Source organism: Dermacentor variabilis, chromosome 7 (genome assembly GCF_050947875.1).
Source record: "Dermacentor variabilis isolate Ectoservices chromosome 7, ASM5094787v1, whole genome shotgun sequence".
Classification (NCBI taxonomy): Eukaryota; Metazoa; Arthropoda; class Arachnida; order Ixodida; family Ixodidae; genus Dermacentor; species Dermacentor variabilis.
In genome coordinates, this window is record NC_134574.1 from 119,874,184 (window position 1) to 120,018,362 (window position 144,179).

Below are 144,179 nucleotides of genomic sequence, written 5' to 3' on the forward strand. Positions count from 1 at the left end.
AAAACAAAAGAAACTCATGTAGTTCTGTCTATAGGTGCACGTTAAGGAACCCCAGGTGGTGAGAACTGAACAGGGCGTCCTTGCAGCCGGGAAGCTAGGGAGATGATGGGGCATGTTTTGTTAGAATGTGAAGATATATATATGTGACAGTGTATAACCAGCTGTCCGAAATGCGAATGGTTGATCGCTAACGCGCCGTGTTCCATTCATGTGCTGCTAAATTCGGAGCGTAGGGGGAAGACGTGTGTCGTATAGTTGACTGCAGAAATCGTGACTGGCATGTTGAACAATGCCATACATTTACGTGGCCAAGTGCAAGGACCGCTGCTACATAAGGACTGCCTGTGCTGCCGGTCCTTCGCGATTCACGGTTTTTCTCGAGGATAAACGAATTCACTCATCCACCACCGCTGTATCGCTAACCTCCGAATACAGAAGTTCGATCCCGTAATGTCGGTAAGAATGAGTGCTGCTCTTTACGCAGTGACAAGGGGAGTAGCGCCGTTCCCTGGCACACTCAGTTTCTCGCACGTTATCTATAGGCATCGACACATGCGAACACTCAAACTTAAATCCTCTAAATCGTTCACGTATCAGGAATAAGTGAATAGGTGCAGTCCTGAATAAATGCGCCGAATCATGGGTGACGGTGCGTACACCAACAGTATCCGAATGTTCGAAGCTTAACGCTTCGTGACGGTTCACAAAGCGAGTGACGCGTCACCACGTGGTCAAACATGGCGGCGCCAACAAGATCGCGGCGAAAAGAGTCTGTAGACGCCTGCGGCATAGCGTCATTAATGCAGGGGACACAAGGCGAGGACGCCAACTATTGTAAACTTGTGGACTCTTGATAACGTATTTTGAAGAAGATCGTGTGTGGTCAAGTTCATTACGAAATCGAGGGTTCGACGGAAGCCCGTCTGGTCGGGATGAAGCATTGAAGAAATAAAACGAAGGACACCGACCAACATAGAAGTGCTAAGAAATGAAAAAATCTAAAAGACGTTTCGGCTTCGCTACGGAAGCCTTGTTCACAATGGGATGACCAACATAGAAGTGCTAAGAAATGAAAAAATCTAAAAGACGTTTCGGCTTCGCTTCAATAATCCCATTGTGAACAAGGCTTCCGTAGCGAAGCCGAAACGTCTTTTAGATTTTTTTCATTTCTTAGCACTTCTATGTTGGTCGGTGTCGTTCGTTTTATTTCTTCAAGTTCATTACGAACGGTAGCAGGAAACCGCCACGCCACATTGTCGTCCTCTTGTAAAGAAAGAGGCTTAACGTGCGAAAATCGCTAAGTTCCGCGTCATCACTATGCAGGTAATGTAAGTGGTTGGTTAACCAGCGAAACGAGCGCTGAGTAGCACTGTTTTCCTTCCAACGCGGCTTGTGACGTTAAGCAGACGCGTGATCTGTCTATGCGCAAGCCGAGCTGATTATGCATGCAACACTAGCGAGTGTTCGACGTGATTTCAATACAGTCCTCTCTTTCCTAGTTATCTCTTCGGCAAGCAAATGTACTCGATTCGCTTGAGGATACCGATCTGTACTGGGAAAACTGTGCTCTCAGCGAGGCCACTCGGAACGTGGCACACCTCAAGAAGACGCTGGGCGTATTGGCGAAGGTCAGACCCCACCAAGTGAGCAAGCTTCGACATCTCGCGAGAACTTCGTCGTGTAACGGTGGGTTACTTTGCTTGTTGATCAGTTGCAGCACCTCAAAACTTAGCGTTCACTCGACAACTTACGGAATCACTGGTAACTGTATAAATCCCATTTAGTTTTTTTGGTTTCTGCTGTTTGATCTACGTAGTATGCTCGCACCTGTGTTCTAGAGTTTACTGTATAAGCTCTGCGGGAGCTGATATATTAACACTACTGTCGAGTAGCGTGAAGGTGCTCCACTGTGTCCAACACTGAAATACGTTTAGAGGTTAAGAGTATTTTCCTGCAGAGTAAGATCGTTTGGGCCACCTGCGTAACCCGTTCTACGAAAGTTCTAATCGGTGCCTGTTACCGCCCTCGTGATTCAAGTCAGACCTTTGTCACGGGTCTTCGCGACAGCATTTATAGATTTATTAAGGCCTGCCCAGCGGGTATGATTTATCTTTTGGGTGATTTTAATCTTCCTCACAGTGACTGGGCAAGACTGACCTCCACCTGTCGAATGTCATTCGAATTCATTATTTAACCCTAGACTTCAACTTCTCACACATTGTCAATGATGCCACCCACGATTCAAACATTTTGAATTTAGTACTACAACCAACCTGCAGTAGTTCAGCAAATAACATACACGGATGGGTTTAGCTACTGTAATCTGCTGCAATTATTTCTTAAAATTATGTTACCATATAGAGCTCTAGTAAAAACAAATAAATTCAATGCTATAACATGACTATGCTATCATTATTGCTGGCCTATAAATTCTTTTTAACAATGCATTTCTCCCTTTTCTTTACAATAAAACGGTCGAAAGAAATTGGGTGCTCTTTGGAGACAAATAACGCTCATTAGTAAACCAGAATATCCCAGTTATAAAAATATGCAATGATAAACGGAACCCTTAGTTCACAAATTTTCTTCGGCGACTTCGGATTCATAGCTGCAAATCGTGCTAGAAGGGTGGCCATTTTTGTCTTTCATAAACCTTTCTCCACCTTGCGGGCTTCCGGAAAACCTTTTCAATATATACTGTCCCCGTGTTTCGATTTGCCAATTGATTGGGCCTCGCGTTTGCGATCTGCTAGCGTGCGGTCACGCACAATTCTTAGTGCTACCATACCGAAAAGGCGTTAGTCCCTGGTTCGATCCCCCTGACCAGGACGAATTCTTCTTCAGGTGGGAACCTTTCTTTCTGATTGATCCGTATGGATTTCCTTGGTATGTAGCTTCGTGTTGTCAGGTGGATGACAAACTTTTACTCCTATGATTCCACTTTGTGCACTTCCGCAGAACGAATGTGTTATATAGTTCTACCGGAAATATTCAGCCTTATTTCGTCAAATTCTCGCATGTATGGCAATGGCCAACATTGGCTTTTTCTGGAAAACTTCAAAGAGTGCTTACGTCACCAAATATTTTTTTTTCGTGAGGAATATGTACATGAAACATGCTTCACACAACACCAAGGAGTCAATTTCATTTTTTCCGAGACAATCGGCGACGGTGGGTATAGAGTCCAGGACGTTTCACGTAGAATGATCCATCAGCTAGTATCACAAGATACAGTTATAAATTTCAGCTGTGTTTAACACATTTCACCACTGAGTTAGCAACTAGCGGGAGCAGTGCTCTAAATTTACTAAGGCATACCACAACCCTGCACGATCTATTCGGGAAGGAGTAGCCGTCACCAATACGGAAAGGGGGAGAATTTGTTGCATTTTGTTGCGATCATCACGGAGTTTCAGAATTTGTTCTCTGGCTAAATGCCTAGACTTCGAATTGCAAATGGCGAGTGAATGTCGGCAGTAAACTTGCGGCATGGAGAGAGAAACTCAACAAGTGCGAACACTCAGATAGAGCCCAGCGGCCGAATTGACTGTAGTGCTCTCCAAGCCGCCGACATAATACCTGAACCACACATCGGGTTTAGGAAGTATTGGGCGGGCGCGTTTTGAACGCTAGCTGGAGCGCGTTACGCCGGCTGGGCTGATAGGCGCAGTTTTCTTTTCTGCTTCTACTGCTCAAACGCGAACGGTGTTGGTGCGGAGTCGTTTAATTATTAAGCAAAAATTATTTCGAACGATCTTTACAAGCCTCCATCGAATATGTGCTGCGTGTAATTTCATAAAAAAAAGGCGCAGGACGTCTTATGAAATGAGGAAATGTTTATTTTGTTGTATATAAATGCTCGTTCCGGGTTTTTTCTGCATTCATCCAACGTTGTGGAACCAGGTAAGCAGCAGTAGTTTCCACACGAAGCTCTACCGGACGACGTCAGCTGAAAAAAAAAAAGTAAATTGCAAGCATGTGTCGTTGTGGTATTAGCACCTTATAGGAGGTATGTTTACAGGAGGTATTCGGAGACCTGGATTGGGAGGAATTGGGGATAAGAGTTAATGGAGAATACGTTAGTAACTTCCGATTCGCTGTTGGTATTGCCTTGCTTAGTAACTCAGGGGACCAACTGCAATGCATGCTCACAGACCTGGAGAGGCAAAGCAGAAGGGGTGGGTGTAAAAATTAATCTGCAGAAAACTAAAGTATCGTTTAAGAGTCTCGGAAGAGAATAGCAGTTTGGAATAGGTAGCGAGGCACTAGAAGTGGTAAGGGAATACATCTACTTGGGTCAGGTAGTGACGGCTGATCCGGATCATGAGACGGAAATAAGCAGAAGAATAAGAATGGGCTGGGGTGCGCTCGGCAGGCATTCTGGGATCATGAACAGCAGGTTGTCATTGTCGCTCAAGAGAAAAGTATATAACAGCTCACGTACGGGGCAGAAACATGGAGGCTTACGAAAAGGGTTCTACATAAATTGATGACGACGCAACGAGTTACGGAAAGAAGAATGATGGATGTAACGTTAAGGGATAAGAAAAGAGCAGATTGGGTGAAGGAACAAACGCGAGTTAATGACAGCTTAGTTGAAATCAAGAAAAAGAAATGGGCATGGGCAGGACGTGTAATGAGGAGGGAAGATAACGGATGGTCATTAAGGGTTACGGACTGGATTCGAAGGGAAGGGAAGCGTAGCAGGGGGAGGCAGATTGTTAGGTGGGCGGATGAGATTAAGAACTTTGCAGGGACAACATGGCCACAATTAGCGCATGACCGGGGTGGTTAGAGAAGTATGGGAGAGGCCTTTGCCCTCCAGTGGGCGTAACCACGCTGATGATGATGATGGCCTTATAAGAATAATGCGCGTAGAGGCTAAACGTGCGAACGTGGTGAATGGGCGGCATTACAAACAAATTCAATTGGTGTTTACCTATACCACGTAGAAAATACCCAACTTAAGTATCGGAAACAATACCGAACATATCACGAAAACATCCGATTTCCGAGCATTCCCCTTTTCCCGGGCCTTATTTCCTGCACTTTAGGAGCACAAATACACGGGCGACTGCGCGTTTCCAAAAGAACTTGCCTGCAGCAAACGCGCTTGTACTGTACATCACATATGCACAGAGGTGGCCACAACACAGGCCTTGAACCCGACCATGGTAGACGCTCGCATAATTCTTTCTACTCGTACTGAAGAAAAATGCGTAGGTGCATGGCCTGTTTTGAGTCGTTCAAGAGACAGAATTTTCTAGTTAAGAATTGCTCGTGTTTGAGCTCCTTGGAGCTATCTTTTTCGCGTTCCGCTGACGCAAGCAACGCACTCCCGTGTTATCACTCTTAGCAATCGCTCGTCGCGTTTTCGACAAGCGCTTGTACCGAAAAAAGGTATGTGATGTTGCGGGGCCATACAAAGCGTCAAAAACTTGTCAAACTAAAATTCGGCATGCGCCAAACTAACTTTGTCACCACGGCCTAGCTGCTGTTCTCTGCGTCACGACAAGCGCGGCGTTTACCCGCCGTGGTAGCTCAGTGGCTATGGTGTTGGGCTGCTGAGCACAAGGTCGCGGGATCGTATCCCGGCCACGGCGGCCGCATTTCGATGGAGGCGAAATGCGAAAACACCCGTGTGCTTAGATTTAGGTGCACGTTAAAGAACCCCAGGTGGTCGAAATTTCCGGAGTCCTCCACTACGGCGTGCCTCATAATCAGAAAGTGGTTTTGGCACGTAAAACTCCAAATATTATATTAAGCGCGGCGTTTGTGCCTCAAAATGATCTCAAAATGTAACAAAATTAATTATGATCACACTATGCGTCAGAGAAAGCGTCACGAACTTGTCCCAATAAGAGTCAGTACTCGCCAAAAAACTGCGTCACATGTCCGAGGTGCTTTGCGCTGACTACGTCGCAAAGCCGGGTGTTGCGAGCGAGCCCGAAAGTCAACCGAAATAAGGTACAACAAGGTTGGAGCTCAGAGAAAGCATCGCAGACTTCTTTCAGTACGAGTTATCAATCCAACTCCTCCACGGCGGCTGAGCGGCTTTTCGCTAACAGCGTCACAAGTGTAGGTTCCGTACCGTGGGCTATAATGCCTTGAAATGCGTCGCAGACTGTAAAACAAAACTTATTACCTTGCCGTACTCCAATAGTGCAGCGGTGCCGTGTCGAAGTGCAGAAGAAACGCAAGAATGCGCCGGAAGCCCAACAGGGCGGGCTAAAGAAAAAAAAAGAAATACAGAAAGAAAGAGCGGCGGATGGGTTGCGAAACAGGCCGACGCGCACGTGCGCAGCCGACCTCGGCGGCGTGCCTGACGCGTGACGCAGGCATCAGACGCGCCATTGACCTGTCGCTAGGCGACGCAGGAAAAGTAAGTCGCAAAGTAAACTTAATGTATGCGCAGGTATCTTTAGTTTTTCCTGGAAAGAAATAAAAAAAGAGAACAATGTCTGCTAACTTCATCTCGCATTTTTTCCTTTCCGATGCTCGCGCCACCGTAATGTCGACATTATTTCTAGCTTGACGTATTTCCTGTTGCCAGTGTTCGCCGAGTGTCCTCTCATGTTGAATTTCTCTATGCTTGCGGCTCTTTGTCGTTTAAATTCGGGCACGCCGTTTATTCTCTTGTTATCTCTTTTTTTTATTTTCGCCAATCTCATGGCAATTTTGAATCAGGGAGAAATAAGTAAGCTTTACTGTGAAATCCTTCAATCAGTAAGAAATTTTGGCATCCGAAGTAAAATGCAGCGTTTTGTATGTATGTATGTATGTATGTATGTATGTATGTATGTATGTATGTATGTATGTATGTATGTATGTATGTATGTATGTATGTATGTATGTATGTATGTTTGTAAGCTGTAAGTAGAATTCCTTTTCTCGGCTACCACTGCACCAATCTTGGTGAGGTTTACTTATTTATTTATTTATTTCTCTATTTATTTATTTATTTATTTATTTATTTATTTATTTATTTATTTATTTATTGCACGATCATGGCATACAAGCATTATAGAGGGAAGGCGTCAATCGTTCAACATAAGTACAGTCATTTCAACATACACATTGGAAAATTTCAAAAATGGGAACCAATGCAATTTCTCATAGGAACGGAAATTCAAACACTGTCATGCAAGGCTTGTACAATAACTTCGGCAAGAAAATACTATTGCAGCCGTTTAAGACACTAAAAGGTGAAGTTTCCTACCGACATAGAGAACGTTTACAGAAAAAAAAGTGATGTAATGCGGTAAATGGCACTGGCAAGAGTTTCACGAAAATGGTCATAGTTGGAAACGCCAACTAATGAGGCGGGAAGATGGTTCCAGTCAAGGCTGGTTTTAGGCAGGAAAGAGTGCGAGTATGTTACAGTGTTTTGGTGGGGGACATGGACTTTGCGGTGGTGATCAAGTCGAGATGAAACAAAATTAGGCGGTTTAGTCATTCGGGTCCTATCCTAGAACATGTCCTAGAACATGGTCCTAGAACATGGTTGTGATGATAGATCTTATGAAACAAGACAAGTCGAGATAGTTTCTGTCTATTTGGAAGTATCGATTTCATGTTAGTTACACTGGAAGTTCGATGGTAGTTACTTAGGATAAAACGTTATGAACGATTCTGCATTGCCTCTAAGTTATTGATAAGAGCTACAAGGCCGGGGTCCCAGATTGATGAGGCATATTCCAGGTTAGATCGGACATAAGTGATATATAACTGTCGCTTGATTGATGAAGCTGCAAGAGAGAAGTTTTTTTTCAGGTAACGAAGCATGCGATTGGCAGCAAGGGTTGCGGCAGCGAGCATGCAACTAATTCCGTCCCCATACTTCGTACAGGTTGCAATTCACGCCTGCAGTTATCGACGGCCTGGTGGAATCAAGCGGCAGCTGCTGGAGTGACGTCATCTGCCGATTCACGTCACAACTCACGCCCGCTGTTATCTGCATACTCGTGAAGTCAAGCGACATCTACCGGAGTGACCGTATCTACCGTAGCGCCTACAAACGGGGGTGTCCATGAGCCAGCCCGTCACTTGGCAGCAAGGGTTGCGGCAGCGAGCACGCAACTAATTCCGTCCCCATACTTCGTACAGGTTTGTCTCCTACGAACTTGTGCATTTCCTTATTCATCTTTGCCGCTGCCTTGTTGCCACAAGTGTCTGTTGTGTTTGTTTGAAGATGCGGTCGTGTGCTGAGCTAGGGAAAGAAATAGCAACACTACATGCCGAAACGAAATCAATGCGAGAAAGTCTTAGCATGTTTAATGGACTGTATGAATCCGTGAAAGCACAGAATGACACCATTTTGAAGGAAAATAAGCTGTTAAAGGATGAAAACGCAAAGCTGTCTCAACGTCTCATGTCTCTAGAGCAGTATTCCCGACTGAACAACGTTGAAATAAAAGGCATTCCCGTCACGGAAGGTGAAGACTGCCTGGCTGTAATACAAACCATTGGTGAAAAGATTGGCTGTCCTATCGTCCCCTCCGACATTGACATTGCTCATCGTGTCCCCGCAAAAAAAGACAAGAACATTATTGCACGATTCTGTTCCAGGTCGAAGCGCACTGAATTCATTAGTAAAGCTAAAAAGGCTAAGCTCACCACATCAGCCATTGGATTTTCGCGAAACAGTGATTCCCTGTTTTTCGTGAATGGTCACCTCACGCCAGAGAGCAACGCCAGAGAGAGAATAGCCGAGTTTATCGCATCTCAGGCGTAAGCGATCTGGCTATCTTTACATAATCAGTGCGCCTGCACTCCCGTTTTTCCGAAGTAAATCCTCACCATGAGTAGAGGCATGTTTTCATGTGATCAGGTGAAAACGTTGTTACACGACAAATCGCCCAAATTTTCGTTCATTCACTGCAATATTCGAAGTCTGCGCAAACATCATGATGACCTTTTGAACTTTCTTACCTAACTTAACCATAATTTTTCGTTAATATGCCTGTCTGAAAAATGGCTAACACCGGTAGATGGCGATCTATTTGGTCTGCCAGGATATACCAGTGAATATAGTTACCGTGGGGTTCAGCGAAATGGCGGATCTGCCATTCTTGTGAATTCGTCGATTTCGTACACTCGTCGTCATGATCTTTCGTTCCGCAATTTGTTGTGCCAGTCTGTCTGGCTGGAGTTCGACCGGAATGTCCTGTCCCTCAGTAACCGGAATACAATCCTGGCGTCAGTTTATCGTTTCCCGTCATCGTCGTATTCGGACTTTTGTTCGCAGCTAGAAGAAATACTCAGCGTCTTAACCAATGAAAACAAGAACATCATCATTTGTGGTGACATTAACATCAACATACTTAATCCCAACTGTCAGTCATGCTCTGATTATACCAACTGCTTATTTAGCTACGGTTTCTCTTCCTTAATCGATGTTCCAACCAGGTGCGACACTTCTGGTTCTTGCACATTGATAGATCATATATTTTTCTCATCATCTTCTGATTATACCACTGGAGTAATAGATTATTCCATTACTGACCACTATCCTCTGTTCTCCCTTCTGGATGTCGCAAAACGTACGCAGTGTCACCAATATTCTAAAAATTCTTTCAATGAAACGTTATTTATACAGAAAGTACAAGGCACTTGTTGGGAGAGCGCTATTCAGGAGAACTGTCCTGACAGGGCGTACTCGATATTTTTATCAACAATAACAAACTATACCAATGAGTGCACAACTCATGTGTTCTTTCAGCAAAGATTCTAGTCTCCCAGAAATCCATGGATTACAAATGCGTTGCTGCGCTCTATAACAAAAAAGAATAATCTTCACAAAAAGGTGAGACTGAAGCCGTTCAACACAGCTTGGCGAACTAAATTTAAGAATTATAGCAATATCCTTTCTGGTATCCTTAAACGCGCAAAACGGGACTATTATGAAAGAGGGATAATTCAGAACGCAATGAATACCACGCGTAATTGGGAGCTTATTAAAGAATTTCTTAATATTACAGAGTCTAACACGGGCATTAAAAGATAGTTTACGACAACGAGGAATGCACAGCCGAGGCGGACATATCAAATGCTTTTAGTGATCATTTTGCCACTTGCCAGAACACGCTATCGCCTAGTATTTTACGCCATCTCCCACGTTGCCCTCAGTCATTTTTCCTTCGACCGGTTTCTTCCGAAGAAGTTTTAAAGGTAATTTCTTCTCTTAATGTTACTGGACCTGGTCTAGATTCTATCCAGCCTTCTAGAATAAAACTGGTTGCGGCAGACTTATCATTTGTTTTTGCAGATACCGTTAATAAAATTTTTAGCACAGGCATATTTCCTGATTTGATGAAACCTGGTAAAGTAATCCCTGTGTTCAAAAAGGGTTCTCGTGAAAACATTAATAACTACCGCCCAATTTGCATTTTGCCGTTTTTCAGTAACGCCATTGAAAAACTTATTTACACTCGTCTAATGCACTATCTCAATAAATTTAATCTTCTTTCTCCATTCCAATTTGGTTTTAGGCAGAATTATTCGACGGAATTGGCATTAATTAACTTCACGGATAACATTAAACGCTTTATTGACAGAGGGTTTGTTGCAGGAGCCATATTCATCGATCTAACAAAAGCCTTTGACACTCTAGATCATTCTATTCATCTGTATAAGCTCGAATCTTTCGGTATTGCTGGCCCACCTTTAAATCTTATTTGTAGCTACTTGTCTAACAGGCCTCAAGTAGTGTATCTTAATGGCCAATTCTCTTCTACTAAAGTAATTAACTGTGGCGTTCCCCAAGGCTCTATACTAGGCCCATTGTTGTTCTTATTATTTATAAATGATCTACCTAGTGTACTTACCAATTGTAACTGTTTGTTATATGCTGATGACACTACCATCTACTCATCACAGAAATCGCTTACCGCACTTCAAGACACACTACACTGATCTTAACAATGTGTATTCCTGGTGCACTGATAATAGACTTCAAATCAATCCTTTAAAAACAACCTTTGTACTATATCATAATCCACAAACGCCGATTTCTTTTCCAATAACTGTCTCGTTATTCTGATATGACATCTGATACTGTTAAATTTCTGGGTATTACTCTCGACAAACACCTTAAGTTCAATAGCCATGCCAACTCGTTAATAAAAAAGGTTTCATTTGGCATCCGCATTATCATTAAAACACGCGAATTCTTCCACCCTCATATTATTAGATCGTTGTATCATGCTTATATTAAGTCATTTAACATACTGTTTATCTTCATGAAGTAATACATATGCCATTCATCTCAAGCTATTTCAACGTCTTCAAAATCAGGCAATAAAATTAATTACCTTTAGCTCATTCCGCTGCCATTCTTCACCTATCTATCAACGTCTTAACGTTTTAGCCATTAAACAGCTGTTCTATCATAAGTTGTCACTCATTACATTTCGTCTCTTTCATCGTGAAATAACCTTAGACAGTCTTCCTTTTGATAACCTCAGGAACACAAATAATACCAGGTTTTCAGAACGCAATAACCTTCTATTACCTAAAATCAGATCTAACTATGGTAAATTTACACTTCGTTTCTATGGTATTTCACTTTGGAATCGCATCCCTGTTAATATTAAATCATCTCTTTCATTGCAGTTTTTTAAACACAATATGAAAAGAATACTGTTAGCAGAACCATCTTTTCATTTGCCATTAATACATTTTCATATTGATTACATTTTCTTTACATTATTTCCATTATTGTATCGTTAGGCTTCATATTTCTGTAAAACATTTTGTATTTTTCTTTGTTCGTAATATGCAGAAGAGCCAAATTTTTGTTACAGATTACTGGATATTCCTGCTTATGATTATTTATTGTGATATTACTGTATAACGCTGTTTTTAATATATATCTAATTGTCTTCTATTTATTTGCACTTGTTCCCTACGACTTGTATTTCTTGACGCGTTTTTTTCTTTTGTTTTGTTTGTTTTTTCGCCCTCTACTTGCTGCTCTAATACTCTTATGCACCCACTAATGATAGGAGGTCCCACTGGCAGTTTCTCACTCTGGGACCTCCTGACGCTGTATATAATATGTAAGCCCATTTCTTGTACATGCAATAACAATAAACTTGAACTTGGCCTTTGATGTTACGTGGTCGATGTGGGACTTCCATGAAAGGTCATTAGTAATATGTACGCCGAGCTATTTATGAGTAGTTACGGATTCAGGCGCTGTGCTGTGAGAAAGGTGGTTGGGGCAAGGCATGTTATTTCACGATACTCTCATTGATTTACATTTAAGAGTGTAAAGTTTCATTTTACACGGTTCGCACCAAGCAGAAATATTATTTAGGTTAGTTTGAACTATTATTGTGTCAGTATAATTAGAAGTGGTGCGGTAGATAACGAAATCATCAGCAAAAAGACAGACAGAAGAAGCGATGCTAGTAGGTAAATCAATAATGTAAGTAAAAAAAAGTTAATGGCCTAAAACTGAGCCCTGTGGCACTCCGGAGGAAACAAGTGCCTCTAGAGGATCGGTTCCATTCACCGTGACGAATTGAGTGCGGTTAGACAGAAAGTTAAGATCCAGTGTTGTACTAAAGGGTCAACGTTTAGGCTGGTTAGTTTTAGCATAAGGAGACCATGGTTTACACTATCAAAAACTTTCGCAAACCCAAGTGCATGTAATCAGTGATGAAGCCAGCGTTAAGGAATGCGTGAATGTCAGTCTTAAACGTAAGTAGCGGTGTTTGTGACGAAAAATGTTTACAAAAATCATGCTGGGATGTATGAAAGAAGTTATTCGACTCCAATAAGTTAACTGAGTAAAGATGACGTGTTTTAATAATTTGCACAGAACCGATGTTCGCGATATCGCACGATAATTCCATGGGTTGTGTGCGTCACCAGACTTGTAGATAGGCACAACCTTGGCTACTTTTCACTCCTTAGGTAGAGCAGAATGATAGAGCCTCACTCGTTAGTGTATTGCAAGAATTTAACATTAATGCCATCCCGGCTACATTGAAGATGATCGTTTTAGTCTGTTAATAAAAGCACGAATAACGGCTGGGTAAAGCATGATGGGATCAATTGGTGTAAGATGTGCTCTCGGATACGATGAAAGAGTGAAGTAAGGGTCCCAGAACAAGCTTTTTAAGGTTTCATTAAGGATTGAGACGCAAAGGTAAAAAGCAAAAGATTAAAAGAGAAACTTAAAATGCAGTGACTGTTGGTCTCGAATTTTTTATTTAGGTATGTCACTTTCTTATTAAAATTGGCAAAAATAAAAATTTTTCGGAAAACTAAGCTATCAAGTTTACAACTCTGTAAGTCAGCAATGATAAGTGATACCACCATTTGGTCAATTGTGCCTAATAGTACATCTAAAGAGGACGAAATTGATATATTACACATGAATCTCAAAAAATTTAGTAATATGGCAATACAGCTTTTGCAGAGCCCTTGTACACAACATAACAAATTCACGTAAAATAAAAAAATGACATGTAGAATTTTCCCGCTTTCAATGATTTAATGGATGCCGTTTACAGAACTGTGATATCTATTCTTGATGCAAAGATATTTTTTGCAAACATCGTGCTTCTAGCTCTTTCAAACTTTCGTATTTTCGAAGATACTTGTAACAAAATTCAAGCTTCAGATCGAAATTAAGTTTCCAACAATCACTAGAATTTAACTTTCTCTCTGAAATGCAGCAAATTGCATTAAAATCGGTCCAGTAGTTATCTCACAAAAGCGTTTTTGCGTTTTACATGTATTTGAATAGGCCGCGTTGAAGTTGGGCCCGAGCTAAAGCTTCCTCTTAAACAAAGGGCGAAGTCAATTTGCCGGGTAGTCTGCGCTTTCAAATTTCAGAGAGCGTGCGCCTTTGTATGTGTCTGCCATGTTATCCTCTTCTGTTATACTTTAGCTGACTGTCAGATTCCCGCCATGACGGCCAAAGTACTCAAGCAACAGCGAATCCTCACATCTAATGCTGTCGACGACTGGAAAGATGGCTCCCAGGTGGTGCAGTTCTATCAAGATCGAGTTGTGTTCATCACCGGTGGGACAGGATTCATTGGAAAGGCGAGTAGCCATTGCCTGAGTTGTGTACCACAGTCGTAATGAGTGTACTTGCTGGTAGTTTGTAGATGCTCAGGCAAGCCTTCGGTTATTGGCAACTGTACATTCATTAAAGGTAAGCCCTTCCCAGGCATCGTCCGCAGGCAGGCGGTGGTAGAAGGCAGATGGAACCAAAGCTGGCCACAAAGACACAGGCTTTGTGACCAGCTTCTCATGGTAGCCTTTACTTTGTTGTAACACGCAGAAAGGCCCATTTGAACACCAGAGCGCTTTGCGCTGTCTCAACGTGCCTTCCTGCGTGTCCGGCTGTTCTGCCTGCGTCACAACAAAGTATAAGCTGCCATGCTAAGACACCCGTATGGCTACCCTCACCGACTTCATAAGAAAGAGAGAGAGAGAGAGAAGCTTCTCAAGCTTGAAGCGGAGGCTATGAGCCTGAACAATGTGGTAAAAAAGTAATGAATATGCTGCTATGTGCCTATTGGCTTTGAAAGCATGCATTACAAGGTGCATTCGAAGAGTTTCGAAATCCAATAACCGGGATCCTACTGCGAGCCTGCACCTCTACTTTCATGCAGCCATATTTTTTTCTCTGATTACCCGAGAACAGAACGGCTTTCCTAGACATACTCGCTGATCGCGCTTCAGATTTGCCATGGATTATCCCGATTCACCCTTTTAGCATTGTCATCATCAATTCAGCCGTTCACAAGACCGCCCCTCTCGTTATGTCTCTGAATGGGACCCTTGATGTACGAATATTTGAACAATATTCTAAGCTGGCTTCGCGAGAGGCTCTGTGTAAAAGAACCCTGCTAGCCTAGTTGCGCCAGACGTTGTGCACACAACTGTGAACGCCAAGCTTGCGCATGAAAATCGACAGCAGCGATTAAAATTATGATTATAATAATAAAGGGAAAATGAGACATCCACCCAAACGTAGTTAAGTGCTACAAAGGAAAGCCATAGGGTTCTTTGAAAGAAAAGATTCGCAGTTGAAGAAAAATTCGTCCTGGTCCGGGACTCGAACACGAGACCCCCGCCTTGCCGGGGCAGCCGCTCTACCATCTGAGCTAACCAGGCGGCTAGCTAGCAGATGGCAGGCGAAGCCAAATTTATCAACAGCATATAAAGAAGCAAAGGAAAGTTTGACTTAATAGTTCTGCAGAAACCCACAAGGTAGAGAGAAGTAATTAAAAAAGGGAAAACCAGACATCCACCCAACCGTCGCTACGTGCTACAAAGGAAAACTATGCGGGTCTCTTGGTAAAGCGGCTGCCCCGGAAAGGCGGTGGTCTCGGGTTCGAGTCCCGGACCAGGACAAATTGATCTTCAACTGCGAAGCTGTTCTTTCGAGGAACCCGTATGGGTTTCCTTTGTAGCACTTAGCTACGTTTGGGTGGATGCCTCATCTTCCCTTTATTAATTACTTCTCTCTACCTTGCGGGTTTGCACAGAACTATTACGTAAAATGAAGATATTTAAAATCTGTCACCGATATCTTAAAACACCTCTTATTAGACCTGTGCTAAAAGGCAGAATAACAAGTGCAGAGTGTTGCAAACGCTGGACGCTAGACGTCTGGGTGTTTGCGGTCGGTATCACTAATTCGCCATGTAGCGCATTCACAGCTTCCCTTTGTTCTCGCTATGTTTTACATCAGGCGCACATTATTTTAAGCGGCCGTATTGGTGCTTTGCGAGTATGCTATAGAAATAAAATAGCTGAGATTCCTATATTGAGTTCCAGCATGGTGCCCCCTTTTGTGAACTTGTCAAAATTCACCGAATAAATTAAGATCTGTATTCCGTTATGCAGCAGTACGCTTTTCACGATTCTGAAGGTTAAAGAACTTCGGCGAAACTTAATTCGGAGTGGACAGAAGTGACTGGCGCCTGAAGCGGATATTACGAGCGTACATTTTAGACCGACATCACAGCGCTACACTTACACTTGCGTGATTTTGCGTCCCGATACGGTCGCCAGCAGCCCTTCTTTCGCGGTCATTAGCGTGGACAGCCTGTCAGCTCAGGTGTACGCGTCTAAATCTTGCACCTGTGCGGTACTCTTATGCCACAGTTTGAAACGGGACTATTATATCCGTTATAAATTCTAACTTTGCGAATTGGGACAAGGACAAATACCGAAAAATGACCGCCCCTTCCAGTCCGTGAAGACGGTCGAACAGCGAAGCTACTGTGTGCTACTTATGCCAAATGTTACACTATGCAGATCAAACTTCGCAAGCAGTCTATATTGCAAATCTTTGGTTTCACCATCCTTTTACCTCATTTTCGCTTTTGCGTGCTTCGCGTGGCCAGGCAGGCCTTACGACTACGAGCCTGTGGACGATCCAACTCTCGCTGGCGCTCGCAGTAGGCAGCTTCTTTTTCAGGAGTACGCACTACTCGTGGTCTCCCCATAGTTGTAGCGGGGATGGAATGTGCGGAGCCACTAATCCAAAGCTCCGTGTATTGGGCGCAATGCCCACCAGTGCAGATGCGGGCGCTGGAATCGTTTTGACGATTGGTTGAATCTTTGTGTTTCTTAATGAGGTCACATACACGTTTGGCTGCGACGGAGAGAACGACGTCAGTGACGGTATGCCCGCAGTCGGCCGTTGTCGCTTGCATTCAATGTCTCGAGTTTGCTAGTTGGTGTGGTTAGCAGCATCCGACCGGCATTGCCTTTTGCGATTCTTCAAAATAAGGCTGTCCATCACGTAAGACAATGAATGGCTTATACCCCCGTAAAGGCGGCCTCCCCGTTACGACGACACACGAGAAGGGAAATTATACGCTGGTCCCTAGTGTGGAGAAAAGCCCCCAGTATATCATTGCACCTGGGAGTGCCCACACCCTCCGGGTTACTCTCCCATTGCTTCACCTTCATCTTCCTCCTGGGAGACTGCGCTGACCAGCTTAGACCCGCAAGAGCAGCGATGGCTGATCCGGCGGGTACGCGGAGTGGCACGAGCCAATGGGGCCCTGAACTAAGGGCTCCACCCCACGAGGAAGTCGCCCCACCTCATTAGAAATAAATGTTTACTGCCTCACTCTCTCTCTACGCTGGAATGACGAGTGGCAGCAGAACCAGCTGTGACAGAAGACGACGACAACCATGAACTCGGGACCAGTGGCACGAGCGCGTTTGCGCGGTAGCGCCGAGGGGTGCCAACGAGCCAGCCGTAGAAGAAGATGGCGACACTCGAGCTATTGCTGATGATGATAGTTTCAGCGAAGTCCGACAACGACGACACAAGGTTCGCATAAACAGCTTTGCCGTAAAACAACAGACAAATACGAACACCCTATTTTTCTTCTCTTCGTCTTGGGCATTTGTCCCAAGCCACGCGATTGCCTTTCGGATCACGCAAAAGACAAGTAGCCCAAAGCATTGACGTTATTAACTGCAGTGCTGTCTGTTCTTCCTGATTAGATTGGAGGCGCGTGGCCTTCGATTCGCGACTTGCATACGAAAACAGTAGTTCCGTGAAACCTACTTAACTATGGCAGGTATTTAAGTTTCTTGCGCGAATATAGACGGCTGGCTGTCCGTGGTAATTGCTCATGGGCAGTCTTTGGACACTCATGTTTCAGGTCCTGCTGGAGAAACTGCTGCGATCTTGTCCTGGCCTGAAGCGGGTCTACTTGCTCGTGCGCAGCAAGCGCGGGGAGAACCCGCAAGCGAGACTGGAGAAGATGCTCAGCTCTCAGGTGATTGCCGCTACCTGCGCGTTTACTTTGGATCTAAGATGCCAACACGACTCACATTGTATGTGCATAACCAAATCACCATAATATACGGGAGAGTCTCTCACGAAGCAACCCGGCCAATCTTGGCCAACAAATTGTGCACATTCATCTTAACTATCTTAATGCGCCAAAGGACAACGCACACCACGCAATTTAGGACAACGGAACAGGGCGCCACTGACAGCTGTTTTATTTTTACGAAAGACACTTACATTAATTTTGTACCTTCAGCCAGCGCCTGCGAGACAGGCACATTCAAGCATCAAGTGCCGCAAAGGTAAGGACATTTCAACACACTTTTTCTCTGATCTATACAATGATTTGGTCGTTTCACTAAGACGCAAGCTGCCTTTCTTAATAATATTGTGCGTTGCCATAATTTCCTTAGCTTTCGTATCTTTACTTCTAGCCAGAAGTGTTATGTGTTGTCCTTCGCCCCCTTAAACTGATTATAATGAATCGATATCAACTTGCCGAATAAATTTTTTCTTGTTCATCTTAGCGGAACACTTACTTGTCTCTTTGGACGTGCGCATCTGCGATGTACTTCCGACTCACGGCAGCGTTGCTACCACTGATAGTCATATCGTTCCCGTTTTTTTAATCAAAAGTTACTTCTCTATCGTACTGTGGATGCACTATCATAAGATCATCTGCAGAGCATTGGGTGAAACATTGTAATTGCGACTTGTGATTCGTTATTTGAATAAAAGCCATGTGTAGGTATATGTAGCCCACTTTTTTACTGAACTATTTCTGTTTAACTGCTAAATTTTATGCCCATCTTTCTGGCCTAAATTATGGCAGTACGCTGACTCCAAGCAAATTAAGTCCACAAATTACATCAGCCATGCTAGCCACTGGTTTGTTATCTTTGTACTCATGATGGATGGATGGATGGATGGATCAAAAATGAAGAATGGGCGAGATGGATATATGGATCAAAAATGAAGAATGGGCGAGATGGATGGATGGATGGATGGATCAAAAATGAAGAATGGGCGAGATGGATGGATGGATCGATGGATGGATCAAAAATGAAGAATGGGCGAGTTGGTATGGCAGCATGACTAAATTCAGAGCGGGAACTACTGGGACACAAGCTAAGGCACAAGACAGGACACGACGCTACTTGCAACTGGATGTTTATTCGGAAGGTTAGGTACTATATAAACCCGACATGTCCTGTATCATCCAGCTTCATCAGACGGCACAAAAACAAAAATGAGCAGAAAAAAAGAACAGCAAAAGAAAGCATAAAAAGAAATAAAAATGAATACTTATACGTTTTAGCTCAACAAAAATTTTTCACTTGTTAGGTCGTGTCTAGAAAGGATATTTCAGTGTCATGAAGCGCTATAGAATTATGGCTGACACCCCCTTTTCTTTATCTCTTGGGCTCCTACAACTTCTCTTGTTCGATTCTTGTGCCCATAAAGGACTGTAGTACTATCACACTTGGAAGTGTATTTACCTGGTATTTACCAGCAAACCAGAGCAGGTTGGCGCGAAGAGTGCGGGGAGTAATCAGTTACGACCAGGCCATGCAACACAAGCCAAACCTGCTCCTGGTTTGGAAATGTGTGTTTTTATCGTCAGCGGATCCACCGGTTTCTATTGTTTCGCTTCTCTAGGAGAGAAACAGCGAGAAACATACTGAAATAACCACAGCTAAGCTAAGCAGCAGTCACCGTAGGCATATCTTGAATACGCAATAAGTAGGAATTTTTGGAACGCAGAAGTAGATGAAAAGTATGGCCACTGACTAATGTCCATAAGTGGTGTAGATGGCAGGATAAAAGAAGTTGCATAACGGCAGCTTGACTGGTCCCACGTCCCTGTGAACAACACGCAGCAATATGGCAACACAGTCGTTGTACATACATGTGGAAGGGTGTATATATATATATATATATATATATATATATATATATATATATATATATATATATATATATATATATATATATATATATATATATATATATATATATATATACCCTTCCACATGTATGTACAACGCGCCAACCTGCTCTGGTTTGCTGTGCAAGCTAATGAAAGGAAAACATCTGTTTCTGTGTAAGCTAATGTTAACTCACCTGCTGTGTTAATACTTTTAATGTTCCACTGGTGTTGAAGTATGCTGCATTTTAACTGGCTAATAATGTGTCCGCCTCTGAAATGCCTATTTGCTTCAGATGGTGAGATGAGATGTCATTGCTTCGATATATTCAAATGGGCACCTACTAATTAGCGCTAAATATCCGAATATTACGGAAAAAGTTAGTGGGGTTAAATTATACGATTTCGACATTTTGGTATCTATGCTTAGTCTATATATATATATATATATATATAAATGTCCGTGTGCGGGTGTGTATATATAGAGAGAGAGCAAGAAGAGATGGTGATAACTTTGAAACGATAAAGAGATACTTTTCAAGTGACACACAAAAAAGTTAACATGCAAAAGTTTTTGCAGTAATGTATTCTTGGATATATGACGTTTGCAACGTCACTTCGTTTGTATTTGACCCGCCGTGGTTGCTCAGTGGCTATGGTGTTGGGCTGCTGAGCACGAGGTCGCGGGATCGAATCCCGGCCACGGCGGCCGCATTTCGATGGGGGCGAAATGCGAAAACACCCGTGTGCTTAGATTTAGGTGCACGTTAAAGAACCCCAGGTGGTCGAAATTTCCGGAGTCCTCCACTACGGCGTGCCTCATAATCAGAAAGTGGTTTTGGCACGTAAAACCCCAAATATTATTATTATTATCGTTTGTATTTGTTAAGTGTTTAGGCAAGACAGTAGGAGAGTGTCTGAAGGCCGTAATTAGTGCGTGGGCGTGGAACTGCCCAGTGTTAAGTGCATTGATTTAGGTGAAAAGCAGGATTCTGTTGCAAGTTTGCAATGTTTCTGATATAGTCACTAGCCTTATTCACATCACATTTAAGAGAGCATATAAGTTGATACTCGTAAAGATGGTCTGCTGGTAAAATTTTACATTTCCGGAATATATCACGCGTATTTGCATTGTAAGGCGAGTCTCATAGCACGTAAGGCAATCTTTTGAAGTGAAACTAAATTAACTAATGATCTCCTAATAGTACTTGACGATACGAGGTGACAATAGCGCAAGTGAGGAGCAAATAGTGCGTTATAAACTACAAATTTCTGTGGTATTTGTAGTACCTACGTACCTAACGCTTTACAAAGTTTGTTCTGTAAGTAATCGGTGCGGTGGTCCCATATCATCAGTTTTTTAAAGACAACACCCAGAGCTATTGATGTAGCGGAAAGTTCTATATTCGTGTCATTGAGTGTGAGGCACTGAGTTAGATCACCATTCGTAGACTTCGCTCTGAAGAAGACCGTTTTTGTCTTGGAGCAATTGGTATGAAGCAGCTGAAAGTGTGAAGTCTGGCTGGAGGAGAGACTGAACGTTCGAGGTGACGTATCCTGAAAAAGGACGGCCGACCGAAAGTCCTCGTGAAAGTCGGGGCCGGGGAATGGCAACCGGCCATGGTGCTGCAGGATCTCGGGAGCGGCCGACACTGCAGCTGCTCAGGTCGAGTGCGCTAGCCTGTTCTACACACACGCACACACACACGCACACACACACACACGCACACGCACACGCACACGCGCGCGCACATGCACGCACGCTGTAGGAATTGGCGTCGGGCTTGTAGGACGATCGGAGGAACTTGGGGCGACAGGACTAGGCGAGCAGGATTTATTAACATTATTTACATTTGAACATGGGATACATTTACAGTATAGCGTGACTCCCAAATGGAGCCCGCAAGACGAAGCATACAGCAAACGAGCACACAGCTCACGAGTACGATCACAGAGCACGACAACGAGCACACTCTAGCCGCCGACAACAGCTGGTTATATCCACTTCGTGTTCCCTAGATCCCTAGATGAAGCAAAACGTTCGGCGCATCGTAAACAGGCCGCCTCTCTGCGGGACGTTTTACAAACCCACACACGCACACACAGGTTTCAGTGCACCCTCCGCGGGCAGACTACCTTTGCAGCGCAGTCGTCGTGGTGTCCGTTGTCCTGCGTCCCCGTAGCCAGGTGGTCACGCCCGACCCCAGCCGGCGTCTCTAAATTCCAGAGTGGACTTCGCACAGTGGCCTCCACCGCGGTCCATTGTCTGGTGTCTCGAAAAGCGCATGGGGAGGTTCCGCCAATTACCTCCCCTCGAGAACTCCCCCGAGCTCCCCCGCCGCGTGGCTGCCGGTTGTCCGCAGTTCTCTGAAGTAAGTTTATGGTTGGTTAGCGCTGTCCTCGCTGATACTCTGAAGGGCGCCCCCACCGCGGGTGGATCGAAACACGTGCAGCGGGCTGAAATAACTTGCACGTTGCCACCTCGGCAGGCCATTCCTAACAACGCACACGCGCACACGCACACGCACGCACGCGCACGCACGCACACGCACGCACGCGCACGCACACACGCACACACGCACGCGCACGCACACGCGCACACGCACACACGCACACACACGCACACACGCACACGCGCACACACGCGCACGCGCACACACGCGCACACGCGCACACGCGCACGCACGCATGCACATACGCGCATACACACACGCACATACGCACATGCACACACGCACATACGCACATGCACACACGCACATGCACATACACACATGCACATACACACATGTACACATGCACACACGCTCATACGCACATGCACACATGCACATACACACATGCACACATGCACATACGCACATGCACACACGCACACACACACATGCACGCACATACACACACGCACACACACACAGAGAGAGAGAGAGGGCTCTTTATTGGAAAAACAGAGAATTTTGCCGGCGCGTATATAACTGCTGGCATGCTACTCTGTATAGGGATGGGGAATGGGATTAAAAGAGTCCAGAAAAGAGTTCGAGAAAAAAAAGGATAAAAGTAAATATGAAATGTCCGAGTGGACCTGATACTAATATTTACAGGTGACATGGCGGGTAAATTTAAGCTTTTGTATAGGAAGGATGAAATTTTTAAAGCTTTCCTATTTGACCAATTTCTGTCAGGTAATTGAACAATAAATCCAAAACCCGTCGCTGTTTTGAAGGACCGGGCATTGGACCTAAGATGCTCGGTAACGTTAACGGTTCGTGGCAAATCATGTCCATTTGGTGCTCAAAAAATTGTCTCTCGTCGCGGTACGCGGGGCATTCTAGTAATATGTGCTCAATTGTCTCTAAGTTGCGACAGTTATCACAGTATGGGTTAGTGGTAAGTCCTATGCTGTACAGATAATTGTTCGTGTATGCCACGTTCAGTCGAAGGCGATGGTACAATGTCTCTAAGTGTCGAGGAAGTGGTCGTGGAATTTTTGGTCTCATTTCTGGGTCAATGTAACGTAGGAAGTTATCTTGGTGAAGCGGCAGATTAAAGATGCGGTCTTTTTCTTGATAGGCATATTTTTTTGCCATGTTTGAAGCATCGGCTTTTGTAAAATATGTTCTTTTGAACTTGCGGTATTGGAGTCCATTTCTGGCGGCTTCGTCCGCTCTTTCATTTCCCGAAATGCCGGCATGGCCAGGTATCCACTGGAACTTTATGCAATGCCCAGCAATCTTAGCCCTGTGGTGAAGATAAGCAATGTCAAATGCTGCTGGTTGATTATTGCAACGCTTGTGCCTGTTCCAGATACTTTGTAGGGCTCCTTTTGAGTCTGTGAAAATCACCCATGTCCTTGGCGGCTGCTGTCGAAGTACATACACAAGGGCCTCCTTAATGCCATATAGCTCCGCTAAAGTAGATGATGTCGCTCGCTCAAGACGAAACGAGAATCGTTGCCCTGTAGAGGGTACAAAAAGTCCGCATGATGAACGATGTGGAGTTGTAGAGCCATCTGTGAAAATGTGCGTTGCGGCTGCGTATTCTTTGTGCATATATTCTAAAGCTATCTGATAAGTCGCTGCCTGAGGCATTTTCTTTTTCGCACTGATTCCAGGTATATATGGCACGATTTCCAATGGGGACAGTGTCCATGGTGAAATGTTTCGCGGCATAATTTGTGACGCCTGAGCAGGAATCGAAATAGATATGCTTCCGACAGCCTGCCCAAAGCTAGATGTAGCACGGGTTCTGGAAATATCCTTTAAAAAGTGAGTCTTCGTATGAATGACGTGGCGGAGGTGTATCCGAAGTGTCTCCTGCGAACATAGCACTTCCAGAGGCAGGCATCCAGCTTCTGCTACAGTCCCTGACCGGGATGACCCCTTCGGAAGGCCAAGACATACGCGAAGGCAGTTGTTTCGTGCTGCCTCGAGTTTTCTCTTGCTTGTGGGAGATATTTTGTGCAGGATCGGGAGGTAATATCGTAGTGTTCCGTCGACGTAGGCCTTATGGAGGAGCACCATTGATCTACAGTTGCTGCCCCACTGTGTTCCGGCTAAAAATCGGAATACGTGCGACGCCGAGGAAATCTTCTCACTCAGTTTTTTCACTTGGGGCGACCATGTGAGGTTCCTATCGATAGTCACTCCAAGAAACCTTTGCGTCTTGACGTATGGAAGGGCACGACCACCCAACACTAGTGGGTATTTTTCCATACACCTCCGCGTGAAAGCCATGGCAACGCTTTTGTCGGGGGACAATTTCAGACCCCTTGGATTTAGGTAGGCCGATATATTTGCTAGCGCTCTCTGGAGGCGTTGTTGGGTGGTACTGCGGGAACGCGCCGCACTCCAAATGCAGATGTCGTCCGCATACAGTGTGATTTTGACGCCGGGGGGCAGGTTTCTTTTCAGATGGATGAGGACTAAATTAAATAATACCGGGCTTAACACAGCTCCTTGTGGCACTCCCTTCTCGACGGCATAAAGCGCCGTGGGGCCATCCGGGGTACACATGAAAAGTTGGCGTCCTTGAAGATAGTCTTCAATCCATGCGTAGAGCCGTCCTCCAAGACCAAGGGTTTCCAAAGCGTCAAGTATTGCTTTATGATAGACCGAATCATATGCTGCCTTAATGTCTAAAAATAATGCAGTAGGTATGTTTCCAGAGACCAATTCCTCTTCAATTGATGAGACCAAGGCAATGACATTATCAATTGCGGATCTATTTTGCCGGAAGCCATTCATTTCCTCCGGGTAAACTTTTGCAGTTTCCAAGAACCAATTTAGTCGTTTGTAGATCATTTTTTCGAATAGCTTCCCTACGCAGCTAAGCAGAGATATGGGTCTGAAGGAGGCGTAATTTGTTGGCTGCTTCGCTGGTTTCAATATAGGAATGACTTTCGCAAGCTTCCATTCCGTAGGAACCTCCCCAGTTATCCATGAGGCGTTGTAGTATTCCAGAAGGCGTAGGCGAGATGTGTGGCCTAGATTTGCGAGCGCTGCATAACTCACGCCGTCATGGCCAGGTGATGATCGCTTGTTGACGTCGCCGATTGCTGCCGTGAGCTCTTCGATGGTGAATGGTAATTCTAAGTCAGGAAGGGTAGCTCGAGGTGGACTAGGCTGACGACTTGCAATTTGCCGCAAAGGTTGTGCCCCGTTGGAAAGGAGCCTGCAGTACTGCTCTGCCACCTCTTTCAGGGATGCGCGCTCATGTAATGAGAGGGCGATAAAAGGATACAGCTGTTGCGGCTCTTTGCGAATGCCTCTGACGACTCGCCAGATTTTGCTCAGCGGTTGTCGTATGTCCAGTGTCCCACAAAAGTCCCTCCACCTTTTTCGGTCCAGTTTGGTGAGGTAACGTCGTATATGTCTTTGTGTCCGTCGACAAGTTCTGAGGTCTTCGATATCCTTCGTACGTAGAGCCTTCCTTTCGGCACGCCATCGAATGGCACATAACCTTTCAAATTCCTCGTCGTTCGTTGGTATATTACAATGCTTAGTGGCAGAGCGGGTACATTGTTTGAGGCAATGAGCTATTGTCGGTATTATTTCCGTATTCGTAGTTGAGGCTGTGATTCCTTTGTCTACGGCTGCTGTGTAAGCTTCCCAGTCTACCGACTTCAGTTTCACTTTTCTGGGCGACGTCCGAAAATGGAGGGCAGAGATTAGGATCGGGTAGTGATCACTACCTCGAGTCTCGAAATCTGTACACCATCCGAACATAGGGGCCGCTTGACTTGATACGAATGTGACGTCAATGCAGCTAACAGTCGTCGGATTTTTCAGGTATGTTATGCTGCCATCGTTCAAGGGCTCTATATTGTATTTTGCAAAAAGCTTCGCCAGCTTGGCACCCCGAGCACATGTATGTGAACTGCCCCAGATCTCGTTATGTGCGTTGAAATCGTCACAAATAATATGTGGAGACTGAGTGTTTGTCAACAAGTTTTCCAATCTTGTCACGTCGAAAGGTGATCCTGGTTCCAAGTAGACGCCGATCAGGGTAAACACTTTAGATGCAATCACTGTGGTTGCGCAAATATATTCGTTCTTGTCATGTGGTGCTACGTCAATCGCAGAGGCAGGTATGTCGTTGCGAAATCCAACGAGAAGTCGGCTAATTCCATTTTGTCGCCTTGAATGATGAAAATAATACCCCTTTATCCTAAAGTGCTCGTCGACGCGAGACTCGGAAATGACTAAAAAAGGGAATCGGTACACTCGCGTAAGATGCTTAAAGTCTGCTAACTTAGAGCGCAAGCCGCGAGCGTTCCACTGGAATATAGTACATGTGCGGAAGTGTTTGTTGGTGGACACCGCTTGTGAGACGATTGTTGGCGAAGCCATCGTTGCTACTGCGAAGAATCACGGCTTTGCGCCGTGAAAGAAGACGACACTAGCGGTTCCAAAGCCAGGACGGCCTCTATTTCAGGGATGCTCTTAAATGATGGGCTGGCACGCAGAATAGCCTTGATTGCGGCGAACATCATGGAAATCAGCATACTTGGTATCTCATTTGCAGTGCTACCATCTAACAACTTTTCTTGGTTCTTCCTGTTCTTCTGCTGCGACCTTGAGGACACTTGTTGCTGTCGTGGGCTTGAGGTTATATCACTTGAAGGCTTTGATGGATTCGTTACAGTTGAAGGCCTTTGCTGGTTTTCTTTCACGACTGAGGCGTAGGACTTTTTCAAAGCCGTGTCGCTGCGCTGCACCGTGTCGTGTTGCGTTTGGTTTGTAGATGTATACATCACATCCGGATTCGGTGGTGGTTCTCGTCGTTTCCGCACTTTTCCTTGGATTTGCTCCATCGTCCGTGCAAGAGTGGCTGATTTCTTCTTAGGACACCCTCCGTATGACGCAGCATGCTCAGCTCCACAGTTTGCACACCGAGGCTGGGAACGTGACGTACACTCCTTATGCGTATGTGGACCAGCGCATATCTTGCAGCGGATGGGGCCTTTACAATATTTCGCTATATGTCCATGTCTTTGACATCTGAAACATTGAGTAGCAGACCCCATGTATTCCGTCACAGGATAACTGCAGAATCCAAGCGACACTCGGTTTGGTAAAGGGGCGTCCTTAGAGAATTCCAGGATGACCGAGCGTCTTCGGGTTTCCGTTACTACGCCATCTTCGTTAGGGACGTAGAAAACTTGCCTTTTAGCAGATATGACTCCTTGTTCGCTCAAATACTCCTTGAGGTCGTCATCTGAGTACTCAACAGGAACGTCCTGTATCCTCCCGTACGTGGCAGAGTAGGAGTATGGAACTCGAGCTTCTACAGGAATACCCGATAGATCTGTCACTGTGAGGAGACGATTGGCTGCAGGAAGTGTAGACACTGTCACCATGAGGCTGCCATCCTTGTTGAGACGGTGGCTGAGTATCTTTTCTTGGGCTGTTGTCACGACCGCAGAAGCCAGAAGATTTGGGTTTACTTTCCATAAGCTGCTGTCAGGCTGAGTTGGCTTGAATATAACAGGAACACCTGCGGCTCTTTTCTTTTTGTAAGAGACAACAGTGAAGGCTGTCTGGTCCATCTCTTCGTTGTCTCCTGTAGATTGCCTTGCGTCGATGTCATCTTCACGTAGCCTTTTCCTTGCTTGCTCATCTTCTCTGTGGTCTACAGGAGCAACGTGCTGACCTGATTGCTGATTGCTTGCGACGGATGCCATCAGAGCATCACGAAGGTTGGCCGACGGCGGAGGCTCGCCGCGCTGCGTCGGTCCGGTGCGCTTCGGGAGCCGCTTGCTGTGCTTCTCTCGCAGGACGGTGACACCCAGGCCGGCGTTCGGTGAAAGAGAGGCACAAAGAGTAAAAAGGCGCTCTACACTTGCTAAAAAAGACTTAAAATTACAGACGGGCGTTCGGAAGCGAGCCTATCGCTCGTCGTCTTCTTCGTCCACACACACACAAACACACTCCCTCTATATATACCTGTTCGCGATCCCGCTTCTCCATCGCAGGCTTACGAGGGGCGCTATAAGAGGCGTGTAGCTTGTTTTCCCGGTGTCCTCGATGAAGTATGTGGAGCACGTTGTATTATTATTATTATTATTATTATTATTATTATTAGTATATATTAGTAGTAGGAAGTCTGTTTGAGTGACGAATGATAAACATCTAATATGCGAAGGTATATTAGAGACATTGCAGAAAATTACTTATTCAAGTGTTGCAGGGCACCATACTGCCATTACCTGCAATGTTTCCCGTAGTCTTCACACATGTGTGCAAGGAAGACACCATGTTCTAATGAAATGAAAATATTTTTCCCTTTTATTTTATGCTTTAGACTATGATTGGTAGATGGTTTCTCCAGTGTTCTTGCTGAACTAAACAAAACCTCTTGATATTTGACCGAAATAAGGGGCACTTCTTGGGTAGTGTGTAGGCAAAGATCAAAGTGTCCTGGTTAATTACGCATATTGTCATAAGTCACCTATGCAAGGGTTCCATACCCTTACGACTCCGTTTGAAGAGTGGTGCAAAATTTAGCCCACTGCTGTAGCGTACCTACAGATGCGACGGACTTCGATTTTAACAAAAATGAATAGAACGCTATAATAAATTTGTATGTTTAGTTAAACACGTGGAAGTGAAATAGAGCTTTTGTAAAAGATATTCCTCACCAAATGCCCGAAAGTGTTATACTGTATAACCACTTTACGCTGTTTCCCAGTGTCCGCACAGAGGTTTATGTAATACCATTTGTACATTTGGCGGGAATAAGGGGCACCTTGTTGCCACTGAATCTGTGAGAAAAGTTTAGAATGGATGCGTTAATTGCACCTTTTGTCATATAATACGTTTGTAAGCGATGGAAAGCGTTAGGAGTGTTTTACGAGCGGCGCACAATTTACCCGCGGCCGGCATAAAAAGAAAGTATACATAAAATAAAACTAAGCTAGGATGGGGGAACCACGTACTGCGGCAAATGTTTGAGCGAAGATAACTGAGCATAAATCAAGAAGCCCTTTGCAAAGCATTTCTTAAACTAGTGCTTCAAAGTGCCACGCGAACGTTATCGGTTATGATTCCCTATGTCCTGATACTTTCTCTTCTTTTTTCCGACTTTGTATTTAGTAAGAATGAGGGGCCAGTTTCGGTGCAATGTGTTTAAAGATTTTAACGTTATTGGTTTAATTTGGAACGTTAAAATAATTGCTACATTCTCGCTTATTTTCTTTTTCGGTTTTTTTCAATATCTTATACGAGGTTCGCTCGGTGTCCTCGTTGACATAAACTATGCATAATTTTATTTTTGGTTAAATTAAGCGCAGTGTCATGGGTTATGTCCTGGCGAAGGTCGAAGTAGGTAAAGAATACTTAAATTCTAGAGCTGTACGTTCTAAAAGAACAACCTTAATACGAAGCTTGCCGAAGTAGGAAACTCCCAATTAATTTTAACAACATGCGGCCTGAGCGCTTTTGCATTTTGTTCCCATCGAAATGTGGCCGCCGCTGCTGTAACCGAACCCGCGACCTCGAGCTGAACAGCGCAATGCCATAGCCAATGGGCTAACACTGCGGGTATTTAAAGTTCCTGGCTCAATGCTTTGCAAGAAATTACGTATTCAAGCATTCCAGAGTGTTATGAGCGTCTGTGACGAGCGGTGTAGGACTAAGCCCGCAAACCTGCCCCCCCGCCCCCCAACAACAAAAGCCACCAAAAAAAGAAATTTAGCAAGAATGGCGCAAATGCTGTGGTGAATCTGTGTGCGATGTTACAGGCGTGTTGGTCAAATGTAGTGTTCTAAAATAACTTCTTAAACAAGTGTTCGAAAGTGTAATACGACCGCCCCCTACTTTATATGCATCTTATTGTCCCAAGATGACCCTGTGTTACACCAAGTTTTCAATTAGTGTAAATGTAGGCCTTGTCGAGTGCAATGTTTGGTAAAACTTTGCCGTTACTCGCCTTATTAGGGGCGTTGAAAATAATTACAAAGCGTCAGTCTTTTCTGTTTTTTTAATGTGTTATTCAAAGTTCATAGTATGTTTTTCCAGTGTTCTCAGTGAACTAAACCAGGCCCTAATTTGTTCAACACCACGTACTCGTGAGGCCTGTGGCAGAAAGGATTCTTCCACATCCACAGCCAAGGTTTGTGGGTGGTGGCGCTGGCTAACAATCCTTCTGCGATTTGCTCAACCACGCTCGAAGAAATAGTTGGTACGGTACTGCTTACTTACTGATCAGCGTGAAAACAACGGAGGGCGCAGAGTTAGAACAGAGAGCGAGCGCTCGTGCTGTTTTCTTATAACTCTGTGTCTTCCGTTGTTTTCGCGCTGATCAATAAGTATGCATCCTTTTCAACTCGCCCACCGTTCTTCCTTGCCACTGCTTAGTATGTGATAAAATAATAAGTGATCCACGCACCTAAGCTTGAGCCAAAACACTTACGTTTGCAGATGTTCGAACCCCTCAGGCAAGAGCAGCCAGATGCTTTTGCAAAAGTGACAGCGCTGGCAGGAGACCTGAGAGAGCCAAATTTGGGACTAAGTGCGTTTGACCAAGCCACCTTGGTGGATAGTGTCTCCGTCGTCTTTCACTCGGGGGCTGCTGTCAGATTTGATGAGCCTTTGAGGCAAGTGAAGGGTAACCCGTATTTTTTTTGTGAGTGGCATCCTTTGAGTAGTTCAGGATCTGTCTGTCTGTCTGTCTGTCTGTCTGTCTGTCTGTCTGTCTGTCTGTCTGTCTGTCTGTCTGTCTGTCTGTCTGTCTGTCTGTCTGTCTGTCTGTCTGTCTCTGTCTGTCTGTCTGTCTGTCTGTCTGTCTGTCTGTCTGTCTGTCTGTCTGTGTCTCTGTCTGTCTGTCTGTCTGTCTGTCTGTCTGTCATGTACTGCGTGGGGATCGACTACGGCCTCTCTCGGAGCCCCCGTTACATCCATTTAAATTGAATACCTTTTCCCATTGCTCAGATGTTCAAATTCCCATGTCGGAGAACATGCGATACACCTGAACAATCTACACTGCAAGTGTGTAGGGAGATGTTCCTCTTTCTTGCTTTACAGACTGCTAGTAATATTTAACACGCGTAAACCCAATATTGACGTTCTGGAGAGTATACAGGGTGTTTCAGTGAACACTTTCAAAAATCTTTAAATGTTGCCTGTGGCAGATATCACAATTCTAGTTCATGAGCTGGTCTGCACGAAGCGGCGGACAATACTTGCAAAAAATTGACGTGTAAAATAGACTAATAAAAATTCACTAATTATGTTTTTAACTAATTAAATTATGGCCCATAAAGTAATTTACAAATTATAGCCGTGGCGTTCGCAAGGTGGATCCACATGGAAAGAATTCTCAGGACGACACCAGTTTTGAGATATAAATTCCCGACCTTTACGTAGAAATGCATTGGCGTTCCAGTTAATTTGGAAACAAAACATCGTTTCATGCATTGAAGCACACAAGTAACTGGAACGCCAATGCATTTCTCCGCAAAGTTCGGGAATTTATATATCGAAACTGGTGTCGTCCTGAGCATTCGTTCCAAATGGATCCGCCTTGCAAAGTCTACTGCTAGAATTTGTAGAATGCAATATGTGCCATAAGCTAATTAGCTAAAAAAGTTAACCAGTGAACTTTTGTTAATTAATTGATTTCTCATTTCAATTTTTGTGCAAGTAGTGTCAGCCGCTTCGAGTAGACAAGCTCATAAACTGGAATTGAGCTATGTGCCACAGGCAACTTATAAAAATTTTTGAAATTGTTCGCTGAGAGACCCGTTATACAGAGACAAGCCCTGCTGTGCACATATGCGTTGGGCACTGCGTCAATTTACTCCGATTTAGTAGCAGTTGTCATCGCTAGGGAAAATTTGATTCGAACGCATAGTCACAGCGTGCCTTCGCCACTTTTCAAGCATCGTCACCATTTTTCACCAGTACTGAGACGTCAAGCTACACTTGTGTGACCGAAAACCAATCATACAGACTGCAGCAAATGTCATAAATTGTATACCAAGGGCTATACCATAATCTCCTCTGTGCTGCATTGTACTGCCACCACCAGCGTACGTGAGAATGATCTGAAGGGATGGTGTTTCCTCACTGTCTAGGAAGTGTTAGGCGTTGCTACTGTTGTGCCAGACGTGCGGATACTACCTCTCAATTTGTACCGATGGTTGATTTCACCTACAATTTCGTTAGCTGCTGTTAACATCACAGCGAGACAGGCCACAATTAACTTCAAAGCGTCAAACATAACATAGACGGCAAAATAAATTCCAGTCCTCTGTTACTAGGTGAAGTGAGTTTTTGAAGAAACAGTTCAGAAATGTAACGAATAAAAACTACTCTGGAGAGCCTCCAAACTACTCTGCGAGACAGGACACTCTAGCAGATGGTGTCGGAAATAATAGGAAGGGTTAATCGCGCATTCGCAATGGGACACGATATTATCTTTACGTGGCTTCTGGTTTATTTTGGAACTGATGGAATACCTCTCATTAATTATTCTTCGTTGAGGACTTACTGTGCCAGGTAACCTTGCTATCTATAGCAATACACAGTCACTATGGAGTTGTCCGGTCTTTTATAATTGCAGCCGGTGTACCCTGGACCTCTCGTTACAATTTCAAGTGTCAACTATCCTGTCCCGTGGTAATGCAATAGTTATGACCGGCCTCTTGTTAGAAATACGTGTGTGTGTGATCGTGTGTGTGCGTTTGTGCGGATGTGCGTGAGCTTTATGAAATGTTTTAATTTCAGAGAAGCGGTTGAGCTCAACGTTTTGGGTACAAAACGCGTTCTGGATCTCTGCAGAAACATGAGAAATCTTTGTGTAAGTTGCAGGACAGCTTGGTCTTTTTCTTACTTTAGCGATGCTACCATAGTTCCTAGTTGAACGTCTTTTATACCTTTTTATTTAATGGTGAGATCAGCTAGTCTTGGGAAATGTCTTGAGTCCGTGTCACACATTTGGTTCTTTTGCATATATATTTGAATAAATAACTCAGGTTTTCTTCCAGGTTTTTGTCCATGTGTCAACGGCATATTGCAATTCTGATAAGCGAGACGTATGTGAAGTGATATACCCATCGCCTGTAAGCGCCGAAGAGCTTATCGCAGCTACTCAGTAAGTAAGCATGATAGCGTCCTTCTAGTTTAATTCGAGCTGTTCAATGTTACAGATTTACTATGTGGAACGTGTTATTTTTGAAACTATGTACTTCAGGAAACGCTATTGTCAGAAAGAGAAATTAAAACTCAAATTACAGAGTTTTACGCGCCAAAACTACGACATGATTATGAGGCACGGCGTAGTGGGCAACTTCGGATTAATTTTCACCACTTAGGGTTTTTCACGTGCACAGAATGTACGGTACACGAGCGATCTTGCATTTTGGATTTGAATCCGCACACTAGGCTTTAGCAGCGCAAGGCCAAGTCACAGCACCATGGCGGGCAAAGCGAGACCTGTTTTGAACATTTGGGCTTTTGCGGAAAAGCATTCTTGCTGGGTAAATCCCTCAAAATACACTTTAATATGTCGCTCGCGTTAGCATTAGCACAGAAATGAAGCAAATTGCATCTCTACTGCATGTAAGCAATTGTTTTTTCATTCTTCGTACTCATCAATCTTCCTCAGGTCCGCAAAAAAAGATGCGACAGGCCCTAAGGAACCCTGCTTGTTTGGGCTTCCGAATACGTACACACTGACGAAGAGAGTAACCGAATCACTGGTGCTGGAAGAGCGGGGAGACATTCCGGTCGCCATTGTGCGGCCTTCCATCGTCACTGCATCGATAAGAGAGCCACTTCCGGTGAGACAGAGAGACATCTCTATCCATTTGAAAAGAGAGAAATTAAGGAAAGACCGGGAAGTTAACAAAACTCACGTCCGATTTGCTAACCTCTGCTCGGCGAAGGTGGTAAAGAAGTGAAAGCGGGGGAGGAATGGAGCGAAATAATATCTGTACGCGCCCGAAAATTACGCACCTGATCTGTAAACAGTCGCAGAAAGTTGTCAATTTCAGAAACTCCAGTAACGCTCTCGTTGCTTTCTGTGCCAGCGGCACACCAATAGAAGAATATTCGCTTCTGAAAACCATAGTAAGTCTAGCCTGTGTGATGCGGACCTGAAAGGTTGGCGATGAACTTCAAAACATAGATGAAGGCACACGAGATCGTCACTAGTAATTACTGCCCAGATGTGTCACTCATTCCACTGCGGAAAAATTAGGCCTCTGTAAAAGTTCCCACCAGCTAGAGGCGTCACAAGATTGTTGCGCCAGACCTGGAAAGTCATGACGGTTGTTGCACCATTAAGTAAAAATCCGCGGTACTTGACGTCACTTTCACATGCTAGGAGACGACCGATAAGTGTGCGTCGCGGTTGGAGTCCGAAGATGAAGTCGGTTTTGTGAGGTCGGTTCCGGACAAGGAGGTGAACCACTCTGGTTCCTTTATGGTCGGGCCAGACAGCCTCAACCACGACGTTATGACCAACAATATCGATCTGTCCGAGCAAAATCTGAAAAACAAAAAGCCGCAATTCGCCCGACAGACGGAGCATCAATTGCCATAGAAAACTATTAGACCGCTATACGATGTATGGATGGTAGTTATATCGGCCGTGTAAACTTGTAAACATTCGTTTGCTAACTAAATTAACAAGTATGATGTCAAGTGCGCACAGGCAAACATGAACACATCTCCCTCGATGACCACGGATACTCGCTGTCAAAACGCTGGATCAAAGGAGCGCAGCAGCATCAGCGATCGTATTGACATTCGTGCTGCCTCTCGGTTCAACGCGAACTACGCGGCTAGAAAATAGTGCACACAAAGCTATAAGACCTCGGTGCACCTTGGCTCCGTCCCCATCGCAGGTCGCTTTCAACACAAGGCACGCGCGGCCATGCCATACGCAGCCGTCACCGGAGTAACACCCTCCACCCCCCCAATCACAGGTGCATTGCGCGCGATGGAAGACGACGCGCTCGCTCCCTCTCTTCCTGCCTTGCGCGCGCGAGATCCAGCCACCATCCTCGGCCCACTCTTGCACCCTTTCACTCGCACACACAGCATACGGCGTGCGACCACGTTGTTATCGAACTTAGACTTTATACAGAACGTCACGGTGACGCCCACGCCAACGGCGGAAACGCACCTCGAGTGTTCATATAATGGCTATCGTAATAAAATGTTATGTCGTGTCCTTTACCAAGAAATAGATGGTGATCATAACTTGTCTGCTGTAACAACTTTTCATGAGTCCGGTGGTGTAGGTGTAATTTCATACTCTGAAGTTGAAAAATAGACATTTATGCAGTCGCTTTCGCAGGGCATATTCTACAGCAGCAAGCAGGGCAGAAAACTCTGTCGCCGTAGATACTGTTGTGTGGGACAGTTGAAACAGAACTGTGATTACTGTAGCCGGGCCATCAAAGGTAACTGTATAACTGGTGGACGAGGCCAGGACATCGATACAGATGAACGCTCGGTTTCGCATGCCTCAGTAAGCAAAGCAAAGTTGTCTGTTCTAGAGCCATTCTTGGTTGAACCGCTTTCTCTTTCATCCCTGTAACACTACCTGCACTGTGACCCTGACCCGTCGGACAGCTTCAGGTCAATCAGATGACCGACCTTATACAGAAGGGAATATGCTGGGATTGTGGCTTCATGTGTCTGCGATCTGGAACACAACAAAACCACTCCTGCGTCTCTAGAGGTGCACTGTTTGTAGCGGAATGAGCGATAAGCGCCTATGTGTCCGTGCTCACTGTGACATTCTCTCTTTGTTTCTCATGGTTCAGTCATAATTGTCATTCGCAAGGTAGCGAACCTAGCTGACACTGCTCAACCTCCCCACCTTTCCCGTGTCATTTCTCTCTCTCTCTCTTCTTTTCTAGGACTCTTAGAGGCAATACAAGGGAGGTGGATGTCTTGCTAATAGTGTACTTATATATTCTGATGGAAGGCAACCGCTGTTGGGGACAATAAGTTCTGAAAGTGCAACGAGGTCTGAGGGCAAGAAGTGGTCATCGGGAATGCAGAAAACATGACATATGTCCGCCCTAAGACAATCAACAAATATTTATGGTGATGTTGAAGGATCTCTGGCAAGCACAATCGCTGGAAAAGTTGAAACCCCTCGTGGAAGTCACGAACACCTACACTGTGTCCGGCCTTGTAATATCTCCAATGGGCGAATATGGAGCTTGGACAAATTGGACAAAAGTGGATAGCATGTAGCGTAAAAATACCACACCAAGGATTTGTGCCAATGCAGCAAGAAATGTACTAATGTGTTCCACGATTTCTCCCACATGAATTTGACAACATGCGCAATAGAGCAAAGCCTCTTGTTTACATATGAAAAAGAAAGGGGGGGGGGCTTCGCGGGGGCTGTATGAAGGGCCCCTGCGTATTATTGTAGTCTAGATTTCATTAAACTTCTTTTTTTCGTAAATGATAATCGCTCCGCTGATGAAGACTGGGTATGGCGTCATGGATTTGGGTGTGAAGGGAAATAGCGCGCGATTCTCGTGGACTCAGTGGAAACTTGTGTTCGGAGGTAGGCTGACATTATCGCTGCTGGCCGCTGCATTAGCGTACGCAGTTGAAGACGGTAAACTTAGAAGTTCAAGGGCAAATGTATGCATATATGGTGCAATAAAGTGTCTTGGGTAAAACTTCAGAGAGAACAAGCAGGGTCTTACAGATCTAAGTGTGCCTTAGCCACTCACCTTGAGAGACATCACTGTAAGTGTTGATCCCGATTCGGTTTGTGCATAAACGAACAGGCGGGTTGTATGGTAGCCACATAAATGAAGCCACCAGTTACGATTACTTCCACATGGTTTAGGAGGGCTTGTTATAGGCCTCCATGTCATACATATAATTTTTACGTCGAGAAAGTGCGCAGCTGATACGCGTTGGCGAATTTTTTCTTGTTACTGCGAGGTCAGTGGCATTGTGGATAGATGAACAGCTTTGACGTTAGCATACTATTTGTCCAATAGTCTTTGCCTTCTTCTCGAATCTTCTTTCGAACCTTCTCTTGTTGGAGAAATACTGCAAGGTCAATGGCATTGTGGATAGATGAACAGCTGTGACGTTAGCTATTTGGCCAATGGCTTCTGCCTTCCTCCACAGTGATGACGAGTTGGCTAGATCGTCATTTGACATTGTTAAAAAATTGTAACCTGTAGTTAGATCATCAGCTAGTTGTTCAGGTGGTTAAATACGCGGTACTTGCGTGTGAGAGGAGCAAGCCATTAGAGTATAGCTGACACGTCTCTGTTATCTGACCGGTTCTGTCGAATTACTCTGAATAATGTGGCTGATTTTTGAAGCAGTAAATGAAGCCTCTGTATCTATACGCACTGTTTTCACGTAAGGTTGAGCAAAGCTTTTCAAAGATTTAATACACGATATGCGAGCCCTAGATATTGACCTGAAATTTACCCTCTTCTTTATTTCTAGGGTTGGTTAGACAATTATAACGGCTGCACCGGAATGCTTATTGTGGTGAGTAGTGACGAGACGTTCCCCTGCTTCTCGTGACCAAGAGCGTAACTTATGCTCCGGCATTCCATAGGAATAATGCATGCTGTGCAGAGCTTGTGACCGTCCTGAAAAGTTCAACTTGGAGATATGTTCTTTCGCAAATATTTTCAGGTAGGGCTAGGGATGCTGCAATCAGTTTTGGCGGAAAAGAATAATGTATTTGACTTCATTCCGGTGGATGTTGTGGCCAATATGCTAATATGCGTTGCCTGGCACACTGCCGAGACAAGGTGAGCATTTTGATGGGCTGCATTCAGTCTAATTATGTATTTTGACCACTAGAGTTATTCCTAAACGGTGGCCATTGCGTTCCTTTGCACATTGGTACACGTTGCACAGATGTCGATTACCGCAAATGCCGTTTTGTTAAAATACATTTTCTTTTGGCTACTTATAGATCGTCATAAAGATACTTGAGATAGTCATAAGCAGTGTTCTACACAGTTATCAGCCGTGGTTGAACAAGGGATTTCGTCGGCAATAAATGTTTGACAAGGGACGGGCCTTCTTCAAGACAGGAACTGCTTTCCTTTGCAGCTTAAATAATTGAATACGTCTCGGTACAACAGCCCAAATCATATTATGTATTAGTTCCTGTGTTATGGGAGCGCTAGGCCCACCGCATTATTTACGTCTGCTTACAGGCAGCGAAGATGGGTTTTCGCGAGGCATACCGCACAAGCGCCGGTGTGGAAAGCGCACGGCGCACCTTTACTCCGTAGAAAGGCGCTAAGCTACAACAAGGCAGTTCGACTTCGACACGGCGCGGACGAGGCTCCGGAATCAGCTCGCCATTAAACGCGGGTTTATTAAACCAAGATACACCAGAGTGCGACAGTCAGTGATGGTTTTTGGGCAAAGGGCGATCGAGTACGCGCGTCCGCTGCGCTAAGCTAACTGGGTAGCGTGAGCAAAGGTCTGACGCAAGCAACTGGTAGCACGCATATTGGGCTCTTCCACGGCGAGGAAGTGTTCAGCGGTACAGAGCTCCAGCCGCCGTGGTTGCTCAGTGGCTATGGTGTTGGGCTGCTGAGCACGACGTCGCGGGATCGAATCCCGGCCACGGCGCCCGCATTTCGATGGGGGCGAAATGCGAAAACACCCGTGTACTTAGATTTAGGTGCACGTTAAAGAACCCCAGGTGGTCGAAATTTCCGGAGTCCTCCACTACGGCGTGCCTCATAATCAGAAAGTGGTTTTGGCACGTAAAACCCCATAATTTCATTTTTTTGAAATACAGAGTTCTGGAGAGGGGGCTTCCTGGGGTGTCCATTGGAAGGCCATTCAGGGCTCGTCCTGGCGAAATTTTCTCGCGTGTGTGACTTGACCTCTGGAGGGAGAAGCAAGGTTTGAGCGGCAAAGTATCTCTGGCGCCTTAGCTGTGTCCGCCACGTCGTGTCGTTCCAATGGCAGCTCGACGTCTAGCTTGGCGATGGACGTTCCCATGCGGGAGCTGGGACAGGAGGATGAATCACGCGAAGACGTCTCGATCGTCAAAGTGTGCAGATCCTTTCCCGTTTTTGTAACTCCTACTTGTTGGAAGAACCGGCAACACTTCCCCTAAATCACATCACTGTCCCTCTTTTGTTCCGCTATCACAACAAAACGCAACTTACCATGGATGAATGGATGGAAAAACTTTATGATGGTTCATTTGATCGCGCTAGTTTCCGAGCCCGAAGTGGGCCGCTCCCTTTGGGACCGGAAGGACCAGACTTTCGGCTTCAGTGTTGTCCTTGTGTTTGCATAACGCGGAGCAACGCCAGAGCGTATGACTAAGATCTATGGTGTCGTTATATTTATCGCATGTTGTAGGTGTAGAGAACACCGGATAGATCTTGTTGATTAGAAGCGGGTTCGGATAGGCTATTGTTTGAAAGAGCCTTACCGGAATGGCCTGATTTCTGTTTAGTTTGCTGTGCGGAGGGGGGAACATCCTGGGCCTAAAGTAGAAGTGCTTGGTTAGCTCGTTGAACGTGAGGAGGTGGTCCCTGCTGGAACCTCAGCAAATCCTTGCCTTGTGGCTGCACGGTTGGCAAGTCCTCGTGCAGCATTGTGGGCAGATTCTTTGAGGTTCGCGCGAGCAGAAGCAAGATAATCTTAAAGCGTTTGACGACCTTTCCGTCGAGAATTTCCAGGGACTGTCTAGAGATGTCTCGTTTGGCAAATGCTCAGACAGCTGCCCCTAGAATCGCTGTGGATCCTGGATCTCATCGGGTCTAAAAGTGCTAATGCAATGGCTACCTGTTCTGCAATTTGTGGTTGACTGGGGTACGTGGAAGCTGAGTTGATGACTTCACCTTTGCCCTTCCAAGGAACCACTGTGAAGGCTCATGTATTTGACAAGAAAGCCGCGTCGACAAACCAGCTTTCTTCAGTCTGATTTTTTCTTGCTTTCTCTAGTAGGACTTTGGTTCTAGCTTGCCTTCTGCCCACATTATAAATGGGGTGAACATTCCTTGAAACAGGTATGACTGTGATATCCTTCCGCAGATCTTTGGGAATTTCTCTATGATTATTATGTAGCGCTGTAATTGGTTTACCAATCCGTGCTGTATAAAAGTTTTTTCTGAGCGTAAAAATAGCCCGCAAATGCACACAAAATCTCTAGAGCGGCTAGTCTGTATTTGCGAGCTTTTTGCTTGCATTAGCGAGCTATTTCACGCTCGAAAAAACACTTTTATGTAGCGCGTATTGAGCAACAGAAAGCTGTACCGGGAGTTTTTCATGTCGCTTTACAATTTTCTTATTCGCACTTTTGAATTATTTATAATACTTGAGAAGTTGAATAATAATAAGACCAATTATTGAATTAGGCGGAACGAAAAAAAAAGTAATTTGTGTATCTACAAGCGACAACAAATAACATTACCTTGGTTCTTTCCAGCTACGGGCCATTCGCATATATTTTTAAACTCTGGCTGAAGTTAGCTAGGACACCCTGCATAAGTTCTCGCCAGAAAAGATTATGGGCTGATGCCGCCAGAGCATCAGCTGCCTCGTTTCCTGAGATACCCAAGTGTGATAGTATCCATTGAAAGATAGTTTTTCTTCTGTCAGGCGTGATTTGTGGCGCCAGCTTAAGTACTTTACATAAAAGAGGTTAGTCAGCGTTGGCGCTAGACAATCCGCTGAGGGCTCCACGGGAGTCGCTTAAGATATCAGCTTGTGACAACATTAGATTTTGGATAAAGCACTTCAATGCATTCATAAACCTATACACTTGAACTAAATAAATATCCAGATGCGCCACCAGATAACGCGCAAATATTTTACGGTGGTATGCACAATGAATGTCAGAGAATACCTGTGCTTTATGGATAACAAATTATCAAAATGTTACTGTGTTCTCCACGAGTGGAAGCGATATAGGTCATCCCCTTGCACAGAGTAAGGTGTAAGAGTTAGGTTTTAAACTATAGGCATGTTTCCTTGATTTGGAACACATGCAAACTCTTAAGGCACTTAGTTTCGAAAGATACATTGAAAAATTGTGCATTCTACCTCCATGCCAATATGAATTTTATGAAGTGTGCTCAAAAATAACCCAACCAGGGAATGCCATATCGCTAACGGATGACAACCAAAGACAAAAAGACCTGATACTGACTGGGCTTATTTTGTCAATTTTCCAGGATTTTGGTTGGTTGCCGGACTGATCGGTACAGTTGGATCAGTTGCTATGTTGGTGGATGTATATAAGTGCATACACCTGTAATCACCATTGTTCTTTCAACAGTCATCATAAATTGCCTTTGTCTTTGCCAGCGTGGTGTCTCAAAACGTGCATCCGCTTGAACTGAAGTTTCCGTTTGGTCACAGCTGGGGAACGATGCAGTGCATAAACATATATATTTCATTCACAACCATTGTGCGCTGACTAAGCTCGCACAACTTTGATCTGCGCAACATAGATATTACTTGCCACATAACATCTCAACATGCCGTCATACAGGCATATTTAAAGCACACTGATACATTGTCGAAATAGTATTTTATACTTGACGGATTGCTTGATTTATTTTATTTCTTTTTATTTAGGCACTCACTATTTGCCACTGGGTCTAAGCCCGCTTTTGACCAATCCTCTAGAATGGGCAAGTCTCACTACGATTCTTGTTTAAAACTTGAACATTTGACGTCGACTCACACATGTTTCTAAAGCACGGCGGTTTATTATACACAGGGCAGCTTTGAAGTCGCCATGTATATGATGTGGCCAGGTTTTCCTCGAGCTGCTACTTGTAGCTTTTTGCCTGGTCATCCTCGCTGCCTTGTTGTTGCGGAATGAATTCAATTCAATTCAATTCTGTTGATAAATAGGTGAATTATATATCCCACAGCAATTCATTTGCTTTATATTAGCATGTCGCACTTTTGATTGCATGCACCAGTCGTCCCTGGCCTTCCCCCAATAAGCATCATATGTCGCCTTCGTCACCGTGACATCACTGCGTATGTGTTCACACGCTGAATTCCTCTGCACTAGCGTTTGCGTTTCGGCATATCGTGTGAAGAATGCAGTGCACAAACACAAAACTTCCTGTACAATAATGTTGTGACCGTTGTATTGAATAAATATAAATATTTCATGGGACATCTAGGGGCACTGCCTGAAGGACCATGCGGGACGCAGGTTCGATTCCTCTAACAATCGGAGTAAAGGGTCATTTTTGTCATTGAAGAGCGCTGTGTACACAGCGGCACATACCTGAGTATCTAATTTGGCGTGAAAGATGTTCATTTCAAAGCGCTGGAACAAACCCAGTAACCCATGAGGTTATGAAATAGGTTCATTGAAATGCACCACAGACCGAGTGACAGTTACCCAGTGCTGCAAGTTGGCGTAAAAGAGGTTTATTGAAGGGCGGTGCATAGCCAGGTGCCACATATCGAACGCGGTGTGCTTAGTGGCTCATGTCGGTGCGATGTTTTCTCCAGCAGAGCAGGCGGATGCGCTACTCACTCGACCATTGACCACCCGTCACCGAGGTTGGCGGGCAAGCGGTTAGAGAAATATATAGATGATGAATCAGTCCCAGAAAAGTTTGTGAAGTAGCCAAAAAACATTAGTGGCATTAAAATCAGGCAAGAAAACTATACTAGTATTCAATGCGGGAGAATGCTGCCTGTGGAATTGAGCGAAATCAGAGCCGAAGAATGACCGAAGCCTGCTGTTCTCTTTTTCTTTTTCTACTATGCTCTGTTATTTGTCACCGGTGGTTTATATCCTCAGAACATTTTATGACGAGAATAAAAAATAGTACCAGAAACCAAGCTCTGGATAACACTGTTGCTTGAACAGTGCTGGCTTACCAGTGAACGAGAGACATGACCACCCTGCCAAAGCAATACTAATATCATGACATCCAGGCATTTCCAGTTCACACTACAGCGCGGTGTTATTCCACACTCATGATCGTTTTCTTATTAGCATGGCAGCCGCATACTAAAGCTTGGCCAAACTCAGTGGGCCGCCCGCTTTTGCTGTTCCTTGATGGCACGCCTTTTTTAAGTTTGTCAGTAATTTTTTGTGCTTGTGTTTGCACTTGCGAAGGTGTCCTAGTTTATGAGCTTCACTTTGACACGGGACATGTCTCGCAGACCTGAACACATCGAGGTGTACCACTGTGCGAGTGGCGCCTTGTTGCGGCAAACCTGGGCGGATCTGGCTGACCTGATGCAGCCAACTTATTTGCAATACCCATTGCCAAATGCGATTCGTTTCCCCAAGTTCCACATGACGAACAGCCAGCTGTGGCACAGCGTAAACCTGTGGTGCCTCCACTATGTGCCAGCGTGCGTCGCAGACCTGGCCTTGCAACTCTGCGGACAGAAACCGAGGTTGGTACCACCGACATTCCTGCATAGCCAGCATGGGTTAATGGAGTGTTGCGGAAAACATGATCAGCTAAACAAGGGTCGTACATCGGCTTGGCTGTCACTACGGCTAAATGGTGGTGGCGAGTGTTATTGCCCATTCCTTCGTAAAAAAAAAATATTAGTCACAGGTTGGTCTTTTAAGTGAACAGAATCCCTGCGCTTATTATTTTATAGGATCACGTGCGAGACCAGATGAAACGCGAAATAGCTTTACAGTGGTAAAATAACTCGTGCTCAGTAGTTAGCCAGTGATTAAAATCTTTATTTGTTTTCGGTGAGTGGAAGACAGCTAAAGTTGCCCAGTGTAATAATCAGGAAGCCTAGCGTTTCAACCTACAGACACGTTTCTCGGATTTGCACAAGATATAAGCTCTTAGAGCACGTCGTGCTAAAACATATAACCACACGCCCTCAATTCATTGCATCTTATCTACAGTCATCATATGCATCAGCAGATCAATCGGGACGGTTGGCATTTTTCCGGACCGATACAGAGGCAGCCAGCCGAACGTTGTCTTCCTTCTCCCCTCCCCGTTTCTCTGGCTATTAACGCTCTTTCTGGCCTCTGTTGCGAGAGCGTGACTACACACACACACACACACACACACACACACACACACACACACACACACACACACACACACACACACACACACACACACACACACACACACACACACACACACACACACACACACACACACACACACACACACACACACACACACACACACACACACACACACACATATATATATAATTTACACGTGTACTTGTTTGTCTTTTCCGGGTGTCCGTCTTTCACCGTCTAACAAATGTTATCGCACAGTGCTGGACGCGCCTGCATGTACGGGTAGTTTCTCGAATGTTATCGATGCTTATTTTTGCTGTCTGGTGCTACGGAACGTTGTGTAATCTGATTTCACGTATGCGTTACGTGAATGGTGTAGAATTTTCTGGAAGACGCGCGGGCACCAGCGATTACTCTGGAACCTTCGATGACTGATGTATAAAAGCAGATGAGGTTCTCGACGATCGCCGACTGTGTTCGCCGCTGTCGCCGTTGTCGCCGTTCGTGAATTGCATCCTGTTTTTGAGGGAATAAGTTCGCCAATTATAACGATAGTTTCGTAACTCCCAGTTTTGCTGCTTTCCTCACCGTTACGACCACGTCACAATATATATATATATATATATATATATATATATATATATATATATATATATATATATATATATATATATATATATATATATGAGAAAAGAAGGGGTTAACCGAGGTGCCCGATATTTATTAGTCTTGTCAGAAGAAGCCAAGAAACACAGACACCAAGGGCAACATGGGGGAAAATACTTGTGCTTAATAAATGAAATAAACAAACGATAAATTAATGCAAATGAAAGTGGATGAAAAAGAACTTGCTGCAGGTTGGGGCCAAATCCACAGCCTTCGCTTTTCCTGTGCGATGCTCTATCAATTGAGCTACCACGGCGCCGTTTGCCGATCCACTTTCTTGGGTATTTATGCTTCCTAGTAGAACCCTGGGAGTGTTAGCCAGACCCCCCACTCACAGACCTTGGCGGCGGATGTGGAACATCCTTTCTGTCGCAGACGTGAAGAGAACGTGATTTTTTGGGTGAAGGCAACCGGTCAATAAACCCACACATGCTACCTGAAGGCATCAGTGTTGCCGGATTCAAGACCTCCGTCATGTAATAAACGAGAAGAAAAGGGGTTAACCGAGGGGCCCGATCTTTATTAGTCGTATCTTAAGAAGCCAACAAACACTGACACCAAGGACAAGAATAGGTGAAATTATTTGTGCTTAATAAATGAAATAAAGAAACGATGAATTAATGGAAATGAAATTGGATGAAAAAACAACTTGACACAGATGGGAACCGAACCCACAACCTTCGCAAATCGCGTGCGTTCACGTTCTCGTGACGCCTGTGGCAGAAAGGATGTTCGACATCCGCCGCCACGGTCTGCTAGTGGGGGCGCTGGCTGTCACTCCCAGGGTTCTACCAGGAAACATAAATGCCCAAGAAAGTAGGCAGGGAAACGGCGCCGCTGTAGCTTAATTGGTAGAGCATCGCACGCCAAATGCGAAGGTTGTGGGTTAAATTACGGGGTTTTACGTGCCAAAACCACTTCCTGATTATGAGCCACGCCGTAGTGGAGGGCTCCGGAAGTTTCTACCACCCGGGGATCTTTAACGTGCACCTAAATCTAAGTACACGGGTGTTTTCGCATTTCGCCTCCATCGAAATACGGCCGCCGTGGCAGGGATTCGATCCCGCGAGCTTGTGCTCAGTAGCACAACACCATAGCCACTGATCAACCGCGGCGGGTAGGTTGTGGGTTCGGTCACGACTTGCGGAAACTTTTTTGTTCATCCACTTGCATTTGCATTAATTTATCGTTTCCTTATTTCATTGATAAAGCACAAGTAATTTCCCCTATGTTGTCCTAGGTGTCAGTGTTTGTTGGCTTCTAATGATATGACTCTATATATATATATATATATATATATATATATATATATATATATATATATATATATATATATATATATATATATATATATATATCGATTGAAAGTGTACGCTAAACCGGGAGAAATAATTATGAGATAACTATATTTACACGTTTAAAAACAAAAATTATATTATTTTATTAACCTTTCGACTGGTGGCCCGGCCCCGCCTACGATGAATGCCGGGCCACCGGCCGAAACATTAGTAAAGTAGGAGTATTTTCGTTGTTGTTCAACGATGCACAGGAATAAGTCACCTCGACTAAACGACATGTCACCTGATCCAACTTTCGATGCGCGTACGACTGTAGGCCCTTACAGCTTATAGTTTACAGGGGGGGGGGGGGGGTCCTCGCGCCAAATAGAGCCTTTGTTTGCTTGCACTACAGCTTGTTTCGACGTGTGCTCGCTGCATGCGAAAACGCCCTATTGTGCTTGACAGGTTCAAGTGCGTGTAGCTGTTAATTGTTCTTGTAACCGCTGAGTCTTGAACATTCGGCGAGTATATAGGGCGCTTTTTATACCATACAGAGTTTCCATAAAAAAAAGGCGCAAGGGCAGCGAACGCAGCGTTTATGCAGATTATTTCCTAGGTGAGGCATACGTACTTTTGCCCCAATAACTTTACTTTGAAAGTTTGAAAGTTTATTTAACATAATAAACGTATACAACGGCAAAGTACACACTTTTGGGACCCAACAAATTTTATTAAAGGGTCCCTACCAATTCTTATTAGGAAAAACATTTCTATGGCATCTGTCTTTTTCTACTGTAAAATCACATAAAACTGAAATAGCTGAATAGGTAAAACAAGAAAATACAGTAGTAGAGAAAATTTCACAAATGATATACATTTTTCTAACAATTTTCTTTGTTACGTCATCGAAAACATCGGCACAGCAAAAAAAAAGAAAAAAAAAGAAAAATGAGGACATGTGCAAGCATGCACAGTGTTACGCATTGTCAATAAGTGAGTGCTTTGATTGTTTAAGGAATGTACGCAACGTTCTTGGAGTGGTTAGGTCACTATCAAGCTTATTCCTAACTGAGGTGCCTGTAAACTCTAATGTAGAGCGACAGATAATTAGTATTTACCTTGGGAAATAAAAAAACGACAGCGAGACCCGTTTCCAACATTGCTAAGTCAGGGATGGAACGAGACTGTTGTCAAGGCTAGTTTTTCATTTACTATTTGATGCATGACGGAGGCGATGTTGTATGTTGTCAAATCGTAAATGTTGAGGATGTTCAGCTTTTTTTAAATAAATCTTCACTCTTAGTGTGAATATTGTTGGGTGCTATAACGCGAAGAGCTCTTTCTTGAAGTGTAAACACCGGTGACAGATGAGTTTTGTATGTGCGACCCCAGATCGCTAAGCATTAATTAATGGGAGAACGAACAAATGTGTAGTAAAAATTGATAAGTAGGTGAAATAGTTTCGACATTTCGACAGCACATGCAAGCCACATGAAGCCTCATGAACTACGGAACGCACATGAAGGCGAATTTTAAATGGTTATCGATAATAACACCAAGAAATTTTGTCTCACTAGATTGTTTTATGGAATGGTTATTGTAAACGACATCTGAATGAATAGCCGTATTGCTTTTTTCTGAGTGAAATAAGATAAAAACTCTATTCGTTGAGTTAAGGTAAAGGGCATTCAGTGTACACCAACGGTGCGAAAGTTGTAATTCGAAGCTGAGCATATTAATTAGGTTGCATTCTTCACGATCAGCTATAGTAAGGCAAGTATCGTCTGCATAGCTAGAGTACAGGGGCAGCACACGAGTTGCGAAGGCAAGTCATTTATGTAGAGTAAAAAAAATAAAGGTCCAAGTACGGATCCCTGGGGAACGCCAAGGTTAATAACGGTGCTGTTGGACAGATAATCACCTATTTGAACAATTTGTTGCCGAATTTCTAAATAACAGTGAATTAACGTCAAAGGTTTTCCATTAATTCCGTAACGAAGCAATTTATCGCTGATTATAATATGATTGAGGGAATCGAAAGCTTTTGCGAAATCTATGAACAATCCCGCGACTAGATAACCACTGTCTATTGATTTTCTGATGAAGTCTGTAAACGTTGAGACTGCAATTTGTGTGGAAAGGTCGTTTGTAAAACCAAATTGGTGCCGAGAAAGAATGTTGTGCTTGTACAGGTAGTCATTAAGGCGCCTCGCAAATATTTTGTCGGGTATTTTGCTGAAGAACGGTAGCACTGATATTGGACGGTAGTTTTCTATTCTATGCTTGTACTTTGACTTGTACAGTGGCAACACCTTGGTAATTTTCATCCGCTCTGGAAACGCACCCGTGACGAATATAGTATTGACGATATGCGCGAGAACTGGTGACACGATGTCAGTTACACGTTCAACGACATGCGCCGAAAGATTGTCGATGCCAGAGGCTGTGTTTCGCAAATTAGAAATAACAGAAGCCACCTTAAGCTCATCTGTAGGGTAAGGGTAAAACGAAGCATCTGTACGTGGAATGTACGTTGCATCAAAATCCTTACCAGTTGAGTTAATGTGGGACGAGAATAAGCACTGAAAGTATTACAGATACTTTCAGGTGTAGTGTACACAGCGTAATTGTTTATTATTTTTTTCTAGGGGATGTGGTTTTACGTCTCGCCCTAGAAACTGCTTGAGAAGGCACCAGTATTTTTTTTTTCGAATAAATCCCGTTCTGTTCAATGCGATTGCTAAAATAAGCTTTCTTTGCGCTGCATAGAGAGCATTAGGAGTTTGCAAATACGTAGAGTATCTTTCCTTCAAGGAAGTGTTATAACGTTGACTTTTTAATTTCCTATACATGTTATATTCCGTTTTAATAGAATGCAAGAGCGCGCCCGTTACCCAAGGATCAGAAAATAATTAGAAATAAAACATTATTTACGTTTATATTAATGCATTGGGAGCAGTTCTGTAAATAGCATATCTGTTGTTAGTCATATTTTAATGCACCCTCACTTTTTAAACATCATGAAGAATGCGTACATGTAATTCGAGATATTCAAAATCGAATTTCAACGTTAAATTTAGGCACTACCGGAACCGAGCGCGCCAGGAGCGCAAATAGATCACTAACCCTTCCCCTTCCGGAAAATAGGAGTTCAGCGAAGCTTGTTCTTTGTGCACCTGACCTTCGTCACGGTTATGTAATCCACGAGTAACGGAGCGGATGGCTTCCCCCGTCCCGCTTCCTCACCTCTGGATCTTCTTCTCATTGCCGTCGCATCGCCTGGGCTTGGGCATCTCTAACGAAATCTCTAGCCAGAAAGCTGTGTGGCTGTGTCTTGGTGTGCCGCGACATGCCAACATTCAAATATCGTCACACACTTTTTTTATAGGACGTTCTCATCTGACGTGGCAGCGAGATACCGAGATACACTCGATTTCAATATTGGCTCGATTGAGCTTTGAAATTCGATGATGATCTCTATTTATGTGGGAGTTTGACGATATTAAAAAAAAATGAAGGTGGATGAATATGTCAGTGCCTCCAGATCTTCCGTTTGAACAATTGCTTCCAAGGCAGAATTAGGATGTTATTAAATATTTTTTGAATACTTAGGTTTATAAAGCTGACGTCATAACCGGCAAAGTGTGTCAAGCTTGCCTAAAATCTACATTTCAATAATGTCACCTTCGCAGTGCTTAAGCTTATCCTATAAAAAAATATGTGCAGTCAAAAAAGACAGACTGCGTACGGAAAAGATCGAGTACGGCAGTTGGTTTACAGAAAACCGTATTTTTCATGCATGCAGTGATTAGCTCTCGTTGGCTGCGGTATGCCATATGCTACTCATTCGCTGTCATTACATCCTTTCCTGTAATCCATCTTCTTCTTTAAGTTAGTGCGGTAAAGCTGGCCATAGCCCGGCGATTAAATACGACCACGCGGCTATTTACTATCACATAAACAATTTTATGCATTTTCTTGAAGGCCAGCTGTATAGACATATCCATTAGTTTAAATTCACAATAAATTAGAAGGACATGCTTCTGAAGGAACCTTGGCAAATAAGCAAGGGAAGAAATTGTCTAAGTTAATTATTAACACCCTCTAAATAGCGCCTAAACAAGTGACGCATACATATGGTGGTTCGCGCATCAGGTGTAAAGTCCGAACTCATCAGCCTCGGACATTCTTGGTCAAGCCGTGGGCCATCTCATAAACTCGGAGGCCTTGCAGTAGAGCCGGGAGTTCCGAGTCATGCGCCCCCTCAGGCGAGCGGCAATGGCGGCCCTTTTTAGGTTTCAGTTTTGGTATCATAAATCTACAGTTTTCAGCGGCTTTCCTCGTAGTTCAGACGTAATTTTTTTTTTCACGGAGGCTGCACTTACCTCCAAAATCTGAAACTCGGCCTTCTTACGCGGCTGGAGATTTTGTTGCGGACAGCCTTTATTTGGTTTATTACAGGTTTTTACACCTCCACCAAAAGATATGCAAAGGGATGAATTCCCTTCAGCACTTCATGACTCACGAATGGCTGTTCCGTTCTGACAATGCCTTGCGACTTCAGCAGGAACTCTCTCCCACGGATGCTCAGGCAAGTGTAATATACAAGCTCCGGGCTCCATGAAGGGGTGATGGTGTTGCCGTTCGCATCACATTTCGTGCGAGCGCGAAGTATTTGATATAAGTTCGTGGTAAAAATTTTCCATGTCGGAAAAATTATTAAACCATGGCCAAGCTTTCAAGTCACTTAGGAAATGTTGTTGTTTGAAACGGAAACAGGAAGAAAAGTGTCACTGTAGTGATTTTCTCATGAGGCTCGTATAGTATGTCTCTTTAAAAAATAACATGTATTTTGTACATACGGAATAAGCAGAATGTCAAAGAGCACAGAGGGTCACTAAAATAGTTTTTGTAACGATGGTTGATCTTCGATTCCGTGATCAACGCGCTAATATCTTTCTGGAAGCCAACCAGGTAATCAAAATAATTACCTTGCGCCGAACGAGCTGAATGTGTTCATTTTGAGCATCTCGACGTATAAGCTTATCAGCGTTCAAGCTTAGCTTTAACTCATAGTTGGGAATTACCTTGTGCGCAGACCATTGTAACGGGCTGTTAAGGAAGCAATTGAACGTTTTATTTAACAATCCTGTCTGCATTTCACTGAGAACCTGGCCTGTCGCTCCGCTCCTGAGAATAAGCTCTCGGACGCAAGGAGTTTGTAACAACCCTAACGAACTTCAATTATATATATATATATATGTAGCAAGGAATATTGGAGTGTAATCAGCGAGATGGAGAGTAATAAGTTAGTGAAGCTGATTTGAAGAGGTGCGAACACCGGCCTTCTCTGAATTTTGTGCTGCGCCCGTAAAATAACCAAGTGATACGGAAATTGACTAACAGGTTTTTGAAGGAGACTCTGGAGTATGCGCTGCGATGTCGATAACTCGTATATTAATTTTATCGTCTGTGGCACAAAACACCCCTGAGCGGCTTGACATTGCCAGTAAACAGGGATTCTTTACTTTGCAGTTGTTCAGCTTCAACTTGCAGGGCGTCGACTTGAGTCAATATGCACGCGATTACATGTTGGGAATCCGCAAGTACCTGCTGAAAGCGGAAGATTCCGAACTACCCGAAGCACGGAAACGCCTTAGACGGTAAGTTCAGTTGTAAACGCAAGCTGTTGATGTCCATTATGACCTCGCGGGTCTGAATGAAATCTCACAGGTGTCGTGTGGGAAAAAAGACAAGTGCTTTCGGCAACTCGGGAAATAGCTGTGTCATTCTCGCAAAACGGCCTGGCACGGATAGAATGAAGGTGACGGGCAAGTTTCGCCTTCTGGACTGAGAGTGGCGCCTAAACCGGACAAAAAAAAAAACGAAAAAAAAGGGCCCTCGAGGGTCGGTGCAGCTATGCTAATCGAGGTGCAACCAAATTAGGAACGCCCCACTGCGCTGCAGGAAAAGCACGCTCCCTTGCTAGAATAAAAATTGGTGTTCCTGCCACAGCATATGGTCCACTATTTCCGGAACGAATCTTGAAATTAACACGAGGCGCATAGTATGCAGTAGCTGCGCTGCACGTGAACAAGGTGCCAGTTAGACCTGCGATGCAGTAGAGGTTGCTAAGAGTAACTGAACTGGCACAGGCCGCCACTGGAAACTACAACTACACTTGCCAATGTCCAGCACGACAACCCTTTCAAGTGAAGTTAACTGAGGACTCTTTGCTGAATTATCAGGCATTGCTTAGGATTTCCTTGGGCTTAATTAGGTCAAAAGAACCGCTATGACATATACAGTGCTGAGGAATGGGCACGTTCTCTGCTACAGAGTTCTTCCATACATGAGAGAAAATACGGTGCAGGATTTCTCATTCAAGATAAAAATGAGGGAATGGCGACGAATTCTATAAACTTATTGAAAGGGTAGCCGTCATTAAAATAAAGGTAAATAGGAGCGATATATTAAAGTTTGTAATAATGTACGCTCCAACGCCCAGTAATGATAATAAACATCGAAGTATAAAAGTTCTATGAGAGTGCTGAATTAGTGATGAGAAAGACGGAAATTCAGTATACGACAGACGTGGGCTACTTCAGTGCGAATATGGGGAGAAAGCGGGCTGGGGAAGAGGTATTTAGCAGCTTTGTCATCGACTATAGAAGTATAGTAAACGAGATATGTTGGTAGTGTTCGTGGAAAATAAAGTACTGAGAATAATGTATACCTTGTTTCAGCTGAGCCCACCACAGTACGCGACATAGAAGTGTTAGGTAGGAAGAAGGGTAGCACTGACACGCTGGTAAGGTGCAGAATTACTCCTAAATTGAAGAGAAAATCGGGAAATTAGCAAGGAATAGGCTGGCCCAGCACAGGCAAGTGAAAATTGGATGGATTCAGGCTTCTGCTCACAAAAATTACGAGGCCTTGAAAGATGATAGCGAAGTAGCACAAAAGTATGAATGAAGCATTAACTAAAATAATTTCAGAGACCGCAGTCCAAGTTCAAGGCGAGACAACAAGGCACCAAACAGGCAGGCTCTCCCTAGTAAGAAAGTATGTAATAAAATGACCGAACATAAAAATGTCTAGCTCCAGATAGCAAATTACTATGATCGAACAATCAAATCTGATCAAAAAGAAGGAAATAAGTCACATTCTAAATAACGATATAGAAAATATTGAGCACGCAGTACCAGTCAAGGAGAGTGGGAACGTGAAATCAATAAGAAAATAAGGAATCTTGACGTAGCAAGGAACACGATGATTGTAGTCAAAGGTAAGCAGGACAATGTCAGCGGCAATAGTGACAATATATCAAAGGCAGCGAAAGAATTCTATAGTGTAATGTACAATATTTGTGCACGATACCTGAGTATAGCGCTTGTGTACGCCCTCGTCATGAATGTTTGTGTGAATGTGCTTTTGCAAGTGCGCTGCTTCGACAAAACCAAGAACTGCCACGTGACTAAGACCGGACGTGATGACGAACCGGAAATCGAAGTTGCATGCAAAACTAGCGATGAGAAAAGGACCTCACAAGACCAATCAGTCAGCATAATTAGTTGTTTTGCAAAAGAAACCGGCGAGAAAAATGAAGTTTTAACAACTTGACAAGCCTCATCAACCACATAACAGATATGATTAGGATAAAAGGAGCAATAACAGTCGACTTGATAAAAGATTGAGCGAATATTGCACTGGAAAAGCTTGCGACCCTTTATTATGAATACATGCCACACCGCGTATACTATAGATTAGCAGGAACGCAAACATCATACTAATCCATAGTTCGGAGGCGTTAAAGAATTCAAAGGCATATAGGGCTATTGACGTTCTTTCCGTATTGTAGAACATAATTACTAAGGTAATTGCCCATGTGATTAGGACAATGCTTGATTTCAACCAACAAGGAGAACAAGCTAGCTTCAGGAAAGAGTAGTCGACAACACACCCGTGTCATAAGATGGGCACTTGAGAAATCTGCGGAGTTTACCCAACGTCTATATGTGACTATCGCAGATTACAAAATGGTTTCATTCAATTTTTATACGAGCACTTATGGAGGCGTTACGTAGTAAAGATGTAGAGCGAACATACCGAATAGTCTCAGCAAATATATTTAAAAGTTCTACACCAATCCTCTATTTCCTATCCTATTCTACAAACCTCCGAAAGAAAAGCCTAAAATACCGATTACGAAGGAGACAAAGGATGGAGACAATCTCTCTAATGCTATTGACTGCATGCTTAGGCGTATTCGAACTCTTAGACTGGCGAAGAAATAGGCCTCCGAATTTCAACAGAAAAACGTTCGGCCGAGTGTACGAATTATTCACCTGCAAGATAAGCTGCAGGCGATGTCTTTGTCTTCGTCGGCAGCCATGAGCTTTGGCTGGCCCGCTCTCTTGGGGCCGACTGTGCCCTATAATCCTATGCCACTTTAGCTTTGGAGACGCAGTGAACGGCGCTTCGGAAACAGCCGCTGACGGTCCCAAAAGGCATGCATTTGAAATGGCCCAACCTTCTCCTCGTCATAATTGTAGATAGTGAAGCAAGACATGTTGATATCCTCGGCCTTATAAGGAGCGAGCCGTCTCGCAGGGTTGAACCTGTCTCGCATCGGCAGCTCGCGTACTACATGCTAAAAGCGTTTACACTTGTGGCCGCTCGTCACGAAATACACAATTTTCCGACCGCTTTATGCCAACTGAAAGGAAAGATTCGCGGTTGTCCATTCGTTTGTAGTATGACTCGCTCTCTCGCCGGCAGAAATTTTTGCAAAGCAGAAAAATGTCCATGACATCTATATTTATTAATAAAGATATTGCAGCAGGCTCAATGTACTCTGGTGGAATCTAAATAGATCCATACTTGAAGTGCTAATTTTTAATTTCTGTGTTATTCTAATGTCAGCACAAGGTCCTACCGAAGGCCCTAGCTCAAACCGCATGATCCACGTTACAAGCACTGATGTCTAGTACGTTTCGCTAAATCCTGCTTTGCCGCTGTCGGGTTGGGCGCAGGTAAAGCCATCAAGAGGGCGGCGTCATGCGGCAGCTTGTCCCATAGGTACGGAGCACGCTGCACTTACTAGCGCGTGTGGTTCGAGAATATTGCGGCCTTATATTTCTTCGTTGTTCACTGCCTTTTAGGGGATGTTACCTTTCATGCCCGTGAAGAGCCTTTCCGGTAATCTGAATACATTTGCAATACATTTTTTACACGAAGCTATAGATGCCTAGGCGAAACGCTCGCGGTCCGACCACAGAAACTCCCTTAAAGGACACTAAAGGTTACTATGAAGTCAAGTTAAAGTTAGGAAGCAATGCTCTAGAACGTCTAAGGCGTCAATATAATCGTAAACAGAGCTTTAGTAACCGAGAAAGTGGGGCAAATGCACGACACAATTTGAGACCTCCCAGCGACATTCCGGTACTAGCCCGAAAACGAAGGCACTCCTCATCATAATTTATGTCCCTAGTACTCAACTACTCGTATTAAAAAGATCATTTCATTAAATTTGTTTATAAGACGGAAGAAAATGCTACTTGTCTACTTCTGTTCGATTCTAAGAAAAATAATATTTTGACGTTACCCTTCAGGTTTAGTTTCTTAAGGTTTCGTTTTCGCTCGACTCTGTGCGCTCGACTCTGCGCCCCGCGCGCTTTGGAGTTTCAGTTCTTTCGTTATCGCGTTGTGCTGCGCTGGTTGAACTGGCTCGCGAAACTTGCATTTGGAACAAGCAGCGAGAATGCCACGTCCATGTGATGTTGTGAGATGCGCGAACGGTCCGCGGAACTTGGCTAAGGGCAGTTGCAGCGGCGAATCCAACGTTACTTATAACTGTGTACCAAGGAGTGAACCTCTCCGTTCGAAGTAGTTAAGTGCCGTACCTCTGCCACAGAGCGTTGGCAAAGAGCGGCAAATCGCATAGTGTGCTCGCTGCACTTCAGTCTAGAGGATTACATGTTCAACACCGACTTACTGAAGTTGCGTGGAGTGCCCTTCAAAGGAATGCTTTCTCGTAGCGCTGTTGCGTCGGTCTTGCCTGCATTTTCTGAAGCGCAAGAACAACTGCAGGTCGAAGAGCGGCATCTCGTTTTCACGAAGGAAAAGCTACAAATGTGCGAATATGTACAGCCATGACATACATTTGGCCTCGTAGTAGTACGCAACGACACCGACAGCGCGAGCCCTCAGCAGCAGGTCACGTTCATCAGTGCTTAAATCGCTGAAGTCGAGCCCAGCATCGCGAGCCAATGTGTCGTTGTCAGGGTCGTCCATTGCAACCAGCGTCAAAGTTGGCGTCTAAAATAAAGAACCAGCTTATCGTCGCGCGCTTTCCCTTCCGCTAGCCACCATAATTCCGCTTTCGCGCTGGTGTCGGCTCTTTCTTGGCTCTGTTTCTGGCCGTGCGTTTGCGTTTTGCGCAGAAAAGCCGTAGCGCCGTCTGCGGGTGCCGTTTTACTCACCGACGGCGCAACGCCAGTATGAGACCATGACGTCACCACTCCTCGATCGGAGGGCGGCCAATTTCAACTGCGCTAGAGGTATTCTCTTAAAATAAGTCTCTTCTTCGCATGAAACACGCGTTCCGAGGTTTTTGGGTTGGTATTTTAACAGTCCACGCTGACTTAATATTAATCTTTAATGTCCCTTTCAGCACATGCCCCTTTAAGCAATGGCTCATACCTCCGTAAATGCGGCCTCCACACTACGACAACAGAAGTAAAATTCTGCGCCGTAACAATGAGCGGCAACGGAACCAGCTGTGGAGGACGACGAGGCTCGAGTCATTGCGGATGATGATAGTTTTTTGCACAACGGAACCAGCTCCGGATGAATACGACGACGAGCGTGCGAACAGTGGCACTAGCGCGTTTCCGCGGTTAGCGCCAAGAATTTTTGCAGCTAAGCTGTATTGACCCTTTCCACGGCGATCCCGTGGGCGCTCCCATGTTTGATCACGTGGTGACGTGTCCCTCGGCTGCCTCAGCTGCCTACGTTGCCTCTGTGTTTACAATGGATGTGCATGACGCCGGTACGGCTCTTAAAATCTTTCGGTGGATATCACAGACGGTGACTGTGTGGACGACATGCGAAGCGTTGCCTACAACTACCAAAGACATGTAAGCGCCATTGCAGCTTATTAAGCTTTGTTGAAACGGCGCGAGCAGCGTATAAAATACTTGTAATAAAAGCGTGGCTAAAATATATTGCAAGCTATTTTATAGCTTACTGCTTATTAACTAAATCAATATGAGTGTGTTTAACTATTCGTTATTTATTTAGCAAATACTTTTAAGAAGCGGCTTGTCACGTTTCTTACTCGGTAAAGTTCCCCGGATTGTCAATAACTGGTTTCATTTCTGCCTGATCGCTCCGCGTGTGTCTGTTTCGATAGATTTGTTCTTGCTGGGCACAAGGCTTGTAGCGCAATGTTCTTTATGTTGTAATACCTTGCAGTAAATAGATATTATCGTCAATCAATCGCTTACTGTGTACAGTGTTACGAAAAGCTCAACAACGAACATTAGTGTGCTGTCGGTGCAGTCGCCGTCATCCATGGTTCGGCGCATTCATTCACGTGTGCGCCCGTTCCCCTATTCTTGATACGTTGGCGTTAGAGTAGGCGTAAGCTTACGTGTGATTTGGAGTGGATGTGAGTAGGTAACGCACAATACACTTACTCTATGCCAAGAAGCGGCGCTACTCGCTTTGACACCGCATAACGAGCGGTACTCACTCGTTAAGACGTTCCGCGGTTGAATTCGTTTCCCTGGAGAATAGCGCGTAAACGCTGACGGATGAGGGAACCTTTTTTTTTATCCTCGAGGGAAGCCGTACATTGCAAAGATACGGCAACACAGGCAGATCTTATGTAGCACCGGTCCGTGAATTGGACACACAGATTCACTTCTTTCTTTAATATGCAGTCACAATTTTTTGCAGCCAACTACTGCACATGTGTTCAGTCCACTGGTCCATATTTTGTAGCACGAATGGAGCATAGAGCACTAGCGAAAACCCAGTTTCGACAGCATTTTGACAGATCATCCCACAGAAGCAGTGCGCTGAGGCAACATGCGGCGTGACACCTAAAGCGCCATCTCTTTTCTCTGGAACAAAGTGCTTCGCGGAAAGGGTCCATGTGCCTAGGCGAAACGCTCGCGGTCCGGCCACAGAAACCCTCCGGCGGAAGTTGGGGCACGCCACTGTCTACGTCGATAGCGCCGTCGTTTCTCTGTCGCGGGAGAGCGACGACGTGGAGCGGTCTCTCCCCGATATCGGAATGGTACGGCCACCATCGTTCACTCTCCCGACGAGCAGCTGTCGTAGTGCCAGCGCCTAGGCACACGATAGGGCCCGCGATGCGGAGCGCTAGACTTGGCGGCTCGTACGGCCGGGACAGCTCGCGAAGCGGAGGCAAAGCGGCAACGTTACGCCTGCGACGCCGTGGCCGAGCGAGACCGCCAGCGCCCACGTCGGGCCGATGATACGGTGGTTCGGGCCCGCGATACAGATCAGCGACAACGTCGACGTCAACACAAACACCAGGGCAGGAAGTTTCAGATTCGCTGGTTTTGTCATCTGTACGAGGGTGCATGGACGGCGTTTTTCTTTTTGTACAAAAGCGTTTTCTCGATTGCCAGTGTTTCCAGTGCGCGCCTCTTATCGTCATGAATGACACTGTCGGCGCTGCGATGGACAGTTCTGGACATTTTTTCCACACCACTTTTCCTGGCCTGCTTGGGTAAAAGAAGAAATGCCGGGCTCACACGGGCTCGCGAAGTGCCGCTGCAGGTGTCAATCTCCGCATGGCTGCTATTGGCCGTTTTTAAGCAGGCGCTCTTTCGACGCCAGCGCCAAAGTCCCCTTCAGTTACGGCCCTAGCCGGAGTGCGATACTTTGATGAAATGGCGGCGCATATGATTCTTTACGTTGTCATGACAACAAGAACAGCAACCGCATGGCGCCTCCTCACCCTAGCGCTCTTTCTTGTTTTCTTTTTGTTTTTATTATTGCGATCCGCTCCGCTCCCTTTGTAGCCTTAGCTATGCCCCGTGCCATCGCGTGCGCATCGAAGCAAACATTAGCGATGCCTTCGTACATAAACAATCCTTCTTACCCGTGTTTCTTAATATGGAAAAGGCGTGCGATACAACTTGGTGCTATGGAATCGTGCGCAACCTCTCGGCATTGCGTATCGAGGCAGTATGCTTTATAGAAAACTACCTACGCAACCGCACAGTCAGTGTAAAAATAGCTAATTCACTGTCGCGTACATTCATACAGGAAACTGGGGCACATGGAGGCGCTCTCAGTTTCAGGCTCCTTGTCGTTAAGATGAACACAGTTCGTACCTAATTACCACCAGCTATTCTTTATTCCGTCTACATAGACGACATACAAATAGGTTTAATATCCTACGGCCTAACAGTCTGTGAGTGAGAAGTACCACCGTTTTTGAACAAAGTTTCTAAGTGGGCAGACGAAAACGGGTTAAAAGTGAACCCCAACGAATGTACTTGTGTTCTTTTCACCAAGAGGAAAGGGCTTGCTGGAGATCCCGCTGTCAGAATGTATGAGGAACAAATACTTGTGAATAAAGAGCACACATTTTTAGGTGTTGTACTTGACTACAGGCTTACTTTCATTCTACACATAAAATGCCTTAAAGCAAAATGTTCGAAAACAATGAACTTAAAATCCTATCCCACACAACATGGGTTAATGACAGTAAGTGCTTGTTGAATCTTTACATGAGCCTAATTCGACCACGATTGGTCTGTGGTGCCGTTGTATACCACTCTGCCATCTGGGTATCAATCTGGCCGATGGCGCATTTAGAATAAGCTCTGTCGATAGTCTATAAATAGAGCCAGATGAGTGGTCACTGCATATTGAGAGAACATACATCAGCTTGACCTATTTTCTCAAAGTGCACACTAATCACGAACCTCCGTGTTCCACAACCGTTAACGACTCGACCTGTGCAATTTCTTTATAGACCCTCAATGAGGCTACCTTCCTCACTGCGTGTGAGAGAACTTAGCGAAGAAATGGTTGTCTCAATTTTGTAACATCACCTAATGCCTCCAGCTAAGCTATTGCAGGCCTGGGAGCGGCAGGTGATAGAATTTGATGTATCCTTTGTACAGGTCACAAAGCACGCTCCGGAGCTTGAAATCGCTATGCATTTCCGTGAACTTCAATCGAAGTGCTCCTGCTCCGAATTTGACACAGACGCGTCAAAGTCACATGCTGGCGTATCTTACGCGAGGTTCGTCTCTATTTTTCTAAATCTGACATACTGAACTCACTAACAAGTATTTTCACTGCAGAAGCCTAGGTAGTACTGTCTGCGTTAAAACATATAAAGAAATAAAACTTGAGGGAGCAATAATGTTCGCAGACTCGTTACGTCTTGTAAAAGCGTTAATGTCTTCATAAAATCATACAAATCCTGTTTTTATTGAACGTTACTCAAAGATGTGCAACATTTATTCATCTCGAAGACGTGTAGTTTGAGATGTAGTAGACAGGTCATGTCGTAGACATGGGGACATGCAGGTTCCTTGCCCCAGAGGGATCAATGTAATGCGCTTGTCAACAAAATCGCCAAATCAAAAACATCGCAAGGTGCTTTTGATTTGGCCCATCCCAATCATAAAGATGAAGCGTTTCCCACGAAACAAACTGCGAAGCCGCAGCAACGCTTGTGGGAGGCTGAAACGAGCAATAAGCTTCACGTGATTAAGCCGAAGTTAGATTTCTAGCCCCCAACTACAAAAACACGAAGAACAGATATCCCATTCAGCAAACTCAGAAACGGACACACATTTGGCACTGATAACTTTATCTCGAATTGTAACGAGCCTCCAACCTGTGGTAGATGTGTTGACAGGCTGACCATCCACCGCGTCTTCCTGGACTGCCGGGAAGCTGAGAGAGACAGGAAAAACATTTTGCTATTGCATACCCCTATTGCGTCCCTCTTCATCCGGCTATGTTTCTTGGTAGAGAACCGCTTTTTAAGACCAAAGCAGTCCTCATTTTCTTGAATGATGCTGTCCTACATGTCATAGGCCCAATAAATTCGTAGCACATCCTCTTTCTAGAGGATGCCACTATGCTAGTTGTTTTATATAGCACATGTCTCTATGCTCTTTTGCTTCAAGGGCTCTGTTGAGGCAGTAGTGCTCCAGCCAATTTTAGCATGTGACATATCTGTATATTGCATCATCCTTTAGCAGTAAATTTAATGCTCATAGTACACGTCACTAGTCATTGCCATAATTGGATTACACGCAGATCTTACGCAATTTACGGCAACTATTTTAGGCCCCTTTACAGCCACGTCACATCAACTTTACAGAACTAATCAGTCCACATTGAACTCATTAACATTGGCATGGCGCTCTTTGGCTATTCCTGGTCCTTGCGCCACTAAAGATCACGCATTCAATTTCCAAAGAATTCTGGTCGCATTACTATTTAGAAGTGTTGTAGTTAGCTATACAGTCATAAGTAAGGCGATGTCGAAATCAACATGCCGCGACAGGTCACTGCAGGAAACACAGGCTTATGATTTGATATGCTACATTACAAATTTGTATGTTTCTCAGGCTCAACGTCCTGCGCTGGTCCTGGTACTTGGTCCTGGCCGTAATTTCTTGGGGAGTGGTGGCAATGCTGATGGTTTAGGACGCCCGCTGCTCAGTACGTGGTTTGGTCACGGTGCTCCTAGGATTCCTGCCATCGCCAAAACCATCGCCACTGGTGCAGTGTGAATAAAATAGTGCCCTTAATGTATTCTAAAGGTGCAGGTGAAGGCAGTAGGGACGACGCTGGTTTTCCCTGATGGGAATCGCCAGCTTAGATATGCTGCCACACACTTTCTGTCGAAATGTGCAGAGCAACTTAGCGATTCAGACCTCCTGCCGGGCACTGAGGCGGGCGCTGACCACCGCCTCCGGCGCCAGCCCCCTCGCCCCCTCCCCTCGCCCCCCCCCTCTATGTTCCCGAATAAAAAGAGCTTCATTTTTCTATATCAATGTTTGACACGAGATTTTACCGGAACGCCAAGGAAGCTACACTGATCATCCACACAAACGGGGTAGCTCACCTGACTTGAAATATGGGGGGATCTTGGTGTTAGCATTTCAGAGAATCTGTCGAAAGTCATTCAGTGAAACGTGATAGCGTTTTTGGAGTAAAGACACTCATTCTTTATTTGGCATCGAAGTGTGGCGATTTCATCTATATTGTCGTGGTCATAAGTCATTTCTCATTATGGAATTTAGAGTTGGGCTGAAGTACAGCAGTCATTTAGATCCGCAGCCTTCTCGTGGGAAGGGAAAACAACAACCGAACAGTTATTCATCAACGCTTAACGCAACGTAGCAAACTGAGCAAAAATAACTATTAATTTCATAGCTTTTTCATAGCTTCTAATACATTCAGCTCTCTCGCAAAGATGTGGATGAATACGCAACGTACAAAGCGTATAGTCTCAATTCCAAGAAAAAAGATTTCCGGAATGAATTCTTAAGGTTTTGTTTCTGTCGGTTTCTTTTCAAATGAATGATGATGTTTATTTGTGTTCGTTTTCAAAAAGATATTTGCGTGTTTGCACAAATTTTTCTAGTCATCTACACGAAACCTTTGCCAAATGAAGCTGCACTTTGCGAAAGGCGCAGCATTATCATTAGAGAGTGATGTAAATAGCAGAGCATGAGTTCATAAATGACTTTATGACGGGATATAAGAAGGCAAAGTATATGTTAATGAGGTCACGTGCTGCGGCTGCAGGGACAGCGGAATGTGACGAATTCACAGTTTCCAGCATGCTCCATACTTCTTTTATTCCAGTTTCATCGTGATTCTTGTTTCTGTCCATAATCTGGGCTTAACATGAAGGACTGATAATTTGACGCCCGAAAGCGGAAGTACAGTCAACCAGAAAATTTTAAGGAACACGAGATCTGTGATAAAGCTGAATATCTGCGCAGCCACACAGCGCAGCCTAGTATTCTCATTTACAGCCTCTACCAGTATATGGTAGCAACATTGTAATATTCGGTTTTACTGACTACTAATAAAGCCTGCTCGAAAATTAAACGTTATCTGAGATCCCGTTGTCCTTAAACGATTGTGGTTGACTGTACATTAATAGGAGTAACAAATTGGTTTGTCTTGACTTTAGTGACTAAATGTACTCTCGTACACTTCCGGCTGTAGAATAAGGCTTTAACTAACTGTTTTTGGGTCAGTCATAAAAGTCACGCCCGTAAAATTCAACATAATTTGACATCTCCAGAACGCTGTGCACGGATACGCGAGGACCTTTGTGTGTTGCGACCAAACGAATGGTGAGTAGGATTGCAAGTTGCCACTAGGCGTCGATGTTAACCAAAGCATTTTCAATATTGGACGCACTCCGCAGTTCCCTCATGTGCTCATGTCACGATGACTGTAGTCGGTAATGGGAATAGCAGTCGAGCAATGTAGCAGCATACCAGATCGCGCAAATCACGGTTATTTAACGCTACCTTTGTTGCTCAGTCTATACGCCACGTACTCTGATATCTTCCCACTTTGCTGTGACAGTCGTTTGCCAAGGTTTCCGAGACTCATGAAGGCATGGCAACGACTGTATGACGCCGACGCAGTGACGATAGAATGACAAAGATGGAAATATGGTGATCGAACGAAAAAGACGTATAGCGACAATACCTTATTGGCCTCCTCCTCATAGAATTTGTCGAGCGATGAAATACAGGAATAAAAACTGCATTGTTATTGCCAAATAGGCTGCAAACGAATTCTTGAACGCTACACACTGTCAAAACAAATAAAATATGTACATTTTCATAAGGGAATGTACTCGTATGTCCCAAAAATAGAGCCCGAAATAATTGATATGAGAGCTTCGATGTTTTTTGTCAAATAAATAAGTACAGAAAATATCACACGAAGTTTAGAACTATATCAGTTCAAAATCAGCAAAGCCGTGCATGCCGCTGATATGAAAAACATAGAGGCCATGTAATGGACCAGTTGAGGACGAATATTTCAATGAAACTTTCTCATTGAAGAACCTTGTTTACATTCTGTACATATGCAACGGCCAGAGAAAAATCTCAATGACGCTCTCCTTCGTTCCAATGTATTGCGCATGAGATGACAATGACATCATGACCTCAATAACATAACTAGTGACGCAAGCAATTAGATAACTTGGACAACTGGGTCGGACTAAAGGCGCGACGACGGCCGCATGACAAGGGTCATCACGAAGGAAAGACTACAATGGCATCACTATGGCGGTATGACAACGAATGAATAACGACAGCATGAGGACGATGACGTGAGGATGACGGCAAAGCGAGTGTCGCATGACAAAGCTAAAATTACGGCGATGGAACAACCGCGGCGGCATCATGACCACAAGTCCGCAGGTAGTGGCTCAAGCTACGAGGCATCTTGGGTCACTGGTTAAAGCTGGATGGTGTGAAGACGACAGAAGATAGCAGGAAACTGGCATGACGACAACAGAACAACAATGGCGGCGTCACGACCAGGAGGACATACCTACTCGCTCAAGCAGGTAGACAACTTTGGCCACTCGGCCTGCATAAAAGGATAGATAGATAGATAGATAGATAGATAGATAGATAGATAGATAGATAGATAGATAGATAGATAGATAGATAGATAGATAGATAGATAGATAGATAGATAGATATTCAAAACGGCTGAAGTAGGCGCAATCCATTATAAAATTACGGTAGAACTCTAATGATGACTGTCGGCGGGAATGCCAATTCAGAAACGTAGCGGTACAGCGTATTCTTGAAGTTACGGTTACTTACCGAGCGTAGGGATAATTCTGAGGCATTCATTGTTTCGGCAATATGCCACGTACTCCGATTCGTGCCACTTCGCAATGACACTCACTTGCCAAGGTCACCCGTGAACAAGACTATACGAGAATGACTGTATGACGACGAAGACGCAATGACGATGGAATGACCGAGAAGGAATTATATGATGGCTTGACACAGGTAGTATAACGACGAGGGCCACAGGACAAGGACATGTGGATTCTTAAGTTGAGATGGACTGTGGGGCTGATAAGACACCAAGGGGGTATCGATGGTTTAGATGCAGCGGTGAAGCCCGAGGGAAGTTTGTCGTTGTAATTGACGATAGTTTTAGAGAATGATGCTTGGTGCCTGTCTGAAGGTAGTGTTGCAAGGTGGTGATAGGGTGCACGTGCAAAATGTATCATGTGCGTTCTCAGGGCTTCCACCGTAATGTGAGTTTGCATTGGGTGGTCCCGAGCAATCGCAAGAGTTGCCTCTGTTGACGTACATCTGGGCAAACTAAGGCAAACTCTGAGTGCTTGAGCTTGTGCTGCCTGCAGAGCACAAATATTTGTGTTGCAGGTGTTGTTCAGTACAGGTAGACTGTATCTTAAACAACTGAGAAAGAGAGCTCTGTAGAGTTTCAGCATTGAGTCTACTGACGCAATGTACACTGATAAAAGGGCTGCCCGGTGGGAGGCATCAAGGAACGATCGTTGATGTTTTGAGACCTAACAGTAGAGATACCAGCAGGCATAGAGGCATTGCGTAATCATGTACTGGTGGCATACGTGAATATATTGGGAAATATATACAAAAACGCCACAGCTACCTTATTTTCTCCAGAAGAAAAGCCTAAATATATTTATAAAAAGGGGGTCAGTCACGTCTTCCAATGCAATTCACTGCATGCTTAGAAGAAGCATTCAAGCTATTAAACTGGGAAGGATTGGGAGTGAAGATCAACGGTGAATATCTCAACAACCTGCGGTTTGCAGACGACGTTGTCTTGTTCAGGAACGCCATGGATGAATTGCAACAAACGATTGGGGACTTTACCCGAGAAATTAAGAGAAGAGTTGAATATTAATATGCAGAATAGAAAAATAAAGTTCTATAGCCTGGCCAGGAAATAAATATTTATGATCGCCAGTCAGCCCCTGGAGCATGTGGGTGAGTGCGTTTATGTAGGTCATTCACTCACAGCGGACCCTGATCATGAGAAGAAAATTTACAGAAAAATAAAAATGGGCTCAGCGCATACGACAGGTATTACCAAATACTGACTGGGAGCTTTTCCCTAACGTTAAAAAGTGTACAATCATTACATTCTACTGTGCTTACATATACAGCAGGAACTTGGAGAAGCCCGAAAGCAAGTCAAGAGCCGCGCAACTGAAAACATTTAGACACAACGTTAAGGGACAGGAAGAGAGTGATGGCGATCATAGAGCAGACGAGTATAGCCGATGTTCTAGTTGGCATTAGGAAAAAAATGAAGCTGAGAAAGCCATGTAATGCGTAGGGTAGATAACCAGTGGACGATCAGAGTTACAGAATGGGTGCCAAAACCAGGGAAGCGCAATCAAGGACGGCAGGAAATTAGGTGGGGTGATGAAATTAGGAAATTTGCAGGTGTAAGTTGAGATCAGCTAGCCCAAGACAGGGATAACTCGAGGTATCTGGGAGAGGCCTTCTTCACGCAGTAGACATAAAAATAGGCTTATGATGATGATCTTTTGTCGCTTTACTTCCCTCAACCAGCATCATACATAGCATTCGCCCTCAACTCTCTGCCTCCGGAGGCAGGGTGTTAAATCGAAAGTTATTTCATTCCGATTTTAGGTGTGGTTAAGCGAAAACGGTTCATTTCTTATTCAGCTATAGAACGAAAAATAATGGTTCACACCGGTTCGAATTGGTTCAAGTTGATAAGCCTAAGCGAATAATAAATCAGGAATAGAACGCAAATTCATTTTGTAAGAAATCTCGACACTGCTGCCAAGTTGCACGAAAATATCACGCAAGTTTTTCAGGCCACGCATAGTGAGTAGTTGAAGAGAAATTAAGCAGATACAACAGAAATGCCGGAATCGATGTGAAGTGAAGCTTTAGGGAGAGGCAGAATTGTAAAAAGCAGAAATGTCCTCTAGCCTGCTACTTTTCGCTGCAGACGGAACGGAAGGAAATGGCCCGTATTCACAAAAATCTCACACGCTTGAATTGTTCGTAACAGGAAATGTCAGCCAATCCTGATGCTGGACATCATATTATCGAAGGTGTCAAAGTTTGCAGAGTGTTTTAAGTGACGGCGGAAGTAATGCTGACATGCGACTCATGGATTTCTTGTGCGCACACGCGGGTGATAGAGCACGGCAACAATGTACATACAAAAGAGCAGATAGAGGAAATACACCGTCGACAGACAGAAATTTGCCCGCGTCCACAACGCAAGCAAGAACTTGTGGAAAACGACTTGTTCGGTTTTATTGTTGTTCCGTTCATTGAGGGGTCGCACGCCACGCGAAAGAAAGGAAGATATTTGATCCATTAAAGGTTTGTTCCAGCTTGGCCGTCGTCTTACGTGTCGTTTTCAGGTGCGATGCATACGCGTATAAGCGATGAGAAAATGCTAGTGTGAGCATCATTGCGTACAGTCGGAGCACGTATAGCTGGTAACCTCAGTGGTATTCATCCAAGGAACTTCGTAGACGATTGCTGAGCACTTCCGGTTCACCTAGTCAGTGGACAGACAAGACAATGAATCAATGAGAAGGTGTCATAATACAAGACAAATGGGGCAAGTATATATAGGCAGTGTTTGCAAAAAATTATTAGAGTGAGCAACACAAACACCGCGAAGCCAATTAAAAAAGAAATTTCCATTGCGCGTTGGGCCTGCGCCGTAGCAACGAAGAGAGTGCATGCTAGTGCTATAATTAGCGTCATTCGAGAATTTCCGTGCTCCATGACTGTTGTACTTTTGCAGTGCTCGCACACCTCCAAAGCAAACGCACAAGTGTGACAGTAAACTGCCGTTGCATCAGTAAGCACCGTAGGTTCGTCATCATGGCGGTTTGATAGCGAGCTTGTCGCGTAGGCCGCCGAAACGATTGCTTTCCGAGAATCAGTTTACTAAGACTAGCACTTGTTAATCTGTCTCTAACGCTGCCCCTGGACTGCACATGGAAAGGAGCTAATGACTATGTTACTGTCAGTTGACGTTTAGGAGCATTAGTGATTATTGCGATGACAGCAAATGCATCATCTATTCAACGGCCAGTAGGATTTCGATGTTTTGTTCCCTACTCTCTCGAAAAGATATTTATACCTTCGAAATAAATATTATTTTCACACAAATCCAGGTCTGACGAAAGGTAGTCGATAAAATGTGAAAGTATAAATAATATTTTGAGATAACAGTTTTTTTTAGTGTGTAGGGGGGGGGGGGCTGCGTGCCAGAAGTGAACTAGAAGTGCGCATCTGCGAACCCGAATTGCTATTTGCAGCGACTGACGGTAAAGCAATGCGTTCAAACAATGTTTCAGTTTGCCTTCTTCGCAATTCTTCAGACAAATTCACTCTCAAATTATATTTTCGGGGTCTTGAAGTTGTTAAAGCGCTATAGGTTGCTTTAGCGCTGTTTACATGGCCAATATAGGTTACTGAGTCACATAACTGTGTTCGCTTCATAACGCGTGCATGGTTTTCTCTCATGTATGCATAATATTTTACCTCGGCTTTAGGACTACCGCTTCGGTGTGGTGATCTAAAATAATGAGAGCGCAGCATTTTGAACATAACACCGCCAAAAAAAAGAGAAAGAAACGAAATGCCGATAATACGTGTCGACAGAATCGTGTTCTTCCCAACCACTTTTTTATGTGATTACGCGCTCTCCATACGAGGTCATAAACACTCGCTGAGCTTTTGCCGCGCAACTATACAATATGCTACTCTTTGTCATGCAATGCCCATTAAACAAATATGACACGTATATCCGCTATAATGCATTGAACGATGCAGCCCAAAAAATGCGATCTGACGGCGAAACTCGAGCGTAAACAAAGCTGCGCACGCTATAGCGTTAAGCAGCCCGTGTCGCACAAAATCCGACGTCGGCGTCGGACGTCGTCTCGTGAAAATATTTTTCGGACTACCCATACCCTAGCCCTCCATGTGACGCAAGGATTTCAACGCACTTATTGAATTTCTGAAGCTAAATTACAGGAAAAAATTATAAACTATGATTACACACAACCTACACATACCATAGCTCTCCAATTGTTATTTGATCATACCAGAAAACATTATTCAGTTACGCGGAAACTCCAAGAAACCACTTCTCCAGCTTCTGCTATTCGCAAACCAGTCACGGTGACCGTCATTTTCGCGCGCCGGCGCGCGGTTGTCTCGGGGTTCACGGAGCGGTGCGCCTGGTTCCTTGCAATACCTCCAGCTGGCGCTCGCCTCCGTCGCGTCGCGGGCCACGCAAGAAGCCCCGTTTCTACCAGAAAACCTAATGTCCCTAAATAGAAAGCGCACCTTCGTGCATAGCGTTCGCGGACAGCGTTTCCCGGTAAACATTACGGTTACATACGCCCCAGTTGCCGGGAAGCGTGAGCAGCAGTCAGGGATCTACGAATGGTATCGCGTTCCACCCTTAAAGGCTAAGCTTAAGCGTCCTCCAAATTCTCTTCTTTTCATAATTGCTTAAGTAACGGCGCTGGTCGCGCTATGAAAGAAAGGAAACGCGCGAATGGTTCATCATTGTAGCAGCGACATAACCACTGTTCGCACTCGGTGATGTATATTTGCCGGAAATCGCGCATATCTATGCACACTTCTAAACCACTTCTTTCAGAGCACCGGTAACTGCTAGCCACGTGTCCGCAAACGCAACCACCACATTTACTGTGTTTCGAACAAAGCAGGCAACGCGACCAATTAAGAAATGGAGCTGGGCAGGCCATGTAATGTGTAGGTTAGATAACCGGTGGACCATTAGGGTTACATAATGGGTGCCATAGAAAGAAAGCACAGTCGAGGACAGCGAAAGACTAAGTGGAGTGATGAAATTAAGAAATTCGCAGAAGTTGGAATCGGTGGGAGCAGGACTGCGCTGATTGGAGAGCGCAGGGAGAGGCCTTCGCCCTGCAGGTTGATGATGATTACTTTATGGCACATATTGAAATTAACGAATTGTAGACGGTAAGTTGGCAAAGCATATCCAAGGCAGCAGAGGGGGCTAAGAATCCCTGGCTCCGGACAGGCCGCCATTGGAATATGAACCTGGCAACGTTTAACGCTAGAACGTTATCTAGTGAGGCGAGTCTAGCAGTGCTATTGGAGGAATTAACGGGCAGTAAATGGGATATAATAGGGCTCAGTGAAGTTGGAGGCCAAAATAAGCATATACAGTGCTAAAAAGCGGGCACGTCCTGTGCTACCGGGGCTTAGCGGAGAGACGAGAACTAGGAGTAGAATTCCTGATTAATAAGAATATAGCTGGTAACATAGAGGAATTCTACAGCATTAACGAGAGGGTGGCAGGTCTGAAACTTAATAAGAGGTACAAAATGAAGGTTGTACAGGTCTACGCCCCTACATCCAGTCATGATGACCAAGAAGTCGAAAGCTTCTATGAAGACGTGGAATCGGCGATGGGTAGAGTGAAAACAAAATACACTATACTAATGGGCAACTTTAATGCCAAGGTAGGCAAGAAGCAGGCTGGAGACAAGGCAGTGGGGCAATATGGCATAGGCACTAGGAATACCAGGGGAGAATTATTAGTAGAGTTTGCTGAACTGAATAATATGCGGATAATGAATACCTTCTTCCGCAAGCGGGATAACCGAAAGTGGACGTGGAGGAGCCCGAACGGCGAGACTAGAAATGAAATAGACTTCATACTCTGCGCTAACCCTGGCATCATACAAGATGTGGACATGCTCGGCAAGGTGCGCTGCAGTGACCACAGGATGGTAAGAACTCGAATTAGCCTAGACCTGAGGAGGGAACGGAAGAAACTGGTACATAAGAAGCCGATCAATGAGTTAGCGGTAAGAGGGAAAATAGAGGAATTCCACATTAAGCTACAGAACAGGTATTCGGCTTTAACTCAGGAAGAGGACCTTAGTGTTGAAGCAATGAACGACAATCTTGTGGGCATCATTAAGGAGTGTGCAATGGATGTCAGTGGTAACTCCGTTAGGCAGGATACCGGTAAACTATCATAGGAGATGAAAGATCTGATCAAGAAACGCCAATGCATGAAAGCCTCTAACCCTACAGCTAGAATAGAACTGGCAGAACTTCCGAAGTTAATCAACACGCGTAAGATAGCTGACATAAGGAACTATAATATGGATAGAATTGAACATGCTCTCAGGAACGGAGGAAGCCTAAAAGCAGTAGAGAAGAAACTAGGAATTGGCAAGAATCAGATGCATGCGTTAAGAGACAAAGCCGGCAATATCATTACCAATATGGATGAGATAGTTAGTACCAGTGGCACCCACGATGATAATGGAAGAGAGAATAGTCTCGAAGAATTTGAAATCCCACAAGCAACGCCGGAAGAAGTAAAGAAAGCCTTGGGAGCTATGCAAAGGGGGAAGGCAGCTGGGGATGATCAGGTAACAGCAGATTTGTTGAAGGATGGTGGGCAGATTGTTCTAGAAGAACTGGCCACCCTGTATACGCAATGCCTCATGACTTCGAGCGTACCGGAATCTTGGAAAAACGCTAACATAATCCTAATCCATACGAAAGGGGATGCCAAAGACTTGAAAAATGATAGACCGATCAGCTTACTGTCAGTTGCCTACAAACTATTTACTAAGGTAATCGCCAATAGAATCAGGAACACCTTAGACTTCTGTCAAGCAAAGGACCAGGCAGGATTCCGTAAAGGCTACTCAACAATTGACCATATTCACACTATCAATCAGGTGATAGAGAAATGTGCGGAATATAACCAACCCTTATATATAGCTTTCATTGATTACGAGAAAGCGTTTGATTCTGTCGAAACCTCAGCAGTCATGGAGGCATTACAGACCCAGGGTGTAGACGAGCCGTATGTAAAAATACTGAAATATATCTATAGCGGCTCCACAGCCACCGTAGTCCTCCATAAAGAAAGCAACGAAATCCCAATAAAGAAAGGCGTCAGACCGGGAGATACAATCTCTCCAATGCTATTCACAGCATGTTTACCGGAGGTATTCAGAGACCTGGATTGGGAAGAATTGGGGATAAAAGTTAATGGAGAATACCTCAGTAACTTGCGATTCGCTGATGATATTGCCTTGGGGACCAATTGCAATGCATGCTCACTGACCTGGAGAGGCAAAGCAGAAGAGCGGGTCTAAAAATTAATCTGCAGAAAACCGAAGTAATGTTTAACAGTCTCGGAAGAGAACAGCAATTTACAATAGGTAGTGAGGCACTGGAAGTGGTAAGGGAATACATCTACTTAGGGCAAGTAGTGACGGCGGATCCGGATCATGAGACGGAAATAATCAGAAGAATAAGAATGGGCTGGGTTGCGTTTGGGAGGCAATCTCAGATCATAAACAGCAGGTTGCCATTATCCCTCGAGACAAAAGTGTATAATAGCTTTGTCTTACCAGTACTCACGTACGGGGCAGAAACCTCGAGGCTTACGAAGAGGGTTCTACTCAAATTGAGGACGACGCAACGAGCTATGGAAAGAAGAATGATAGGTGTAACGTTAAGGGATAAGAAAAGAGCAGATTGGGTGAGGGAACAAACGCGAGGTTATGACATCTTAGTTGAAATCAAGAAAAAGAAATGGGCGTGGGCACGACATGTAATGAGGAGGGAAGATAACCGATGGTCATTAAGGGTTACTGACTGGATTCGAAGGGAAGGGAAGCGTAGCAGGGGGCGGCAGAAAGTTAGGTGGGCGGATGAGATTAAGAAGTTTGCAGGGACGACATGGCCACAATTAGTACATGACCGGGGTTGTTGGAGAAGTATGGGAGAGGCCTTTGCCCTGCAGTGGGCGTAACGAGGCTGATGATGGTGATCCACTTAGAATCAATTTTCTGGATGACACCAGTTTCGTGATAATCCTTGGCAAAGTGTGCCATAAATTACATAGGCGTTCCAGTTACTTGTACCCTTCAGTGCATGGAAGAGCGTATTGTGAAAAAAGTTAAGTGAAACAACAGTGGATTTTTACGGCCAGTGTGAGGGCTCATATATCGAAACGCATGCCTTCCCCAAAATTCGTTCCAAGGGATTATGCTTGGCAAACTGACTTTCTTCAACCCGTACATTTAAATAGATGGCCTAAAGTAAACAATTAATAAGTTAATTAGTGAATTTTTGTGAATTAGTTGATGATGTCTTTCGTGTTCTCCTGGAACTTATGTCCACCTCTGAAAGTAATGTCCACTATAACTGCGCAACCTGCTGCAGGTGACTTAAAGTTTTTAAATAATAAACACCCCGTATATGAACGAACGACTTAATTATTAGTCATGGCGCCACCCAGTTCGATGCAACTTCTAATCTCACAGCGTTATATTTAAAGATATGCTGTAATTATTTCATCGATGGCGTCGCAGATCTGAACCAACTTACTACAGAACGAGCGGAGTGACGTTTCGGTGGGAAGCAACCGCAGCCCGCCGCTTACGTTCGCGACCAAATCCTAGAACGCCCAAACACAGGCAGCTCAAAAGTGCGGAAATGGTACGCGCCTTGACGCTGCGTCACTAGCACGATCTGTATAATAATAATAATAATGATGATGATCGTCGTCGTCGTCGTCGTCATCATCATCATCATCATCATCATCATCATCATCATCATCATCATCATCATCATCATCATCATCATCATATATTAATGCCCACTGCCAAGATGAAGGGATCTGTAAGCTGCAGTATATGAAGTGATTATGCCGCAGAAAGTTTCGCTGATCAAAAAGTGATGCTCTGGGAAAGGTGCTGAGCGAGACTTCTTAAGACTACGCTTCGTGCATGTACCTCCGCAGCGTTGCCTGATAAGAATGAAACAGAGCATAGGCTACTTAAGCTAAGCATGCAGGCATACCGGTCCGACTGGAACACATTCCTCCACTGAATAATCAACTTCACCGGTCTTGCAGGCGGTCGGTGCGGTAGTGAACGTCAAGTTGTAGTTCACGCCGGCAACAACCTGTATAAATGAGTGAAGGGCAAAAAAAAAAAAAGAAAAGAAAAGGGAAGGAATTACTTTCATTCGTACAGTTTAACGTCCCTAAATTTATATAGTGGCTCACGCGGGACGCCCTTGTATGGGTCTCCGGAGTAATTCTGACACACCCGCCAGACGGGACTCGAGTTTTTTTTTTTTTCGCCCTGCCATTGGAATACGGCGGTCGTGAACGTGTATTGAAACCACGACCTTTTTCTCAGGCGCAGGACATCGTGGCCGCTGAGCCTCCATTGTGGGCAGCCATTACTCTCCTTCGGAGATTGGTTAGGAAGGTGTGCGCAGTACATTAAAGTATTTAGTTCACAACCGCTCCGAAAAGTAAAAAAAAAAAAACAAAGAATCTGGCCTATTTTGTATGCCAGATACTGCGGCCAGATACTGCGTTGCTTCTGTTAAACTCGTGTTTGATTTAATCGCCCCCCTTACTCGATGTTCCTGATTGAACCTGTAAGGAAACCTGAGTAAATAAATAAATAATAAATAAATAAAAGTGACAAACAAAGACAGAAACTAATGCAAGATAGAGGAAGACTAAAAACAAACATTAAATCGATCTGGGCTGGTTGAACATATTCTGAAACATTATTTCCACAAATTTAGCGGAAAAAAAAAAGAAATACGGAAAAAATTAGCGACGAATGTGTCCTTTTTTTTTCAATTTGACGCCCGAAGCGCAGCGTTTGGACGTCATTGGGACGTCATAGACGTCAAACTATTTAGTCACATCCATGACATCTGAGCGCAAAAAAGAAAGACCTTCTCAGAACGTCTTTACTATTTTTTTTGTATAGTGCTCACTTACAATACAATCTAGTCCTTATTCACTGATGGAGAATTAACAATACCAACGAAATCTATGACATTTGTCAATAGTAATATATGAATTACTGATGATATCACGGCAACTTCAGTACAGCGTCGCCACCTGTTTTTTTTTCTTTTAATTTTGCATCTTTTCTAGCTCACCAAGCATCCCGTCACAGCTAAGAGTTATAATTTCGCTACTGCACACATGAGGTTTGCCAACACAGTTTAGCATATTATTCCTGATTAGCCCTGCACCATAGGAATACAGGACATACAGGTAAGAGTAGACACACGCAGCGGTGTCTTACAAGTTACAACCCACTTTTGTTGGAGAAAAAAGCGAGCTTTACGAATATTGTACACTTATAATCACTCAGAGAAGACGGCCTCCCTTCTTTCCAATCAACGGCCAAGCTCGCACTGACTAGGCGAGCGCAGCGATCCTCTTAGCCAGGCGCCTGTTGGTTATCAGAGAAAGTCGCAGTTTCGTCCGATAGGCAAAACACCGATTGCGATAGCAAATTAGCAGACAGCCAAACCAAGTGGGGATAGTACTTTTAACGGCTGTATCAACCTGTAAACATTCGCTTGCTACTATAAATTAACAAGCGTGGTGCCAGCGAGCACAGCAAACATGAACACATCACACTCGGTGACCGCGGACACTCGCTGACAAAACGATGGCGTGAGGAAAAGCGGCAGCAGCAGCGAGTAAAGCGATTTTCGCGCTGTCTACCGCTCCAACGCAAATTGAGGCGCCGAGAACACACAGCACGCACAAAACTACGAGGTGCCGACGCACGTAGACTCCGACCCCAACGCGGCTCGTTCTCAAGATACGGCTGTGCGACCGCGCGCAGCGGCCACATGCGGAATTGCAGACACAGTAGAACGCCGCACCCCCACCCTCGCCTCCCCCCAGGTGCCGCGAGCGCGACGGAAGACGGCGCTCTTCCTCTTCGCATTCGTCCCTTTCGCGCGAGTGAGGTTGAACCCCTCGCACCCTTTCACTCGCACATACAGCGCAAGGCGCGCGTCGACGGTGTCATCGCCCTTGGATTTTATGCAAAACCTCACGATGACGCCGACGCTGACCGCAGAAATGCGGTTGGAGTTTCCATAGAAGTGCTATCGCAATTAAAGGTGGCATGTCTAACACATAATACGCAGTGAATTGAGCTAAACGAACCCAAGCTGCTTTAACGCTTTAACGCCTTCCACTAGGACCGACACCCGACTTCTACTCAGCGGAATTGCCGAGGGGAAGAACTTTCGCGAAGGGAGCCGCTCCTGCACGCGTGATACACACCGGCGTTTATTTCCCTCCTCTTTTGGCAACGCTGCTTGCTGCTGTGTGGTCCCATGATTTTCCTCTTCGATACGATATCATTCAGGCTCTTCTGTACTCGCGGTAGTGTCGCAAAGGAATCAGGCGGTGCGGTGTACAGGTACACGACCTTTTAGCCGGCGCAAGCCGTTGTTCGCAGCAATTCGCGGGTGCTCAAAGAGCCCAAAAGCATCTTCGATCTCCATACCTGAAAACTGTGTGGCCTGTGATGCTTTTTACTAGCCCTTTGGCTGCTCTGGTGAGCTCACCAGTTTCCGGTCTGGCGGGTACTTTACCTATTTCATTGACTGAGTAGCGACCCAATATGCGACATGCAGCTTATGAGAGATGCCGTATTGCAGGTCTCCGGACTAACCCCACGTAGCGCGACGTGTCGTTTTTTATACGCTCAATTTGACTCCTCCAAGTTGTGATTGAGGAGCAAGCTATGGAGCTCGGGGTCAACTACGATTCGCCAATTCAATTACCACGTGAAACGTAGAAATGCCTTTATGAGACATGGGACGGACCGAGGTAAATGAAGTTTGCTCCATTCAAGAGCAATATTTAAATACTGGTGCCTAGGGCAAGCAACTTGTCAATTTGCAATTCGAAAGTTCTGAAAAAAATTAGGAAATTCGATTTATACGAAAAAAGAAAATAGAAGAACGATGTGCTTACAAGCTCGTACCCGAACCAACACCAGATATCGTGCTTCTTTGTACGGCGAGCTTTAGGGCATCTGAACTGCAGAAATTTGACGTATGAATTTCTCGGATGAAATATTTTAGGGTTTCGCAAATGTCCCACTCACAAATCGGTGGTGTTCTTTAGAGTGGGCGAGTTGGTTATGCATGATTACAACGAAGGCGCCAAATAAAACAACGGACGAAGGAAGGAGACGCGAGACAACCACGTAGGCGCCTACGTAGTTGTCTCGTGCCACCATCAATAGCGAAATTCTGGGTGAGGTCCCTGCGACACGCTTCCCAGAATTGAATGTGTCCTTCTCACTTGAGGAATTGGACGCTGCTCTGGCCACGTGCAAGCGCTCATCGTCGCCAGGACCAGACGGCATCACCTGCGCTGCTTTATGCCACCTAGGTGAAGATGGCCGAGGTAGACTTCTGTAATGTTATAAGCAGTCATGGAATGATGGCGTCGTTCTTGAGCGGTGGAAGTCCAGCCGCTTGATACCAGTCCTGAAGCCCGGAAAGTCGCCAGTTGACCTAGCGTCCTACCGACCCACTGCGCTGTCTAGCTGTGTTGGGAAGGCCACGGAAAGAATGATTCTCATCCGCCTAGAGTGGTATCTTGGGCGCCACAACGTATACCTCGAGGCCACGGCTGGGTTTAGAAGAGGCCGTTCCTCTATTGACAACGTCATCGACCTCGTCACGTCTCTACAGCAAGAAAAAACACCACAAGCGTATAACGGTTGCACTATTCCTCGATGTGAAAAGCGCCTATGATAATGTAACGCATGAAGCCATCCTTTATGACCTGGAAAATAATGGAATTGGTGGACGCATGTTTCGGTGGATTCGGAGCTATCTATTCAAAAGATACTTCTTTGTGCACAGTGCAGATGGCCGAACCGCTGACCATTACACTTGCCGTGGCATCCCTACGGGTGGGGTTCTTAACCCCACTTTGTTCACCCTTGCAATCCTTGGACTTGCCGACGTTCTGCCACATACAGTAAACCTTTCCATATATGCTGACGACATATGCATATGGGCCTCGGCAGTTACACGTCTCCAGGTGCGTGCACGGCTCCAAAAAGCGGTGACCCTAACATCATCGTACCTGCCTGCTCAAGTCCTCTGCATTTCGACCGAGAAGTGCGCCTTAGTCGCTTTTACCCACAAACCCACGACCTGGTAGCCTATTTCTAATGACCACCAACCAATTTCCTAGGCAAAAATTCACCGATTCCTAGGCGTTATTATCGACAGAGACCTTTCATGGAGCCCCCACATCTTATACTTGAAGAAGAGGCTTACTTCTGCCTCCAGTATACTAAGGTTTCTTGCCGGTAAAACGTGGGGTACATCCGCAGCATCTATGCTTCAACTATACAGGACGCTCTTCCTAGGATACTTGCGATATAGCACACCAGTGCTGTCCAAGGCTAACAAAACTAACATCCATGTCCTACAGAGCATACAAGGCTAAGCCCTTCGAACATGTCTGGGGCTAACTCGAAATGCTTCAACCGTGGCAACAATCGCCACCGCGAGAGACCACCCAATAATGACCTATATAGCTATCGACGCACTCCAGGCGCATGTTCGCCATATATGCAGAGTCCCCGACCACCATCTCGCTCGCTTGCCTGAGAAAAGACCCAAGGCAGCGTTCTCCAGATCAATGGCGGCTAACCGGCACTCTTTGTCTTTGAGGCACTCACCCGCAACAAGAACGCCATCCCCTATGTGTTGCTTGAAAAAGCCTCCTGTGTACCTTGCTGTTCCAAGAATAGTGAAGAAAGCTAGCCTGACCACCGCGGCTCTCAAGCAGATTACATTGGAACTTCTGCATTGTTCATACGCTAACCAAATCCATGTTTACACGGATGGTTCCGTCTCGGAAAATTCTACGGGCGCCATTGTTCTACCATCTCAATCGGTCGTCATCACGTTTAGGACTTCACACGTAACGACATCTACAAGTTCAGAACCGGCTGCTCTTCGCGCTGCTGTCGAATACATCGAAAAAGAACCGCCCAACAAATGAGCAATATTATGTGATTCGAAAGCAGCCCTCCAGAGCTTGCGAAGTTTACGACGTGGCAATTATGAACAGCTGGTGTCACAAATCAACGAAACCTGCCATTGCGCTTCTGAACGAGGACGTGATATCATATTTCAGTTACTGCCGGGACATTAGGGCGTCGTTAATAATCAACTCGCCGATGACGCTGCCCGACGAGCCCTGGCTCGCGCACCGACACTCCTTAAACCTTTATCGAGTCGACGCTGAAAGAGAGCTTCACAGTCTCGCTCGTACGATCACGTTAAGTTACTGGCATACACCACATAACTCTAAGTGTCGTTTATACAGCCTCGACTCATCACTGAAACTTAAATTACTAGCGAACATTTCACGACGTGACGCAACACTGCTGTGATGGCTGTGGGTAGGAGTAGCATTCACCAACTCCTACAGCTATCGTATCGAAATGGCGGATCCACCAATGTGCGCTAAGTGCAAGTGTGAAGAGACCATCAGTCATCTTCTGTGCCACTGCTCTCGCTGCGATAATGAACGCGAGACTCTCAAGTGTGCCTTGAATATACTGGATGACAGGCCATTTGCGGAAGCGAAGATCTTGGGAGCCTGGCCTCACAGTTCATTAGCACAGAAAGCAGTTCGAGCGCTTTTTCACTACCTGAAGGCAGCAGACTTGAGTGCCCGACTATAGACATCCTACACTTAAGTTCTCTCTCTCTCTTTCACTCCCCATTCCCGTCCCCAAGTGTAGGGTAGCAAACTGGACTCGGTCTGGTTAACCTCCCTGCCTTTCCTTCTTCCCTTCTCTCTCTCTCGTGTCTCCTTCCTTCGTCCGTTGTATTATTTGGCGCCTTCATTGTAATCTTTAGAGGGGTGTATGATGAATCAAAGTTGTCCGCTTTCCATGTTTCAAGAGTTGCAGTTTACATAATTGTGTTACTGTTATTACTGACTCAGAGTTACAAATTTGGCACATCGAGTTTCTTTCTCCTTTTCTCTCAATTTCGGAATGTTCAACTTTTTTGTAGTAGAATGATGGCCTAAATAAAGAACTTGCTTCTGAGAGTCAGTATACATACGAGCTTTTTCCCTTTAAACGATTCCATTTTGTGAAAATCAGTCCAGTGAGTGAGGACAAGAATATTCTCCGTTCCCACGTACTTAGATGGCAGAGGCCGAGCTAAGGATTTCCCTGAAGCACGGGAACGTTATAGCAAAGACCTAAGCAGCGCTTTTCTTTTTTGTTTTGTGATGCTCAAGCAAGGTTTCATTTGCTGCTGCTTCACGAAATCATGGAATAGGTAAATGACAGCATAGTAATTGACATTTCATTCATAAAGGTTTCATTTATTCTGAAGGATTTTACTCTTCATGGCTGGGAAAATAGATGAACGTGTTCTAGTTTTTCTACACGTGGAATGGAACGAGAGCTTTGTGGTGCTAATTTTGACCACATGAGATTGTCGGAGGCAAACGCTATTTAGTTAGAAGAGAGCTTTTGCATTCCGGCCTACTGGAACACGGCTACTATGGCAGCCAATCGCACCCGCGACCTCGTGCATAGCAGCAGAACGCCCCAACTGCCTATTCACCGGAGTTGTGCTTCTCGAAATACTTCGATAAGTTCTCGCTACTACACTGGAATGAGCACCCCCAACGAAGCGGCTCACGGCGTTGCTCGAGGCCTGACTCACCGAGCAGCATCGGAGGAAGAGCCCCCGCGGGGTACTGCAAACGTCTGGGCATGGGAGGATCGTATGACCAGTTTTCACGACATCACGGCAGACTACCAATTACAAAGACGCATATACCCATTCCCTCAAGCTAGGTTAGACAGGACGCAAGCAGTACACTTCAGACAATTACAAACAGACTCTTACAGAAACCCTAGACTCATGCACGCCATGTATCCAGACATGTACACTACAAACAGATGCACATCGTGTGGCGAGGTTGCCACACTAAATCACATGTTATGGGAGTGTCGGGACCTAACAAACAAGTCGGGCAGTGCTGACCCCTCCGTCTCTTCCACCGCCAGCCTCCAGTCACGCTGGATGACCGCACTGCTCAGCTCTGACCTGACACCACAACTCTGGGCCGTCCAGCGAGCCGAGGAAGCCGCTTCGAGACAAGGTCTCGGAACCGCGTCCGCGGCGGGTGCCCAGACCCACTAAAAAGACGCCGGACTCAAATCTTGCTGATTTGAAATAAACGTTTACGCTCTTTACGCTCTCGCTACTTCACTACGCTACTTTAATCCTTGTAGATACGATGTCTCACATCAGTTCACGACGAACAGCTTGAATTGGTTTGGCATTTGCTCTGATATTCTTAGGCTGATCTGCATCCCTCCGACTTTTCCCATTTCTTTGTTCAGGTGAAGGATGATCGTGGGGCCTCACTGACTCGCGATTACTAACCGTTGCCACGATTATGTATTACTCATGTACTGCAATATTCACGCCTATTTCCTGCATTCGTTTTGCAGAAACGATATGAAATTTGTAAATCCCACATGATTTAAGTACTAGCTGACCTTTAGAAAAAATTAAATAATTACAATGCTAACGCAGATTACCTAACAAAGCTACAGACTGAAAGGCACTAGGTTTGGTACAAAGTACATAGTCAATTAGAATACTTTTTCAACTTTATTCCTTTGATGCCCAACCAAAAAATCTTTTTTTTTTCTCTCGGGGTTGGGGATGAAGGAGAAGACAGCATTTAATATTCAGAAGGTCTGCTTTTTTCTGCATTATAAGAAAACTGTTCCGTTGCTATTTCTAGACTCGATATTTGAATTTTGAACATTCTACTGCGCAAAATGTAAAACTTATTGGTTTCCGAGCACCCCTGGTAAAGAAAAGCGATGCTTGGCTTTTGCTACACACCCATCATTCTCCTACGCTCTATTTATGCTGGACTATGCTGTGTGCCCTTGGGCATTTCTCTCTCGCTTTTCAGTAATAACAAAACGTACGTGGCGCAACAACAACTACAACAACAACAACGACAACAAACATACACAGAGCTACGCACTAACCTGGGTCGCGACACTAATGAGGTCAACGACAGTGTCATAGACCTCCCTGTCCGCAGTTTGGGTGGAGACAGCGTAGTGAGCAAGTTTGATGTACTTGGGGTTCCCTTGTGGGTTCTGCTCTGTCCAACCGCCCACGAGCGCTGAAGCGGTGTAGCCGCTGCGTGGCAATACGCACACCCACGCCACCACAAGCACAAGCAAGCACGTTCGCTGGATCACCGCCATGCCAGTTGAAATTTTCAGCACGTCCTGGAAGTGCTAGACAATTGCAGGAATATTTAAATAACCTTGCCCAATACGCCGAATGGCGCAAACAGCAAAAGAAAATTACCAACGATAGAAGACCATAGAAGAAGAGGAAGACGTAAAGAATGACGGAAACAGCTTATGTCACCGCAGCTAGGTACAGAAATTTCGCTACATCTCAAAACTCTGCAAGATCCATGCAAACACCGTCTTCTAATTTCCACCATGTTGACTTCTTATGGAATAATAATTGGTGTCCTTCAAGGCAATCGGAAGTTTTACAAAATTGAGATGTCGTATACCTCCTCTAAATTTTCACTTACAAAGGTCTGATCTCGCTATGTTTCCTTTATGTTGTTTTTGCAGTAGACTTGAACTATCGAACATCATTTTCTCTCGTGCCGCCACTTTCTAAGACAAAGAAAACTATTAGAATATTCATTTACCAAACTTGGGCTATCGCTAACCTCGCCAACCATTCTTTCTTTTGGCGCGACTTCACTAGGATCCAGCCACAGGAATGCTTTTCTTGCAGTTCACAATTTTATTAGGGATACAAAAGAGTACCTTGCTGAATTTCTAAAATTATCAGTAATTTCTATTATTTCATTTCTTTACGTTAACTTATCTTATCAATATTCTTAACAATATTTTCATCACATTTCTAAATTGCAGTTCTATCGTCCCACGCTGCATTACTGAAACGTAGTTTAGTTTTGCTTCTAAGCATACGGAAAACGGCCCGCTTCTTGGTCAGTCCCCTATAGTGGGTATGCACCACTGTTGAGGACACAAGACAAGACAAGACAAGGAATAGCCTAGTTCGTTAGTTGCCGTGACACCAGCCCTGTGGTCGTTTTCAGTAATATAAACGTGGACGTGCAATGTGGACCGGAAATTAAGTGGTTTATGCGTTTCGTGTCGAAAGACACATCGCTTGCGATGCCACACCGATACTGCCGAACCGTACAACCAGCGGTGTACGCGCAGTGGTTCTGACATTATCAAAGAATGTGCTTGCAGAGGCAGCAACTGGGTCAACTCTGATACACTGATATACACTGATCGGTATGATCAGTGTATATCATCGCGACCACAAAGCCATTGTGACCGTAGTTACGAGGCGACAATGAGTGATGCGATAAATTCTTTACCCCAAGTTTCCATACCACGATATTTGCAGCTGCGTGCGTTATCAAGCTTCGCAGGGCCATATGGCCTTGAATTTTTTCCCACCCACTTCCACAGCTTTAATTTGGTGCCTTGCATTGCCATTCTATACATCAATATTTATTTCTGTTTTCGATGCATCATAAGAACTATTGGGAATCTTAGTAAACAAGATACAATTATAGCAAAAGGAACTAATAAATAAGCTAGGAACTTTCAGTGTCTCAGTCTCTCGCGCTTCCCAATCCTGTGATCGTCGCGATCCTCACTGCCAACAGCTACAACGCATCGTTGTTCCGCTTAGAGTTAACGTTCTGCGTCCCGCTTCGCAGCATAACAAACACGTTATTCGCTCAAAGTTTACTTCGAGTCGCCATTTTTTCCCCACTCAGTGCAAGCTTTGGTGTCATTTTGTCCACTTCTTCCTCCGCGCTCGGCTACTTCTGTTGCCGACTTTACTTCTCCGTAGCCGACTCCAATTTTGTCTGGCCGATCAACTTCTTCGCTTCTGGCATCTTCTTCTGCCTGCCTATTCAAGTACATACGCAGTGGCATGCATCCATTACGGGGGCGGGGGGGGGGGGGTTTGTCCAAGAATGGTATACAAGCACTCAGTGGAGCAAGTTGTTCTGCTCAAGGCGTCTATTATATTCTGCAGGCCAGCACCTATGCGGCACGCGCAAAGTAAGGCGAAGAGGCAAATAAAGCTTCGGCCTAGGAACTTTCGAAGAAAACAGCTACTTGCAGGATGCTAACGCTTCTTGAAGCAGCCAACATAATTGCACTAAACTAAGAACAGCAGTACGAACGTTGTTCCACTTGTCGAAATCACGAAGTGAATTCTGTCGAGGCGCACTATTGCTGTCACGTTCATCTGTTTCTCTTAACGACTTATTCATTAAGTGCTGGGTTTCACGTGCCTGAACGACGATACGATCACGAGGCACGCCACAGTCGTGAATTCCGGGTTAATTTTGACCTCGTGGGAGTTTTTTAACGTCCGCCTAATATTAGGTACAAAAAACATTTTCTTTCTTTTGCATTTCGGCCCCAATAAAATGCGGCCAAAGCTGTCGGGACCGAATCTTCGACCCGGAGCTCAACAGCGGAACGCCATAGCCAGTGTGATACCTCATCGGTTGTTTCTCCTGCCGCTGAGGTTTTATGGACGGTGCTCTATATAGAACACAAAAATGCTCATCCACTCACCCAGCAAGAACGGGAACTCGAGCGTCAAACGACTGGCGTCCCTCGCTGAATTTCGAGCACACAAGCACGGCCGTGAACTGCCTGCCGCCTCTTGAATGCGGCGCAGTTTCCCAGCAGAAAAAAACAAAAGGAAGTTGACTCGACACGTCGCTTTCGGACACGTTTGACAGCGAGCAAATAGAAAAGCCCTTCGAACTGCAATTTCGAAGTCTTCCAGCAAAACAAACAAAGAAAACCTGTGCAGTCGCAGCGCGTGCAGCAGTATAAGAGATAAGTGGCCGTGCTCAGAAGTGGGCAGAGTGTGTCGTGACGTCCACAGCTGACGTTGCGAAAGATGCAGGAGCTCAGCGCGGGCACTGTTTGAAGAAGTAATAATAAAGCGGCCGACATCAGCAGCGGCTGAAAAAAAGTTACTGAACGTCGGGGACGGGTGTTTGAGCCTAGTTAGATTGGAATTGTCTTAATCTTAGTGGTGTGGTTTGCTGGCCCAGTTCTGTTAACTACGTTTTATGTTTGGTACGTCTCTTCTAAAGTATTCAGATATGAGCTGTTGATATAGTATTAGGGCATACGGAGCCTCTGATCATGCTTATCTATCGGCGTGTATTTTTTCCGCATGAAAAGTGCTTGCCTTAGATAGCGTGTATTTTCTTTTTCGTGAGAGCTTAGAAGCGATGGACCAGGCCGAACGAGAGAAGGTTGCAGCCTGGGCCTGCCCGAGCCGTGCAAATAGCTCTGCGATTCTCACCAGAAAATAGTTTTTTCTTTAGAAACACAAGCATGACGCAATTTGAAAGCACAAAGTCTGTGCGATGCCGTTGCGTTCAGGCTAAGTAACGGTTACATAATCACTATTCCTAGCTGTTTCGGGAAATGCAAAAGCAAAAGAAGACGAAGAACATCGCCCGCGTTTAGGCCATCATTTGATTTCGTCATCACTGGAGAGGGCTTTCTGTAGTCGTGTCTTCTGCTGGACTGGCCAATATTACATCAGTAGCAGCGCGCTTCCCAATTTTTCACTTGAACTCTGGGAAATCTCACTCAGAAATCGCGATAATTTCGCAGTGTACAGAAAACTAGCTTTTCCTTTCATTAGCATCGCTATGACCTTGGTTTCTCTCCCAAAAACAAAACGAAAAAGTATACGAATTGCTCATTTTGTTTTATTTTGGTGCTTCGTTTAATTGATACTGTGCGCGAAAACAATGCGGCACTGGAGTTGCAGCTGAAGCCGTCAGCCAATCAGGACCGTAATCATAAGCAACCACGTGACTCGGCGCTGCTTGATTATCGTCGTCATTAGCGTCGTCTGGTTTAGCCTCGAGCTCGATCTTAACTGCGAGAGGACCGCTTTACATAGTACACCTTCAAACCCTGTGTCATATCATATTCACATGAACTTCACTGGCTGAGAGACTTACGCGTTTTAAAGGAACGCAAAAAAAAAGAAACATTAGGTCAGGTTGGAGCGGTTCAGGATTTTGTGGAGGAGATAGGTTGGTCATTAATGTATAAAATAATGGCCCAGGTTTCTCTCTTTGGATTTGGAGCTGATATTTTAAACTATTTTGCGCATTTAATTTTTCCTATGCTGAGAAAAAAATGATACCTCCTAAGAAGTGCCCTTGGTTTTTTCGGATGCAATAAGATACATTATTGATATGAAATTAAGTAGACCAGAATATACTCTGCTAATTTATGACGTAACGAGCTTCTAATGAAGAAAGGTTAATCTGTCGTTTACGCCCGCTTTTAGCTACGGCGTCTTTTCGGGTAATATCAACCTTTACTTTTTATTAATTCTTTTAAGAGAATTGCATTAAAATACATAGATCAAAGTGATACAGCTTCAGGAGGCCGCAATCAAACGCTGTGGGAGGTCCTCTTATCAGAATAGGATAAAGTGAATTTTCAATAAGGACAGGCACGAACCGGCGTTACAAAATAGTGCAAGGGGTAAAAACGTACATAGGCACGAACGTCAACTGTAACACGTATTTCAAGAAGTTTATAAATTTACTTAATAAATCTAGGAAAGCAAGTACGTTTTCTAAGACGTTGTAAAACTGCGCCATGGCAACATCTTCAAATGGGACTTTAGATTGTTCCAGGTGGAGATAGCAACAAAACAGGCGCTTCGTTTTCCGCAATTTGTTGATATAATTAGTAGGAGAAATTCATTTGACAAAGCAAACCTTGTTTTATTTAATAGTGAATCGATTAACTGGAAACATCAACGGAAACTTGAATGTGAATGACTTGAAGCAGCAGGACCACCAAGCTAAATTTGTATATGCAAACAACAGGTGGTACAGAGTTGAAGGAATAGGGGCTGAGATGATGAAACGGTTTATGTAACGGTTATAACTCTTAATGATTGTTTTTCAGTACTTACTAAGTGAGAGATATGCGTATAATAAGCACTTCCCGAAGAAGCTGTAATGTAATAATTAATGCGTGTATGAACGAAAGGATGTTAACATCAGAGTAGTGCAGCAGTGCTAAAAGCTAAACGAGCTCTAATAGAGTGGCTCTTATGACAAAACAAATTTTTCGAAAAACATATTCAATGTGAGCGTTGATATTCAGATTGAAATCTAAACTGACTCCTAAGAATTTGTCAACCGACTTGTTTAGTTTCAGAGTTGCTTAACAGCAGTTCTAAATCATGTGTCACCGGTCTTCGAGGAGGATGGAAAACTACGAATTGAGATTTAGCTTGGTTTATACTTTTGGAATTGTTCCCACATCGTTCTTGCAAAGGCACGTCGTGTATGTTGACTTATCTAAAAGTTGAGTGGTGTTATAGGCTGACGCTACAATCGTGGTATCATCTGCGTATAAAAAAAACACTTGGTATTATATAAGTAACCAGGATGATCACTATTAAAGGTCAGGAACAATAGTGGTTCAATAGATGCAAGCTGCATCGTGTGCACACATGATTTGCGGAGAGCCGATTCTAAGCAGAGCATTGCTACTCCTCGTTTAACAATCTTTGACTGGGAGGAATCATATGGCACCAAACCCTTCTGGGCCCGAGGGGAAGTACTGCCAGCACGCGTGACCTTTAACAAAAGGAAATGCGTAGGTCTAAAAAACGCAGGGAATTGTCGAGTGGAAGTTCGTGAGTAAAAAGAAAGCCCTTTACCAAGTTGTTTAAAAAACGGCTAAAACTGCTGTCACAAGAAGTTAAACTTCCTTGCCCGTTAGAAACAATTAAAAAGTCATCCATATACCTAAAAACTTTTAAAATGTTTAAAAACGCCCCCCCCCAAACGCCTGATCACGCTAAGCTTGGTTAGTTGCTAAGCTGATGTGTGTTCTTGTTTGCTGCAATCTGCGCATGTTCTATTTGCCTATATATGCCCACGGGCTGCTGTGAATAAAACAGTTGAAAGTTACCGCCCGTGCTTGTTTATGTGTTTTCTCCCTCTGTCCCCGTCTTATTTGCGGTCAATATGATGTGCTGTAGAGGAGTACTCTGGATTAATTTCACCGAAGGCTCCCTGCGGAAGCGTCTTAAAACTTTACCTCCATCGGAATGTGGACTCTGCAGACCTGGATTGAACCCATGATCATTGAGCCATCGCTGCTCGTCAGAAGTTATGCACAAGCTAGCTTAAGCTGGGAGCCAACCATTGTTTATAAGGTGATCCACCTAAGCTATATTCTTTATAATTTAAGCTGTTAAGTACCAGACTACGCTGCTGAGAGCATTTCTTTGAGCCAACTGTCCGTAAGTGCTTTTATACGACAAGTATGGGTTGCAGATAGCGGGATGTCAACAGTATATCTCAATCTGAGCACGCGGAGACCAACACATTTTTAAGTAAGCTAATGTTTTTCTGCGTGTCATATTGCCCGCAAATAATGACGGGGACAGCGGAAGAGAACACAAAAACGACACGGGCGGTAACTTTCAACTGGTTTATTGACGACAACCCGTGGCAATATATAGACAAATAGAGCATGCGCAGAACGCAGCAACCAAGAACACTCATCAATCGAGTGGGGCAACCAATTATAAAAAAAATCTGCCTCCGATTGAAACAACCTCATGGAAGTGACACTAACAGTCTTGGCCTTTCTTTTTTATGTGATATGCCTTCATCAGTTCCCGTGCAGTCTGGTCCTGGCTTCCTCTCAGAATGTTTTTTATATATTTTTTATTTGCAGTCAATATGATATGCAGTAAACACCAACTAGGTGAAACTGAAGTTCTTCTAATGTTTTTCTATTTCGGCACATGCAAACTTGCTACAATAGCCGAAAGAAGCGTGAGCTATGTTCTTGTCTACATTATCTGATGACCGTAAAACTCTTTCATGCACATTGCAGTGTCGTTGCAAGGTGCACATTAAACAACTTACATACGTCGTTCTCTGGGCAAGGGACTATTTGAATTGTGCGCGCTTCAACTGTTGTTTGCAATGGTTGCGTTCACGACGGCGAGTTGGCAGCACTTGCCTATTGAAGCAGTTCGAGTCGGCTGCTGCGTTTGCGACGCAGTAAGTGAAAGCTGTTGCCCGGCTCTACGGCAGCACGCAACGCAACACAACACACTGTCCGAAGCAGAATGTTTGGAAACGTTAGATTGCGTTTAGCGGCTGTCTAGAGCTTTTGCATAACTCCTCGTCATTGGAACAATCGAGTACTAAGCTCCGCGCGAACAATGCAGAACGTCCGTCCCCCAAGGAACAATGGTTCATCAGGAAGCGATCAACTCATCCCGTGTCCCGACCGTTGAGCACTGCCTTGTGAAACAGCTTTGTGAAAGAATTAGCGTACTCGCCGCCATTCAGATGCGCTGGATTCAGTCAAGCCACTGCAGCAAGAGTGGGCTTTTATAGTCTTCTTGATAAACTGGTGGAATAGTGCACGCAACTCATCTTCACGTTCGAGCTCAGAAAACTTGTGCATTGTTTTCGCGCTTACTTTTGGAAAAGAAGAAGTGCACTTACAGCAACGAAGACATTCCGTCCTTTTCAGAGGCATGACTTCCTCACGTGACAACGTCGGTGTTATTAACGGCGCGGTGTTAGAAAACAATAGGACGAAGAAAATTTGTCAGTCTGCTCAGGCTATAAAGTTACTGAAGGCGAACAATGTTGGGAAAGAGCATGTTGTTAACATCTCGACATGACCGAACGGTGAGCACAGCGTTTGTACCGCGCCCCTTTGTACGATTATGAAGAGTTCCCTACCTTTGTCGATGACGCTCAGTCGTTCCTGGAGGCCTCAGCCGTGCGTTGTAAAGCCTTGAGCGTGAGGGCATGGTAGATCTATACAGGATATCCGCTGACGCGATGACCGTGGTTCGTTATTGGTCTTGCCTTCATTGTCGGCAGGCGGAAAAGAAGCAAATGGGTAATGGGGCGTCTTTGTTTTCCGCTGTCCAGAGAAAATCGTAAACGCGCGCAGCTGTTGCAAGGCGCTGGCCGAGTTGCGGCTCCTTGTAGCTAACTCTCGACACCAGGTGCACGTAAACAGACCGGGAACAGCTGTCGCTAACCCCCCTTGCCCTGACTGACGGTGCGCTTCCGTGGCGTGAGGGATCCGGCACGTTGCTCTTCTAGGCATCGTGCTGGAGCAGCTGCGGGCTCTGGCGCGGCTGCCGCTAATGGATGCGCTAGCAAAGATGGATAGTAAACAACGCAATGCGCGTGTCGGCGAGCAGACACTGCCGCTTATTGTCATTGTTTGGTGTGCGCGTACTCCTAGACATATGTTTAGCGACCTAGTTTTGAACATAGGATAGATTGTCGTGCGCTATCACAAAGTGACAATCATTGAGCCACTCTGGAAAACATGTCAGCTTGTTTTACTTTCATCGTCAGTATTTTTTATTTTTTTTTTGTCAACAGCAGGGCATAGGCTTCTCCCTGCGAACTACAATTATCGGTCTTGAATGCCGGATACCCGCATCAGCTCTTAAATTGACAGCCTTCCTCCATTTTAAGGCTGCGCCGAACATTATTCGTCCCTTTTCCTTTCAGATTAGTTGTTCTTATGTCGCTTCTACATTGATGATTTTATCAGCCTACCAAAGTATGAAAATACATTTAAAGAAAAGTGTCCCTGCGTGAGCTCAGAATGGAACAACGCATGGATGCAACTCAAAATAAAGAAAGGGGCTCACAGATGAAATAGCACACTATGGTATAAATGTTATAAACAGCGATAAGGTGCCTCAGAAAGCAGGTAGGCCATATCATAAGAGATTAAATTATCTTTGTTGGTTTTTATGTGTCGTCCAGACAGTTCTATAAGGTAACCACCATGCGGTGGTTACCTTAGACGGTTTCGTCTTGTGCAGGAGAGTTTAGTTTTCACAAGGATATAACTTTCCTGCTGGATTTTAGGATATACCATCGGCGTTCTCAGTTCTGTTAGATTATTATCGGTTGACAGTACCTCGCTCTTTAGTTGGTTTAAGGGGTCAGTTTCTAGCGACCAGCAGTTAAATTCTGTAATTTGGTTAGTATAGCCTCGATATCAGAGCTGGGTATAGTCTCGATGTCGCCGGAAAGCAATATCATTGATAAACTACCATAGGCACATTCAACATTGACAGGAAGTATTAAATTTTTCTTAGCGGCAACATAATTTTGTTGGAGCACACGCAGACAAAAAACAATCGTTTTTTTCGTCTATAACCTTAGGCGCTGGCCGAGAATGAAAGTCTATCTTGACGAGAATATTGAAATCACCAATAATGATTACATTTTAATAATGTCATCGGTATTTATTTGGCAAGAGGGTGTGCGTGAATGTGTGGGGGAAGAAAAAACCAGACAGACGCTGGTGCTTGGTGTCCACAAATTATATTTTTAGCCAAGCCCGCTCAATCGGGCGGAAGCCTGATACCGCCGGTTCCACTGCTCGCGCACCGTCAGCGTGTGTCCTGGTCGTCTTTTGTGACCTGACCATTGTGGCACGTGACATTGTGGCCATTGTGACATTGTGGCGCTACAGGGCCTCTTTTGTAGCGAGAAAGCGGTGAGCTGGACGAATGGCGGAGCGTGTATGGCGGTGGAGCGAAGCGCACGTGGCGAGTAGGACTGGGCTGGTTGGGAGGAAACGTGACAGCAGAAGTGGCTAAAGCGTCAGAGCCCAAGTAGGCAGGCTTCAGACGGTCGACGGAGACCGTATCTTCCAGGCAGTTGATGAGCAATACAAAGTTTTCAGGCGCACGCTTGAGCACTTTGAATGAACCATCGTACGGGGGCCGTAAGGGAGGACGCACAGCACAGTGGCGCACGAAGACGTCCGTGCAGTTCTCAAGGCCAGGGTTGACGTATGCACGCGGGGGAGGAACGTCGTTGTTGTTCGGGCTTGGGTCACCAATTTGTGGGTGAAGGAAAACAGGCAGACGCTGCATGGTGCCTGGTGGGCAAAAATCGTGTTTTTAGCAGAACCCTCTCAAACAGCTGGAAACCTGATCCCGCCGATTCCACCGCTCGTGCACCGCGAGTGTGCTGGGCGTGTCCTCGTCGTCTTTGGTGGCCGGACCATTGTGGCACGTAGTAGTGCGCTACAAATGTAGCGAGCGTGAGAAGTAATCATGAAGTCCCGCCAGATTGCTTTAAGGCAAATTGATATTAAATCATGCAGTACTACATTCAAAGCAGCTTATGCGACACTCAGGCTGAATGGTCAATACGCTGAAATAGACGGCCGGAGAGCACCGACTCGAGTCCTACTCTTCGCGTAACACTAATCGAACCTCGGCCTTCTGAACGAACGTTCCGTCATATAAGGTCGTTATCGACCATGACAAACTCGTTTAAAGCAAGCGCACTTCATATAGACCCCGGCCGCCAGCTACGGTGCTACCTCACGCTGTAAGCCCTTGACTATGCCTGCTGGGCGTTGGATTTTATAACAAGACAGTTGATGAATCCATCGCGAGCGAACAGTGGCAGCAGAAATGCGATAGCAGCAGGCTGAGCGTTATCACAGTTCTGTCCAGCAGTTCCCGCAATTTCGTATGAAAGATGACAGCCCTCTAAGCGCTGTAAATTTTTGTCTGTATATTTCAACAGAAGACTGTGCTGCCTCAAACTTGTGTATATAAATAGCCTATTACCATTGGAAACTCTGCAGACGGGATCACGCTGAAAGCATGAGCATTATGGTGTTTAAGGGTCATGTCCAGAGCAAGAATGGAAAACAAAATGAGACTATGGCACTCAAGTTAATGCGCGTAGTACCTCACATGCCGTGCTGCACCATTCGATTCCGTTCAGCTTAAAATACAGCACTCCTTATTAAGTGTTCAGTGCACTTTATTCACTCCTACGTTTGCGGCTCGCACGCCTGGCACATTTGTACTTCAGGGGGCCACAAAAGCGGAGTCTTGCTTGGCAGCTCGTAAGCCTGAAACGAAAAAGAAATGCAAATTAAGAAAACGCATTCGTGGATAGACGAGATCCGTAATAGCAGACTGGACTAAACGCCCTCCACGAATGCAGCAGTAAGCGAGACTAAAGGCACTGCCCGTCACTAAAATGACGAGAGCGCTGTGACGTGAATGACAAGTGCTCTTACATTCATGAGCATGACAAACTTGCTTTGCACACCAAACCAACCTTCAACGTACTCGATTGCGCTATTGAGCACGACACTGCAAAACACTGGACACGAGACTCAAATAAGAAGCCAAGAGATAACTAAGCCTTGGAAAGCAAGGAATAGCTGACCCTTATTTTTAACCGAAATGTAGAAGAAAAAGGGAACTGAAGGACGAAAACAGAAGTTACCGCAGTTGGGAGCAGAAGGCACATTTATGGCAATGCGCATTACCGAATGCCATGAGTGGCCCTGGTTGACACCGCCATGGTGTGCACAGACAAATATGGAACAAAGTTTACAGGAGGACAGCCGCTCCAGTACCTTAATGGTAAAGTAGAGTACGCGTGGCTTGAAAGATGTGGATTCGGCTCCAACCTGCAGCGAGTTGTGTATCCGTATACTTTATTTCCTTTATTCTACATTTCTTATAAGTATTAATGGTTACTGACCGTTTGCTTTCTTTGACTTCATTTATTGTGCCATATGGGTGTACCAAAATTATCGGTCATGGAAAAAAGAGAAAGATTCTTGCCCATATATGGCGGAATGTTCAAGAACTTTAGCATTGTTCAACTAAATGTTGAACTTTACCATTGTTGACACTGTTGTGAGTTCAGTACATACCTACTCTAGGGGCTTGCACCAGGCATGCTGAAGAAGAATGGAGCCATGGTACATGGAGTACCTTGCCTGACACACCCCATTTGGCTGAAACAAGAACAATAGGCTTTTTTTCATCGGCACATCTGCGAGTGTGAAATATAAGAGCACTTTGTGAAGTTACGCCGGTTCATGCGCTTTCCATATTTCTAATAAATTTTCACTTTTCACGAGAGGTAGTTCAGCAGGTTGCAGAGAAAGCAATATCAGAAAAGAATTCTTCCGTTCTGCGAAGAAAAGAAAACGAAAAACGAACGATGCATCAAGAAATGAATTATATGATTTCGAGCAGAGGTTATGGGGCATACGATCTACTTAACAAGACTTAAATTTCAATAACCAAGTATGCAGGGTGCCTGCCTGCAAGTTTGTTCGCGATCGAGCCGGAAATCGCTCGAGTAAGAAATATCTAAGCAGTTATATACAGTAGAGTAAGAAATAAGAGTGCAATCATAGCTAGCATGGCCACAGTATTAGGCTATGGACACCAGGCGCGCACGTGTGAGAAAGGGAAAGGCGCGCACGTGTGAGAAAGTGTCGCTCTGCCATCTGGAGATCAAACAGGATAGCCCAGTTGGATAGGATAAGGCCAAAACTTCGGATAAATCAAGGAATAAGGTAATTACGGTTTCGATGCTGTGAGCAGGAATGGGGAAATTTGCAGGTTAAATATCGCATTTCAGCGAAGCGATGAAGCAGTTACAATGCCCGCATGGCCGGAAGACGACCATGAAGTTGGCGCTCTTGGAACACGCTTGGGAAAAAGCTGCAGTGACATATCTCGCCTATTCCAAAGCGTTCACCATCACGCCAATGTTTGGTTCATGCAGAAAACGGGAAATTTTATGGCCACTCTGTCAAAAGAGTGGAAAATTGGGTTTCTTGGTGGTTCATGACTATAGGGGGCTGTGCAAGGAGAACAAGATGGAGAGGAGCGTATGCACAGTGCGCTAACTCCTAACAATATTCATGTCGACATGACATTTTTTGAACGAAATATGTATTGATAATAGGTGCTGTTGTGCGTCTACTCCTGTTCATATTTCCTTCCTTACACTGCACTTAGTCGCTATTGACCATTCGCCGCGTGATTGGTGACCCCGATTCCCTGAGCCAGCGAAATAGCAACGAAAAGAAGGAAAAGCTCAACGCAGCATGCCATCACGCCCCCTACCCATCGCTACGGGTCAGTTGGAATAGGAACGGAACCATCACAATTTCAATAACCCGTGGTGTTTTTACAGCTGTGGCACTACCATCGGGTTTGCACAAGTCGAGGCGCCTCAATGTCATGACCTCAATGTCATGTCGTAGCGGGCACATAAGAGGAAGAGTCCCGCCGTCTTTTCGTATTGGCCTGGTTTTCCGTCACGGGAAAAGTACTTGCAGAACAGCCTCAAGAAATAATGCTGCAATTCCCCGGCGCACAGATGCACCTTCAATTAAACAAAGCAGTGAGCTTATCAAATGCTCATACATTTGAGGGTGCTTCTCAGCCCGCTTGGCCCTCTTTCATTGGCTGATTGCGAGCTTTGCGTCATGACCGGCGGAGTTTGTTCTGCTGCGGCACCACTTTCGTTGCGGAAGAAAGTAAACCACATGTGTATTTTGTCAGACATTCGACTACCGTACTGCCGACCCCAGTATACTACACGCTCTACGGTAATCTAGATGGCGAAAGCAGGGGTCTATCCGGGACGCTACTGAAGCTATCCAGTTATGTACCATCGTAAATGGCTCAGAACACTGAACTCGCAGCTCTCGTTGATAATCACCGTATGTGCTACCCTGCGCTTACTATAGTCGGAGTGTGAACGTATTACGAATTGTGGAGTGACCACTGTCCGAAAATTGTTATCACGGGTTGGCCGTCTTTATGAGGAAGCAAAATTACACGAACGCATCACTCAAGCCAGCTCTGGAAACCACAGTTCGAATGTTGTGTTCCAGCAGCGATGGCAAGGTAAATATACCTGGTAGTGAAGCTTCCATAGAAGGCCATACGGTTAAAACATGGCAGTTCATCGGCGGTTCATGGCGCTTAGCGCGATCTCTGTGACGAGGGAACACTTTCGGCGGCAGAAGAATAATGTGACGGCATATCGGTTAAAAACAAGTGACCTCATTTTGTTCACGAAGGCGCGAACTTTGTTTTGGGTGCCCTACCATTAGAGCTCTATAGAAATGCCCTGTCATTCTACATTATGGGCTTGTCGAGCTTCCGGCGCGGGAGCCGATGCAGGAAGCCCATACGGTCAAGCCCGTACGGGTGTCGAAATCGCACCCTTGCACGGAACATACTTTCTATGGAGGCTACAGAAAGCTTTAGGTGTAGATTGCTGGTCCTATCGTCGTACGCCAAGCTCGACGGCAGTGCACTCCCACGAAAAGAAGTAACTAATTACTCGGCGGTCGTAACTCGCTACTGTTGACTTAACAGGTTGGGAAACGATGAAGCTACCGGCGTCACCAAATTCATACAACCTTCGTCAAGCAAAGCAGCGCAATGTGCCAGGCTGGCGCATTGCAACAGGTGAAATTTAGGAGCGCCTTTGTGCACACTTCAAGAGCTGCATTGCTTTGCAAGAGATAACGGCTAAGCGGCGTCAACAATAGGCGCCCCCCTCAAAAAAAGCATTTGCTGTATAATAATAAAATATAATAGAGTTCTCTTTGCTCGTTACACATTTCTAAACTGATAGGTGGATTTCTTTCATGGAACAAATCTAACTGCGGGTCTGTTCAATTAAACCGCGCTTTATTTACAATGTTTCTTCCCTCCAAACATAGTCGCGCTTCATTTGCTGCTCCCATAGCCACCTTGCTGATTTCGGTGATAATTTGTTGTCAACCGCTTTTCGCCCGAAGCTGCGCTACGTATTTGGATTGACCTTGCCGACACTAGTCAAGAACACGTGTAATGTCCCACCTAAACGCGGGTAGGATGTGTGGCCTTACCACGAAAGAAAAAAAAGTTTGTTGAGACAGATAACACACAACATGCTCCGCTGAACTGGACGTTACATTGTATGCGGGTCCTTACATGTGTCCTTTGAGCATTTGTTCACGCAAGAGTATCCCAAGTTCACGCAAGAGTATCCCAAGAGCTACAAAGTGTTTTAGAAAGCAACATGGAAAAGAGCATGTGGAACCTAGCAATACATTACATAGATATAGATAGATATGATAGTGCTGGTATTCGATATAAAAAAATGAGCAGAGGCTTACATACCATTTTCAGGGGTGATAACACATGCAATTCACATTTTCGGACTTTTTTACCTTAGACACAGCAGGCGGGCAACTAGCGGTAGAGTAGGCGACACGGTGAAGGCAGGCACTGCGGGCGGTGGCGAACTCGGCTCGAATGATCGTTTCATCCGACCCATCTGCGGAATGCTTTGAAGAAACAGCACGAGACACGTCATTAACGGGATGATGACAAGTCCATGGTAGTAATGGCAGAGCGAATGCGCATGGATCTGACATGTGACAAGGCAAACATACGAAAGCGAAAGAAAAAAAAAACCTTTGTAGTTACAAAGTTGGCTCACTGCCACAAATGCTGCTATGGTCTTAAAGGAGGACTCTAGCTTGTTGCGGATTATACTGTAGCGGATTCATGACTTCTCAGTCATAAAATAGGCTGTTTATGACTTCATCGGTCTCAATCAGCCGGGGACATTGCAATTATCCAGCCCTCGCCAAACCATGGGCTCAAGTCGGTAATTTAGTTTGAATTAATGGCCAAGAAACGCTTCTTCGAGCAGCGGAGTGGCCATACGAGTGAACAGGCAGTGGTTTAGCACCGCAAGCGGGCGCGTTTTAATAAAAATATCAGCACAAACGAGGGGGAGCATTCCCCACAGTGTCCGGATTTATGAATCTGGTTGTGGCTATTACACGTATCCACGAAAGATATTTCAATCGTAACGAGGTAAAAGCAAGCGCTAAGGAAATTAAACACGACTAGAAGGGATAAATTAAGAAAAATAGACCACCGTGGCTTATATTATTCTGCACTTTAAACTTAACAACACACAGATGCAGTTCAGATGGTGCTGCATTTCTTAGTGCAGCGCACGATAATACAACGAACAAGGGCGGACGAGCACTACCTTTTGATGTGTTTGGGTCACATCTACACATGAATAGGGTAACAAAGACAGAAAGAAACTAACAAGAAAAGAAAGACGGACCAGTGAAAACTTTCCTTTGCAGCTCAGCCACAATGAAGATGTACGCGAGTGTCGCATTTTCGCCAAGTATAGACGTTCAGTGGATTAATTTTCCGCGATCACCTGATTACTCAGTTCCTCATTTGACAATGGCAGTGACGGTGACATTCATTGGTAAAGATCCTGCACAAGGGCTAACTTGTGCGCCGGTGCGACCAATAAACTGAGAAGTTCACACTTGTACACGAATGAGCAAAAGTGTATGGACCATGGATTGCATGATAAAGCTGGTTTCCTCCTCTGCCTGTGAAGGGAACTTGAAATTGAGGACTGCAATCTAAAGTTGGCATTGCGAACTTTTTTGTGCCCTCCCCTATATAAATTTTTCTTTGCAATTTACTATGAAATGCCGTTGGTTCAGCGACCCCGTGATCCCTATATTTGTGATCTCGGGTGTGCTTGCTGACAACTCCCGGTCGGCCGCTCGTTTTCTGCACGAAGTCCGCTTTAAATTTCCCACGAGAGTTGATGTACGCGGTGTTCGTTCTCCGAAGCATAGCCTTGTAGACGAAAAACGTGGACATTATTTTTTTGTTTTGTTTACTGGACGGACACGTCACGAGACACACTCACCTGAAATGCGACGCGAGTCATTCCCAAAAGTGCGTTCAGATAGCCCGTGCGTGGCTGCAGTGCTGGCGTCATCAGAATTTGCTGGGCATACTTTGCGAGAGACTGGTTCCCGAGAACATCCGCCACCAGGGTGCATCCGCCGGGCCACGCGTTGTCGTCTGTATCCCGCACGCAGCCTTCAAACAGGTCAGGCATCCGCGTGCCGATGGCTGCTGCGCACAGCAGTAAAAGCGCGATGGACTTCAGCATGGCGTCTCGGTCGCTGGGCGAGTGGTCTTGCTTAGGTATAAGCCGCGAAAGATGGGCTATGTGCGGGCACGTTCGTCTCTCGTTAAGGCCCTTCTGACGGCAAGGGTCAGGGTAGAGATGGCGCTGGTGAAGCTGATAGCAAGTTGACTTTTCGGTTAAGAGCGACACTTCATGGTGACGGCTTAAAGTGTTGCTTCTGGAAGTTTGAAAGGGGTCAGTGCAACTGTACACAAAAGCACACCGACGCGCGCGCGCATTCGGTACAAAGAGACAAAAATCTTGGATAATTGGCCTTGAAACTTGCGCACGCCTGGACAGGGGGTCGATGAGTCAAGAAATTTGTCCGATGCCACTTTTATTTTATTCACATCTTTTATTTACTACAGGGACACTGATATCATTTGCGAAAATGATCAAGTATACTCGGGAAGCAGTGTTTGGTGTGCCTTTACTTGTCAAATGTTCGACTCACGCACCGTCTGGAGCATTGTTCTTTCAAGAAAATGCTGACTGTAGAAGTGCGTGTATATGAAAAAAATAAATATGACAATAGCGGCATAAATGGCACTACGACGGAGAGTTGAAAAGAATGGATGCTTTTTTTTTACTACTGCGCGTAGTAGAGGTTTCTTGCACGATCCCTACGCAATACACACTCCGTAATATTCCATGCAGAAGTTGTGGCTGTATGCACAACGCGAAATGGTGTTCGCCGTAGCTTTAGTTCGCGCGGGGACAGCATGCGATGGCATTCGTCACGCTTAAAAACTTGCGAATGCCCGCTACGTACGAGTGGGTGAAGAAGAAATTAGCCACAAAATTTAATAACGCTGCTTGTGCCTGCATCAATCCTTCTGCTTGTGGAACGTAGACGAAGGAAAAAAAAGGAAGCCCTTAATTCATCAGGGACTGGTCTCGTTCGCTCAATTATTGCTAACTGCAGCGTGAAATAAATTGATGGTTTGCTGCTACATTATCGTGCGCACCATCTTAGAGTACTAGCACCTCGACAGGCAGGTTTAGCGCTGTGTTATAGATAGGTAGCACTGATAATCCGGTGAAGAATGGTCACAGCCAAAAGGAAAGCAATGCACACCCGACAGTATGGCACGCTGACATTATAGTGGCCGCCATGTTCGTGTTATAGCATGGCTAAGAGCTGCGTCCTTGACATGACGCGAAACTTTCTGTAAACTATATTAGTGTGTGACAAAATGATTACAGCCACCCGTCAATTAGTAGTGATGAAGGAAACAAAATCTCGCGATACTTTGTTTAACACTGTGACCGAAGGGATCTGCAATACTAAAGCTGCTGTTGGCATACGTTATTGATTTCTTGCATGGTTTCACATATATTGCGCCAGTGGTTTCATACGAGTTCACGCGAGCCAGTACAAACTAAGATACCTGGAACCGGATGTAAACATAGCAGCATTTGCTGAACAACTTTCTTTGCGTCCTAGGTGTGTAGAGGCAGCAGAATCATCAGTGGCAAATTCCGAAAACATCTAAAGTGAAATAAATAAATAAATAAGAAATGGTCTCCGTAATGTCTCATAATAAATTTGATTCTAGAACATCGATGGGTTCCGCGAAACGTCAGTGGTACATTTAATGAAACACCTCGGTAAATACATTCAACACACGATGTTTCGCACACAGAGTGCATAGAGCATTTTTTGACGCTGCAGTCTTTCGGGCAAATTGCCTGGATACCCGTTTGTCTTCAGGCAGGCGTGAGCAAGTATAACTATAAGCCTCCGGTCACGTGTCCATTACCGCGTTTGCCGCCACTACCTGCGCTCATCTGGCTATAAAAAAGAAGTGGTTGATTACTCTTCCCGACAAATTGGTCGTAACACCAAAGTAAAACATTTGTTCTAAGAAATAGTGGCCGTTGGGGGACATTCGACACTGCAAGTCCACAAATGCTCGGCGTCTTTTTCTTTATTAATTACCGTTTCGATCGAAGGGTGAACCAATGACAGCGATAGCATGCCTGTGCTGCTGTGCAGCGTAAACAGCATACCGGATGCTACCAGGAGTCCGTGAGTGCGTATGCGGCGTAACTACATCGTCATAGATTCTGTGAAATCATGCACGTGCGCGCTTAAACACGTTCATAAGTGAGCAGCGGCGTAAGCGCTGCTGCTGCTGCTGCTGCTGATGATGATGATGATGCTTCATTGTCAACGCCTTTGAAACTGGGCGGTGACAAATAGTAACCTTGCCTGCTTGAACTAATCAGGCAATCTATAGATGCCTATCACTCTAGCATTTCGCCTTCATCTAGCTAATACTTTTTCTTTACCTTAAACCCCTGTATCTACCATGTACTCAACTATGCTATGCATCAAACGGGTGCGGTATTGTGAATCGCATTTCTGTTTCTTTTCCTACCAATACTGTATATAAGCGTATTCTGCCTATCTTGACTGCTGACCAGTTAATGCTTCCACCAACGTTGGATCCCAGCACTTCTGGAAGATGAACGTTATCTACTGCTCTGGCTGGGTGAATAGCTTGCATTCCATTAGCATGTGTTTTGTGTGCGGATTTTTGCTGCAGTAGGCAAATGCCTCACCTTGCTGCGAAGATGTGCTCCGGTATGTTCTCCTTAGGCAACCAGCTCGAGCCTCATATGGAAAGGCACCGATTGTCCCTTGTAATTTATCTATTGCCTTTCTTGTAAATCTTCGTGGTCTTTCTTGTTTCCCTTATTTGAATCCAAGTCACTGTCTCTGTTTTTCTTACGTCCTTTTTGATAACGTCCTGGCTCTCTATCTAGACTTTCAGTTGCCCTCTACTTGGTCGCCACTTTTCTTGACTTCTTCCTCTATGCTGTGTCCACGCCTGTTTAGCTGCAAATCTCTGTACACCTAAGACAAGAATTTATTTTTATGTTCATGAGCCTTTCTCCAAAAATGAGTTTGCTTGGCGCTTCAACAGCTTCAAGAGAGGCTCAATCCACTTCACGCTGCACTACCTCCCTTGTGGTTTTACCGCGGCCGGCTAAAGCCTACTGGCCTGCCAATATTTGTTGACCTTTCAACGCCTACAAGGTGTCGGACATTAAGCACAAAGTAGTATTCGCGAGTGTTAGTGCTCGCACCTTTCTTTCTCAATTCTTCGCACAACCTCACATTTATTGTATCCCCACAGAGCTCTATGTTTTATTATTGCTGTTTTCTACCGGCGCTTGATTCTTAGATAATCTTGCGGGGTGCTGGAGTAGGCATTCTTTCATTTATGTATACAACAAGGTATTTAGATTGGTTGACTGTTGGTACGGGACTTGCTATTAAATTGATGCAACGTCATTACTCGTGTCTCCATTGAAGACTATAAATCCCAATTTCTTGGTGATAAGCATAAAGCCTAGATTCGTATATTCGACAGTCTCTGTAGATCTCTTGCATTGTCTGCTCATACAATTGTGCCACCCACATACATCACTTCTGGGACCTTTGTTGCACCGCTTGCTCATTATGCATGTAAGGTAAATAAAAACCTAATACATTGTTTTCCAGTCGTCTGTTTTTACGCTTAACATAATGAAGACACAGGGTATCTTGCTTCAGTCCTTGATGAACTTTCACAACTTGATTGCTTTGGTACCTTGCCTTACAATTTGAACTAGATTGCACATACACATCTTCCTTATCAGCTTTACAATATCACAATATATGAGCCATTGCAATTCTCACAGCAATTCCGTGTACACCTTGCCGCAGGATCCCTTCATATATAGAAAAACTATACATAACGCTCCATTTTGGGCTATCGAAATATTTGTGTACTGACTTTACACAAAAATGTTATTCTCTAAGGGTATGCCCGAAATTATTCCGTTTTGTAGTTTTCCCCAGCATAATAATTTTTCTCCGCTCACTTGGACAGTTCCAGTTTTAAGGTTCTTCGATTGCTACTCTATAAACGGCCGGCGTTACTCTAAGTTCTCTGTACGAGCTCGTCGTATGCTTATCAATTTTGCCTTTGTAGACAAGGTTCACTTTGCTTTCTCTCCATCCGATCTGGCTTTTCCTTGTTTTATTCGCGTGATCTATGGCATTAGCCAGCTGTGCCTTGCTCTTGGGACCCAGCTGTATGATTACCTGTGATTTAATTTAATCTGGTCCTACTGTCATCTTTAGGGTTATCTTCTGCTTTTTTTACAGTGTATGTTTTGCCACAACAATGTTTAGCCATGTTTGTTTTACCACCCGCTGCATGGCGTGTACCAATTAAATGTATTCCCAGATCACTGTAAAAAGCGCCTCTATTTTCTTCTTTGCACTTCGTGCGATCTCTGTAGGCCATTTGCTCTCGAATAATTTTTAAGCATGCTGCTGCTATTAGTTCGCGTTGCATCGCTGTCTCTCTGAAATAAATAAAAACAACCAGAGGTTATATGTTTATCATCAGTACCCAGGCTATCTTTTCCATGTTCATCGGTCGTCATTTGGTCAAGTCTTTCGTAGACCGTTGGCTAGACTTATGCGCAATCGATACTTTACTACCTACTTCTGGGCATTGCCATGTTACCTGTCCATGACACTTACTATTACTGTTAACTGCTGGTTCTGTTCATAGCAGAGATCCCGCAATTGAGAACCGTTTTACTTAGTATATCCGTCTAAGTCCTCCAAATGCCTATCCATATCTCCTACTAATATTACCTGGCACGATTTCCTGAACTCTTTATGATCGGTTCTATCACAACCAATTAATTCTTATATCTGCTATCACTATCTGTCCACAGGCAAGCTACTCCCAGCCACCCATCTTTCCTCCCCAGGGGCCTCTCAACTAAATATGCTCCGATCATGTCTGCTCTACCATTTGGTATTTCAAACCTCACCTAGTTAGCATGTCTACACCTGGGCTTTTCCTTGACCCAATAATTCCGTTGCACACTTCCTATAAGAAATGGTCCACCGGAGGTGGCTGCTCCAATTCTCCTAGGTGCGTCTCGGTCAAGGCGTACACGATAATAGCTTCATTATTCAGCTGCGTCTGAATTTCCAGCAATTTATCCTGCTTGCGACCACGCTGTATGCTTATGTGAGAGATTTTACGCTGTCTATGCTAAATATTTGCGCGGAACCTCTTAACTCTCTTCGTTTTAATTCTCCTCCGTGGTGATGTGTTCCTACATTCATTACTTAATCGAACGTCCTGGGCATTTGCGGCCCTACTGAAATAAACTACTTTGCGTGCTGGGAATCAACGTTCGACTAGGGCTGCTGCATCCTCGTTGAAATGTGTCCTGACAAGCATATAAGGCCCGTCGCGACTTGAATCGTGCGTTTTTCGGTTGATGTCAATGACTGCAAAATGTATTCCGCTACCTAGTGTTCAAATTTCGCTGTTTACATGAGTAGCCACCGCAGTGCCGCCGAGCGGAGACTCTTGTCCGGGGTTACGTTAGAAAAAGCGCGAGGAATGCTTCAAAACGCCCTTTCCTCTGCACGCCGGCTAGGTCTAACGATAAAGAGAGTCTAAAGAGATAACACTCCCATAGGATCAAGCGGCCCAATTTGCTGTAGTACTTAAAGCAAGTTACAGGAGCATCTGGACTCAATTTGCAGTTTCGGTTTTAGGCGCGCACAGTTTGACCGCTTGCTAGTATGTGTTACGCCAGACTGCGGTTATCGGCATCTTAATGCAATGGTATTCGAACCTGCAACTCCAAAAATCGACACGAGATGCCATATGAAATAAAGAATTATTTATTTTGGTAAACTAAAACTTGACTTGCCATGGAGGCCTTGCGAAAGCGGTTGTCCCGCGAAGCTGTTGAAAACCACCACAGCAACTGCTGAGGGTGGTCTACAATGTTTTACTACTTCAGAGTAAAGGTAATTGAGAGCAGGGGCAGTAATGGCAGTAATGGTAATTTTTCAGCGCGCTGCCGCCAAAAGCGGTGCTGAAACAACATTGTAATCATTAGCTGGACTTCTTTTATATGGTGAAGGCTAGGGACGTCACTCCCCACGCCGTAAGCTGCCGTCGTCGCGGCAGGTTGCGCAGCAGTAATCTTTACCGGGAAACATATGTGGGGGGCACTAACTGCTTTGCTTTGTTATCAACAGCGCCTTATAATCAATTATATGGTTCGGATGATTGTTTTGTGCTTGTTCTTTGTTGAAACGTGTCTTGCTCTGTATGTTGCAGGCGTGATTCCCAAGAATGCAGGCACTGTTCGCTTCCCTTTCCTGACTCCTGGAAGCTTCTGGCTTACGGTGGTACGAGCCAATGCTCCTCGTCCTGCACTGCCGGACCGGGATCGGTGCGCATTTTCGCTGACGGACGCGGAGAGGAAAAACGCCGACCAATTGGAGACTAAGAGCTTCGCTGTAAAAGGTTCCTTTCGTCTTGCGAGTCCTTTCGTTGTTGTGCACTACGGTGCACAGAAGTGCTTACCGCACTTAGCTTTACCGGACGGCATCAGCCGAATAGCGTAACTTACAATAATTTGTCATTCTGGCATATAAACCTAATATAAAAGCTGCGAAAGAGGAGAAACGTGAGAAAGTGGCGAACGCGCGAGATTACGATTTGCTTTTACGGAAATCGCTTAGAGAATACTGACGCAACACATACTAATTAAACCATGTACATTCCCTACGGGGAATACGCCTATCAATTTCCGAGCATTTTCCTCTCCCCGAAATTATTTCCTGCCCTACAAGCACGGACGACTGAGCCGTGACGCGTTTTATTCGACACAATCTTTTGGACCCGGCGTCCGTGATGGCACTCCACCTGCAGAGGACGGCACATCGGGGAGCGTAAGCCAGACTGCCATCGCTGCTGCCTGCTATGTACTCAAATATGCTTCTGCGCATGGTCAAAACAAATGCGTGGATCCAAAGAAGGCTTCCAGTCATGCAGAACGCAGAATTTTTAAGCCACATATTTTCCGTTTTTGATCTCCTAAGCGTTATCTTGTGCCGGCGCGAGCAACGTGCTCCCTTGTTTTGACTCCTAGCGATCACTTGTCTCGTTGTCGAAACATCTGTTGGCAAAGTGATCACATTTAGCGCCACTAATAATAACTCGAGTGCCGTAAGAAGTCTGTTGTTGGGGACCATTAAAAGTGGCAGTAGCGCCCGAAGGGGCACTGACTGTGATGGCAAGGTTTAGCGTTGCGCTTTAACGATCATCTAATCATCTAATCATCTTGCATCATCAGCACGATCATCTAACTAATCGCAGGTCCAACTAACGCGGACGCGAGCTACGTGATTGCGTCAAGATTTCTAGCACGTTTAAATGTTTTGCCATGCTGATGTAGGGCCTGTAATGACATTGAACAGGGCCTAATACGCTGTGTTTAAATAGCCACTCAGTAAAATTGCATCACTTTCTAGTTTGAGCACTGATATTGCTTTGCAGTTTATGTTATTAATAGTATGAGAATATTTAAGATGAAAGACATGCGCTGTAGATGCTATTTTTCACGTTATTTCTTTGTGGGCTGTTATCCCAAAATTCTGAGGAATAATCTTATCAAGAACATAGCACCTGGCATGATAAATCTTAGTGATTGAATAGTGTAGCAATATAACCCGCGTACACGGAATGGGTAAGCATGTAGCACACATAAACCTAAATATATGCACAGCCCCTCGGTGACATTGACGCTGAAGGCGAAAATTCGCTCGAAGTGTCCGTTTAATTGCTACCGTAATAGCAGCGCCAAGAACTCGTCCCCGTAAGATTCAGCGAACGCGAAAGTAACTGCGCCACAGCAACCGGCACGGTGAGCGTGCCCTAAGATTACATTGCTTTTAAGCCCCTGCACTGTGGCGAAAAAAAAAAAAAATTCTCGCTTTGCTGTTGTGCAGTACCACAGGAGGGCCACGTACAAGTGCTTCAAAGACACAAAAACACTGCGAGAGGCAGGAGCTTACACGAGTTAACATGAAAGAAAGAAAGCTCACAGCAGAGCTCTTCTCGCGATGACTGTCGACCGTAATGCGATTAACGTTCGAGAAATGCAGCGATACAGAGTATTTCTGAAGTGAGAGACAGGGAGACGTTTATTTAGCGTATATGGTGGTCATCGGGTGCCTTCCGTTGCTTCGGCTATATATATGAGGTATAGTCCGGCATCGCCTCATTTTGCAGAGGCACTCGCTTGCCAAGGTCACCCATGAGCGTGGCGGCATGGTGAGTGATGGCGGTGGAATAACGAAGGGGCAATGACATCCATGGAACGACAAGGCCGGTATGACGACGACGGTAAGATACGGTTCTTAAATTATGATGTTATAACGACGACAACGTGACAACGACGATACATGAACAATGGAATGACAACAAATATGTGAAGGCAATGGCGTGGTGGCGATGGTGTTAGGAGAGTCGGATGAGGAAGCTTAAGTGGCGACAATGACACTACCACGACGGCATGAAGATTACGGCTTCACAACAGATGCACAGTAACGACTGTGTGACGAGGGTGCAATGATGTCGATGGCATGACAACGGCGGCATTAGAACGATTGAATAACGACAACATAGTTACGACAGAATAACGAGGAAGGATTGACGCCGATGGAACTACAAGGGCAGTGCGATGACAACGGCATTAGAACGATTGATTAACGACAACATAGTTACGACAGAATAACGAGGAAGGATTGACGCCGATGGAACTACAAGGGCAGTGCGATGACAACGGCATGAGGACAATGGCATGACAACGACTTTATGACAAGGTTTGCGGGACGGCGATGGAATGACGAAGTTGGACAAGCGCGATAGCACCATTACGATAATTTGAAAACGAATGAATTACGATGACTGTGTGATGACGATGGTATATAATATCGGTAAGAGGACAAGGGGATGAGGACGAATATATCTCGAGAATGGTGCCACGAGGGCTGTAATACGAAGTCTGTGTGCCGACGATGGTATGGCAACGCTGGCGTGACGAGAGTTGGATGATGAAGCTGGAGTGACAACGATCAAACGACAACGATGGCATCATGGCGAGAGCGTGACAACGAATGCGTCACGAGCGGGTGACGACGCGGCGTGGCGACTGCTGCATGGGGAGAATCGGACGACGAAGCTGGAATAAAGAAGGTGCAACGAGCACGACGGCATCACAACCATGAGCTGGTACCTAGTGGCCCAAGCTATTAGACAACTTGGGCGAATGAGTCGGTGGAGAAGGCTACATAGATAGATAGATAGATAGATAGATAGATAGATAGATAGATAGATAGATAGATAGATAGATAGATAGATAGATAGATAGATAGATAGATAGATAGATAGATAGATAGATAGATAGATAGATAGATAGATAGATAGATTGATTGATTGATTGATTCAATACGGCCTTAAATAGGCAAATAATGCTAATCGCATTCAATACTAAGGCCACGGACGCTAACGTGTGCTCAACGGCCTTGCTTTTACGCCTTGTCTGCCTTTGCTTGTTGGCGGTGCTCAAGAAAAGGTAGTCTCGAAATCTGCACTCACTAATACCGAAGTTTTTTATATCTTAACGTTTTTTTGGTTTTAGTGGCAAGAAAAAAAAAGACAGTTGACCGCCCTTCCACTACTATGAAGACGGGTGCAAGCGAAGTTCGAGATACGCGGCTCTTCATTGTGGTGACGCCTCGGCTTCGCGCTCCCTCACGGTGAGAGAGAGAGAGAGAGAGAGTGATTGTGAAGAGGAAGAGGCGCTATTTTCTGAAGCCCTTTAGGGAGCCCGATTCAGTGCCTCGGGGAAGCGGAGGGGGACACAAAGACGAAAGAAGAGAGAGAAGGTCGAGAAGATTGCAAAGCTGAATACTGTGACGTACCGCTGTCGGCGGTAGCCATGCGGCGCATTCACAATTTACACGACAGGCCGGGTCCTCCAGGAACGTAAGAAGGTGCCTGAAGGCGGAACCCTGGTTTGCACGTTGATGTCGAGCCCTTTCTCGAGCGAGTTGCCGGCGGCATTCATGAAACGTCGGCTGTTCTTCGGCCGAACCCACGACCCGCGACCCGCTACCATTGCTCCAATGCAGCCAGCTGTTCGACAGAACGAGCCAAGCGCGGCCTCCCCGTCTGACTGCCTGGCCTGAACTGGCCGGAAACGGCGGGCGCCGAGGCGAGCTTCCGCGCGATCACACTCTGTCCCTCCTCCGGAGGGAGGGGATGCCTGTGATTTGCTCGTGCCTTGAGTTGCGCCTACTCATTCATGCATATAAAAGACCTCTTTTTTAAATAGGGCGCGTACGACGAACATTCATGCAAGTCGCACTTGTTAATGAGTTGCCCGATTTAGTGGAATGTTCCAATTTTTCTTCGCGTTTATGCTTGTTGGGGTTCGTGCAGTAAGTTTACTTGGCGGTTCGTTTCCTCACGGTTCGATTTTCCACAGAGTACTTGTACTCTGTGTCTCGTAAAAGGCTATACAAGGAATTATTGTATATGCTATTTCCGCCACCATTTTACCGATCATCATACATTAAAAGTCCAGGCCATGGTGTACTAAAGCGAGTTCGTAAAATGTATATATCCCTTTGCTGCAAACCATTCGTTTATAAACTTCATAGTGAATCCATACCGGTAAAACCATGGCTAAAGAAAAAAGGTGTCTTTGTCTCTTCTCTTAACTGTCGCCTTTGTGATGCGTCAGAGAGAATTGAACATTGTTTTATTAGCTGCACCGACGCCATCCTATTTTGGGATTTCCTCCAACGGACTTAAAGAAAAAGATTTTGACATTAACGCTCATACTGTGCGATACCTGCTACCAACCTCTGATAATAATCCACCTTTCGATATGTTTTTGCTCATGGGATTGCACAGTTTATGGAAAATGCAAATGATGGACCCAAACGCCGAAACGGTTGTACCTACAATGGTACATTTCATGCAGATGACACTACACCTAAAACATGTTTATGATGGATTCGATATACAACCGGACTGTTACCCCATTTTGTTGAGGTGCCTATCCTTATAAACCTTCTAAACTGAAACCAGCGTTTCTACCCACTGTATGAACGCTGCATTTTCTGTGTGCGACTTCCATTATGCCCTCCATTCTCTGATGCACTACCAGTGAATGTCTCGTTGAATTCTACTTTAATGAATACCGTGAAAGAAAAAAAAAACTTTCGGTGCCTGAACCGGTTAGCGTGGTGTTGCCGCAACCTGACAAGCAATTTTTATGTTCGCGCTGCTTGGGTTTTTTTCGTACGGAAACACCAACACCGGCTCCGGCGCCGACAAGAATGAGGCAATAGAAGCTTCGCCTGAAAAATTAAGAATTGTTCGTATCCTTGATTTTCCCTTTCTTTTCTGTCATGCCAGCCCTTGGCGTTCAAAAATGGAGGCCATAGCTCGCTCTAGCTGTTGTTGCTCATGGGTCGCAAGCCCCAAGGGTAGCGTTGGCCTTGCGTTGCGGCAGCGCTGAACGGGCAAGAAATGTCCGCCGCTTTGAACGAAGCCCCGGCGTCCGTTGCATCCGCGCCGGCTATACCGCGCGTCGTAGGCGAAACGTAACACTGTCGTGCGGAAGGAGCACTAGGCGTCCTCGGGAGGGCGGCGCACTTCCTGATGCAAGTTCTCGCAGAGTGCCATCTCATTTCTTTATCATTGCGATAACAGATGTACGGACACTCCAGGTGCATTTCTGCCGTCGCCGTGAAATTCCGTATGAGTGAAGGCGGGTGAGGGTGAGCCGGCGAACGCGGTTAAACCTCGCGCGCGCGAGTGAAGAACGCGGCCCGGATGCGTGCCCTCTCCTGTCGTGTGCATAGCAGGGGGTTGAGGCGTTCTTCTACGGCAGCTGGTACGGTGCCTCGTTGTCCTCATCGCCCGCCACTCCGTACAAACTGGAGACAGCCGCGGCGTGTCTCATTCAACATTCAACCAACACTGAAGCACGTACGTACTTAAATCATGCATGCAGAAGAAGAACAAAAATTGGAGGACGCTTAAGCTTCGCCTTCAAGAGTGGAACGCGACAGCGTTCCCGTCGACCCGCCAAGGGGTGTAAGACAATGGGCTACGGCGCAGCGACTACGCGCCCCGCATCGGACGCGGTGAGCGTCGAGCAACGCAACGTTCGGCGCGACAACGAAATGTGCGCCTGAGCAAGCGACGCACGCCTGAGCCATAGAAACAGCTCGTTTCTAAGGCAACACCGCGTTCACTAGAGGCGCTTTTGTACCGCTTTGAAGCATCGAACTCGTGGCTCAGGAAATAAAGAAAAAAAAAACTCGTGGCTCAGTGGTAACGTCTCCGTCTCACACTCCGGAGACCCTGGTTCGATGCCCACCCAGCCCATCTTGCAAGTTGTTTTTTATTCATGAAGTGCCTGCTGGGATTTATCGCTCACGGCCAACGCCGCGGACGCCGACACCGACGCCGACGACACCGGCTTTTCTGCGACACGAGCTCCTTAACGCTATCGCGTTAAAACTTTATTAGTAGAAAGAACTTCGTTGCGCCTAAAACGGGGTAACGCCGTGTGGTCGGGCCCCTATTCCAAGGCACCGCTGGCCCTCGCCATCCTTTCTGCCCTCCGGACGAGCCTGAGCTGATCCCCGAGGGCGGAGCTGGATAGCAATGCCTCCCACCTTGCTCTCGTGTTATCTTCTTGTTCTTCTGTGTGAGCTGTGCACTCCCATGTGATGTGGTAGAGCGTTGGTGTGCTCCCACACCACGGGCATATGTCCTTGTATGCTGTTGGGTAGTATATGTGCAATTTATGTAGGTTTATGTACGTGTCCGTTTGGAGCCTGCGTAACGTCGCTGAGTCCACGGCTGAAAGGTTCCTATGCGGGGCTGGGTAGAGCCTTCTGAATTCCCTGTAGTGTTGCAAGATCGCTTTATAATTTGGATCGATGGGTGTCGGGTCTTCTACGATGTTGCCATGGGCAGCTCGGCAATTAATGAAACCTCGAGCCGCCTCATCTGCATGGAGGTTCCCAGTAACACCCTCGTGGCCCGGGGCCCATGTTATCGTTTGGGTATACCTGATGTGAAGGTCTCTGTTGATTTCGGTAAGTATCCGGCGTGCCTTCGCGCCGATTTGTCCCCTCTGATAGTTCCTACATGCGGCCTGAGAATCCGTGACTATTGTTAGTGGAGCATTGCGCTCTATGCCTTCTCTTATAGCTAAGGCGATGGCTATCTCTTCGGCTTCTAAAATGGTTGCTCGGGAAACCGAAGCACAGGCCGTGATTTTCCCTTTACGGTTTACGACAACTGCCACCATGTTCTTTGCGTTGGCCTGATATGGTCACGAACGAATTTCGCTCGACATAACACAAGTATTCCCTTACTTACGGAGCAGAATATTTTACTCGTACACCTATCTAGAGTAAGCGCACCCAATCTGGACCTTCGTTGCCAGTTCTCGGCACAGTCCACCTTAAGGTGCCTAGATATGCTTCTTGACAAGCATACACAAAACTTTACCGCCAATGAGCGGCGGAGTTGTTGACGCGCCAGTTGGCTACAAAGCCAATGCGAGTGAACAATGGCTTCAAGCATGCAATAATAACAGGCCGAGTGTTATAGCTGTTCTTTACGCCAGTTGATGGAGCCCGCGGGAACTTATGGCTGACCGCTATTGGAGCGCGGCTTATTCTTGTCTGAATATTTCAACAGAAGACGGCTTAGGGTTTTGGAGCGTCCTACACTTTCTTTTTTTCCGAACTGATTTCGATTGAGAACTTTGGTCTTCATAGGTGACGTAACAGTGAAAGCACGACGGCATTACGGTATTTACCGGGTTGTGCGCAGTTGCCTCGAAGAGGGAAGAGATTTTACAGATTCCACAGACTGTGGGAATCGATGTTTTGCCAATAATTTTGCAGGTAGTCGGCTATGTAGCATTATTTGGGATTCCGCAAACCGATACAAGGTGGACCGACGTGTGCGTAAATTGAATGTTTGTGTGCGAGTCCCGAGCCTCCGTGTCTGACAACAGCAGCAAGCCGACGACCACGTTGAAGCCAGTCGTATGGCAGCAACAGCATGATGTGTACGCTGGCAGTTCCTCACGAGCTTACGACAGGGCAATTGTTGACTCCTACGTAGTTGGCGGACGAGCCTAAACGATTACCAATTACGTATTATGTAATCGCACGTATCTGTGGCTATGTCGTGTATGTAAAACTGAGATGACAATTGTTACTCAAGGGAAGAATTGTTAAAGCATGATTATCCGTTCTAAGAGAAGGTTCCTGAGGAAAGTGGGCCTGCCCCGGAGCCGGCAGCATACACGGCACCCAATAGCTAGAGCTGTAACACGGAAGGAAACTACGTAGTAGCATGGGGTGCATGCGACGAGCGTTTCAGAGAACAGACTGGCTATGAAACCATAAGTATTCTGGCGATCGTGGTTTAATCCAATGTCACGTGGCTCCCCATTTGTTGTTTAAAAGAAGTGGCAAGAAGCAGATGGTGTTTCGGCTGAAAGGTTTCCGACGAGCATTTTAGTGCCGTCCAAAAGTAAGATGTATTGGGATGTGTGCGATGTTGAATCGCCTGTACCTATGTAAAAGTCCATTGGCAGGGCAGGACACTGATATATTAAAACGAGTGAAAAGAATGATGTGCAGTGCAGCAGCAACATAATTGTACTTGAACTACATACTAGCCCAGTGTGAGTAAGAACATTTGAAGGAGAAGAGATTTAGTTTTTACCGTAGGGCTCACATTGTCTTGCCTGGAAGACGTTGTTCTTCACTTTTGGAAGTGGGTATAGTTTTGGGATCTGCTATCGCAAACGCTAAAGAATTTTCCACTACATCAATACGGAAGACGATTTTGGAACATTGGCGTGACGGCAGAGTACCACACAACCTTATGATGCTGAATGGCCTGAATTATGCATGGCGCGACATAATGGCGGGATTTCACTTTGATCTGTCTAGTTGTTTGACGAGCGCAGGACGCTATTTAGAAATACAAAGACTGCAAGAGTATGTTCCCAAGGGTAGAGATCTTGAAAACGATCAGGAAATTTTAAGCAATGCCAGCCCAGCTGGACATAGGGTTCAAACTGGAATGATTTGATACTGTTTACTGTACAATTTTGTTTTCCTGTTAGCATGTGTTTCATTGTGACCGAAAATAAACAATCATGTCCTAGTGGTTACAGCACCTGGCGTCTGCACGACGGCCGAGGTTCGGTTCCACCGTCGCTAGCAGATATTTTTTGTTTTGTTAAAACTAGGCCAGCCAGCAAGCTGCCCTTCAGTTGAAAAGCCCTTACTTATGACCCATCTCGTGTTAAGTACTTAACCAGGAATGAATGTGGTGTCGGAGAGGCCGCGGTTCACCGTTTCCATTCATTGTAGCGAGAAAGACAGGCTTCATGAATAAGTGTTCATCACACTTTATTCACTCCTAAGTCTGCGGCTCACACACCTGGCAGGCTTGCGCTGCAGGGGGTCACAAAAGCGGAGTCTTGCTTGGCGACTCGTAAGTCTGAAACGAAGAAGAAATGCGCATTTAGAAAAAGCACTCGCGAATAGGCCGGATGCGTAATCACGGAAGGTGACAGACGTACACCCCGAATGCAGCAGTAAACTTGACGGGAGGCACTGCACGTCGTTAAAGTGACGAGGATGACAAATGCGCTTACATTCGTGATCACGACAAACTGACTTTGCGCTCGAAACAGTCCTTAAACCTACGTGACTGCGCTTTTGCTCACGACACTGAAAAGAAACCGCACGAGACTCAATATGCAGCAAACAGACAGCCAAGCCAGAGAATGCAACATGTAATTAGCCGTTATCTTTAATTAAGATGAACTACCGCAGTTCCGCCAGAAACGGGAAACAGATGCAGATTGCGAAATCAATTTATACGACAGATTTATGGAGCGAGGATAGTGAAATCGGGCAAATAAGCTTGCGAACATTAAAAGTAAATTGTAAGGTTTTACGTGCCAGAACTCTGATTTTATTATTATTGACGCTGTAGCGAAGGAATCCGGTTTAAAGTTAACCGCGCGAGTCATTTTCGTGCACCCAATGCATGGCACACGGGCGCTTCTTGTGCAAAAATTCGCCGATTACCTAAATAAACGAGCGTGGTATCACGTGCGCACAGGTAAACAAAGATTTCACTCGATGGCCACGGTAATTAGCTGTTGAATTGACGGTGTCATGAAAAGCGGTAGCAGCAACGAGTGAATCGCCCTTCGTGCCGCCTCACGCTTCGACGCAAAATAAGCGACGAGAACACAACACACGAAGCCATCAGATTTCGGCGCACCTACAGTTTTCATGGACAGCAGCTTGCTTTCAATATAGCGTCCATGCGGACGCGCTGAGCTGCGCCCCTACGCATCCGCCGATGGAATAGAACCTTACCGCCTCTCTCCCACTCTGCTACATTGCGCGCCATGAAAGACTGCGGTTCTTCCCCACCTTCGCGATTGAGTCACCATACTTCTCGGCTCATCTTTGCACGTTTAACTAGCACCGACAGCACATGGCACAGTCACAATGTTATCGCCGTGTACATAGAACATCTCGGCGGCGCTAATACCGGCGACGGAAATGCGCTTGTAGTGCCCTCATAAATGCTGTCGCAATAAAAGGAAAATAAAGGACGTAAACCGAACTTGTCGCAGCTGAGATCTGAAGGCACATCCATTGTAATTTACATTTCCAATTGCGGCTAGTGAAGATCTCCCTGGTTTATCTTGTACAGGGACAATTATGTAAAAAGCTGACTGGTGGATAACCCCCCCTGGTAGGGTGATGCTGAAGCATCGCTCGCATGGTTCGGAAGGTATGGGTTTAGCTCTTACCTGAAGCAAGTTCCTCCTCCCTCATTTTCATAATTTGGTTTACGTTAATTACCGAAAAGATATCGCCCCACATTTCTTAGATTTTTAGCGAAGTCATAAAACAAAGCGATCGGCCTTGTGCCCATCAAGTGAAATGAACTCTGTGTGCAAGGACTTTACCCCTGTGAGTCGCGAAAAAAAAAGCTCTGAGACAGTATTATTTGCTTAACGCTGTTGAATTCATTTCAGGGACAAACAAACCATCTGAAAAGTAATATATCTTTGCTGGTTTGTAGTTAAAAGAAATGGATATGCATCGACGTGGACGCGGACTTACGTAGTAGAACAGAAAAAAAATGCAGTCGCACATAAATGGCCTCCCTTATCGCACTATCACGCAAATTTATTCTCGCTTGATAATATCGGTAACAGCTTTGTAAGATAAACACTATGGCGCTTACCTTTTACTTCATTATGATTTCGTCGAGTAAAACTGGGTACAAGTACGATCAACCTTAATGCAGTGATGTAGAACACAAAATGTTCATGCAACAATGTTTTCCGAACAGCTAGGATTACGGCATCTTACCGCAGCACTGATGTCATGATCGGTCAGCGCCACTAGACAAAGCCGTGAAATAATAATCACAAAGCCGTGCGTGAAGTCGATCGCAAGCGCAGTATAACTGGCGTCTGAAAGCTGATGTCAACTTTTACAGTTAAATGTAGTGCCTTGAATGCTCGGGTCACTTGCACGCGGGACCTTTAGAACGCCATCGTCGTTGCAGTCTCTTTAGTGGCGAAGTGAGCAGCGAGTCAGCTATGCCCGTCAAAATAGAAGTCTGGTATCCGAATTGAATCAATGCGCGCTACAGTAAAAGAAGACATTGCAGCTTTCTACCAAACAAACTTTCAGCGTTTGCATCAGTTCATCCGATAACAAAAAGCATAGTTTTTTTGCCAACGATTCGTTGACAAACTGAAGGGGATACTTACGTTGGCTCCCGCAGCGAAATATGTTCACGCTTTGAGCCGATAATTTTTTAAATGACGTCATACGGCTAGTTGCTCTCCATGCGGCCCAAACTCAGCCGAAGGGTAGTGCAGATTTGCAAAGAGCAATAGACTAGCGTTTTGGTGCTAGGTAGCAGTTTGTATATTCAGAATTTGACAAATGTGCACGTAGATGGACAGAGAGTCACCTGATTACCGTTGTGGAAACTGATGAAATTAATACATACCTATTCAAGCGGCTTGCACCAAGCTCGCTGGAGCAAAATGGCTTTGTCGTACATGAAGTACCTTGCCTGGCACAAACCATTTGCCTGAAATAAAGCAATGCTTCTTTCTTATACAATATTAGAGCGCGAAGAATGCGACAATTGTTAACTATAGTCGGTTTATGTTCTTTATTCATGTTCTAAGTTTCGTCAATCATGACATGTAATGTAGCAATTTCCCTGTGAAGCAGTATTAGAAATGATAATGACAGTTCTTTTATACAACGAAAATCGAATGACATGCATCAAAAGAAGTATTGCAGTATACAGGATCTCATGGATGTAAATGATCATGTTACGTTGTAGTTCGCGTTATATAGAATAGTGGTTATGTAGCATATGAGATATTAAACAGGACGGATGAATTGCAGAGACGAATTCTGCAAGGTGCCCGAAAATTTGGTCGGGACGGAGCACAAAATCACTCGCGTTGAAAATAGATAACCATAAATATACCATGTCGTCCATGACAACCTAGGAACCACAAACAAGCTCCACCCACAAATCTGCAGTGCACCTGCTTTTCATCTCCTAAAACGCAGATACTGATAGACTACGCTCACACCTTAACGACTTTGATCTGCTAGTTAAATGCTAGCAACTCGAACGCATGTCCCCGGGTCGGTACAGCCTGCAGACACTGCTTCAACTACCACGTCCACCACGGTCAGAAACAGGCCATACCAGCCGACATCAGTGACACACTGATTGTCACCCCCTATCACTCGAAAGATGCACCACGAACAGAACGGGGGGCGACGGCCAGGCCCACGCAAGGCACAGCTGCACTGCTTTGGTGGGAAGAGGACTGCGCGGTCCGCAGACCAGGCAGGACACACTCAGTAACCCAAGCTGACCCGAGAGTGTTTCAAACCTTCGCCTCTCACCACGGCAGCCCGAAGCGCTTGCGGATCACATGACTGGAGTGGACGGGAAAACGGTTAGAGACGGATATGGTAGAGAGATAAACAGTAAGAGCCCGGAAAGTTCGTGAAGTAAACCAAGAAGGCGAATCTCATTAAAAATAAAGGCCAGCACTGGGAACCACATCAGTGGATCGTGTTTGTGCGAGCACTGTTGCTAGTCGAGCACACGTACCACCTCTTTGAGAAAAGAGGGGAGAATATTACGGGGCAAAACAAAGGCCGAATATTTCACTATTTGAGCGAACTGGATGCCTAATCACTTACCTAGCTAAAGAAAAAAAAAGAAGACGGGTTATTGAACAGATAACCATGCGCTCCACTGAACTTGAGGCCATACTGTCTGCGGGGCCATACATTTCTCGCTTGAGCGTCTATTTAGACAAAAGTACACGGAGTCTATAGTGTGATGTGTCATACTAGGTGCTAAATATCGTAAATATCAATATGAAAACGGCATGTACACTACCCCCTATGTCTCCAAAGACATCTATATTGTGTCGCGCTAGCATTCTATAGTATAAGTGTGCAGAAGAGCACAGAAAATGTTGAAGTAAGGTTAAACAAGTCCACTTCGTGTTTGCGGGCGTCCTCACCTTGGACACAGCGGGCGGGCAAATGGCTGCGGAGTAGGCGCCCGGGCGAATGCAGTCACTTCGGGCGGTCATGAACTCCACTCGAATGATGGCCCCTTTCGACACATCGTCGGAATGCTTTAAAGAAAGATAGAACGAGGCAGGTCAGTAACAGGATGGCCACGCAGTTTCGCGAGCTTATGATAGCAGTGGCAGAGCGAGTGCAAAGTAGAACTAATTTGCATTGGCACAAGACATACATGCACAAGAGAAGAATCTCATTAGTGAATGTTAACTCATTGCGGCTAATGTTCGTACAGTTTCGGCAGATGACTTCTGCTTCTCGCAAAATGGCGTACACGGAAACAACAAATACATGGCCAGCAGTAGCTGCAATGGAGCTGTTGAGGGCGTTGTGCAGTGGTTTACCCTAGCTTGAAAACGTCTGATCGGTTTGCCTTCACATTCTTGTAAGAAGCAACAGATAAGAGCCAGTGTAAATAAATTGAGCATCGCGCAGTTGCAGGAGGCTAAGTGGCAGAAAACCTGCATTCAATTAATTTCATGCGCTCTGTTTGAACTCCGTATTACAAGGTGGCGTCATAGTCGCCGTTTCGGTATAGTATTTGATATTACTCGAAAATTCCAGCTAGTAAAGGTGAAATATACTTTCGTTTGATCAATTCTCTACGTAGTTTCTTGAGTACTGTGATTATTTCCACTGAGCACGCAATAATGTTATGTCAAAGGCGTCCGCACCTTCGTCAAGTGAACTAGTTTTGATTGGGTGCCTTTCATTTTGTGAGCTGTGCAGGAAGCAACACTAAGCGATTTCTCATAAACAAGGATACTTTGTCAAAGCGAGTAGCAATGCGCGTAAGCGATCGTTCCCTGCATAATTGTTTTTGTAACAGTATCACCGGATCACATAAAGGTACGCGAAAGGTGACCGACTAGTGCACACGTCATAGTGAAGTGGGCACGCGAGCACATGGCGAATATTTTCTTCGCCAACATTTCGCGCGGCCTGGCGGTGAGATGCAATCTGAAATGAAGGTAGTGGTGACATTACTCGTACGGCTTTCACCCCTGCCAGTGCATTAAAATAATCCACAGCCTGCATTAAAAAAAAGTATAGGTTGTGTAGGTTGTGTATAGGAATGCAAGGTACAAAGATATGAAAATTGTAGTACTAACCACAATTTCAAGTGGCTGAACGATTGCAGTGCCAAAGACGCCTCTAGTAACTGTAGGAAACTATAGCGCATCACTGTAGTGTGTTTCAAAGCAAGATAAACAATGCAGTCAAATACAGCGACTATACCCTGCGGGACAGTTGCCTTAGCGCTAGCGCCGTTGCGAAGCGCCAAAAAATTAGTTTCCTGTGGCGGGACCGAAGAAAAACAAGGGCGGAAGGTTAGTTTCCTAAAAGAAAGAGAGGGTGAAATAGTGGTCAAGTCAACATACGTAGCCCCTATGAGTTCCTTCACGGCACCAACCAACAAACGTGTACGAACTCCCAAACATTTTTTGTAACATTGACTTGATCAGGGAATGGTACTTCAGTAGCGTAAATTTAGACAGCTGCTACAGAGGTTCCCATTACCCGCGAATGTTGCGGTTGTCCTGGCCGCGTATAAGCGCAGCGCCGTGGGAATAATTTATTTCGAAATATTCATTAGAGAAACAGCACCACGTTTCACTAGAGGTAACAAAAAACGGAGCAGCAAAATTATTCACACCAGTATCGTTCTGATGAACCGGCTTTTGGATATTGCACTGGAAGCGGAAGAAAAGCACGAGAACCTCATCGATAAATCTATACGGCACTTAAACTTTAGCGACTCACAAACTGAGGCTTGTAAGTGGTGCATGATGGTGCAGAGCACAACAGAAACAAGGACAGCGACAAACAGGTGATATCTTTCGAATGTTTTGGTAAGGTGCTTATCAACATGGGAGCACAGAAGAAAAGCAACGCTAAGAAAACGAAAAAAAAGGCGGAAAACCGAAGTTTTTCTTTGCGGTTTTACTCTAAGAAAAGTTTATGCCCTTTGGTGCTCATCGTGTCCCAGAAGAATAATCATCTGTCTTACCGGCATTTCCTTCCTTTAAGAGGAAGCTTTAGCTCGGACCTAACTCTGACGCGGCCTATTCAAATACATGTAAAACGCAAAAACGCTTTTCCGAGGCAACTCCTGGACTATTTTAATGAAAAGAGAAAGCTTAATTCTAGTGAATGTCGGAAACAGAATGTCTATTTAGGGCGTTAAGTTTGTTAACAAAATTTTAATTCGCAAGTTCGAAAAAAATACACGCATGAATTAAAAAAAAAATATAGCTCCGCATGAAAAAGATATCGCAGATCTGTAAATGCAATCCGTTAAATCATTCAAAGCGGACTGATTGGCTATGTCCATTTATATCTTACGTGAATTTATGCTGTCTACAATGGTTATGCAAAAGGTGCATTTCCATATTACTGAATTTGAGATTCATGTGTAACATAAATTTTGTCCGCTGTAGATGTACTATCAGATGCAATTCACAGAATTGTGATACTTTTCCTTACCAAGTTACAGCTTTAAACTGGATAGTTTCTTTTCTGAAAATTTTTGCCAGTGTAATAAAACAATGATGATCTAAATATCAAATTCGATACCAGCAGTTACTAAGAAGGAGAACCTTATTTATTCACTCACTAGATCTTCAGCTTTGTAAATGCAACACACCTCGTCAAATTAGCTGACGTGTGTCCAAAGAAAAACGAATTCTTCTACATGTATTTAGATGGGAGCTCCTGAGCTCAAGCTACTTCTTAACACTGCGAGCCCGTTACTGCCAAGTCACGAACGGCTTGCGCGTCATCAGCGTGACACAGCATTAGCATTCTCGCAAAGAAGGTAGCAAGCGCTTAGTTTTCAAGAAAGGAAACTCAAGCAGCAAGGCAGATGGCGATTATTGTTGCGAGACCAGATGAGCCCCAGAGGGTACAAACTTTTTTCTAGTGTACGCCACAATGAAGATGCTGACGAGAGCCGCAGTTTTTTTGTCAGGCATGCGCGTTAAGTAAATATCATCTCGCACTAGCTCCAGATAACGTATTCCTTATTTAATAAGGGTAGCGATTGTAAGACATGCACTACCAGATCCTTCCTACATTTTTTTTTGCGTGCGCATGCGCCCAATGAACTCCACTGGGAGTTAGCGCTTGTCCGTGCAACCGCTACGGCAGGTTGTCTGAGGCTCTATGCAATAAGCCCACTTAAATTACGCGCGAGAGTATATGCATGTATTACAGCGAATCAGCTTATGCGGACCCTGTGCCGGACTTCACTAAAGCTATCATCATCAGCAGTGACTGGAGCGTCGTCATCGTCTTCGAAGTCTGGCGCCTCTTGGCGCTACCGAGCTCGTGCCACTGTTCGTCGTCGTCTTTCACAGCTGTCTCCATTGCCGCTCGTCATTGCAGCGTAGAAACTAACCTTCTATCCTCGTAATGGGACGGCCACGTTTACGCCGGTATCAGCCATTCAATGTTGCGACGGGGGCATGAAGGAAGAAAACGTCATTCAATTGATCCATTCCTTCGCTGTCAGCCACATCGCCTACGTAGCCGCCTACCACAACTGGTACGTCGCGGAAAAGAACAATATCAACACGCGCATAATTGAAACGTACAAGATAGCCCTGCGCCTCCCGGAATCGACGAGCGCCGAGCTCCTGGCTCAGCTGGGCATATACAACACCCTGGAAGAAATAGCCGAAGCACAACGCATCTCTCAGTTCGAACGCCTCTCGACCACCATGACGGGCAGGTGCATTATGAACACGCTCCGCATAACGTACCACAACCAGCAGGGCCAGAAAATGCAAATCCCCAACAAAATCAGAGACCTTTACGGTGGCAAACATCCCAAGAAACGTGCACCCCGATTACAACCGAGGTAGAAGAAAGGCAAGAGCCGAGGCTCTGCTCCGTTCATTCGGCAGAGAAAGGCGCGCTTTGTCGACGCAGCGGAATATCCGAACGGCAAAAATACACCGCCGTAGACATATAGACACAAACTCCAAAATCAGAACCACATGCAGTGTATACACCAAACACTCGGAAATAGCGCAGGAAGTAGCGGTTGCACTGGCACTCACAGAACAGGAGTGCGAAGTAGTACTAAGGGACTCGCAAACGGCAGTAACGAAATACGCCAAAGGTAGAATTTCCAAGGAAGCCCTGTCCACTCTGGCCGAAGCAGCAGATCCAAAACCGCGAGCTCGACGATCATATGGTTCCCCGCGCACGTCACCACGGAAGGCGACGCGCTCCCGAACCTAAATGAGACGGCGAACAGGACGGCGCGACACATGACCCGCCGCGCCGGACAGGGCAACGCCTCTCGCACGACAGAGAACACTCCTCGCGCAGAACTGGACAGGGGCACCAGATACAACGACATAACCATTGCATATCTAAACGCCAGAAGGATATACCCACTGCCGAGTCCCAGATTGAACAGGAAGCAGGCCGTCGCCTGGATTAAACGCCAGACGAACACCTTGCCTAATCCATTCCGTCTGAAACATCTTCCCAGATAAGCATCAGGACGACACGTGCAAATTGTGCCAGGAAGGACCACCAACACCCAAACACATGTTATGGAAGTGCAATGCAGTTATAAGAAGTATGGCAGTGTCTCCGGAGCCCCTGTCGTCGAGGTGGGACACCGCTCTGCGCAGCTCAGACCTCGGAATCCAGACATGGGTAGTCCAGCAAGCCCGTGGGGCGGAGATGAGGCAAGGCCTTGACGTGCCCCCGTGGAAGACCCGAGACCGGGTCGCATGAAACCGTGCCGGACGTACAAGAAGTCGTACCCATCCATCTATCCACCAATTGTGACGGACTGATTTAAACTTGAAGCAATCTAATTTTGAAGAATACTAGCGGCAATGCCAGGCGGATGCTGCTATCAACGCCACCAAACAAACTGGAGACATCGAACGCAAGCGACAACGGCGGACTGCGGGCATACCGTCACTGACGTTCTGTCCTTCGCAGCCGAACGTGTGTGTAACCTCATTAAGAAAGACGTCAATCGTCAAACCAATCCAACTAATCGTGAAAATGATTGTAGCGGCCGTATCTCCAGTGGGGGCCTTGCGCCAAACATATTAAGCTTTGCATTAGTGGTTCCGCACATACCATGCCTACTATGGGAAGACCACGAGTAGCGCGTAGTCCTGAGGAAGAAGCTGCTTGCCGCGAGCGTCAGCGAGATTTAGCTCGTGAACGGGCTCGTCGTCGTACAGTCTACCTAACGCGCAGAAAAAAAAAAATAAAAGCAATCGCAGAAGCGAAACAAAAAAAAAGCATTCCTAAAGCATGCTAACCACGCGAAGCTCGCAAAAGTACGAATGAGGTGAAACAATGGTGAAACAAAATGTTGACAATATGGATTGCTTTCGAAGTTTGACTTGCATGGTGGAACGCTCGGTGTAACTATCGCAGTTCCACTGTCCGACCATATTCAAGGATTGGAAGGGGTGGCGAAATTTTTGGGTCTCTGAAACGTAGCCTAAGAGTGCTGTAGGCAATAATACGGACATTTTTTTTTTTTTACTGGGTGGACACATCACAAACGACACCCACCTGGACTGCGACGCGAGTCATTTCAAGAAGAGCGTTCAGATAGCCCGTGCGTGGCTGGTTGGCGGATAATTTCAGAACCGGCTCGGTGTACGACTCGAACGACTTGTTCCTGGCAAGATCGGATACCAGGGTGCATACGCCTGGCAACACCCGGTCGGTTGGATGCCGCACGCAGCCTTCGAAGAAGTCTGGCTGCTTCCGCATGCAGATGACTGCTGCGCACATCAGAAGAAGCACGATGAACTTCCCCATGGCGTCTGAACTGCTGGGAGGCCTCAGAAGAATTGAACTATGTATCGTGCCGTGCGTGGGCCGTTGGCCTCATTTAAGGCTGTTCTGAAGGGGAGGGATGGTATAAAGAGGGCGCTGGTGAAGCTAATGGGAAGATGACTTTGCGGTTTAGACGTCCATCGCGCGGTGACGGAGTAGAAGTTTCCTTTTTGCGAGTTCGAAAGGCGTCAGTAAAACTGTACACAAACACGCACAGCTACGCATGCGCATTTCGTGCAAAAAGGCAGTGTTCTTGGACAAATGGCTTTGCAGTCTGCGCATGCCTGAGCAAGGGAACAATGTGTCAGGAAATTTGTCCGATGCCGCTTTTCTTAACTTTATTTCGCATTTCTGCGACATATTACGGGGCAACCGATAGGATGCGCAAATATGATAAACTATGCTCGAGAACGAACTTTTGCTGTTACTTTGATTTTCGAATATTCGGCTAATGCACGTGTAGAGCACTGGTCGCGCAAGAAAAGGTTGACCGTAGGCAACATCATAGGCGTGCGCAAAAACGGGAAAAGTTAAGGTAAAGACAGTGGCATGAATTCATATAGGACGATGCGTTGAAAAGAATGCGCGGTGTCAAAATTTCGTTTACTACTTCACATAGTAGAGGCTTCTTGCGTGAATCAAGCAGGCTATTTAATTCGTATTTCTTTCGTTACATATATGCAAGAACCTATATCGGTCAGTTCGGCAATGTTTTAGTGAGGTAAGCACAATCACATGAATGACAACGCGGGAACAACAAACACAACCGTCGCTTGCATATTCAATTAAAGCAAAATCTTGCAAAAATTAAGAAAACAATTTTCGTTAATATCCAAGTATGTTGAACTCCCGCATACAGTCGGGTCTACTCGTGAATCGGGAAAAGCAAAAAAATAAAGAAATGAGTGCGAAAAGTTGAATCCAGACGAAATCTTATTTCGTAAACTTTTCCGCTATGATCATTCCTGTGTGATGTATAGTATGAACTGATCAAGCACAAATTTTACCGATACCAGTTTCATAATAAGAATGTACTGCACAAATTTTGATCGCCAATATTTTCTTCGTTTCTCAAGAGCTTTCCAACCCAATTTCACCCTCATTGTTAGTGATATGAGAATCAATGGTATAATTGAAAGTGGTAAATCCTTCAGCACGCGTTCTGCTCAACGCTGTATGCGTTAGAGCTTGCAAATTAGCGTATTGCCATGAGGATCCCATTTGAGGATTCGCTGCACATTGATGATATACAGAACTTTTTAATGATTTTGGAAACAGATTTGAAGTTACGCTTAATGAAACATAAAAAAAAAACACTGGCTTTACCCTTTATATGGCACACATGTTTACTCCAAGATATGCCAGAAAAGAAATCGCCACCAGGGCAATTATAATGTTCAATGCAGCCGAGTGAGGTAGCAGACAAGCTGTAAGAAGAATGGGAGTTCCTTGTTAACTTAGAAAATAAGACTGACTTACGTACAAACATATTTTTTATGTTTTTCACCCCAAGTCAAAATTTTGTAGTCCCGTTTTGAGAGATAAATGTCATTCCTGCCTTGCATACATCTATAAGAGATGCCGTCATTCGTGTACTGTTTGTGACATTTGAACATAACAAGTCCAGTAAATAATGAATATAAAAAAGGCAGCGATCCTAACACTGAACCGCTGGCACCCCAAAAGTCAGCTCAATATACGAAGAAGAACCGTCTTTGACAAGACAGGTAACTGCGCCACCGTCCAATAACAGAAGCAAGCAAGCCTAAAATTCACAATTTCTGTCATAAAGTGGTAAGCGTAGCAGTATGAACTGCGTTGGGAAAATCTAGGAATATCAAATCAACTTGAAGCCCTCTATCGTGTAAACTTAAGAGATCATAACAAAATTGAACTAATTGTGTAACTCAGAAAATAATTAGATTGAAAAGCATGTTGAACTAAACAAAATAAGTTATAGGATTTTGAATGTTTCCTAATTCTCTTACATGCTTAATAAATTACATGCTCAAGGCGTTTACAGCGGTTACATGTCAGAGAAAAGGCCTGTATTTAGCGGCAAGATTTTTGTTAATAGACTTTGGCATCGGGACAACTTTAGCAAACTTCTACGCAAGCGGAAGTTCCTGATCGTCTAGAGATTTAGAAATCAAAATAGCGAGAAAGGGTTCCAAGGCTCTTACGCATCTATTCGATAGGTGATCGAAAAGGATGTCATGCTGTGGCGTCCTGTTTGAATTGAGGGCCTCAAGAAGAGAGGATACACCGCTTGCAGTAACAAAAACGTCCCGCATAAAATCAAAAATAGGGGAGTTCGTAACGGCATTTTTCTTGAATGATTTCAGCAAATACACTTTGAAAATACTTTCTAAAACAGGCTGCCGTGTCTGCGTCTTCCGGCAAGTTTACTCACTGATAACTTATGTCACAGATGCGAACTGAGTTCGTCTTGTATGATCGCACATATTCACATACCCCCCTAGGATGAGTATAGGATTTTGCGTCTAAGAGAATCAGAAAGTTGTGATTAGCATTTCCTTCTGTTTGCCTTTCTCGCTCTGGTTATTTCGCCAAGTTTATCAAGAACAATAGCACTGTTTGTTATCCAGACAAAACAATTCTTTGCATAAATAATGTCACTAGGTACGCCGTAATCCAGGAAATATTGACCCTACGCTTCCCTGCAACCATATTGGAAGGAACATGATAACTGACAAGACTAACGAACTCTGATACAAAAAAGATCCCCTACATTGGTAATTTTTATTACTGAAACACACTAATTAAACATGGAAAATTTGGACCACATCACATCATACTGTCCCCTTTCTTAAGGATATGTCCCTTGTGGATACATGTTTTATCTTCATAGTCTCGCTAATTATACTACTGACAACTACCCTATCGTTACCAATGTCTGTCATCACTGTAACTGATTTTGTTGGTGTAGGGTGGTTACAAAACATGTCGCAGCTTTGCCTGAAAGGCCAAGCATCGATTGCGATAACAAATTAGCAGAGAGCCATGCGAAGTAAGGATAGTACTTTTATCCATCATTTCAACTTCTAAACACTCGCTGACTAACTAAATTAACATGCATGGTGTCAGCGCGTACAGCAAGCACGAACACATCAGACTCGATGACCGTGGACACTCGCTGTCAAAATTCTGGCGCTAGAAAGCGCGGTTGCAGCAGCAAACGAAATGACCTTCGTGCTGTTTATCACTTCAACGCAAACTGTGCGGTGGGGGAACAGAGCACGCGCAAAGCCAGGAGCCGTCATCGCACCTGGACTCTGCCGTCAACGCTGATCGATTTCTAGGTACGGCCGCGCGACCACGCGCAGCCACCGCATACGCAATTGCAGCCGAGGTGAAACGCTGCATCCCCTCACTCCCCTCCCACTGGGGCCTCGCAACGTTGGGCGCGAGGGAAGACGGCGCGCTTCATTCCCGCTTTCCTCCCGTTCGTGAGGGCGAGATGGATCCGCCAATCGCCGGCTCCCCTCGCACGCTTTTACTCGCACGCTTTTACTCGCACATACAGCGTAGAGTGCGCGACAACGGTGTTATCGCGCTTGGACTTTATACAGAGCATCTTGGCGATGCCGACGCCAGAAATGCACCTGGAGTGTCCATATAAGTACTATCGCTTAAAACAAGATCTAGTATGTTAGTAGATGACTCATTATACCATGTGGCGGAATTTACAAACTAATGTTATGCGTCGCTACTCGGCCTATCGGCTAAGATCAACGTGTAGGTATTGTATCTTTTCTTCCCTGTGCATGGTGTCGTCACTGTTGCCAGGTGTGTATTCTACAGCCTGCAAGCCTGGACCTGGGCCGGAACTTAGACCAGCTTGGACACCTGTTGCGCTATCACCAGGATCGGCCCACCTCCAGCAGGGCCTCTCCAGACTGCTTCCATGGATCCGCCTGCACGGAACAACACCTCCTGACCTGCAGTGCAGCCCGGAAGGGGGCTTACTTGGAGCCCCAAGTAGAGCTGCAGATGAAACCAGTGCCGCCTAGATTGTAAGAGCCACTCATCGCAAGTTCAGCGAAGGTTATCAGCTACCGGGAAGCCAGCACAAGCTGCTGATCCTGGAACTCACGAGATAATGATGATGATGATAATGGTGATGACGATGATGATAATGGCATCCCCTTTGAAACAGGCGGTGACAAATAGTCAGCTAGCATGTTTGATTTAACAAACTGTGCCATACATGTTATGATGTAGCATTTTTGCATGCATATCCTTAGTTATTTTCCAGTTCAAAATCTACCCTGTACCGCTAGCTATGACTGTAAGAGACCCGTCGTACCATTCTTTTCCCTGCTTTTTCCACAAATATACAAAATGTCTCTTGCTTATCTCGAGTGCTGACCGGTTGACACTTCCATCCACATTAAACCCAGGCGCTTCTGGGAGGTGCCCGTTACCTACAGTTCTCACTTGGTGAATCTCTTCGCATTCCATAAGGATGTGCTGAGTGGTCTACGAATTTTTCGCTGCAGCATACACATGCCTCGTCTAGTTCCGAATATTCGCTCCGTTATGTTTTTTTCCTTGGGCGAAGGGCTCGAGCCACATATAGCAAGTCACTGCGCTTTGTGTTTTCGTACATATTTCCCATCTAATTTCTTTCTTCTCATTCTTGTAAATCTCCATGGTCCCTTCTGTTTCCGTTCTTTGCATCCAATCAACTTCCTCTGTTTCTCTCACTTTCTTTCAGACAAGTCCTGCTTGTCTATTTATAGTCAACTATCCTGTACTTGGTCGCCAACTTTCTTGACTTCTTTCTCCATTCTGTATCCACGCTTTTCACGTAGAGACACTTGTGCACTTAAGCTGTCCTTTTATTTTCATCCCTGTTCATGAGCATTTCCCCAAACTAATTTTTTGCTCTGTGCTTCTCTGGCTTCAAAACACGCCCTATCCATGTCAGCCTGCACTGCCTCATTTGCGGTTTGGCCGTGTGCTCCCAAAGCCATCCGGCCTACTGATCTTCGGTTAAACTCCAACCCCGACAAGATATTCGATTTTAAGTCTAGAATGACATTTCCGAACGTTAGCACTCGCTCCATTACTCCCTTACAGATTCCACGCACCACCTCATACTTTTTGTGGTCTCAGGGTGCTGTGTGTTTCAATATTGCAGCATTCCGCTTCCCTTTTATTTTCATATTCTCTTGGTGGGTGCTAGAATAACTATTTTTTTCATTTATGTATAGGCCGAGGCTTTCCTACTGCTTTACTATGGGTATGACTTGCTGTAGAATTCACACCATGCTAGTACTCGTCTCGGCATTAAGAAGAAGCTTCAGTTCGGGTGCTCCCATCTAAATACATGTAAAAGGTGAATTCGTTTTTCTCGGCAACCGCAGCACCAAATTTGACGAAGTTTGTTGCATTGAAAAGAAAAACGTAAAATATAGTGACTGTTGGTTTCCAATTTTTGATTTAGAGCGTCGATTTTTTACTAAGGAATGGCGAAAATCGCAAATTTTCAGAAAACAAAACCCTCAGGTTTACAACTCTGTAATTCAGCAATGAAAAACGATATCCACATTCTGTGAATTGCATCTGATAGTACATCTAAAGCGAACAAAATTGATATGTTGCTCATGAATAAAAAAAAAAACGATTGAGTAGTATGGAAATACAGATTTTGTAGAACCCATGTAAACAACGTAACTAATTCACGTAAGATATAAATTGACATATCTTATTTGTCCGCTTTGAATGCTCTAATGGATGCTGTTTAGAGAGCCACGATATGTGTTTTTTTTTAAGGCAGAGGTATTAATTTATGAACTTCGTGCGTCTATAATTTGCAAACTTGCAAATTTTTGAATATACTTGCAATAAAATTCAGACCTTAAAATCGTAATTCCGCTTCAAACAATCACTAGAACTTAGCTTGCCCTCTCAAATGCAAGAAATTTCATTAAAAGCGGTCCAGGGATTATCTCAGAAAACGTTTTTTTTGCGTTTTGCATGTAATTTAATAGGCCGCGTTGGAGTTCGGCCCGAGCTAAAGTTTCCTCTTAAAGATCATAATTAGGGATTTCTCCGGGCTAAACTTGTGGCCTAGGTTTGTTGCTGTGTAGCCACAGATATTCGCAAGTGCTTTCTACGGTATTTTATTGTCCGTTAGAAGAACTATGTCGTCCGCATGCGTCAGTCCAGGGAGCTTCTGTTGCACCATGTGTCCATTACGCATGTAGGATAAATCAAGCAATATATTGCTGTTCTCCAGTCATCTTTTTGTGCCCTTAGCATAAAGCCTGAACAATAATCGAGACAGAGAACAGCCTTGCTTCAGTGGTTGGTGAATGCCCAACATTTTATTTACTTTTCGACCTTCCCATAAAACTTGTACTTGGTTGTCCGTATATATCACTATCAGCAGCTCCATGAAATCGTCCTCTATGCCTGCGTACTTAAGAATATCCGATAACAATTCCCTGTCTACGTTGTCTTAAGTTTCTTTAATATCTAGAAATGCTATCAATAAAAGTCTATTCTGAGCTACTGAAATTTCTATGCACTGAGTTTGCACAAACACATTATCATCTAAACCTAGCCTGAACCCACTCTGCAGTTACCGTAGTACATCATTTTTTCTCCACCCAATTCGACAGTTAAAATTTTATGGCTTGCATTGACATGCTATGTATCAACGACGTTACTGTAACTGGCCTGTACGAGCTCCCCTTGTCTTTATCACCTTTGCCTTTGTAGATGAGGTTCATCTTGCTTTCACGCAATCCAAGGAAATTTTCTTCGTTCTAATCACTCTATGGGATTAGTCACCAATGCCTTGCTCTTTGGACCGAGGTATCTGATTAGCCGTATTGGGATTTATTTGGTTCCTGCTGCCGTATAATTAGTAATATTTTCTTCTGCTTTTTTCTCTGAAAGCTTCCTGTGCTAAATATTAATGTCTCAGTCTTCTCTGTTGCTAGATCTGTTAGAGACTGAACTGTGGTTTCTTTCATGCCGAAGTTATCCCTAATATCATCTGTGATGCGCCGCAGCGCATCGTCTCCTTCGTAGATGTTACCGTCTTCATCCCTTAGAGCCGTTTGCGAATTTTTTGTAGGTCCGAGTGCTTTTATATAGTTATAGAAGTTTTTTGGGATGCATTTGTCGTTTTCGCTAATGTTATGCACCCCACATTAACTTGCGCATTTAATTTCCTCTTGCACGAGCTCATTCGCCACCATATCTTTTAGTCCGTATTTGTTCCATATAAGGAGAACCTCCTCTTCGTTTAATCTCAACTTATTGGCTTCACCATGAACCCTAGACGCCTGCTCACGCTCTTCTATAGCTTGCTTTATTTCCTTATCCCACCATTTACGTGGTTTCCGCTTTCAAATGCAACAATTTTATTTTTGCCGTGTCTGTCTTATTTCCTGCTGCACAATGTCTACCAGTTCCTTATATTTCCGGACTGCTGTAGGAAAAGCCTCTATTCTCTGTGTTTATTTCGAACTCTGTTATTTGCTCATCGCCCATTTTCAAAAAATTCTGGTGCTATTGGTTCGGGTTTTACGTTAGTGTCTCTCTCAAACTTTAATGATAACCGTCTGTGATCGCTACCCAGCCTACTTTTTCCATATTCGTCTATTATCATTTGGTCGAGCTATCTGCAGACCATTTCTAAGACTAAGGCATTGTCTATACATGACTGCCTGTTTCCGCATTGCCGCGTTGCCTGTTCGTGACACTTATTTTTCCTGTTAATTGCTACCAGGTGGTATTCATCCCACAGATCCAGCAGTAGAGAACCGTTGTAACCAGTATATCCGTCTATATCGCCCGCGTATGCGTCCAAATTTCCCACTGATGTAACCTGGCCCGATTTCTTGAGCTCATTAATATGGCTTCTATTGCAGTCAATAAATCCTCCATTTTATCTCTGCAATCACTAGCTGTGCATACATAAGTTACTCCCAGCCACGTCTTCTTGCCTTGCCATGTGCCGCTAACCCATAAATGCTCCCTAAATGTCTCCGTTACTATTGGTCACTTCAGACTTCACCTAATTAGCCTGCCTGAGCCTCTCCCATTCCTTGACCCAGTTATTCTGTTGCACCCTTCCCGTACAATCTTGTCAGTAATAGGTGGCTGCTTCAAATCTCGCAGATCGTTTTTGGTCAAAGCATGCACGCTGATTTCTTCGCCAATCAGTTGTGTTTGAACTTCTAGTCATTTTTTTTGCTTGTGACCACCGTCCACGTTTATGTATTACATTGTGCCTCATCTAATCTTGTCATTCATGCGTATTTTCCTAACTCCTGGTCTAATTCTGCCCTTTATCGCTGTGTCTCTACAGTAATGCTTTGGCTTCCCTCCCGATTGCGTAAGGCTCGCAAAAAAAAGCTCAAAAGCTAACACAACTCTCAGGTTTCGCATGCACTGCGTAGAGTTGCTGTGCACATCTGGCAAGGACGAGAGAGTGCGAGTGGAGAGCATCGCGAAGGCGAGCAAGAAACAGCCGCTGCGTTGTTTTCACTCATCTAACGCCTGTAACTTCGCTATTGCTGCGCCATTTCAAAATATTCTTGCGAGTATATCATCGCGGTAGAGTAGTAGACAACAGCCACCATGTAAATCACTTTATATATATCCTGGTTGTTTAGGGCCGTCTAACTCTTGGTATTCTGGAGCAGAGATTTAAAATAAAATAAATTATGGGGCTTTACGTGCCAAAACCACTTTCAGATCACGAGGCACGTTGTAGTGGAGGACCCCGGAGATTTCGACCACCTGGGGTTCTTTAACGTAAGCCTAAATCTCACACGGGTGTTTTCGCATTTTGCTCCCATCGAAATGCGGCCGCCATGACCGGGATTCGATCCCGCGACATTGTGCTCAGCACCCTAACACCATAGCCACTGACCAACCACGGCGGTCGGCAGAGATTTAGGACAGCCCTGAAATACACGAAAGTACAGATTCACTCGCTAACTTCTAACTAAAGTTTAATGCCACATACCTTTAATAAGTATAAAGAGGAACGGAAGATTTAAAAAAAAGAGAGCAAGCAGCCAATCCAATAGCGGAACCAGCGCGTGTGCATTTTCGACAAATATTAAGCTGTAGTTATCTGCCACCGATAAACCTGATTAATATTTAAATAAACAAACTTTTGGTGAGTTCACACAATCGTAATCGTCGCTCATTGCTGCCGCCTCGATAATTTCGCACGTACAGAAATCTCCGCCCTGGAAGAGAACCTCAGCTTTGTAAAAATGGGGATCACCCCACAATCGCGGCAATGAGATGTAAGGTGACCTTGTCCGCTTTCCTTCACACTCTTGTTGCGCTATTTTAGGCGTTAATTTAGGCAACGTTCAGTCTGTTTGACATACACTCTGTCATAGTGTAGTATAATTTTGAATACTGCGCCTTCAACGTACATAAGAATGCTGCGCTTTGGTTTGATCGTTTTTCCTGCTATACTATCGGTAACGTCCTCTTCCAGAGTTTGGTGAAATTATTTGGGGCAGAAAAGGCAACTTTCATGTCAGCGTTATTTCGAAGCTTTTTAAGATGTGAAGTTCTGTTCAAGTAGGTACTAATGGTTAACCTCTTCTGACCATACCAGTCCTCTTTTACAGGTGGCTGATCGTCAACGCGCACTTTATTCAAAGTGTGTGGTAATAAAGTTGTAAGTTAGTGGTTTTGCCAGTGGTTTTGTGTGTTTCAGCGGCATCCTAAAATTCAGCACGAAAGGTGCAAGAAAATTGATTAACAACTGCCCAAAACAAACACTTTCCTTTAGCGTTGTGACGAGTGAGGACGCAAGATATTATTGAGCAATTTTCTTCTTCGTGTTTATGTTTTTCCGTACAGAGGAATTGGCATCCACGTTTGATGAAGATCTGGAACATGAGCGACCATGGCTAACATTTACCTGCTTATAATACTGTTGTAAAGTATAATTTATATTTGACTTATAATGATGAAAGGAAGAGAGAGGGGGGGGGGCAAGAAGGAAAGGCAGGGAAGTTTACCAGACTGAGTCCAGTTCGATACCCTACACGTGGGGATAGGGATGGGTAGTGAAAGATGATGTAAGGAAGGTGGTTGTTTCAGGGATCTCTGTACTCTCTTCTTTCACACATCTACAGTACCACAATTAGCGTACGAATGCGCTATGTTGCCAGCCCCTTTAGGCCCTGCGAGTATAGTTTTACAGGTGAAGAATACGTGTCAGTATCAGAACTCGTGAAAATAACCATGTCCTTAACATGTCCTTAACGTGTTAACATATCCATGTCCCATGTCCTTAACATGTTACTCATATCCTGAAACACTTTTGAGCGTACCTGTGCTCTAAAAGATATTTACGCGTTTACCAGATAGCATAGTTAGTTGGTTGATTAGGTGCTAGCTTTAGGTTTAAGGCGAAGTAAGCCTTGGAATTCGAAGGCGATAAGCTCTCTGCCTGCATGTTTCTAGCTACCTTTCATGTTGCAATGAGGAAGACTTATCTTACTTTCCTTGGCAGTAATGGTTTGCGCTTGGCAGATTGCAAAAAAAAAAAAAAAAATCGCCTTTTCAGTAACATGCAAACTACATAGCATATAGCCGATAGAATTGCTGCTGCTCAACTGTTCTTCAGAGAACATATCATATATATATATATATATATATATATATATATATATATATATATATATATATATATATATATATATATATCGAGAGAGAGAGAGAGAGAGTTCACGTTCTTCTCGACGCAACATAGCTCACCGAAAATTTGTGATTGTAAACCTTCCCTGCGGCTTCTCTTTAATTAAAACATATCTATGCGTAACCTAAACTACGAACAAGTACAAGTCTTTGGAATCTGATGAGGCTATTGTTGAGAGATTGTAACTATTGTTTAAAATTGGTATTGTGTGTTGTGCGTGTACATCTTTCACCACAGTGCCGTTTTCTTCACATTTTCTTGTCGTTTAGACTTAACTTTGGATATCGGCTCATTTAAGTGCATGAATGGGTCAGAATGCGCAAGGCAAAAGTAATGATTGAACTATAAGAATGTGTTCATTAGTTGCTGATTTGGTCGCAAGCATGCGGTTCTTTCCAATGAATGTTGGAAGTCGTTAGCTACCGCCCTGTGACAGTGACAGGCACATATATGCAGTGATGTATCGAAGAGATTATTGTTCCGCCGCCACGGCCGACTGTCGAGGCTTTGGCACTCAAAGCAACTGAGCGCAGGTTCGAATCATCAGCAGGGATTGTGTAAGAAAACTACTAACGATAGTCCTTTTCGTCATTCATCAGTGGCCCGAGCAGCGCTCCTCCTTCGTTAGGATAGGAACTACTGGCAGTAAGCGGTAGGTAGGAAGAAATAGGGAACGAACGAAAGAAATGCTTTACTCTACTTGCTCAGTTTAACCTACCATCTTTGATAAGGCAGACCGGGCCAGAATATTCCCGCAGGCATCGCAGTGTTGCAACATCTCCAAGGTAACAGAGAGCACGCGCTCTCTAAAGCCATGACGTCATGAGGGAAGGTGGACAGGATATCCATAGCAAAAAAAAAAAAATGGTGCAATATGTACCCTTACTTATGCTCTTTTTTCACTTCGCTTGGCTTTCCATGAGGGCGTTGGTCGTCACATGTAAAGTAAAAGCGAACTCATGAATGCATGTCGTATTTTCGGCACATTGGTGATACCTTGAATAAGAGCTGAAGCGTGGTGGCATCAGTGCCTCAGTTCATCGTTTCTATTCGCCTGGTAAGAAAGAGAAACATTAAGCGGAACCTCCCTGAACGGAAACTGCCCAAAATATGCGTAGCAATATATGGCGGTCGGTGCGGCGGGGAATCTGTTATGCCTTATCCGTTATGCTAATGTAGTATGCGTTGTTTATTTATATATGCGTGAGAATACCCACCGTGGTTGCTCAGTGGCTATGGTTTTGGGCTGCTGAGCACGAGGTCGCGGGATCGAATCCCGGCCACGGCGGCCGCATTTCGATGGGGGCGAAATGCGAAAACACCTGTCTACTTAGATTTAGGTGCACGTTAAAGAACCCTAGGTGGTAGACATTTCCGGAGTCCTCCACTACGGCGTGCCTCATAATCAGAAAGTGGTTTTGGCACGTAAAACCCCATAATTGTTTTTTAATATGCGTGAGAAGTACGAGCAGAGAGATGCACATATTTACATTCTTGAACCTGTACATTCTGCACCACACCGAACACCATATAATGCTACGCATATCTTCGACCGTAGACGTTCAGGGAGGTTCCCCTTAATTTAACGCGTAACGCAATAATGCGTAAAGGACGGCCTAATGCACTCATAGGCGGTGGACGCATGACGGCTGCGCGTGCATGCGTAAATAATACACGAGTGGCGCTTCCCCTCGTTTTGGGTCCCCTCTAGTCACTTTCCATTCTGACTGGGCAGGTGTGTACAAGGGCGTCTACCATAGCTTGATATTCTCCTATTTGTATAGGCTCAGGCGTAGGTGTAACGCCTCCTTTCCACTTATATATATGGCATATGGGGAACGGTGAATATGGACGTGTTCGTTTGCGTTGCGCCAGCGTGCGTATTGTTAACGTTGACAATGGGTCGTTTGTTACTTTACTCCGGATGGCAGCTATCAACCACGGGCACAGTGGCCTTAAACTGCACACTTCGCCTTGTATTGGGAAAGGGGTATCGCGGCCTAACATACATTTTTTCGACAGACAAAACCATATAGTGCTGCGCATGAAGTGAATGCTGTTTCCAAGTATTCGTTACAATTTATAGGTGTGGATATAGCCCGGCGCAAGATGCGCGCGCAGTGCAGTTACGCAAAGCTTGTGACACTCTAGCGTAAGGGCGAAGGCAACGTGATCGACGTTGTTCAGCACGCTTGGCGCCGCGGAAATTATGTCCTACATCAGGCTGAAGCTGCTATACTAGAATGCCCCATGCATTAATTTTACTGGCCAGCACCATGTCAGCACAGAGTTCGGGCACAGTGAAGTGTGTGCATTGAATTTGTGCATTCAACCAAACAGAGAACAAAAATAAAAACTAGGCCAGAACTTAGAATCAGTAACTTTTTTAAGTATGCGATAGAATACGAAGAATGATGAGTGACGGCTCTGAAATGATATCGAGCCTGCTCTGAGACGAAGTTTGAGCACATGACAGTACGTTATACGTGGTTCAGTCTCTGAGGGGGCTCTTAACAGGGAAACTTGAAGCATAGAAAAGCAAGTAAGTTTCAATTAAACTGAGGTTGACAATGAAGAAAAAAGGTATTTTGGGGTGCGCACCACATAGTTTGTTTCTTAGAATGCACAACCTTCGTGATCAACTCAACAATCTCAGAGACCCGCCCGTAACTTTCGTTCAGTAAAGGCACACTTCCTATTCGTTCAGGGGGCGCACTCTTAACACTTACACCTAGGTTTTCAATATGATTTTTTGCGCGAATTACGCATTATTAGGACTCCGTACACAGGGTCTTTCGGCTAATTCGGGCGATACCATGAAAAAGTCAACATTCAGAGAATGAAACCAACTTAGCATTGTTTGGGGCACTCTTGATGAAGCGAATGTATATTTCACTATTGGCTCAGGTAATTAACAAGAATTATTCAGCCAACCTTTAAGGTGCTGATTTAAACCCGAAATTATCAATGTAGAAGGTGCCAGAGCCTATTGAGAAATATCTAGATAATTTCTCTCCGTGATGATAGCTCCTGTGGTTGCAGTTTTTGCTGGGCTGCAAGGAAAGCGCGTGAGATTTGGAAAAGTACCACGTGATTGCGCGCAGCTACACCTTGCTAATACACCGAAACCACTGGCCGACACCATGACCTAGTTTCAAAGCGCTGTCTTTCACATACACAAGGCGCACACTAGTCCTGTTTACATAATGTTTGATTAGACAGACCACACAGTAACGTTTCCGAAGACATTAGAGTGCTTCAACATTCCCCAGATAAAATAAACCACCTGCGCCCTCAAGCAATGACGTCACGACGGCATTCCAGGGCCGACAGGCTATCAATTTCAACAGTACAGGGTGGCGCTTAGATGCTGCTTGAGCTACTTATTAGGAAAGTCACCCTTTTCAATGAGAACGTTAGTCGCCATATATGGCGTCAAAATGATAGTGCAATTTAATGCATTCGCTATTGGCACGTTTCTGAGGGATTGTTCCGAGTAAAAGCCAACGTAAAGCCAGCGCACTCAACACTGAAGGCACGCGGTGACATCAGTACAGTGATTCACCGATAGCGTTTTTTCAGGTAAGAAAAACAAGGCTGCCTGATGAGTGTTCATGACACTTTATTCATTCCTAAGTCTGCGGCTCGCGCCCGGCGCGTTCGTGCTTCAGGGGGCCACAAAAGCGGAATCTTGCAGCAGGGTAGCCTGAAATGAAAAACGACATGAAGATAGTAAACGTATTTGCGAGCCGTCCGAAGATATAAAGCCAACGAACTACGCATTGGTGTTAAGTGTGCTGATGGAAACCTTACGCACCTGCTACACTGGCTTGCACCAGGCACGCTGGACTATGCGGAGGCCGTATTGCTCGAGGTATTTCGCCTGACACAGCCCATTTGCCTGAAGTGAAAGAACACGAACATAAGGCAGCCTCTCGTAAAAGTGAAATTCGTGTAGATGCAGATGCATTTTGTTATACAATGGACACTTCGTGTTCTTTGCATATGCCTATAGAAGCGCATTTTGTGGTATCTGCGTATGAACGGACAAATGCCAGTTTCCATTTTCACAATATCAGAGTCAACATTGGCAATTCGCGCGTACAAACCCTTTAAAGCATAGATGCTTGAAACAATAACCTTTCATAAAAATCTGAAATAGTCTCCATTGAAGCACAGTGTTACTACAAAGTAGGGTGAGATAAACTAAGATCATTCTAGAGTAAAAACATTGCGGCAGGAACTATGGAGAAATTAGCTACCGAGCACAGCTAGCCATCTCGAATCAATGATGTCCTGAGCTACCATCAAAAATGCATAATCGTGGTTTATGTTGTCTATAAGAGAAAAAAAAACGTTTTGCGCTCTATAGTGCCCGTTTTGATGACAATTGTATCCCTCTGCATTTTCCAGACAGTCTTGAATTTCAGGATACAAAAAAGAAGATCCGAAACTTTCATCGAGGCAGCGAAATATGTGCTTGTGTTGGAAGGTGACCCCAAAGTCAGACTCTCTGTTGTCTTGAAATTAAAGCGACAGTTGTGTACTCCATTGAAAAATACCAAGGAAGACAGGAGAGCAGGGCCATGCAGAAATAAAACGATAAGCGCAGCTAACCGACATGCAACAAAGGTCGCCTGGCGTGCGTAAAAAACCAAAATTATATCCACCAAGGGTAATATTATTACATGCCGTTTCACATATAGCATCCGATAAAGTCATCCGGTATTTTTGCTGGTTTCGGGAGATATATAGTTTGCGAGATATATATTTCGGGAGAATATATATATTTTTGAAGTGCTCACGCGCTTCCGTTTTGTCAGGCAGGTGAAGAGTTCTAGGAACCAGTAAGCCCCATCGAGCCAGCGGAGTGGGAAAAGATACGATGAACATAGCTTTGGATGGTCACTGAGGCTCAGCTTCAGATGAGCCAGGTCGGCAGCCACTCACTGTCTGAGCCAGAGACAGAGCGCTTCAGCAGATCACGCCTTGAGCGACGAAAACAAATTCGCGGGCAACACACCGTCTGTATACGTTGTGTCGCTTGTCCTATGAGGTCGCTAGACTTCTGCCATGGAAGAAAACGTAACTAGGAGGGTGCCTAACGCAATAAAATGGAGCTAGAAAGATGCGGTCGGACACCTAATGAAATCGCGGGTAAGCTCGTTCCACCACCATTTTAGACGCTCTCAGGGTAGGCTCAATGTTCCGAAAGAAGAACGGTTGCGAGAACGACGTACTCGGTTTCAACGAACACGATAAACGTAGTCACTGCAAGAAACGACAGATGTTACAAACGTATATGAGGAGAAAACGTGCACACAGAGGGTAACGAAACACACAAAAGTGTACATCGTTTGAAACTTATCGGGAACCTAGTACGATATCCCGAATCCACTGAGTGCAAGGCAATGTCACATGCTAGGGCGAGTTTGATGGATTCACAGAGTTGGCTTAAGAAGGCTCGATGCGCGAAGCAACGTTAACTTTATGCTATATGCTTCTCTCTATGACCTGACCGAACGTACTAGATTGATGACCGCGGCTTGCTATCCATGGACAATGCGTGGCGCAGCTGCGTCATGTGACCGAGTCCTCAAGTTGGCGCATATGCAACCGATGGGTGTCGAGTTGCACAAGGCGTTTGCCAGAGGCCAGGGCCGTCTTGGAAGGGGGTGGAGCAATGGGTGGGTAAGTAGCGGCTATTCGAGCGGTGGGCAGAAGCCCAGCACCAACATTGCCCCCGCGAAAGATGTAAGTTAGGTTGGAAGACGCCGCGCAATAGCTAGCCGGGGCTTGGACCCAGAAAGTCTCCGCAATTGACGGTACGGTACACGAGCGGTTTGTTCTATTTCGTTCTGGAAGGAATACGGCCGTTACGGCTAGCACCGTCACACCCGCGACCTCGTGCTCAATAGAGCACTGAGCCAGTGCGCTTCACCGCAGCGGGTACACGCCTTTTTCTTGTTAAGTGTTAAACATTTACGTAAACTTAAGAAAAGGAGAGAAACTTGAAATTAAACTTTTCAGTAGATATACCAATAAGGTGTACTGTCTGACCTCGAGGAATTAAGGGAAATTATAAAGAAATTATTTTATTACGTGGCATTCTTTGGGCTGCTTCCCGGGGTCATTTTTCGCTCCGTACCATTCAGCCTGCCGTTTCTTGGCCGATAAAACCCGCACCGCCGTCGAATCTTGAGTGGGTGCATTTCAGTGCAAGAGTGCAATGCCATAGCATGCAAGGTTGGGGCACCGCTGTTCATGCTTCTCGGCAATTGCAGCTTATGTTCCCGTAATGTTTACCGGGAAACGCTGACAGCGAACGCTACGCATGAAGAGGGGGAGGGGGGGGGGCGAGCTTTCTGGTAGAATCGCGGCGTCTTGCGTGAGCCGTTATCCGGTTAGCGTTTGGTACTTTTAGTATTTCAGTACGAGAAGATCTAACATAAAAGGTATGCGCTGTCTGTTTCTGTTTTACATGACATTTGTTTGTGCGCTGTCATTCTCAAAACTTCTAGCAGTAACTTTGTAAAGAATGAAAGATTAGGTATGATCAACTTTGGTGATAAAGGAGTGGTTAGGCATGCATGCTTCGAAATAACTTTTAAGGGAAACATGCTCGACGCTGAACACGAGACGCCGACGCCGAGTTTCCAGCGACACAGGGCCCTAAGCGCTATCGCGTTTATACATAAACCCCTGTGCGCTTGCCACCACCTACTCGTGGGCGCACAAACTCCCGAGACGATATTTTGCCATCCAACACCGGAGTGATGGTCAGTCTACATATTTGACTGAACTTCGTTTTTCCGGCATCAAACGGCTTTCTATGCTCCTAATTTTAGACGAACTACTATTTCATAAGCAATTTAATGATGACCAACAAATTGTCCAGCATTCGAATGCACGACGTCTAGCATAGAAAACCGATGTTGAAACAATTACGCCAAGGACGGATGCATCGACAAACGGCAGAGACAACCCCTATGAATTTTTCGCGACCAAGCCGGCGCGCCCAGGCGCGTCTTAATTTGGCCTTTGCCGAGGCGGAGTTAGAAGGCAGGCGAGAGCTTGCGCGGTCATGAGGTGCGCGTCGTTAACTACTGTGAGATGCTTCAGAAAAGGAGGCGATAGAACGAAGGCGAGTTGGTGGGCGAGTGAATCACGCGAGAAAAAAGAAGAACTACAGCAACATTTATTTCATTTACCAAACACAACAATGGTAGTAAAAATGAGTGCATTGGGAGATATTCGTATTTTACGCGGTAATAATTTCAGTTGAATAGCTCCTAAAATATGGAAGTCTTGGTTTCAAGGGCACAGGATAGGCTTCATAGGTAACTGCAACGAATGCTGCGCACTATATGATAATTCCTGAGCAGAGAGTTTGCATCCTAATTTTTTTAAAGGCTGAGGGTGAGAGCCGATTTAATTTGTACTATCGTGGTGTATACTCACCTTATTCCCAACTGGTCGGCACTGCTTGTAGGTGTAGGGCATCCTGCGTGTGCAGTTGCTGAGCACGGTGGAAAACTCCACTCGAATGACAGACCCACGCGGCGGGTGGGTAACCTGAAAAAAAATTATTAGTGCCGAAATCATCTCATGGTGACTGTAAAGAGTAATGCGATTAACACTGGAGCAGCGGAGTGACACCGTATTTGAGAAATGATTTGCTTATTATTTGTAGTTCTCATTCCGAAACTTTTGTTGCTTCGAATATATGCAACATACTGCACTATCGCAAAAATTTGCTGTGGCACTCGCTTCTCAAGGTTGATGACATGCGGTGTTTATTGTGGCGCAAGCGCCAGGTATGGCCGCAGAGCGCCATAACAAATGGTATAGCTTTAACTATGTATTCTAAATGGCGTGGATGGTGAATTCATCATGATAGGTGTGACATGGCTGTAAAAGAGCCTAAAAACCGTCGCTGTACATGACGTAAAATATATAGGTACTAAAATAATGATACAGATTTGTTAGGAACGTGGGCGATTGCAATTGTGTTTGGGTAAAAACATGCGGCAACGAAACAACAGTGATACTACAGCTTCCTGAGGGCCCTCGAATACAAGGGCTGTTGATCACGTATTAAAATTACCTGGGAAAATTATTTTCAGGTGGTCGGTTTTGGCTGAGAAATCTAAGACTATTTGCAGATTAAAAAGCGGTTCATCGCCAAGAAAAAATGCTGGGTGAAAAGGTATATTTTCGCGATATGCAGAAGGCAAATACTTTTTTCTTCTCTGTTTCTATTGCAGGGCACTGAATAAGAACATGACTCGCCCTGGTTTTTTAGTGGCTATGGTGTTGGGCTGCTAAGTACGAGGTCGTGGGATCGAAACCCGGCCGCATTTCGATGGTGGCGAAAGGCGAAAACACCCTTTTACTTAGATTTAGGTGCAGGTTAAAGAACCCCAGGTGGTCCAAATTTTCGGAGTCCCCCACTACGGCGTGCCTCATAATCTGAAAGTGGTTTTGGCCCGTAAAATCCTGTAATTAATTTAATAAAGTGAGAGCTTTAGCAAAGCTGGAAGACATCGCAATATGTGGCATATAGGCGAAGCAAAGAATGTCTCGGAATCACAATTAAACGCGTTAAATTAAGCTTACGTCATGAATATAGTCGGTCCGTATATTGCTCGATTGTTATTCACATTGCCGTTGGCAGACATCGCAAGATGAGTTCTGCCGTAATCTTTTTCTCAATTTAGTATCCAGCGGTGAATAGTTTAGTAGTAAGACTGTCGATTAGCTCTTTGTCTCATAAGCAGTGACCGCTTGTTGCAATAGGGAAAACTGTTCTAGCGATAAAACGTTTCGAAATCCTAAAAAAAAAAATACGTGGCCAAAGGAAGGAAACCTTCTGA

At 45.0% G+C, this 144,179-nt stretch overlaps 3 protein-coding genes across 5 annotated transcripts; 1 reads left to right on the forward strand and 2 right to left on the reverse strand.

Annotated features, from left to right (window-relative positions):
* The first annotated feature begins 1,206 nt into the window (after positions 1–1,206).
* LOC142588821 (fatty acyl-CoA reductase 1-like) lies at positions 1,207–62,126 on the forward strand. Its single transcript, XM_075700637.1, has 14 exons — positions 1,207–1,323; positions 1,500–1,686; positions 13,904–14,061; positions 17,658–17,774; positions 30,635–30,810; positions 32,837–33,065; positions 33,202–33,308; positions 33,822–33,996; positions 37,664–37,708; positions 37,859–37,977; positions 43,352–43,591; positions 50,609–50,738; positions 51,683–51,810; positions 61,789–62,126. The coding sequence occupies exons 1-14, from the start codon at positions 1,318–1,320 to the stop codon at positions 61,865–61,867; spliced, it is 1,896 nt and encodes a 631-aa protein (XP_075556752.1). The 5' UTR covers positions 1,207–1,317; the 3' UTR covers positions 61,868–62,126.
* Positions 62,127–67,493: 5,367 nt separating this feature from the next.
* On the reverse strand, positions 67,494–90,289 carry LOC142587842 (cystatin-2-like). 3 transcript variants are annotated; one of them, XM_075699134.1, is made up of 5 exons: positions 90,017–90,289; positions 84,810–84,899; positions 82,185–82,442; positions 74,125–74,229; positions 67,494–67,768 (listed from the first exon to the last, which is right to left on the reverse strand). In XM_075699134.1, the coding sequence occupies exons 3-5, from the start codon at positions 82,407–82,409 to the stop codon at positions 67,676–67,678; spliced, it is 423 nt and encodes a 140-aa protein (XP_075555249.1). In that variant the 5' UTR covers positions 82,410–82,442; positions 84,810–84,899; positions 90,017–90,289; the 3' UTR covers positions 67,494–67,675. The 3 variants fall into 3 exon arrangements, with proteins under 3 accessions (XP_075555249.1, XP_075555250.1, XP_075555248.1); XM_075699135.1 differs by lacking the exon at positions 84,810–84,899 and having other exon boundaries at positions 82,185–82,433; XM_075699133.1 differs by lacking the exon at positions 84,810–84,899 and having other exon boundaries at positions 90,017–90,288.
* Positions 90,290–114,474: 24,185 nt separating this feature from the next.
* On the reverse strand, positions 114,475–124,707 carry LOC142587071 (uncharacterized). The gene is made up of 4 exons (XM_075697960.1): positions 124,314–124,707; positions 118,691–118,807; positions 117,133–117,216; positions 114,475–114,576 (listed from the first exon to the last, which is right to left on the reverse strand). The coding sequence occupies exons 1-3, from the start codon at positions 124,563–124,565 to the stop codon at positions 117,133–117,135; spliced, it is 453 nt and encodes a 150-aa protein (XP_075554075.1). The 5' UTR covers positions 124,566–124,707; the 3' UTR covers positions 114,475–114,576.
* Positions 124,708–144,179: the final 19,472 nt, after the last annotated feature.

Bases quoted from the DNA above. Each gene is read 5' to 3' on its own strand.
- LOC142587071 (XM_075697960.1), bottom strand. From the start codon at position 124,565: ATGGGGAAGTTCATCGTGCTTCTTCTGATGTGCGCAGCAGTCATCTGC. The intron at 118,808-124,313 runs GTGGGTGTCGTT...CTTTCTTTAAAG, and splicing joins TGACTCGCGTCGCAGTCCAG to CATTCCGACGATGTGTCGAA. The intron at 117,217-118,690 runs GTGAGGACGCCC...GCTTTATTTCAG, and splicing joins GCCCGCCCGCTGTGTCCAAG to GCAAATGGTTTGTGCCAGGC.
- LOC142588821 (XM_075700637.1), top strand. The intron at 30,811-32,836 runs GCAAGTGAAGGG...TGTCCCGTGGTA, and splicing joins AGATTTGATGAGCCTTTGAG to ATGCAATAGTTATGACCGGC. The intron at 51,811-61,788 runs GTAAGTTCAGTT...TATGTTTCTCAG, and splicing joins GCACGGAAACGCCTTAGACG to GCTCAACGTCCTGCGCTGGT.
- LOC142587842 (XM_075699135.1), bottom strand. From the start codon at position 82,409: ATGGCGGTGATCCAGCGAACGTGCTTGCTTGTGCTTGTGGTGGCGTGG. The intron at 74,230-82,184 runs GTTAGTGCGTAG...TCATTTATACAG, and splicing joins TCATTAGTGTCGCGACCCAG to GTTGTTGCCGGCGTGAACTA. The intron at 67,769-74,124 runs GTATGCCTGCAT...TCCACTGACTAG, and splicing joins AATGTGTTCCAGTCGGACCG to GTGAACCGGAAGTGCTCAGC.